This window comes from Ischnura elegans (genome assembly GCF_921293095.1).
Source record: "Ischnura elegans chromosome 13 unlocalized genomic scaffold, ioIscEleg1.1 SUPER_13_unloc_3, whole genome shotgun sequence".
Taxonomy (NCBI): domain Eukaryota; kingdom Metazoa; phylum Arthropoda; class Insecta; order Odonata; family Coenagrionidae; genus Ischnura; species Ischnura elegans.
In genome coordinates, this window is record NW_025791659.1 from 5,175,516 (window position 1) to 5,319,694 (window position 144,179).

Sequence of the window (144,179 nt, forward strand, 5' to 3'; positions counted from 1 at the left end):
AAGGTCACCGTCAAGGTCATAAGGGTGACAAAAAGAATGGCATACCAACAAAGGTGTCGATCCATGGATTTTATAGGGTGCCAAGTCACTGGTATTGTCCAAATACCCGTATTATTCACCTATTGACCTCCGAGAGTCACAATGGGGGTCAAAGGTCATAGATGTATTCCACGGTGTTCGGCGAGATGTTGTGGAACATAATGATACAATGATAAATGAAGAGCAAACTTAGTGCATGTCCACAGTAATTTTATTTGGTACGACGCGTTTCAGCGACCTTACTTCGCTATCATCAGGTAAAAAATACAGGTACAAACAGGATTGTGTACCTGATGATAGCGAAGTAAGGTCGCTGAAACGCGTCGTACCAAATAAAATTACTGTGGACATGCACTAAGTTTGCTCTTCATTTATCAAAGGTCATAGAGCTAAACGTCGGGCTATCATGGCAACCAAGGTGTCAGACCATAGGTTTTGAAGGGTGCCAAAGTCGGTTAGGCAGTTCATGATATTCCAATATTATTATATTTCATGATATTCCAATGAACACGAATTTTCCTATTAGCACGCAGTGAAAATGCATGCATCTTATTTTTATTCGATGGTTAAATTTATATTTTATGATTTGTGGTGAAAGTTAGTAAAATTTTATTTTCCTTTCGCTGCATCGGCTAGAGGGTGTGTTTTACCCACACATATGATTTAATCATGACAAGTAAAATGATTTAATTTATGTACCCAAATAGTTTATTTCAACTTCTCAATGACGTCGCCATGTCAGTCGCTTGTCCATGTAGACCCATTTTAATTCGTAAACAAGTAACGAAAGATTCGATTCCGAGGTCAGTAAGGAGTGACGTGTTGCCATGCCGATAATCTAGTTTCGTTGATGAAAAAACGTAACGCGTTTTGCGAAAATAAATTCAATGGATATTTTGCAATGTCTTTATTATAAAACATTAATAACTCCAATGAAATCGTGGTAGCAGTGGGGTTGGATTCGTTTTTGAAACGAAAGTGGTTCCCTCACTGAGCCTTGCGGTACTCCGTTCCATAATTCCCCCTCCTTCGCCTGCGCAACCCTCGCTTCCTTGGGCTTCTTCCCTCTGCTTGCACAAGGGGGGCGCCGTACCCCTGATCGAAGGGTTTTAGGGCGTTGCCGGCCCAACCCCAAACCCCTGCATTTTACCACCCCCTTACTCCTCTGGGAATCGGGGGAGTGAAGCTGTTTCGTTCATGAACGATTCGTTCTGAATGACCGATTCGTGGTCAAGAACCATTCATTAATTCATGTCTCTGTAATCTTAATGCATAAATTCTTCTCGGGCTGTCATCCGGGTGGATGGTTCACGGTCGAACGTTTCCACAGACTCGGGGGCGTAGAGCTGTGTCGTTCATGAATGATTCGTTCTGAATGACCGATTATTGGTCATTCATTCATTAATTGCCCTGCAATGTTGATGTAGAAATTCTTCTCGGGTTGTCAGCCGGCTTAAATATTTCAATGTCCAACGTTGCGAAAGAAACAGAGGAGTAAAGATATGTGGTTCATGAATTAGTGTGAATGACCGAGTCATGGTCGATAACCATTCATTTCATTCACAGCACTTCAATCATTTTGCATAATTTTTTCTCGAGTTATCAGCCGGGTAGTTGGCTTACTAGCCAATCATCTCCCAGATTCCGGGGAGAAGAGGTATGCCTATAAAGTATAATTCGTTCTAATTGACCGATTCATGGCAATCAAGAATTTATTCATTCATATTACTGAAGTCTTAAGATACAATTTCTTATTGGGTTGTCAGCCGGGTGGATGGCATACTGTCAACCTTGTCGCAGAAACGGGGGAGCTGAGGTTTGTCGTTCAAGGATGATTCATTCTTAATGACCGATTTATGCTCTTAAACCTAACCCTTTTTCATTGTATTGAAGTCATAAGACAGAAATTCTTCACGGGTTGTCACCCAGGTCGATGTCTCATTGTCCAACGTTGCGGCAGATGAGAGGGAGTAGAGCTATGCCGTTTATGAGTCATTAGTTCTAAATGACCGATTCATGGTCATGAACCGTGAAACCAGTCATAGAGTTGCAATCGTATTCTTAATTTATATTAAATTATCATATGCTTCATCTTAAGTAACATGCATTATTATATGCATAACGAGTTCAGCGTAATACATATAGTAGTGATTTTTTGCTCTACGGGCTTTATCCACCCGGCTGACCACCCTAGAAGAATTTCCGCGTCAAGATTTCTTGGATATGAATGAATGGTTCATGACCAAAATCGGTCATTAGGAACAAAACATCGAAGAACGGCACAGTTATCCTCCCCCGAAACTGCCATAACATTGGAAATTCACCCATCCACCCGACTGACCGCCCGAGAAGAATTTGAATATAAATTGCCGGTAATGAATGAATGGTTCATGACCATGAATCGTTCATTAGAAATTAATCATCCATGAACGACACAGTTCTAGTCCTCAGAATTTTCTGAAATGTTAGACAGATAGTCATCCATCCGACTGACAATCCAGGAATAATTTCTGCATTAAGATTTCAAGGATATGAATGATTCCTGACTATGAATCGGTCATTAGAAACGAGACATCAATGAATGGCACAAATCTCCCCCCCCCCTCGAATCTGCCGTAACATTGGAAATTGAGCCATCCACCCGACTGACAGCCCGAGAAGAATTTGAATTTAGATTGCTGGGAATGAATGAATGGTACATGACAATGAACCGTTCATTAGAGATTAAATATCCATGTACGACATAGTTATACTCCTCCGAATCTGCCTCAATTTTAGAAAGTCAGCCATCAACCCGATTGACAACCCGAAAAGAATCTCTGAAATAAGATTGCAAGGGTGTGAATGAATGAATGGTTCAAGATCATGAGTCGGTCATTAGGAATGAATCATTCATGAACGACTTAGCTCTACTCCGTCGATTCCCGTGTGGTATAATGTAAGGTTTGGGGGTTGGCCCTGATTGGTTGCTAGGAAGACGCAAAGAGTGCGTTTCTTCGCCCACGATACGTTCCCTTAGCGACAGTGGAGGGTGGAGTCGCCGGGGAACAGACAGCCCCTGCCAGTCTCCGACTTCGCCAATATTTCCGCCACAGATACCCTTTTCCAGAGGAGGGCATGGGGACAGGGAATCATTGGGGCGTATCCCCACCCATACTCCTGCCTTTTATCAGGAGGTCCTTCTGCTACTACGCATTAAGGTGGTTTCCGATTACTTTTCCATTGCCTAAATCGAAAGATTATTGCTCCTGGAGTACGTATTTAACCACACTTTTACATTGTTAAAAGACGACATCTATTTTTCGCTACTAAATGAACAGCGTAAATTTTCAAGCGCGCAAAAACGCGACGGCTAAGTATGAATGCTGGGAAAAGCCCGCGTGACGTCTGGCTACTGCTGTGAGAGGTCACCTGGGTGCGAAGCTATGAACGCCGCTACGATGAAGGCTGCTTGCTGTCGAGCATGGCGGTAGCGTAGAGTACCCTACTAGCAGGTAGCGCTTGGCTTAAATAAGGATTATTAATATCCTATCAAACGAAGGAAACTTTCCGACCATAGGCAATTTTAATACTTGATTAATAAGAGATGTTTCCCTGAGCTCTGTGCCTCATGCATGCATTGGTAATCTCAGATGATGTAAAACTCCTTCCTATCTATTCGTATAGAATCTAGGTCCCTGTGACGTCACGTGGAGTGGCATCGCATGGGCGCAAATCTGGCCTTTTTCAAATGAGGTTAAAATTGACCATTTACATTCGTCTAAACTGGGATTTCTAAAACCAAACGATTTGCATATTATGAATACACTAATGGTGGGTAACGATCCGCAATCAATGCCTTTCGTTTTCTCAAATGAAGGAAACTACCCCATTTCTTCGAATTCTTAGACATCCGTGTAGTTTAGTGTAGGTGTTTGTGTGTAAAAAAAAACCTCTTTGAGAAAAAAAGGCCTATAAATTGCTCAAATGATTTACTGCTTAAACTTCTATAAAAATATATTACTCCTATAAATAAAATTGCTTAAATTTTCCAATTGGGAATTCCAAATCAGCAAATCCTAAAGGGATGAGTGATGCGTCATATCTTCAGTGCTTGAGATTTTAAGGATGGAGGGAGACAGTAGGTACTGGGGGGTAGGAGGAGTAGTTAGTCCTATATTGGGGTCGAGGGGGTCTTGGGCTATTTCGTTCCTCTCACTGTGTTAGGCTGGGGGAGGGACAAATAGATGCCAGTGGAACACGGGGCCTCGGGGGTTGTGTTTTAGCGGGAGGGGACTTGGTTTTATGCTCACCCTGAAGCTACTTGCGATTCGAAATTGGGGGAGCGGCCAACGGATGACGCAATAATCATATGATCCACGTCGTGACGTGACTTTAATTGTTCCTAATGTCACCTATAGAAACTCCGTTTTTCCAAAAGGGTGGTTTCCTATTATTTTTTTACTGCCTAAATCGAAAGATTATTACTCCTGGAGTACGTATTTCACGCATTTAGATTTTTAAATGACGATATCTATTTTTCGCGTTTCAATGAAAAGTGGAAAATTTCAAGCGCGCGAAAACGCGACTGCTAAGTATGAATGCTGGGAAAACTCCCGTGGGACGTCGTTCTGGTTCCCGCTGCCGCAAGAGAGGTGATCTTGGGGCGAGGCTTTGAGCGCTGATACGACGCAGGATGCTAGCAGGTAGCAGAGTACCCTGCTAGCTGGTATCGCTTGGCTTAAATAAGGATTATTAACACCTTATCAAACGAAGGAAACTTTCCGACCTTCAGCAGTTTTAATAGGTTATTATAAAGACATGTTTCCCTTAGCTCTGTGCCTCATGCATGCATAGGTAATCTCACACAATGTAAAACTCCCATCTACTCGTATAGAAACTAGGTCCATGTGACGTCACGTGGAGTGGCATCGCATGGGCGCCAAATCTGGCCTTTTTCAAATGAGGTTAAAATTGACCATTACCATTCGTCTAAACTGGGATTTCTAAAACCAAATAATTCGTATATTATGAATACACAAATGGTGGGTAACGAATCGCAATCAATGCCTTTCGTTTTCTTTGATGAAGGAATCTACCCTATTGTAGGGATGGTCGGATCGGATACCTCGGATCCAAAGTCGCGGAAGACACCCCACCAACCCGATACCGTCCAGGGTTCTCCCCAGATATTCCTGCCATTTCTTAGATTTATCTTCCTTTTTTCATCGTCAATTATCTATTTTTGCCCCTCTAGGAATTATAATTTCACGTCCACGTAGTAGTTCCTCACCAACGCTTAGGCGGTTTCTTTTTTTCCATGAACAAGATTGCTATCTCGTAGTTAATTGTGATATGGATTAGGGATTGTCGGATCGTATACCTCGTATCCAAATATCCGCGGGTATTGCCCTTCATCGGATACATCGGATCCAAAGACGCGGTAGACATCGGATTTGGATCCGAATTTTGAAATAATAGCTTCAGTGAATGCAATAAGTGTGGAAAGAGTTCCGATTCTCTCTTCGAATGCGCCGTCGCATGCGATTCTTGTCCTACTCACGAACCGTTTTGTTTGAAAGCTCTCGGAGAGGTTACGTAGGAGAATTTCAGCCGTGGAAAAATAAAAGAAGGCAAAATACGACTGGCACATAGTGTGACTCTTCCCAATAGGTTGAACAATCATCAGGGGAATCTCAGCGACAGGAATTTGAAAATGCATTTGTTTCCGAAAATATCCGACCCGAAAGATCCGGCTCCGAAAAAATTAAGGATCCGATCCGATTCCGGATCCGAAAAAAATCCTGGATCCGTCCATTCCTACTAAATTGGATTAATGTTGCTTATAAACTAGTTTAAATATTAATAAAATACCCATGAGAAGGACGCAAAACTCACCATTTTGAACCATCATCATCATTAGTCAACAATCCTAAGATTGGTTTGACTCAGCTCTCCATTTCTCTCTCCTATCCGCTAATCTCTTCATAGCTACATATTTATTCTCTTTTACATCCTTTATAACCTGTCCTATATAACTCATTCGGGGCCGTCCCTTGCCCTTTTTCCCTTCCACTTGTCCTTCAACGATTGTCTTCATCAGACCATCGTGCTTCAAAATGTGGCCAACTAAGTTGTCCCTTCTTCTGCTCAATGTTTTTAGGAGGCTTCTCTTTTCTCCTACTCTCCTTAGCACTTCCTGGTTACTCACACGGTCAATCCATTTTATCTTCATCATTCTTCGGTAGCACCACATTTCGAATGCTTCCGCTCTTGATTTCTCTGCTGCTGTCAACGTCCAAGCCTCGCTTCCATAGAGAAACATACTCCATATGTAGCATCTGATGAATTGTTTCCTTACTTCTATGCTGGTATTTTCAGCTGTAAGAAGATTCTTCTTTTTGTAGAAAGCCCTCTTCGCCTGCGCTATTCTTCTGTGTATTTCTTTCTTGCTCCGCCCATCGCTGGTAATTCGGCTTCCCAGGTAAGAGAACTCGTTCACCTCTTCAAGCTTATGCTTTCCTAGGTTGATGTTTGTTTTAGCCTCCTCTCTTTTACTGCAATCTAATATCTTAGTCTTCTTTTTGTTGATTTTCAGCTGATATCTGGCCATTGTCCTTTCCATGTTTGTCAACGTCTTCTTCAAATCCTTCTCTGTCTCGGCTATGACTGCTATTGAACCATTTATATGAAAATTTTATAGGGGGGGAACTTGCGTTTCTCGCTTACCTTAGCGGGTATTCCACAACCTCAGGCACCCAGTGTATTGCCCCTGAAACCCCCCCCCCTAGCCTTAATTCCTAATTGCGCCCCTTATTCCAATCTTCTTCATACTGCTGAAAACTATTAGCCGGTGTGCATTCGATTGATGGACACGAATTCGTTGGACCGAAATCATCATAGCTCTCCTATCAATTCAACTAGCAGCTCATCTCTTCACAGCTACGAATTTCTTCTCTATAACATCCCTCTTTACCTGTTCCATATATTCCATTCGAGGTCTTCCTTTTTCGTTCTTGCCATCCACTTGTCCCTTGAAGATTGTCTTCATCAGGCCATCATGTATCAAGATTTATTGCTGATTGAGTTGTTACATCTTCTTATTAAGGTTATCACGAAACTTTTCTTCTCTCCTCCTCTTCTTAAGACTTCCTCATTATAAACTCTGTCGATCCATTTGATCATCATCATCTTCTGTCATCATTGCAGGTTGATACTCATTATGTAGCTCTTTACTCCGTACTCCTATCAGCTAATCTTTTCACACCTCCGTATTTCTTCTCTTTCACATCCTTCTTCACCTGTTCCATATATTTTGTTCGAGAACTTCCTTTTTAATTCTTATTCGTAGTACATAAATATATGTTATTATATTGTGAAGTATCTGCACCAAGTATTTGTTTTTAACCGCACTGTCCCGACCGTACTTCCTTAAAATATCTTCGCGCTTTCAAGCTAGTATATACGTAGTATGCATGTTGTATATATGTAGTATATATGTGATCGTGTGAGTATTCTGGGAACCACACCCAACTCCCCATCCTCCTCCAACCCGAAAAACTTAATGTGTCTGTCCCCCATTTACCCTGTACCCCTCGTCCCCCCCTCCCTCCCCCCTGGGCTCCGTCTGGTTGCCATGGCAACACCCCAATGCAGGGGCAGACTGGAACAGGGTAAAACCGGGGGGAGGGGTTGGCTTGGCTCGACTACTCTGGAATAAGGGTTGCAATGGGGAAACTTCTATCCACCCCTTATATGCGTAGGGGTAGACGGGGGTCGGATCCTCCCCTCCTGCACCCTGCCTCTGTCAGAACCCCAACGCTCAAGCCTCGTGGCCAGGGTTCGGGGCTGTGGGGAAGATTTCAGGGTTTGGCTGCGCGCGCATGGATCACCTCAGCCTCAAGTTCAAGTTCAGACATGCACCGTTCACATTACGATTGTCGTAGCGATCGTCGTAACGATAGTTCGCACAAATAGTTGTGTGAATGGATGCCCTGACAATAGTTCACGTAGTTCCTAACATGGCCACTTTACGCGGTTATGCCTCGTTCATGCTCCGTTCACACTACGACCGTATCGACGTTGATCCGTACGCGCGTAACCTCAAAACGTCGTGTAAACGCGCAGAGTTACCATCGTAGGCCTTAGTACCTAACACTGCCCAACTTACGATGGTTAGCGCTAGTGCGCCAAGAAAAAAGAGTTAGGAAATGAAGATCGATGCATATAAAATTCTTTCGCGCCGTTGCAATCTTAATACGATAATTGATGTTTCATAAATAACTCTAATATATCAAAGATATTTGACCACGGTTGAAGACATTATTGAGCACGTAATGGAAGGACGTAAGGGGAAAGTTTTTCTGATGCTCTATTTAGTAGGCGCTAGGAGACCGGTAAAGGAAGCGACAAGAGGATGACGAAAAGTTTGTAAAGGCCCCTTTGTTATATTTTTTCATGGATTTTTCCAAGCAAGGAAGAATATGGGCGGAAGAAAAATTATTCGTTAAATACACGTCGAACACAGTAATATCTTGTCCCTGCATACCTCAAAATCTTTGCTAAACGTCAATTTCTCGTTTACTTTAGATGTCAGCACTAGAGGGCAGCATTATACAAATACAAGAAAATTTCACACTGTACCTGGTAAGGAATAAAAATAAAACGAAGTTGTATCTTCATAGAAGTCGTTTTTCCCACGCGTTGCAATCTAGGATAGGCAGCAAGGGCCTAAAATATAGTACCATAAGCCTCGTGAAGTACAATTATCATCGGAAGATTAGGGACTTACAGATATTATAGCATAGTGGTATATGCAGTACGAAGAGCAAGATTTTATTTTCCAGTTGAAACGTAGCTCAAGACTTTCAACACTGGATTAATTGTAAATACTAGAAAATAGCCATGAAACTGCATTCATGATAATGTGACGATTAAGATTTTAAAAATTACGTTAAAAATATTTGCCGACATAAAAGTTATTCTGATTCTATTTCACCTCAACTACGGTACTAAATAGAAGTTGTGCATTTGAAAAGTAACGGTCACGAGGGACTTTTGCCGTTAAGGATACCGATGCATAACATACTCCGTTACCACGCTACCTTGAAGCCTGTTAATTAAGCGACACTGATGCATCAGTTACTCCATCGCTACCCATCGTAGAAGTTATAATTGTCTGAAAATTGATCGATACCGACAAATGAGATACTACTTTACGACGAATCATAGAATCAATACTTAGTGGTAAATTATTCGATACCGTTACATCAGTTAATTCGTTACTACGCTACTTTACAGCAGTAATTGCGTGTAAATTGAGCGATACTGATACATCGGTGATTCCATTACAGGAAAACAAGAAGAAGCAATAATTGTCTGTAAATCAATCGATACCGATACGTCAGTCTCTTTGTTACCCCGTAACTTTGAAGCAGTTATTGCATGTGAATTGAGCGATACTGATACATCAGTTACTCCATTACTAGCCATCTCAGAAACGGTAATTTCCTGCAAATAATAATTATAATAATTTATTACTCCTACATTTGTTTTTTACATATTAATACAATGAAAAAAGAGATGGAGCTTTAGGTGTTCTCCAAGGTCATAGGACCAGAATTGAGCCACCATCAAGTAACAAAATGTATGCCAATAAACATGCTAATGCAGTAAATGATACATTAGTGTTTTATGTAAATAACATCAAAATAAATTTTCAACTATTTCTTGCGAGAAGAGCCAGTCTTTAGCAAGTCTCAACATGACATTTGTGGTTTTTTATTTTTTTTAATTCTAGCGGGCAGTAGATGAAATAATTTTGGCTCCATTTAAATAAAACAGCGTTTATATACAGTTAACTTGGGTCTATTTGCAACTATACACGACTCATTCCTTAAATTAAATTAATATTTGTCACTTACACTCGGCATATTTCCACTTCTCGCAAAAAAAAACAATTTAAGCACTTTGAATAAATACAAATGCCTTAGTGGCAACAATTTTAGGGCCACAAACGGTAATTTTTTACATTCTAACTACACTCTTCTAAATAAAGAGGTACTGATACGTATCAGTTAATCCATTACAAAGCTACTTTTAAGTATTGATTGCCTGTATATTTTGAGTTTTGATTGCCTGTAAACACGACTTAAGCTTTCACTCAGTAGGTTTTCGCAGGTTTTTCACGCCGCCATTTTCGTGTGGGCGTTTTCCTGCAGTGGGTTTATTCGCTGAAGGATACTACACCCTTCTTATCCTCATGTTTTTTCCCACAAACAGAAATCTTTTTTTCCACAAAATTTTCACGTACAGTTGTTCATATTTTTGTCATTTCACAAATATTGCATAACCTTTGTACTGTAAACGTTTGTCTGTTATTTTTTAATATGTTTGCATTGACGCTATGGAGGGGTTAGGTGGAAGAGGGGACTTCCTAGTCTCAACCTCGCCCGAATAAAGACATTTTATTATTATTATTATATATTGAGCTATAAATATAAATCAGTTTCTACATCTTAGAAGCGATACTTGCCTGTAAATAAAGCGATACATCAAATACTCCGTTAGTACATACGTTAGAATCAATGGATAAGAATTAAAATAACAGGATGCCTGTGAATTAATCGTTACCGATACCTATCAGCTACTCAGCCGCTGCCATCTCAGAATAGATAAGTGCACGTAAAATAAGCGATATCAATGCGTCTGTTACTCCGTTACTACCCATCTCAGTAGCAATGCGCCAGTACTATAACCGATACCGATACATCAGTTACTCCCGTTACTCCTTATGCACTCTGTACACGAGGATGAGGAAAAATCGACCAGGGTTAACATGAGCTCAGACTGCACCGACCCTGGAACACAAAAACCATGGCAGGGGCAGCAGCTTCGAACCCTGGGAAAAAGGGTGCTTTAAGGGTTTTTCGGAGAGGGGAGAAATCCTGGTTGCAGCGAAGGAAAAACCCTTATCTCCACCTCTTCGTCATTAAAAAAAAACGCCGATGCATGCCGGGAAGGAGCTCGATATGAAACTGGGAAAATCTTGTTCTTATTCTAGAAACAATATAATCTATTCAAGATACACTCGATCAGCATGCGATAGGAAAAATAAGCCTACTTACAAGCATCTATTTCATCTGTAAAAATGTGAGACTAATATCAAATAATAACCCGTGCGAAAGTTTGTTACATAGTAAATAGTACGATAGACAGAAAAAGATACATAGTCAAGTACATGAAGAAGATAATATGGTGGTTTCCTATTATTTTTTTATTGCCTGAATCGAAAGATTATTACTCCTGGAGTACGTATTTCACGCTCAAAAATTTTTAAATGACGATATCCATTTTTCGCGATTAAATGAAAAGTGAAAATTTTCAAGCGCGCCAAAACGCGACGGCTAACTATGAATGCCGGGAAAACTCCGTGTGACGTCGTTCTGGTTCCCGCTGCCGCAAGTGAGGTGACCTTGGGGTGAGGCTTTGAGCTCTGATACGACGCAGGATGCTAGCAGGTAGCTGAGTACCCTGCTAGCAGGTAGCGCTTGGCTTAAATAAGGATTATTATTCCCCTATCAAAGGAAGAAAACTTTCCGAACTTAGGTATTTTTAATGTGTGATTATTAAGAAATGTTTCCCTGAGCTCTGTGCCTCATGCATGCATTGGTAATCTCAGACGATGTAAAACTCCTATCCTCTCGTGTAGAAACTACGTCCCTATGACGTCACGTGGAGTGGCATCGCATGGTCGCCAATCTGGCCTTTTTCAAATGAGGTTAAAATTCACCATTAACATTCGTCTGAACTGGGAATTCTAAAACCAAATAATTTGTATATTTTGAATACAGTAATGGTGGGTAAGGAATCGCAATCAATGGCTTTCGTTTTCTTTGATGAAGGAAACTTCCCTATTCAGTTTCAGCTGATATTTACGATTTAAGAGGCTTATCTTCTTCCAAGCAACGTTATTATAAGTATCGCGTATGAGGGAATAACTCCGATGCAAACAGCATTTCACATATTCGCACGAAAACCTTACCTGACTGTCGAGTTTATTCCTTGAGTACTCAATTTTTACTGGAACGGGTCTTGAAGACTGTGGTAATCGGATTAGCTAAAGAGGTGAATCTCCAGAAGTGCATCTTAATGCACGGAGGGGAACATATTCGGGTTAGAGTCGACAACCCTTTCGCCCCGAAATTGCATTGTTGTCTCGAAGTATCTGTGAACCGAAGAGATGTTCGGTATCGCCGCAGTACTGAGAACCAACAGTACTTACTAGTATGTTTATAGCCCGGTCAAATTAGCCCGAAAAATAGGGGGTACCCTTGCATAAATTGCCAACAAGCTGAAAATTTGTATGAACCTCAAGGATACCACTCTAATGAAATCTCTATCCCGATTGTTGGCGGATGGACAGGTGAGAGCTGGTAACCAATATGCGAGTTAGTTGCGTGTCCAATAATGTTCGGAGAGCGCAACAATATAGTCATGCATATTACGGAGAATACAGCTCCATCCTACATTCGAATGGCTTTTTCTCAGAAACGGTAAATCTAAGAGAAAAAAGTGAAATCGCAATTTTGTAGATAATTTTCTGATCTATAATTTTGGTCTGAGCAATTTTAATCATAAAACTAACCGTTTGGCCGAAAAATGCAAAAAAATCAGTTTTGTGACCTTTGACCTTGAATAAAATTTTTTGCACACACGGGATCGATGGGGACTTTTCAGTATTTCATTAGAGTGGCATCCTTGAGGTTCATGCAAATTTTCAGCTTGTTGGCAATTTATGCAAGGGTCAATGTCTATTTTGACCGGGCTATTAGTGTACTCCAAATCATTGATATTGTAGCTGTGTAGGACTTAAAGTACATATCAATTTTGTCTTTGGTGATCTGTAGGTCATTGTATATATATATATGTAGGTTAATATTTAATTACATTTGGTTGTGATGTCTGGTTTGGCTACCCAAAATTAAGCCGTCCAAATACATGCTCCCTAATTTCTAACAAGTTTGGACACAGCTTACATTGCGACCATGGATATAATAATTGCTACTTGACATCAGTGGGTGACATCCGTGACTCTCATTTGTTTTTTAAAAATTTGTTTTGATTTTTTCTGTCACCATGGAAGTTTCGTATGCTGGCGTGAGTTCATTCGTTCAAGATATATATCTGAATTGCCTCCCTTCCGTGTTTATCTGTGTTTTTATTGATTTTTTAAACTCTACTCTCTCCTGACACGCTCTCTTATCGAAACGGGAAGGACAACGTGATTCAATTCACATGTAAATCGATCTATAATATTTGACCAGGCACGTGTAGTTAGTTCGTACGATCCAAGCGCTCGAAAACCGATGCGGCCGTCTGCGAACTACAAATCAAAACAAACAGCGTAACGATGGACATTACTGCCAACGTTTCAATGGCCTTCTCTGTCATCGTCTTCAGGGCGAATGAAGGACGCATCGCATCGCATTTGTGGTAACTGTGTGAGCAGTTAATATCACGATATTCAGCTAAAGCTGGTAATCGGTGTTCGGCATGTTTTTTGTGTTCGGCGGTTATGTATTTAGATGGTCATTTAGTGTTTTATTGTGTGGGTTGTGTAAGGGCTCTTCTAGATCGGTGGTACTTAAAGTGTGGGTTGTCTTGGTATGTCCAGATTGGTGTGAGAAATTCGTTTTGTGTTCTGTGTAGGGAGTCTTCGAAGGCTGTGGCAATGTCGTGTAGGAATTCAGGTATAGTTTTGATTTGTAAGTTGTTGTGAATGTAAGTGTTGCGGACGAACCATGGTGCGCCTGTGATTGTTCTCAGAGCCCGGTTCTGAAGGACTTCGAGCCTGTTTAGGTGGGTCTTGGCGATGGAGCCCCAGGCGGGGTATCCGTAGGTAATGATCGGTCTGATCATGGCTGTGTAGAGGATTTTCTTTGTTTCCAGAGCTATGTGGGGACTTCTGAGTAGAGGATATATGGCCGCAACCGCGCCTTTAGCCTTTGCAGTGGAAGCCGTGGTATTTGCTTGCCACGTCAGTTTTTCGTCCAGGGTTACCCCGAGGAATTTTACTGTGGAATTACGGTAGATTCGTGTTCTCCCGTAGTAAATTGGGGAAGAAGATCCTGGTTAATGCTGGGATTATATACACCGTTGGGGTGGTAAAGTCGTCTGTGATTGGTCAGTTTTACGTTTCTTTCCTCCTCTTAAGGCATGTTTACACGGTACATTAACACGTACGAGTTGATGTCTAAATGTATGAACACGAGAATGAACGCCAAAATGCACCGTGATTAAAAGTAAAATCGGGATTACACGATCAAAAACAAATACTTGATGCAGTTACTTCACAATATAATACATCTACGTCTACATAATACCCTGCGAGCCACCTCTAGGGTGTTCGGCAGGGGGTGATAAATCACCAGCATGCAATTGGAATCCCACATGCACACCACACCGTCCAAAAAACATCACGTATTCTAACAAATTATACTACTATATTCTGTTAGAAATAATAATAAAATTAAGAAACATGCATTAAGTTTTACATAGGTTAGTTGGCTACACTACAAGTCATGCAATCTATTTATGAGTTCTATGGCTGCCGCTATAATCTCATATTGATCGTGGAAAAAATGACATTCGGAATCTGTCTATTCTATTGTGACGACAGTTTCTCCGGTATTCCAACCGGCGTCTTCAGGTCGATGTCGGGATTCAATTTTTGGTGACTTATATAGTTCATTTTTGGCGCCAATTTTTTTCATGCTGGATGCTGATTGGTCCGCCTTCTTTTCTCTCGTATGACCCTCTTCCACGAGCTGTGGAGAGGGTAGCCGTCTTCTCTGTTCATGTTTTCCGGTGTCTTGAATATTTCGATAGCCTCCTTTATTAGCCTGGGATAATATCTATTTTCTTTCGTCAAAGAGTATCTGGTGTCCGGGTTCGCTCCATGCATGCTCCGCAATGGCGGAGAGCTGAAATTGCTTATTTCTTGTGGCTCTTCTGTTGTTCCTGGATGCGCACTTTCATTGATCTACACGTCACTCCTATGTAGTCTTTGCCGCATGAACATGGCACCTTATAGACCCCTTCTTGAATGTCGTGCGGCAAAACATCTTTAGCTTACAGGCCTTTAGCTTACTCATTCTTTTGATCACGGGATTCCATGTTTCGCTGAGGTTGAAACCCACGTCTCTATTCATTTTATTATTCGCGATTCGTATCTCGATGTCATCTAACGTAAGACGGTCCCAATATCCCTTTGCCTTGCAGAGGATTTTTGTTTCAATGAACTTGATGTTGTGATTGTATTTAACACTCTGCGTGCCATGGACGTAATATTACGTCCTGCTAATCCTTCTGAGGATTGCCATGGACGTAATATTACGTCTTTCCATTTAATTGGCTTTGTATGCGTGAAGCCGTAATATTTCGCCCGTGGTACTTTTCCAGTTTGCTGCTTAAGGGTTCTGCTTTTTCAAAAATCAACTGCTCGATGGAAAAATAGTTCAATTTATGTCTTGAGGGCGAAAAGTCCTCTGTAGCTACCGGCATCCTCATCTTTGGCCACTTAGTGTGAAAATTCTGTGGGCCAATGGGCCGTTCGTTGAGGGTGCATTGACCATTTTTGTCATCCAGGATTTATAATGCTTTGCTTGGAACAATGCTTTTTTTTATGATTTCCATGCTTTAAATAGTTCAAATTGAGCGTATTAAAAAAATATTATGCATGTTATGGCGGTACATCATATATTGCAACTTTTTTATTTTTCAAAAACAGTAGTTTTTCATTGTTAAATTATATATTTAAAAATTAGCAATAAATGTTATTCAACTCATTCATAAAGTAGAGCAAAGTCCATTTTTATTGGAATACACATCGATATAAATATATTTTTGATGCTAATGTTTAAAAATAATTTGCGAATTTAGTAAAAATGGCTGGATTTTTCAGTAGGGCTTCAAATTTAGCAGCCGGCACTCAAAGTGTTAATGCAGTGGTCGGCTACGGCAGATTTCTCTGGGCATCCAAGCCTAATGCACCGCTCGTGTTGGCAGCAATGTCCATCGTCACCCGACTGATTTCCCGTGAAGCCTTCATCAACAGCATTCGCCGGAAAACACCAAATTCTTCTTCAAACAGCGTAACCTTTAGCTATGTCAGCGATTTCTTTTAATGCCATCCAGGCTTGTAAAAATACCGGCGTTTTAGGCTATCTTTATCATAAAATTTGGCTATTAAATAGTGACGTATGTAATGTACGTGAATGACGTATGTACGTATGTTATAAATGGAATAGGAAACCCTCAATAAGTTTAAATAAACAAGTTGTCATGGAAAAAAACATAATCGTTGTTGATTTTGACGAAAGATAGATAACATGGAAGTTTTCATTATTTTTGTACGCAAAAAGATCAAGAGGAAGAATGAAGAAAGTGAATAAACTGTAAGTAGTGATAAGGAAATTAATCCTAACAAAATTCACTAATTCTTCATGTACTTCGTGGTATTCCATTATAAGTTTTTCCTGGATATCAGACAATTACTTACACCACTTATTTTTTATACAGAACGCGACCCGAGTTTCAGTGAACTATCATCATCTTCAGGCGCAAATTATGATTTGTTTATCTCATTATTGTTACCTATTTACTTGATGAATTTTAAAACGGACGCCAGAATAGGGGAAAAGGATGGGTAAAGATATTCATTAATAGGAGTACTGTCTTGACTTTCAATAATTTTTGAAATTTCTAACTGTTCCCCAGAATCAGGTTCACGGCGGTCGTTGCAAAATTTTAAAATATTCATTTCAAAAAAGCTCCTATTGCAGTTGCATATTAAGTGTTTAGCAAAATTACTTTTTTCATCTTTGTTATGTTTGTAAGCACTTAAATGTTCTTTCTTCCTGGCTTCAAAACTTCTTCCTGTCTGTCCCACGTAGACACCATTGCAATCGCCGTGAATTAGACTGTAGGGAGCAGTTAGAAATTTTAAAAATTATTGAAAGACGGAAGTGTACTCTTATAAATGAATATCTCCATCCATTTCCCCTATTCTGGCGTCCGTTTTAAAATTCATCGAGTAACTAGGTAACAATAATGAGATAAACAAATCATAATTTGCGCCTGAAGATGATGATAATAGGGTAGTTTCCTTCATCAAAGAAAACGAAAGGCATTGATTGCGATTCGTTACCCACCATTAGTGTATTCATAATACACAAATTATTTGGTTTTTGAAATCCCAGTTTAGATGAATGACAAGGGTCAAATTTAATCCTCATTTGAAAAAGGCCAGATTGGCGCCCGTGCGATTCCACTCCACGTGACGTCACAGGGACCTAGTTTCTACACGAGAGGATAGGAGTTAAACATCGTCTGAGGTTACCAATGTATGCATGAGGCACAGAGCTCAGGGAAACATGTCTTAATAATCACCTATTAAAACTGGCTAAGGTCGGAAAGTTTTCTTCGTTTGATAAGGTATTAATAATCCTTATTTAAGCTAAGCGCTACCAGCCAGCAGGGTACTCAGCTACCCGATAGCAGCCTGCGTCGTATCAGCGCTAAGCTCGCCTCAAGGTCACCTCACAGAGCGGCAGCGGGAACCAGAAATGCGTCGCACGTACTTTTTCCCATCATTCCTACTTACGCGTCGTGTTTTCGCGCGCTTGAAATTTTTCACTTTTCATTTAATCGCGAAAAATAGATATCGTCATTTAAAAATCTAAAAGCGTGAAATACGTACCCCAGGAGTAATAATCTTTCGATTTAGGCAATAAAAAAATAATAGGAAACCACCCTATTCATTGAAACCCGGGTCGCGCTCTGATATAAAAAATAATGGTATAAGTAATTGTGTGTATCCAGGAAAAACTTGAAATTAATTCTATCGCCGCTTTACGATAATAATCACACGTTGTCTGGCAAATATGAATCTGGATTATCGCTACAGCATTGTTTTCACCCAAAAATTCACGAATCCTGTTTTCAATTAATTTTTTCTTCTTTGGTTGGCCGCAAAAACTGTGAAATGACCATATAATACTATCGTAAAGCTTAGCGAAGATGTCATTAACCCGTTAACGCCTAGCGGTACCAAATGGTACCAGCTGGTAGTGCAGTGCTTAACGTAACTTTTTTGTCCTTCAACGTAATTTATTAGGTTTTTTTTTGAGGGTTTTAAATTAATTGAAATATTTTCAATAAAATTTTTCCGAAAAGTTTGCAATTTTAAAGCTGGAATTAACGCATTTAGAGCCGTAAGAAAATTGAGAATAGGGTGGTTTCCTATTATTTTTTTACTGCCTAAATCGAAAGGTCATTACTCCTGGAGTACGTATTTCACGCTTTTAGATTTTTAAATGACGATATCTATTTTTCGCGATTAAATGAAAAGTGAAAATTTTCAAGCGCGCGAAAACGCGACGCGCAAGTATGAATGCCGGGAAATCTCTCCGTGTGACTTATTTCTGGTTCCCGCTGCAGCCCTGTGAGGTGCCCTTGAGACGAGTTGAGCGCTGATACGACGCAGGATGCTAGCAGGTAGCATAGTACCCTGTTAGCTGGTGGCGCTTGGCTTAAATGAGGATTATTAATACCTTATCACATGAAGAAAACTTTTCGACCTTAGCCAGTTATTATAAGTGATTATTAAGACATGTTTCCCTGAGCTCTGCGCCTCATGCATCCATTGGTAACCTCAGACGACGCATCGTCGCTGAAGTCGTATCGATCACCGTTCACCATTCACTCGAATGAGTCAATAGCGATTCCATTAGATAGAAATCCATTGTTGTTATTATTCCTGGTAACCTATGACAACCGTATCAAGCTCCTTCCACTTTAATAGGGTGGTTTCCTATAATTTTTTTATTGCCTAAATAAAAAGATTATTACTTCTGGAGTACGTATTACACGTATTTAAATTTTTAAATTACGATATATATTTTTCGCGATTAAATAAAAAGTGAGAATTTTCAAGCGCGCGAAAACGCGACGGCTAAGTACGAATGCCGGGAAAACTCCGTGTGACGTCGTTCTGGTTCCCGCTGGCGCAAATGACCTTGGGGCGAGGCTTCGAGCGCTGATACGACGCAGGATGCTGGCAGGTAGCAGAATACCCTGCTATCAGGTAGCGTTTGGCTTAAATAAGGATTATTAATACCTTATCAAACGAAGGAAACTTTCCGACCTTAGGCAGTTTTAATAGGTGATTATTTAGAGATGTTTCCCTGATATCTGTGCTGCATGCATGCATTGGTAATCTCAGACGATGTAAAACTCCTATCATCTCGTATAGAAACTTGGTCCCTGTGACGTCACGTGGAGTGGCATCGCATGGGCGCCAATCTGGCCCTTTTCAAATGAGGATATAAATGGACCATTGCCATTCGTCTAAACCGGTATTTCTAAAACCAAATAATTTGTATATTATGAATACAGTAATGGTGGGTAACGAATCGCAATCAATGCCTTTCGTTTTCTTTGATGAAGGAAACTACCCTATTATCAACTAGCCCAAAAAAACGGAACTTTTAGAGCAAGCATTTCGATTTTCCTTTCTTACGCCTCATGTACTGTTAATACAAAAGTATTATGGTGTAATTATGATTGTTATAACATCTATATTTCATATAAAGTATGTTTATTTGATGTGAGCCTAAAATTTGGGATGCTGTGATGCAAAACATTTTGGTGGTACCATATGGTACCGCTAGGCGGTACTTTAAGTGTTGAAAGAATAAATTTTTCATGTAATGACTCAGAATTTCATTGATGTTTAGATGTATGATTACCACAAAAATTGCAGAACTTTTTAATTCAGGCATTACCGGGTTAATGTAATAATAATAATAATAATAATAAATTTATTCTTCCATGCATACATATTTTTTACAGACTATTACATCCATTCAAGGAAGTAAGGTAGCCTATAAGGCAATAAGCCTGTGTTTAGGCTAACTTCAAATTTCATAAATTGCGGAAATGATAACGCATACAACCAAAATACACAATACCTTGAGAAAAAAAAACATGTGCGTAATAATATAATAACAGAGCTGACCTTAAGATGAGATACAACTTATAATGTACAACAAATATAATGCATAGGGTATTTTCTGCAATATAACGACCCTTTATCTTAGCTTTTCGATGTCTTCAAAAGTCATTATCCATTTCTGTATCAACCTTTTGTATTTACCAAAACAATTTGTCTCTTTAATTGTATTTGGTAGCATATTATACAATTTTGGTCCCATGTACAAAAAACTCCTTTTATACATCGTTAAATTAGGCTTGTGCATAGGGATCGGGAAACCTCTGCGAGAATTAAACAGCACATTGCTCCCAAAAATTTTTGGGCTGTATCCACTACGCACAAAAAACATTTTTAGCACTTTATAACAATACATATATCTTAGCGGGAGTATGTTAAGTTCAATGAATAAAGGACGGGAATGTTCGTAACGCTTTTTAAGTAATAATAGTCTAACAATTTATTTCTGCATAAAATTTATTTCTAATAAAAACACAATAAAAAGCGTGTGTTTTCCATTTTTCAGTTGCTTCACGAGTGCCGTATCATCGTGCGAGTGTTGAAAAAAAACTAGTTTTTTCACTTCCGTGGTTATCTGTGGTATTGATTTATTTTAAACGGTTTCGTGACACGCTCTCTTATCGAAAAGGGAAGGAAAACGTGATTCAGTTCATAAATATGTATATATATATACACACACCTATCGATCTAAATTATGTTTGACCCTGCACGATCGATTCGTTCTTTTCAGTGTCGAGGTCAACCATGTTCCTCAACCCTGAAGTGGCCTTATATTTTTACACGACTTGGCGCGTGGCGTACTTTATATACGACGACCTTCTATGTTATTTCTACTGTATAGATACCTTTTTCTCAACTTACACGCAACCAAACTCTACAAATGAGGTACCAAAATGCACAGAATGTATCAGAGAACATGCGACGGCATATCTTACTTCCTAAATATTGCTATTGTTTCCTAAAATCGGTTTTTAAATTTAAAAAAACACCAAAAAACGGTCAATATTCCTAACGTTAACGGCGCACAAACTGATACATTTTTTCATTTGAAACAATATCCCAGTCTTTAAATGACTTTTATCAAAATGCGGCTGATTCCACATTCAAGTCTCCTGTTGATACGTAAGTATGAGTCATCATGTGCGTTTGACAGAGGATAGTGTAATTACTTCCAATGTTGTGTTTAAAGAGGTCCTCTGACCTCAATTTGTACATGAACATTCCAATTAAATTTGTACATAAGACCCTGCCTTTTTTTCTACATTTTAAGATTAGAAACGCGCCTATCCCTATGTGGACCTGCATTGCAAAGAGCGGGGGGAAGCCCGCTGGGAGCGGGCGCATCACGCTTGTTGCATTTATATCAGGGATGGACGGATCCAGGATTTTTATCGGATCCGGATTCGGATCGGATCCTTTTTTTTCGGAGCCGGATCTTTTGGATCGGATATTTTCGGATCCAAATGCATTTTCAAATTCCTGCTGTGAAACGAAGTAGTTACTCAAGTTTATTCTGGGTACGTACAATCGAAGGAATGCTTTTTAGATTTTTATACACATTTAAATATTTTTATAAATAAAAAATCATTTTTATAGGCTTTCTAGTTGTTTTTTTTTCTAACATCTTTACATGCTCAGGACCTAAACTGTTACGCTTGGGTTTGGAAATGAAAATAGGAAAAATCTTCGGATAAACCACTGACAAGTGGCGTAGGACAAGAATCGCATGCGACGACACATTCGAAGAGAGAATCGGAACTCTTTCCACCCTTATGGGGTATGGTTGCATTCACTGAAGCTATTATTTAAAATTTCGGATCCAGATCCGATGTCTTCCGCGACTTTGGATACGATGCATCCGATGAAGGGCAATATCCGCGGATATTTGGATCAAAGGTACACTATCCGACCATCCCTAATTTATATGATAACACTCGACTTTTGTTAACCATTAACTACTAGCGCAGGTTAATGGTAGATCCCCAGGCAGGTAAATTTGTTGTTTACTCCCAGAATGATTTGGCAACATCGCTTAGCTGCTTAGTAGCTTCAATTCTACTCCCCTACCCTCCCACCAAACTGATTTTCGTTAGTCTATCTCTCCCTTGTGAAGTGTAAATAAATATTGTGCAAATTTATCTGGGGACTCAGTATGTCCCCGCGACACTAATTGCGTTATAGCTACCTCGTTTTTTATGCATTGAGTAATTACCATTGTGAAGTGAAGTGTTGTGTATTACTTTATTTTGCAATTTGTTATAATAATTGAATTATGAGATCTCAGGACCTGAATGAAGAGAAAATTATACATGATTTTACGGTTTCACAAAAAAATGCAACGTTTAATATTTTTTTGTGTTTTTAGAAAAAAAACTTGCATTTTTTTTCTGAAAACGTATAATCATGTATAATTTTCTCTTCATTCAGGTCCAGGGAACTCATAATTCAAATATTATAACAATTGATACCTCGTTTTTTTGCATTGAATTAATTACCATTGTGAAGTGAAGAGGTGTATGTTAGTTTATTTTGTATTTTGTTAAAATAATTAAATTATGAGTTCTCAGGAACTGAATGAAGAGGAAATTAAACACGATTTTACGTTTTCACAAAAAAAAACGCCAGGTTTTTTCCTAAAAATTTGAAAAAAATATTAAATATTGAAAATATCAAAATCTAATAATCTAAAACTGTTGTAAACAATTTAAACTTTCGAATGTGGATGTTGGTTTTGACAAAATATCAGTAGTTATTAAGAAATTAAATAAATAATTCGGGGATCTGGTTATGTCCCCACGCCAGTACTAACGACGGAAAAAACCGCGTATTATACAGGGTGTCCCATTTATCTTGACCACCCGAAATAACTTTTTGTCCAGATGCAAATTCAATAATGTGTCAAGCAAATGTTCATTAGCCATCAGGGGGATATTAATCAGCATGATTGCCTTCCTTGTAGCAAAATGCGGCGGATTCCACATTCAAGTCTCCTGTTGATACGTAAGTATGAGTCATCATGTGCGTTTAACAAAGGATAGTGTAATTACTTCCAATGTTGTGTTTAAAGAGGTCCTCTGACATCAATTTGTACATGGACATTCCAATTAAATTTGTACATAAGACCATGCCTTTTTTTTCTACGTTTTAAAATTAGAAATGCGCCTATCCCTCTGTGGACCTGCATTGAAAAGAGCGGGGGAAGCCCGCGCTGGGAGCGGGCGCATCACGCTCGTATTTTTTATCCGGCAATTCATTTCCTCTCCTAAAGACTCATTCAAAAATGTAGCACAGTGGACCATTAACATAAACACAATGTTATGAAAACATAAGAACTCGTTCAGTTACTGGAGTTAGCAGTAAACAAATGACAAGCAAGTCAAAACATAACACAAAAGTCACTTTGTGCCCGGGACCACAACCGCGTCCACGTCTAGGGTGCCATTTAAAAAAGACATACCGCTGTTCATATCTTTGTAAATAACATAGTTACAAGGAAGGCAATCATGCTGATTAATGTCCCCCTGACGGCTAATGAACATTTGCTTGACAAATATTTTTGAATTTGCATCTGGACAAAAAGTTATTTCGGGTGGTCAAGATAAATGGAACACCCTGTATATAACATTATCACATGTAAATGATATATAACACTATACCTATCCCATAACTCCTCCTGTTCATATCTTTGTAATTAACAATGCTACAAGGAAGGCAACCATTCTGATTAATGTCCCCCTGACGGCTTATTAACATTTGCTTGACACAGTTTTGAATTTGCATCTGGACAAAAAGTTATTTCGGGTGGTCAAGAGAAATGGGACACCCTGTATAAGGGTTAAAATTTGTCTTTATTTGCTGAAATTAGTTCAAACATTTACATTTATGGGTGATACAGGTATAAAGGTACACAGGTGATATACGGCCGGTTGCGCGGCGTAATTTATACGCCACGGGTGTCGGGTTCCTCTTACCGATCTAAAAAATAAATTGTTACAATACTTTGTGCTTTAAAAACTCACGATATAGACAATCAAAATGACATTTTAAGAATACACGAGGCCATTCAATAAAAGCAAAGCACGAGGTTGTACTGGTCGCGCGGCGTAATTTATACGCCACGGGTGTCGTTACAAGTTCCCCAAGCAGTCTGTTCTGATTTCTAGGGGAGCCTCCGCATGTTTTGGTCATGGATCTATGTAAAAATAGAACCCGAACCCTCATAGACTTCCATTTGACTTTGACGGGTCCGAGGGTGGATTAGGGTAGTTTCCTTCATCATAGAAAACGAAAGGCATTAAATGCGATTAGTTACCCACCATTAGTGTATTCATAATATACAAATTATTTGGTTTTACAAATACCGGTTTAGACGAATGGCAATGGTGAATTTTATCCTCATTTGAAAAAGGCCAGATTGGCGCCCATGCGATGCCACTCCACGTGACGTCAAAAGGACCTAGTTTCTATACGAGTAGATAGGAGTTTTACATCGTCTGAGATTACCAATGCATGCATGATGCATAGAGCTCAGGGAAACATGTCTTAATAATCACTTATTAAAACTGGCTAAGGTCGGAAAGTTTTCTTCGTTTGATAAGGTATTAATAAACCTTTTTTAAACCAAGCGCTACCAGCCAGCAGGGTACTCAGCTACCAGCTAGCAGCCCGCATCGTAGCGGCGCTCATAGCTTCGCACCCAGGTGGCCTCACACGGCGGCAACTGGAATCAGAATGGCGTCAGACGGGCTTTTCCCAGCATTCACACTTAGCCGTCGCGTTTTCGCGCGCTTGAAAATTTTCAATTTTCATTTAATCTCGAAAAAAAGATAACGTCATTTAATAATCGGAAAGCGGGAAACACAATCTCAAGGAATAATAACCTTTCTATTTAGGCAATGAAAAAATTATAGGAAATCACCCTATTGGAACGAATAAACAGACTACGGCCCTTAAAATTACGAAAAACATATTTTAGGCCAGAAAATTGGTGTTTAACTGGCAAAGTTTAAGTGAAATGAATTGTGATTGTTGGAGAAAAAATTCAAGAAGAATTCGTGCATGATTCAAGGGACTAGAATCCCACCCATAAATCCCATTTTTTCAGGTTACTGGATATTATTTTAAAGAAAAATCAATTATTTATCACAATTGTAGCGATTAAATGATGAAATAATATCGATTATGGAGTCAATTCCATTCGATATAACTGCAGTAGTAGATAATGTTTTGCAATTTATGTATTATATTCTCGTTTATTAATTTAAAGTTAAGTCACTTAAATTTCAGGTGAAGGTTTTCACTGAAAATGTGTATTTTTGTCTGATTTTCAATTTCCAACCGCGAACTAGTTGCCTTTTTTAATAGATAATTAGTATTTTTTCTTTTCTTTTCTTCCTTGTGTTTACTTCTATTTTAATAAAAATAGAGGTAAACACAAGGAAGATAAGAAAATAACAGTTAATAATGCTCTGTAAACATGTAAACATTGATTTAGCGAGGTGTACTAAATTCCAGGTTATCATAAAACATGTAAAAATGCTGATTACTATTATTATATGAAATAGATTATTTTTTTAATGACAAAAATGTATCGCCGGGGAAGAATTTATTAAAAAATAAAGTTTATTTTTTCAGCAACCGTCTGAAGTAGTAATGGGTTCTCGTTATGATATACATTCTTTCTTTAATTGTTGGAATATATTTCTATTGTTACGGTTGTCAACATTCTCCAAAACGTCTGTCTGTCTTACATTTCTTTAATATAATTGTATTAATGCAATAATTAATTTGAATAAATGAAGTTACTATGGTAAATTTATGTATTTATTATGTGTGCATTTACTGGACTTATAAAACTATCGATTTTGCATTATGACGAATGCTGCTTGAGTAATATCGGTAATCGAAACGGAGAAGTATATCGATATGAGCGAAGTGATAGGTAATTTATGCAGTAAATGCATATTAAACGTCGGCGCTCTTAGTAAATCTTACACGAGCGGAATCCATATAAAAGTTTAAACATATAATTCACGTTCACTCATTGAGTTTTCAACGATTACCTAGTTTATCAAAATAACCTCCTACAATTTCGATCTACTTTTAGAGTAAAATCGATAATTCATCACGCTAATATCGATTACTATCTGAATTAATATCGATTATCGAGGTAATGATAAGTCGAAATCATCCCTTTATCGAAACTTCCTAAATAAAGCTCAATGAACTTGGTGAGTCATCGCATTCGTTTCAAGAATTGAAATGGGAAAACTTGCATTGAGGAAGTGTTTACATAAATACGAAATATTAGAGAACATCCCTATGATGAACTCGAGGATCTATGCATAAATAGACTCGGATCTCCCCTAGCCGTGCCCTTGACTTTGGAGTATGCCACAGGAAGGACTAGAGAGAGAAAAAAGGCTTTAAAACACTTATATGGCCTATTTCTGCCTATTTCCGTCGGCTAGGAAAGCGTCCGCCTGTGTCTATGAATAGAAATAGACTTTCACTCTCCTCTCCGCTTGTCTGGGTCACGTGGTCTGCCCAGCCGTCCTCTGATTGGTGGCATAGACGCGACTCCGCGCAGCATGTCTCTTTTTTTTTTAATTTTTTGAGGTTAATAACTTCTATCCTTCAGTGCCAAGTAGTTCGTGTCGTTACCGCATAGAGGCGCCACCTGTTTGAGGCGAGGGTGTAAGTGCATCGCGCCACCGTTCAAATGCATCAAGATTCGTGAATGCATTTTCTCCGCAAGCTAAAAATATGCCCATTTTGATATTAATCGACAGAAATTAGCGTTAGATTATGCGTAATCACAACTTAGCGTGGAATTACTTTCTTTTAAGTTCGGTCGGGATGTTTACAGAAGGTATTGTTGCAACATTTTGGTTAATTTACGGAAAAGTTATCGTAACTTTCGATCGATTTGAAATAAATACGAAACAGGCTGTTGCCTTGTCTACACTACAGACTTAACTTAAGTGACTTCACTTAAATATAATCTTAAATGTGGTGCGGTAGCTACACTTGAGCTTTAAGTCGACTTCAGCACCGTGATTGTCTATATCGGGAAACAGTTATGTTGACAGATGAAGGTCTAGGAGAGCAACTAGTGATTCTTTGATCCAAAGCGACTGTTATTTGAAATAAACTTCCAAACTCGGTGAATTAACCATTTTGGATTTAGAAGGTTAAAAGGAAAGATCGATTTCAGTTCCTAAGGGAACGCTAAATGGCGAGAGGTGATGGAGCCAGAGGAATTTAGAATTACTAAGCATGACTGGCGTGACTTCGTGGAATGACATATTCATAACGTAAACAAAAAACTTATTACTAGTCAAATTCCACTGCTTTATTAAAACCATTGATTTAAATTTCAACCATTAATTCCTCCCACGTTCAATGAAATCGCCATATTTTATCTCCCTCGGCATCCCTGGGACTAAAATTAAAGCCCTATGCAATAGTTTCAATAACAGTGTGTGGGATGTTACTGAGTGCATTCGATTACGTTATTTTCGATTATGACACCATGGAAAATAAACTGTTTTACCGGATCCTCTGCCGTCGTCTCATTGTCAGTCTTAAAATTCCTAAACGTTTCTAAGTTTTATAAATCGAGTTTCACCGTGAGCAACAGGCATAGCAAATAGTTTTCACGGAAATAAAACCAACAATAAGATGAGAAACACCACAAAATAAATTCGTCGAATTAATAACCCCAACACTAGAAATTAACTAACGAAACAGAACGCTCAATAACCACATCATAGAATACAGCACAACTTAGAACATAATCAACGGGATGATTCAGAAGTGAGATGGGTATTATGTGCCATTTACAACACTTGAAGAGCTTCAACCGTGCGGAAACAGTTGCCAACGCAATTTAAGTTGGGTTCTAAGATGACTTAAGTGGAGGTGTACTTAAGTGAAGCTGGTGACACCTACACTACCCACTTAAGTACAGAGCCAACTTAAGTAGTCACTTAAGTTACTAGTGTAGACCCGGCATGTGTCGCAGTAACTTTTTCAGAGATCTTCTTCCACTTTTTTGTTTTTGAAATGTGAGTCGTGAAAAAAATGTCGTTCATGAATGAAGATATTAGTGCGAAATATTGGTAATTTAACGGAAAACTCCCATAACTTTCACTCGGTTTTTGAATGAATATGAAATTACCGTAGTACGCTATGTCGCAGTCATTTTTTCAGCGATTTTATTCCGTGTTTAGATATCTAAAGCCGTGAATCGTGAGAAAATCTCAGGATTTTAAATGCCATCTTTTACGTAAGTCAATACACCCTTGATGGCGGTTTATGGAAAAAATTAAATTAATATTTTACATAATTACAGCTTTGTGTGAAATTACTTTGTTCTGATATCAGTCGGGATGTTTATAGAAGGTATTATTGTGAAATATTGGTAAATTAACGTAAAATTACCGTATTTTCACTCGATTTTGAAATAATATGAAATTACCATAGTTCGCAGTGTCCCAGTCAATTGTTTCAACGATTTTATTCCGCGTTTTCTTAACTGAAAACGTGAAGCTTTGAAAATTACACTCAGGATTTCAACTGCCGTATTTCACTTCAGCCAATACGCCATTGATGTCGATTAAGAAAAAAAATTACGTTAATTAATTATAACTTGTCATAATTATAACTTGTCGTGAGATAACTTTGAGGATTTTTCATAGAAGGTATGAAATCTTGTTGAATTCACGGTAAGTTATCTTAACTCCTTGGTGAATTTAATTTAATATGAAATTACTGCATTGCAGAGGGTCGTATTTTTTTTGTTTAAGAGATTTTCATTCGTGTTTTGTTAACTGATACCATGAATGCATGTAAGACTAAGTCACAGGATAAAAATAGCATGGATACTTACAGACAGTAATGAAGCTGTTAGTCAATCCACACTGATATTTTATTTTATTAAGTATTAACAATTATCTTCTTTGTCTTATATATACTATTCAGTGAGCTGTTCACGCTATGTCGTAGTACCAAAAATATGCTTTTTCGCTACGAAAGGCATCGTAAGTAAAGTATTATTTAGATCAAAATATAAGAACTATCTTTGCTTGTCTTAAATATGAACTTTGGGGACAGCGAACTGTTCATATTTTTTTCGTAAATGAATACATTATTTTTTTCGCATCGACAGACGTAGATGGTAAAATATTTTTTTATCAAAATGTAAGCAATATATTCATTTATTTGTCTTAAATACCATTATTTGAACTGTTTATATTTTTGAATAGTATCACAGATTTTTGGATATACATTTATAGAATATACATTTATAAAAAAGCAATAGTAGCGAAATATATTGCTATCGTTCACTCGACGGATTTTACAACTATTTAGATGCATAATCAATACAAGCCTCCTGAAATATCGATATTCAATTAGATTAAAGTCGACAATTTTTCATAGTTAAATAAATTACCAACATAACTGATATCGAAACAACGGATATCGAAAATAAAACTTTTATATACCAATATATAAAAGTAATATTTTGTTTTTCATAATGTATGACATATTGAATCAGTCATAAATGCCATTCAATGGCTATTTCATATTTTTCCGAAGTACTATAAATTTGTCATTTATGAAACATGTGGAAAAAGTAGAAATTTTTATAAGAAGTACTTATAAGTGTTTCGCGGTAACAGCGGAACCACTGCAATACCTTCACATATTCGGGGTCCCTGTGGAATTCTCAACATCTCCGAACGGTGCAGCGTGGGGTAGACATTATCGACCCGATTGCACGGAGTAGATTTATCGATTCTTCAAGTCACGTGTTTTCTTTTATCCCCTCATCCTTCTCCTGATATTATCAGTCCCCACGTATCGTATTGATCACATCACATCGTCAATACAAGTTTGGGGATACCAATACAGGTAATTGCGACGAGTTTCAGCTTTATTTACGATATTTCGACAAAGCGATAATTTGGACCGGGAACCTACCCGGTAATCGATATAATCGATTTAATTTATATAATCGATATTACTTATCTTGGTTATTTATTTAACTATATAAAATTATCGACATTAATCTAATTGAATATCGCTATTGCAGGAAACTTGTTTTGATTATGCATCTTAACAGTAGTAAAATTCGTCGAGTGAACTATAATAATATATATTTCGTTGTTATTGCTTTTTTATCAATGTATATTCTCACTTTCAACTGTCGATATTACTGAAGCTACATTCGTCATCGTGTCAAATCGATAGAATATATCATTATATAAATTTTCAGTCCCCACGTATAGCATTGATACTTACCTCTATGCAATACTTCTTCATTACAAGTTTTGGGATATCGATGCTACGGTTAACTGTGATGACCCTAAGCTTTATTTACGAAATTTCGACAAAGCGACAGTTTGGACCTGGCACCTACACAAATATCGATATTACTTATCTTCGTAATTTATTTAACAATGTAAATTATCGACTTTAATCTAATTTAATATCGATATTTCAGGAAGGTTGTATTGATTATGCATCTAAACAGTTGTAACATCCGTCGAGTCAACGATAATAATATATTTCGCTTTTATTGCTTTTTTATCAATGTATATTCTCACTTTCGACTGTTGATATTTACTAAATATGCCCTAATACTAAGATTTTGTATGTTGCTAGCAGTGGTTTTTTAAGCTCTTCTTTTTGGATATTATTAACCAATATTTCCTGCTTTCGCTGGCAGGTTGATTGTCAAGGGTTTTTTTTAGGTACATGTCGAGGAATAGATTAGTTTCCTTCATCAAAGAAAACGAAAGGCATTGATTGCGATTCGTTACCCACCATTATTGTATTCATAATATACTAAGTATTTGGTTTTGGAAATCCCAGTTTAGACGAATGGCAATGGTCAATTTTAACCGCATTTTGCGGCCATGCGATGCCACTGTACGTGGCGTCACAGGGACTTAGTTTCTATACGAGTACATAGGAGTTTTACATCGTCTGAGATTACCAATGCATGCATGAGGCACATAGCTCAGGGAAACATCACTTAATAATAGCCTATTAAAATTGCCCATGGTCGGAAAATTTCCCTTGCTTGATAGTGTATTAATAATCCTTATTTAAGCCTAGCGCCAACTGCTGGAAGGGTACTCTGCTACCTGCTAGTAGCCTGCATGGCAGCGGCGCACATATCCTCGCTCCAATGTCACCTCACCCGGCCACAGCGGGAACCAGAATGACGTCACATGGGTTTTTCCCAGCATTAATACTTAGCCGTCGCGTTTTCGCGCGCTTTAAAATATTCACATTTCTTTTAATCGCGAAAAATGGATATCGCCATTTAAAAGTCTAAAAGAGTGAAATGCGTACTCCAGGAGTAATAATCTTTCGATTTGGGCAATAAAAAAATAATAGGAAACCACCCTATTCGCAGTTTGCCGACCTGGCTGGTAATATCCGATTCCACGCCGTACTACGGCGATTCCCCCACTCCCATATAGAACTGCAAAGGCGGTCAATGCCACGGCTACACCCCCGGTGCATTGTGGGTAGCAGACGACGGATAGGGGGAGATAGGGTGGGTGTGGGGAAATCTGTCTCGTCGCTCTCATTGGCCGGTGGGGAGGACGGTGGGAGGGGTGTGGCGTTGCGATGGTAACGGCGGAAACAAGTGCAGGAAGAGGTTGCGCATGAAGAAGATACCAGCGAATTGCATTGCTCAATGGATTATTCTTCTTCTTATCTAGTAATCGTATGGATTATCCCTCTTCTTAACTAGTAATCGTCCTTAAATGCGAGGATACTCCTCTGTAGTAATAGTTAAAAATATTACAGTGCAATAAATATTATTTTTTTGCAGTCGTAGGTTATATTTAAGAAAATTACAATCTTATAAATTATTGTTATTTTTTTTCCTTTTCTTGACCTTGTTTAATATACGATATAATATTTCCTGGAGTTTAGGTAAATTTTAAAACAAGTTTCAGCCAACGTTTCGATTTATTTTTAAATCATCATCAGGGCTATGTAAGAAAAAAGTATGAACAATATAAAATACAAAGATTAAAACGATACACAATATTTATGCATTAAAAAAAGACATTATGCATTGTATAAAAAACTGGGGCGGTGAACTGTTTCGTATTTAAAAAAAATGTATGATTTGTATTGTAGAATAAATATTTTGTTTGAAACAACTCACAAATGAACTGGAAAAATGTTATTTCAATCAGATATATCGCGTTTTTTCGTTATTCATTTGTCTCCGACATGTGTAATTTAATAGTAAGGAAGTGCATAGAATTGTATGTTTTTTTAAATACATGTTTTTTGTTGTTGTTAATAATTGAATTTTGAAGCAACTCGGGTACAAACGGATGCGAAAAATTATAGAACAATTATTTAAACTGCGTTTCGTTATTCAACTGTCTCCAACATATATTTTTGGGATGGTTAGCAATGAAGTGTAGAAAACTGTATGTTTTTTTTTTAACTAGATGACTTTTATTGTTAAATAAAAATTTCATTTGAAACCACGCAAAAATAAATTGGAAAAATGATATTACAAATACTTATACCGAGTTTCTTTTCGTAACTCAGTCGTTTCCATCTTTTAAAAATGCGATTAATTTGTTAAACATAAATATAATATGAAACAACGCAGACATAAGCGGGGGAAGTGTTATTGGAATTACTTTTTCCGCCTTTCTTTTCGTAATTCAGTTGTTTCCATTTTTTAAAAATGCGATTCCTTTAGTGAAACATAAAAGTAATACGGAGCAACGCATAAATAAGCAGAGAAAGTGACGTGACAATTAGTTATGCCGAATTCCTCATAGTTATAAATTTGCCTTATTTTAAAAATGCAATCTCTACTGTGAAACATTAATGTTAGTATGAGAAAACGCACACATAAGCAGGGAAAGTGTTGTAGGAATTACTTATACCGCGTTTCATGTAATAATTAATTTGCCTCCTTCTTTTTAAAAGACCATTTGATTTGTGAAACGTAAATACAGTTTGAAACAAGGTAAAAATAAGCGGAGAAAATGATGTAACAATTCATTAAAATGCGTTGCTTTTCGTTATTCATCTGTCTCCAAACTCGACAGCACATAAATTCCTGCTCCGACATTAGTTGGGCGGGAGAGGCGCTGCCGTCGCCTCCCAGGGTATTCTAGGGTATGGGATCAGGGTTGCGTAACATTGCCCCGGAGTAAGGGTCAGGGGGAGAAAATATATATAGGTATACCCTGTCTCTTTCCCCTCGCTCACCCCATACCCCCGTTTCCGCGTTTGGTTTCCAAGCCAGGGTTGGGTAGGGGGGAAAAGTACCCTGTCTGGGTATTATCGACCCACATACCCTGGCATCAACCCCTGCCGTACCCTTTATTTCGTCCTGCACTGCAGTAGACCTACCACCGCCCCCTCTCTGCAAACTTCTACGTCTGGACCCATACGGAAATTCACATTCCCATTCCCAGACCAGAGAGAGAGGGAGGATGATGATATGATGCTCTAAGGCGGTTCCACTGGGTGGGGCGCGTGGTGACATCTGTCGGTGGGGTAGGGAAACCTGGCGTAACTCACCGTAACCGTTAATGCCCCGTTCACATTACCATCATTCTCAACCAGTGTAATGACGTCAGAACCAACGTGTGTTCACACTTAGCCATGGTTAGACACTGGCGACATCTGATGAGTGGTGAAGTAATTCCAAGTGAAAAATGAATTGACAATAGCGAGTAACCTGTTGTGAGGAAATAGAGCACAGATTGTGAAATAGAGAATGTACAGGGAAAAGTTCTTCTGTTTATTGCAATGCTTTTCAGCGTATGTGCATATTATGAGCTGATTATGAATTAAATATTGCATTCCAGCGTCGTCTAGCATTGTTCCTTGCTACGTAGAAGTTAATTCAGATGTGTCCGTCCAACTAATCATTTCATCGATAGAGTGGTTTGCATTTTTCCACTGCTCTATTGAACACGAATTAAAGCGACTATTAGTGATAATTTGGTTGGTATCAACAACACATTCTACTACTTGCCCTTTGATTCGGTTGTGTTGACATATCATTAATGTTGGAGCAGAAAAGAGGGCCTAATCAGCCTAATCTTGAGCCTTACTACTGGTGATTTGGGATTGAGAAACACTTGTCGCTGCATTACAGTCTTAGCAATTATTGTTTGCTGATTTTGACAACGGACATGATCCAATCTGATGCTATACCGTAAATTAAAATTATTTTACTTCAATGAAATGGTGGACGAATAACTTTCAGAAATGTGACTTGATTGTTGAAATAGGGTAGTTTCCTTCATCAAAGAAAACGAAAGGCATTGATTGCGATTCGTTACCCACCATTAGTGTATTCATAATACACAAATTATTTGGTTTTTGAAATACCGGTTTAGACGAATGGCAAGGGTCAAATTTTATCCTCATTTGAAAAAGGCCAGATTGGCGCCCATGCGATTCCACTCCGCATGACGTCACAGGGACCTAGTTTCTACACGAGAGGATAGGAGTTATACATCGTCTGAGGTTACCAATGCATGCATGAGGCACAGAGCTCAGGGAAACATGTCTTAATAATCACCTATTAAAACTGGCTAAGGTCGGAAAGTTTTCTTCGTTTGATAAGGTATTAATAAACCTTTTTTAAGCCAAGCGCTACCATTCAGCAAGGTACTCAGCTATCCGCTAGCATCCTGCGACGTATCAGCGCAAAGCCTCGCCTCAAGGTCACCTCACCGGGCGGGAGGGGGAACCAGAAATACGACGTACGGAGACATTTCCCGGCATTCATACTTAAGCGTCGCGTTTTCGCGCGCTTGAAAATTTTCACTTTTCATTTAATCGCGAAAAATAGATGTTGTCATTTAAAAATCTAAAAGCACGAAATTCGTACTCCAGGAGTAATAATCTTTCGATTGAGGCAATAAAAAAATAATAGGAAACCACCCTATTAAACTTATGAAATAAGAGAGAGAACGTGGTATTTTTTGTAAAATGTAGTACCACCCAACGTTTCTAACTTTATTTTCTATAGTTATATCTAACAAACGGTCAACCTGATATTTTATACTGACATGGGAGGAACTTTTGTTCGAGGACGAACATAAGTGATCTGTTACAAACTGGGACAAAGAACTCTTACCAAAACATTAAAATCATTGTGACCATCGGATGTTTATTAATGTAGTTTCGCAAATTTTACATAATTCTAGCAAAATATTTATAGAGATTATTCAATACGTCCGTAACAATACAATGCGAGCTAAATAATTCACTACGAACTGTAGTAGATCGTATAACTTGAATAACAGATTTAAAAATCTCATAAAATACAACAAATTACGGAATGATTCTATAACACTTTCCTTAAAATTAATTCTGTTCTGACGAATATAGTTCAACAATGGCGGCCGTCTCCTCTTCGAATGCTTTACTTTCTGTTTTCTTTCCTCCTACCCCACCTTGTTTCTGCTTCGCCTTCTTCTTTTTCTAACCAGCTTTTAACCAACTTGCGTTCACACACGCATGAACTACCGCCAACCATGGTCGGAAAACGGTAGTCACAATCCCAACCACGGTTAACGGGAACTTGCGTTCACACCTCGTTTTGTAACCATGGTCGGGCCTAACCGGCGTAGAAAGAACGTAGTATGAACGGGGCATAACTCCTTGCACTACACATTACTTAATGCACATCGTTCTCGTACACGCACACTGTTTATTTTTCTGTGGTTCTTTTTAAGCGGAATGGTAGGTTATTTTTTTTTTTTAATAGTGATATTTTCAAATAATAGTTTAACATAAGCGTAAAAATAGTCATTTGTCACGTAACAGTCACATAAAATCAGGATACAATGATAATTGTTTAAATAAATAATACATATGATAGTCATATATTCAAATGATAGTTTAACGTTAGCGTAAAATAGAAATTGTCATTTGTAACGTATAATCAAATAGATAGTCACCAAATTTAAACTTTTACAATATATGTACAAAAACATTTCTGAGATATATCATATTTTCATTTTATAAAATTGTACAGTTAAGTATCTCTTCAAATGAAAAATGTGTAGTAAATAATTTATACAATAATAATAAATGGTTATAGATTGCCTTATGAAATGATATTTTATACTTTCAAATCATCTTAAAACAGTGAAGTTATTCTTATTCATATTTTGCATGAAAATGCTATCGCTACTCGAATAAATTCATTTTTTTACTTCCAATGTATCATATTTCATTAAATACGAGTTCTAAATGTTTAGGACGCCTTACCTATTTTAAAATTTATATTGTTACCATGTATGTTGTTAAAGTTGTAAAAAGCTGATGACGAACTACACTCTTCATTGAGGGATTTGGTATCGTAAGTTCATGACGACTTAGACACGTCATTCCGGCGCAAGGTGTTATTCGGTTGGTCGCGTGACGTCTACCGGACGCAAAACCATTTTCTCTTTTTGTCCGGGAAGGGAAACCTTGCGTAACTCACCGTAACCATTGGTTACCTTGGTTTGACAAGGTTTTCACTGACATTTTTGCAAAATTTGGTGTTTTCACTAAAGATAACTAAGTTTATGTTTCTCTGTGTGTTGCACCGGTTTTTATTCCTCTATGTAAAATAATAACAGATTTAGACCAGTGACAAAGTTCCAACTGCAAGGAGAAAAAACTAATATTTGGTGTGACAAGGTTCTAACTGCATCTTACTTATTTTATTACTCATATAAACATGTAAAAAAATAAAATAAATAACATATTTTCTTAAAGTAATAATTACTAGTGTATCTAGTGGATCACTAGTGTATGTGCCAAAAACCAAAAATAAATTCCAATTAATAATAGAAATAGAGCAGTTTAAAACTTCGACGAGGTTTTTCTCAAAACCAGCTGATGGTCAGTTAGAACCTTGTCAAACCAAGGTAGCGATTTTTCAGTTAGCTTGTATCGGTAACTATTATTTGTATCGTTTACATCGTTAGTAACGCCGTAACTCTGAATCCTTGTGTCTGTGCCTACAATAATGAATTTTTGTACGTTTTCTACAATTTTTCCATTGCCCTTTTCGCTGAAACAGCAAGGCTACGTGTTTCACCCTGATATTCACAAAAGGGAGTAGGCTAGTACAAACATTAACTCTTAAAAGCAAAAGCTTGAAGAGTTGAAAGAGTTCCCTTACCTTTACGCTACCATGACTCGTTAATTAGGGTAGGTAATGTATGAATCGTTATTATCTCCGGTAGTATCGCCGTTACTCGGTATCCTTGCATTTTCCTGCTTCCTCAAACTTAACTTTAGTTTTTACTTTAATTTTCATCAGTAACAAGGCCAGGTATCCCCTGTAACGTTATTTTATCCACTAGTATCGCCGTTACCTCATTCATACGAGCAAAAATTCGGCAAAGAAATTATTCATGCATAACCAAGGTAGCGAACTCCTTCCACTAAAAATTATTTTATGAATATCGTTCTCATGTTTATTTTTCTGTGGTTATTTGTGATGGAATTGTAGGTAAATGAAATGAAATTTTGTAATTTCTAATCAAATTAGAACAGTAAAATAATAAATTAATATTATTATTTTCTATTGTGCACGAACATCTTTCCTCGATAACACAGATATCGCTACTCGAATAAATTATTTTTTTACTTCGAATGCATCAAATTTCAATAAACACGAGTTCTTAATGTACATTACGGGTGTTTTAACTTTGGTGAACATTATATGGTTCCTATTGTAACGCCGTCATATTTGTGTTTATTGACTTTATGTTTATTGATAAAGTTGTTGCTACGGGTATTTTGGTTTGTTGTGGGTTGTTGACTGAAAAAAAGGAGAGAGATTGTGTCGCGTTACAAATATATATCAAATAAAAGAGCATTTTAAAAGTTTAGTTGTTGGAACCAATTCGTATACGCGTGTGATATTTCCACCGAAATTACTAGAGAGCGATAATGGCAAAGGTGGCGTTACACTATATATATTGCTAAACTGATAGAGGTGGATGAATTCTATTATTTGGGAAGCAAGATAACCAGTGACGGGAGAAGCAAGAAAGAAATTATCAGCAGAATAGCCCAGGCGAAGAGAGCATTCCACCAAAACAGAGACCTGCTTACATCGAGAAACTTAAAAATGCAAATGGCATTGTCCTTTACTTGTGTAGATAGCTGTTATAGCAGAAACAGAGAAGTACTTGAAGAATATTATGGTTAATATGGGTAGGGTAATTGGTGGATATCAACTGAAAATAAGCACGAAGAAAACCAAGATCTTAGTATGCAGCAGAAGAGAAGAAGTCAAGATTAATATTAAAATAGGGAAGCAATAACTTATGGAGATGGATGAATTCTGTTATTTGGGAAGCAAGATAACTAGTGACGGGAGAAGCAAGAAAGAAATTATCAGCAGAATAGCTCAGGCGAAGAGAGCATTCCACCAAAAGAGAGACCTGCTTACAGCGGGAAACTTAAATATGGAAGTAAAGAAACAATTTATAAGAACCTACATCTGGAGTATGCTCCTATACGGAAGTGAGGCATGGACAATGACCGCAGCGGAGAAAGCAAGGATAGAGGCCTTCGAAATGTGGTGCTACAGAAGAATGATGAAAATCAAATGGATCGACCGAGTTAGTAACGAGGAAGTCCTAAGAAGGGTAGGAGAGAAGAGAAGCCTCATGAAAACCTTAATAAGAAGACGGAACATCCTTATGGGCCACATCTTGAGACATGATGGCCTAATGAAGACAATCGTCGAAGGACAAGTGGAAGGCAAGAATGGAAAAGGAAGACCTCGAACAAAATATATGGAACAAGTAAAGAGAGATGTGAAAGAGAGGAAATGCGTATGTTTGAAAAGATTAGCTGATAGGAGAACTGAGTGGAGAGCTGCGTCAAACCAATCCTAGGATTGTTGACCGGTGATGATGTTGATGATTTGTTTTTTATTTATTTTATTTTGAACTCATCTGCGTGATGGTATCATAACAGCGTAAGTCTGAATTTGGGAGGGGAACACATACTTAGCCAGAGAGTGGTAGGGATTCAAAATGCTCGAGTTTGTAGATGGGGTATAGAGTTTAATATTTTAAGTGAAGGGCCCCGCACCGCACAAATTGACCCAGTATTGTTCGTTTTTATGCCTTTTTCAGAAGACTTATAGAACTACTCTAGTATTACAAAAGCTTTCGATTGCGTAGGCCATGGACATTGTTATTGTTATTGAAAATTTGAAAATATAAATTCAGGCTGGTGAATATATATATATATATACCACACCCTCGAATTGGCGTGCATTTGGCACTTTCAAGCCAATAGCTTCCCGGGTCTCAACGTTGCATCCTAACCCCTATTCCTAACTCCCCCTCCCCATACACCTCTCCCCTTACCCCTCTTTTCCCTTTTCCAACCCTCTCCTTTCCTCACCATTCATTCTTCAGCTGACGAAGAAGCCGGAAGTGCTTCGATAGCTTCACAAGTTTATTTATTCAATGTGAGTGTTTCTTTTTTGTGTCTCTGTGTGTATTGACATTAACTTAAACTATTTATATATATATATATATATATATATATATATATATATATATATATATATATATATATATATATATATATATATATATATATATATATATATAGTACAAGTTAATATCGATAAACACAGAGACACAAAAAAGAAACACTCACATTGAATAAATAAACTCGAAGCTATCGAAGCACTTCAGGCTTCTTCGTCAGCTGAAGTATGAATGGTGAGGAAAGGAGAGGGTTGGAAGAGGGAGAAGAGGGGTAAGGGGAGAGGTGTATGCGGAGGGGGAGTTAGGAATAGGGGTTAGGATGCGACGTTCAGACCTGGAGAGCTATTGGCTTGAAAGTGCCAAATGCAAGCCAATTCGAGGGTGTGGAGGTTGAGGGCGGAGTCGGTGGGAGGGAGGGAGGCAATGATGGATACTTTGTAGCATTGATTGAAAATGGAATCATGTGAAAGACAATGTGGACTGTTTATAGAATGTCTCCCCACTAGGCAAACAATTACTAGAAATAACTATGCTAACCTTTTTGACTAACTGCAGCAAAATATACGCGAAAAAGGCCAGGTTTAGCAAGGAAGAAAGTCATCTTTCATCAATACAATGAGCGCCTGCACACATGTGCTGTCGCCATGGCAGAATAACACGAACTATGGTATTAATTGTTGCCACTTCCGCTTTATTCACCTGATGTGACTCCATCGGACTTCCATCTCTTCCCAAAACTGAAATTTTTCATGGTAGACTGGGTGGATAAAATGATTCACTTCAAATGAAGAACTGATAGCCGGAGTTGACAACTATTTTGCAGGCCTAGAGAAATCTCATTTTCTAGACGGGATCAAGGCACTAGAATATCGTTGGAAAAAAAGGTAGTAATCTACAAGGAGACAATATTGAAAAATAAACTAAGTTTCAGTGATGTATGAACATTTTTTATATTCCATTCCGAGAACTTTTCAAACCACCCTCGTACAAATTATTTGGTTTTAGAAAACCCAGTTTATACGAAGGGCAATGGTCAATTTTAACCGCATTTGAAAAAGGCCAGATTGGCGCCCATGCGATGCAACTCCACGTGACGTCACAGGGACCTAGTTTCTGTACGAGTAGATAGGAGTTTTGCATCGTCTGAGATTACCAATGCATGCATGAGGCACAGAGCTCAGGGAAACATCTCTTAATGATCAGCTATTAAAATTGCCTAAGGTCGGAAAGTTTCCTTCGCTTGATAAGGTATTAATAATCCTTATTTAAGCCAAGCGCTACCAGCTAGCAGGGTACTCGGCTACCCGCTAGCAGCGTGCATCGTAGCGGCTTTCATAGTCTCGCACCAAGGTGGCCTCACACGGCGGCAGCCGGAACCAGAATGACACCACACAGGCTTTTCCCAGCATTCATACTTAGCCATCGCGTTTTCGCGCGCTTGAAATTTTTCACTTTTCATTAAATCGCGAAAAATAGATTATATCATTTAAAAATGTAAAAGCGTGACATACGTACTCCAGGAGTAATTATCTTTCTATTTAGGCAAAAAAAAATAATAGGAAACCACCCTATTGCGATCCTCGTCAAACGATTCTTAGAAGTGTTGGCTATTGATGATGATGGTATCCCATTTGAATTCAGTTTATAACTATTACTGTGACGCGTCGATATATATAGTATTATTATTGATATATCAATTTAAATAATGAAGTGCCACTAATTTAAAGGGTATTCTTTTTTTATTTAATAGGAATGAAGTTTACATCACATTTCTGTCGGTTAAAATTACAAATTTTCAAATAAGTAATTTGTAATGCTATCGCCACTGCTCTTTAACGTGTACGCTGAAGAGATGGTAAGGGAAGCGTGGGATGAGTTAGAAGCTGGGATAAAAGTGGGAGGAATGATGTTCAAATCAGTGAGATTCGCGGATGACCAGGCGTTGATCAGCCAGTCAGCGAGGGAGCTTCAGGCTCTAGTGGATGCGTTAAACGAACATTGCGAGGAGTTTGGGATGAGGATTAATCACAAGAAAACTAAGGTTATGCGGTTTTGTAAAGCATCACGAGCGAGGAATGTGAGACTCAAGATAAAGGTGGGTGGTGAAAAAGTTGAGCAGGTTGAACAATTCAACTATTTAGGCAGTACGTTAGAGGAAAACGGATACAGTAGTAACGACATCAGGAAGAGAATTGCATTAGCGAAGGAGGCGTTCATGAACAGGAAGGAGCTTCTGAGAGGATCGTTGTGTAAGAGTTTGATTTGGAGTGTAGCTCTCTACGGTGCGGAAACGTGGACTCTGAGGAAAGAAGACGAGAGAAGATTGGATGTATTCGAGATGTGGGTATGGAGAAGAATGGAGAGGGTGAAATGGACGGAGAGGAAAAGGAACGACGAAGTGCTGGATATGGTTGGCAAGGAGAGGCAGCTTTTAGATGAGATACGGAGGAGACAGAAGGTATGGATGGAGTTAGTGCTTAGCGGTGAGGGGATGTTGAAAATGGTGTTAGAGGGTAGAATGTTAGGGAAACGAGGGAGGGGAAGGAAAAGAATAGGATTTTTGGATAGATTGAAAGAGAGTAGGCCTTACAGTGAATTAAAGAAGGCAGTGCTGGAAGGAAAGTGAGGCTCCCAGATCGCTTCTCGAATACTCCATGGAAACCTACCTTAATCGATAGAATACTATAATAATAGGGTGGTTTCCTATTATTTTTTTATTGCTTTAATCGAAAGATTATTACTCCTGGAGTACGTATTTCACGCTTTTAGATTTTTAAATGACAACATCTATTTTTCGCGATTAAATGAAAAGTGAAAATTTTCAAGCGCGCGAAAACGCGACGCTTAAGTATGAATGCCGGGAAATGTCTCCGTACGTCGTATTTCTGGTTCCACCTCCCGCCCGGTGAGGTGACCTTGAGGCGAGGCTTAGCGCTGATACGTCGCAGGATGCTAGCGGATAGCTGAGTACCTTGCTGCATGGTAGCGCTTGGCTTAAAAAAGGTTTATTAATACCTTATCAAACGAAGAAAACTTTCCGAACTTAGCCAGTTTTAGTAGGTGATTATTAAGACATGTTTCCCTGAGCTCTGCGCCTCATGCATGCATTGGTAACCTCAGACGATGCATAACTCCTATCCTCTCGTGTAGAAACTAGGTCCCTGTGACGTCATGCGGAGTGGAATCGCATGGGCGCCAATCTGGCCTTTTTCAAATGAGGATAAAATTTGACCATTGCCATTCGTCTAAACCGGTATTTCAAAAACCAAATAATTTGTGTATTATGAATACACTAATGGTGGGTAACGAATCGCAATCAATGCCTTTCGTTTTCTTTGACGAAGGAAACTACCCTATTGTTAATATTAAAATAAATATTTTCGCTCTTAATTGGAATGCTTGAATTTTTAGCATCGAATATTCGCATGGTTTTATATTTAGTTGATGAATCAAATCTCGATTTTTACTTTGCTAGAGTTCTTCTTATGTGAGGTTCATACTTTAACAATGAGATGAAGTCACTTTATTGAAGTCACCTTACTTCGAAGTTGATAAATTATTACTATGTTGCCAAAATACCAATATTTACATCAGTAAAACAATAGTAGTAAAACATGAAATTCTGCCAGGTTTAATTGCATTTTCAAATCATTATTTTTAATCATTGATTTGAATTATCACTTATGAACAGTATTTTTCAAATATTTTCCCACGCTCAAGAATGGTTTATGTCCTTTTGAATTATTTTTTCAAACATTATTTTTGTTCAAAGATTTATGATGATATTTGGCAAAAAATACGCCTCTCAAGTTATTGAGTCAGGTGGAATATCGTAGTTATTCTTGTTATAATAGTCTTATCGTGGTATGCTTCCTTATCTGTTATGGCAGATGTAGTACATTGAATTTGATACCAGTTTTTTTAATCACCACGATTACTTATATTTGTCGGTTGCTGTAGTATAATGAACTTAAAGCCAGATTTTTTCATTACGATACATTATTTACTGCGGTTGATATGGTTTAATGAACTCAACAACAGTTTTTTTGTCGCAAAAATATTCATTTGTTATTTTTTATATGGTATAATGAACTTAACACCAGTTTTTTTGTCACCACGATAGATTATTTGCTAATGCTGATATGTTTTAATGAACTTTTTTAGCATATCTTGTTGTTGATATGTTATAGTGAACTAAACTTCCTGGTGGTGTAGGGATATGAAAAATATGGGGGCATTACTTTCAACCAGTTTTTGTCAGCACAATAATTACGCTGTATTTTTTTGCAAATCGACGACAATACATCGCTTTTTATACGGTGGACATTCCAAAATAAAAGCACATGTTGTATACCATGAATTCTTAGCGGAAAAAAGACAAAATACCAGCGTAAATGATTCATCCCAAAAATTGGTCTTCCGCGCTACAATTTTAAACTCACTCCGTCTCCACGGCGATTTGTAAACCCCTCGTACCTGCGTTCCCGAAGAGGTGAGTCTCCCACGTGGTTCTCACGAGGGTCGTCACGCGGCGCTCCGATCAGTCCAGCGGAATCTCTCGCGTACTGGCGCCGCCGTCGGCGCGACACCTGGCGGCGGAATGCGGAACTGTTTGGACCAGCTGCACGACACGAAGCTGGATGCGTTTGCTTTTGAAGGACACAACTTACGAAACACGACTTAATTTTATCTCCTTCATTGATTTATTTTCTCCGCCAGAGGTTGTCTCCGAGCTTTCTCGGAATTCGGGAGATACGGGAAATTCCGACAGATAGACCGCAAATGGTTGAATCAATCTATGACCGTTATCTCACCGAGTCAATAATAAAGGCGTGTGTTTATAATCAGTTCGTCGTACCAGATAACCCTAGTATTTTCCTCATCTCTGTAGGTTACTGAACTCTTAAGGCTTCTTAGAATCGTCTAAAAATATAACCGATGATGTAGGTCATTCCTTTAAAGAATTCTTCTCTCTGGCGGGGGCTGTTAGGACGTCAGCCCTTCGCCTGTTAGCCTATACGATTATTATATTATTCTTGGAATATTGTGTAGTAATATTGTATTAAAATGAGCATCTTTCTGACTTGTATATACAATACTTAATTAAAATCTTTAAGTGTAGGTTTTAGAAATGTAATGCATGTGATTGGAATGTGTATTGTGTAATAATATTGTATTAAAATGAGCATCTTTCTGACTTGTATATACAGTACTTAATTTGAATCTTTAAGTGTAGGTTTTAGAAATTTAATGCATGTGATTGGAATGTGTATTGTGTAATAATATTGTATTACAATGAACATCTTTCTGACATGTATATTTAATAGTTAATAATAATCTTTAAGTGTAAGATCTTAAAATCGAAATGCATGTTTTATCGACGTTTGGGTGTATTTTGTAAAAGAATCTTCAGGACTAAAAGTGGGAATGAGTACACATATAATTTTGATACATAAACATGATAAATCGTGACGAAAATGTTTTTTTTACAATAAACAATCAGAAAAAGAATCATCTCGTTGTGAATTAACAAAAAATGAGGGGAATTGAATTTTAACATACCCTTTTGCAATGTTTATTGATGGTAACTAAGGTAATACAATTCATTGTTCTTTCATTTATGGTACAAGCAATCTGTTCTCAATACGTATATCGCCCAAAGCTTCGTTTATGTTATGATATGACGTTTGGTCATTGGGTCACAATAGGTCATTTGCATGGGAGTGAAGGGTGGGTGGAGAAAAAACCGGCGTCGGCGTTGGCGAGCTCTTCACTCAAGACGCCAAGGGGACCAAATTTTAACGGTCCGTCCGACGGACGGAGATTTGCGCTTGTAATGTCCTCCACACAACATTAAAGTTGGGATCAGGCAATCTCTGAATATTTTCTGCAACCAACGAGATTTCAAACCCTTATACACGTGGAATGAAGCCAATAAAATTCATATCTTTTCGTAACTAATCTTACATAGGTAAGGGATATATCAAAGATCGACATGAGAAGTATTTTGAGGATTGGAATACGTGCTTTGTGTTTAATATACCTAATGGGGAATATTTTTAAGGCGACAACAATAATGTTGATAAATAAATAAATAATATTTTTTATTAAAAAAAGAAATCTCCTTATTTTGTGGACACCTCGTGTCTTAAAGGAAAGTGTTGCCAGCACGACAAGATGATAAAAATATCGGAAACTTCATCTTTCCAATGTTAGGAAACTTGTGACGATTTTCACCCTCTGCACGTTGTATACTTCTCGAAAAATTCGCGACTTAAAATAGGGTAGTTTCCTTCATCAAAGAAAACGAAAGGCATTGATTTCGATTCGTCACCCACCATTAATGTATTCATAATATACTAATTATTTTGTTTTAGAAATCCCACTTTAGACGAATTCTAAAGGTCAATTTTAACCGCATTTGAAAAATGCAAGATTGGCGCCCATGCGATGCCACTCCACGTGACGTAACAGGGACCTAGTTTCTATACGAGTAGGTAGGAGTTTTACATCCTCTGAGATTACCAATGCATGCATGAGGCACAGAGCTCAGGGAAACATCTCTTAATAATCGCCTATTGAAACTGCCTATGGTCGGAAAGTATTCTTCGTTTGATAAGGTATTAATAATCCTTATTTAAGCCAAGCGCTCTCTATAAGCAGAGTACTCTGCTACCTGCTAGCATCCTGCGTCGTATTAGCGCTCAAAGCCCCACCCCATGGTCAACTCACTTGCGGCAGCGGGAACCAGAAATACGTCACGCGGATTTTTATCAGCATTCATACTTAGCCATCGCGTTTTCGCGCGCTTGAAAATTTTCACTTTTCATTCAATCGCGAAAAATATATGTCCTCATTTAAAAATCTAAAAGCGTGAAATACGTACTCCAGGATTAATAATCTTTCGATTTAGGCAATAAAAATATAAAAGGAAACCACCCTATTGTCTACTTTAACCCTCTCACAGATTAGTTGATGACGCCACGAGCTCAAGCTGCACGGTCCCCCGCTTCTCACATACTGCTCAGATTTGTGCAATGGCCTCGCGTGGTTCGTCCCCGGTTGCCCTAATGCGACGTCCCAAGTACGACGCTGAAGTCGTATCGATCGCCGTTCACCATTCACTCGAATGAGTCAATAGCGATTCCATTGATATTATTATTGCGGGGAACCTATGACAACCGTATCAAGCTCCTTCCGCTTTAATAGGGTGGTTTCCTATTATTTATTCATTGCCTAAATCGAAAGATTATTACTCCTGGAGTACGCATTTCACGCTTTTAAATTTTTAAATGACGATATATATTTTTCGCGATCAAATTAAAAGTGAAAATTTTCAAGCGCGCGAAAACGCGACGGCTAAGTATGAATGCCGGGAAAACTCCCGTGTGACGTCGTTCTGGTTCCCGCTGCCGCAAGTGAGGTGACCTTGGGGCGAGGCTTCGAGCGCTGATACGACGCAGGATGCTAGCATGTAGCAGAATACCCTGCTATCAGGTAGCGCTTGGCTTAAATAACGATTATTAATACCTTATCAAACGAAGGAAACTTTCCGACCTTAGGCAGTTTTAATAGGTGATTATTAAGACATGTTTCCCTGAGCTCTGCGCCTCAAGCATGCATTGGTAACCTCAGACGATGTAAAACTCCTACCTACTCGTATAGAAACTAGGTCCCTGTGACGTCACGTGGAGTGGCATCGCATGGGCGCCAATCTGGCTGTTTTTGAAATGACGATAAAATTGACCATTGCCATTCGTCTAAACTGAGATTCCTAAAACCAAATAATTTGTGTATTATGAATACACTAATGGTGGGTAACGAATCGCAATCATTGCATTTCGTTTTCTTTGATGAAGGAAACTACCCTATTGCGCCATGAATTCATTTGAGAAACTCTGCATAGGTATTGGCTTGCTCTTAAAGTACTGCGCCTGAGGGACTATGTTAGTTCCATCAGCTATTAGTAATGAGGGGGGCTCATTACCATTATGTAAGAGAACAGCCTTTGACTTATTATTCCCCATACTGTATTTAGGGCTTTTAACTTCGGTTGTATCGCAATTTTCAGATTTATTTTGGCCTAATTAAGATGAAGTTTTGGAAAAATATTATATTATTATCATATTGTATGATTTTCACAATGCTGCGTATACGCAACGCTGGGAAAACTCCCGTAAATAAATAAAAAAGCAATTCTTTAAAAATTAGGTTACATCTTTCATTTTTTATCTTGATTTGTACACTCGACATCTTCGCCGGGAGTTAATCAGTATTCCTTTGGAGGAAATTCCCCATTCTGCCTTGACGGACATGCTAAGGGGAATGTCGTTTTTCCTTGGGTGTCTCCTATCTGCGAACCGATTTTGATGCCAAACGCCATCAGTCATAAAATAGAATCATATAAATGAAAATTTTGGTGGATGTGACAAAATTAGAACTTGAGATACTTTTTAAAAAAGCCAGTAAATCGAAGAAATAATTATTCTGAGGTAGAAAATTGTTCTGAGAATTAGGATTCAATAATGTTGCGTTAACGCAACGCTGGGCATTAATGGGTTATAATAGCCATGGAGGAATCGATTAACAAAGGCCAATCATTTGTTCGAAGTCAAAGTTAAGATTATTCATGAACAGGAAGAACGTCATTGCAAAAATTAAAGTTGTTTTCTTGAGAAAAAACTAATTTAAGTTCATCATGGCGAGATCAATGCATAGAAATTTTTGCATTTGGATCCGGTGACGTCCGCTCCGACGGACAATGTGCTGTACCTCAAGTGACGTCCTCAAAGCATTCAAGCATAGATTGGACAGTCTCTGAAGGTCTCATCTACATTTGCATACTACCCATTTTAAATACTTTGTAGGTGTTTGGCAGGGGATGATAGGAGACAAGCAGTTTACTCATAAATGAGGAAATGTTGTAACGACGTTAGACCTAACATTCATTCAAGTCCCTAATATGGTGGTTTCCTATTATTTTTTTCATTGCCTAAATCGAAAGATTATTATTCCTGGAGTACGTATTTCACGATTTTAGATTTTTAAATGACGATATCTATTTTTCGCGATTAAATGAAAAGTGAAAAATTTTAAGCGCGCGAAAACGCGACGGCTAAGTAGGAATGCTGGGAAAAGTCCGTGTGACGTATTTCTGGTTCCAGCTGTCGGCGTGTGAGGTGACCTTGGGGCGAGGCTTGAGCGCTGATACGACGCTGGCTGCTAGCAGGTAGCTGAGTACACTGATAGCAGGTAGCGCTTGGCTTAAATGAGGATTATTAATACCCTATCAAACGAAGGAAACTTTCCGACCTTAGCCAGTCTTAATAGGTGATTATTAAGACATGTTTCCCTGAGCTCTGTTCCTCATGCATGCATTGGTAATCTCAGACGATTTAAAACTCCTATCTACTCATATAGAAACTAGGTCCCTGTGACGTCACGTGTATTGGCATCGCATTGGCGCCAATCTGGCCTTTTTCAAATTAGGATAAAATTGACCATTGCCATTCGTCTGAACCGGTATTTCTAAAACCAAACAATTTGTATACTATGAATACACTAATCGTGGGTAATGAATCGCAATCAATGCATTTCGTTTTCTTTGATGAAGGAAACTACCCTATTGTTCCGGGAATTCCCATATCTATCCGTTCGGATAAATATTTCTCAAATCAGTTACGTAATCTATGTTAATTTGCTACGTATATTTCCATCACTTTCTCGATTGCTGATAAACAGCTGATTTCTTTCACACTTCTAGCGTTTCCCAATTTCAACTGACACATTGAGGAGGTCTGAGGATAATCAAGTCTACATCTGCGTCTACATACTACCCCGCAAAACCGCCTTAAAAAGGCGTGTGGCAGGGAGTGTTAGGACACCAGCCGTCTACACATAAAAAGCAAATGCTCATACAAAATTACGATTAGCATTTATTAAAGTCCTTTATGGTTTGGGGGAAAAACGAGTTCCCATATCTATCCGTTCGGCATAACATCTCTCTTAATTTATCGCTTCTGTCGGACCTGGAAATATAGTGTGGCTCTAATATTATGTTCTCTGTGTCGCTCTTAAAGATATCCATTCTCAATTGTTGAAGCAATCTAAGCCTAGCGCGCAGCCTCCGAGTCTCTAGCGGCTCCCAGCCTAATTCGCTTAACATCTGGGTAATAGTGTCTGTAGGCCCGTGGTAACGTATTTTCACAGTTAGGAAACTCCTATTCCTTGCATCTTATTACTGAAAGATTCTGAAACAGTCACCAATATGAACATATGTTTTGTCACACTTTTGGAATAAATTTTGATACTTTGTTGTTTTTGGAGTCTGTTAGACGCAACGCGAAAACTTCAGTTACAATACGTTACGTACTAATTGCTGCGTGATATGCGTCACAAAGTTTTTAATTACGTTTATAATTTAAAGTGACAACTACAAAAAATTTTAGATATGCGTCTTATTCCTATAAATTTTTCGATGTAATCTGAATAAATCTGGAATCTGAATAAAACTATTTGTGTGAAGAATATACTACGTTTTTCACATATTTTGAGTGAACTTTGGCTTATAATACACCGCTTTCCCCTCTGCTACATACATTTATGGTGACTTATTACAGAGATGTATATGCATAGCATTGACCGTAAACATACACATAACATACACAATTTTAAGGTTGCATCGAAGACTAACTATCATATCTGTTGGGAGATATTTTGGTACAAGTTCAACTGAACGCGCTATCAATATAAAATATTTGCGAAATCGATATCTCCTCCTGTAGTCGAAATTATATGTTATGTTATTAGCAAAATCCTTAGTGTGAAACTGTGGAAAATATGTTTGCATTTACCGTCCAAAATAAATATGTTGATACAGTTTCGATGAAAAAAACCTGTAAGAAATATCAAAATAATTGGTGTTCAGTCTTTTATGAGTAAAAGTATCTCAATCATTTTATTGCATATATTTGTTGGTTATCCATGAAATTGAGTATTCAATGAATGATTTATTGTAGTCAAAACAGTTATTTATACTCTAATGCATTTTGTTTACAGTTATTTCTACTTTAATACATTTTGTTTAATCATTCCAAAATGGCGTCTGTGAGACGCCGCACGTAAAATGGCGTTCCAATTTATGATGCGACTGACGAAGGGTTGATTGCAATCGATTCAATCGAGGTTGGTGCGATATATATTTCATGTATCGATAGTGGAACCGTGAGAATAAATCGATAGTGCTGTTATGCCTCGTTCACATTACGATTGTCCGAGCTATCGTCCTAACGATAGTTGTCAGAACTAGCACTGTAAATGCAAGTTCTGACTATAGTTGACGTAGTTCCGAACGTTGCCACTTTACGATGGTTAGGCGCTGGGAGACCGGAAACGGAAGCGACAAGAGAAAGACGAAAACTTTGTGTACTCAGCTCTATTTTTATTCATGGATTTGTCCTGGGAGGGAAGAATATGGGCGGAAGAAAAAATATTCGTCAAATACACATTGAATGCAGTAATATCTTCTCCCTGCAAACCTCAACAGCTTTGCTAACCGTCAGTTTCTCGTTCACTTTAGATGTCAGCACTAGAGGGCAGCACAGGTTTCAACCATCGTCGTGTGAATGCACGATAGTCCCAACGTTTGCTGTAACAATCGTAATCTTAACGAGGCATAATACAATGTCTTCAATAGTAAGTCTACAAGTAATACGATGTAATACAATACCTATAGAGCTTGTAACTTTCATATGATAGCTAGTCAATAGGAGCTAGGAACCAATATTCCTATTTCCTCTATTTCCTATGAATAGGAAATATTGATTTGTTCCCAAATGGTAAACATTTGACTATTAATGGTTAAAATGATAGATCTATAACCATGTTTATGAAGTGGATAGCATTAAAATAAACGCAACAGACGAAGTGAAGTACCTGGGAGTTACGATAACCTCGAACCTCACGTGGGGAACACATATAAAGAATATTTGTGGTATAGCCCTGAAGAAATTAAGATTCGTCAAGTGTATTGTGGGAAGATTTTCGGATGAGAAAGTAAAAGAAAGGTGCTATTTCGCACTCGTCCGACCGCACCTTGAATATGCAGCGAGCGTATGGGATTCGGTGCAGAAAGACTTAATCCGCGAACTGAACAAAATACAAAGGAAGGCTGCGCGGTTCGTCAAAAACCGCTACGGGCGCACAGACAGCGTTACCCAGATGTTAATTGCAATCGATTCAATCGAGGTTGGTGCGATACATCGCACGTATCGATAGTCGAATGGTGAGAATGTATCGATTGTGCTGCTGACTCGCGTTCTCTCCAGATGAACTCTCTGCTCCGTCCGCTAGCGAGAGCACAGCTGGGATTGTGTTCATGTCGCGAGCAACGCGGGCGACCCAAATAGCAAAGCCTTCGGAATTGGTCCCATTTTACTTTTCAATCCCCCTCCACGGCGGCATTTGACAGCCTCCTCTGCGAGGGCAACGACCCGACGTTTCTCCCGTCACCCACTGACCTACTTCGCGGTCGTGGAACCGAAGCAACCGACTCTTTCTTTCATTGACACCCATTGGGGAAAAAAAACCTTCAGGTACGAGGCGCTTGGAGTATTAGCTGTCACGGTAATCGCTCGTGTATGAGAGCCTATACAATAACGTCCTTTCGTCAATAAGGTGGTTTCCTATTATTTTTTTATTGCCTAAATCGAAAGATTATTACTCCTGGAGTACGTATTTCACGCTCTAGATTTTTAAATGACGACATCTATTTTTCGCGATTGAATGAAAAGTGAACATTTTCAAGCGCGCGAAAACGCGACGGCAATAGTATGAATGCTGGGAAAACTCCGTGTGACGTCGTTCTGGTTCCCGCTGCCGCAAGTGAGGTGAGCGAGGCTTTGAGCGCTGATAAGTACTCCAAGTCTATTTAATGGTTCCTAATAAGTAAGCATTCCCAACTTTTTTAATCCAAATTCGTATCCAACAAGTTAAATTCTTTGTGAAATTCTCAAGCTATTTAGAAATTCGTTTTTTTTATGCATGAAATGCTAAAACAGAGTTATATGAACGAATAAATAAGTTCTACAAGTCTGTAATATTGTTTCTTTTAAATAAGTATACCCAATTCGTACAATTCGCAATATCGAAATTCGTATCCAATAAGTTGAATTCGTGTTTCTCCTCTCCAAATTCTTAGTGACACCTTTTTTCTGCATAAATACTACATCCATGTAGCATGAAAGAATATATAAGGGCTATAAGTCTATCAAAAGTTCTTATTAACTTTATATTAAATAAGTGCTATAGGTAAATTAATTGGTTCTTATAGGCTATATATGCTGAATTTAATTTTCAAATTCGTATCCAACATGTTGAATTTGTGGTTATTCTCTCAAACTTCTTAGATAAATATTTTTTTCCTGCATAAAATGGTTGAAAACTATGTAATACGGAAGAACACATAAGTACTCCAAGTCTGTTAAATGCCCCTATTCATTGTATGTGCATGCTAAATTCAATATCTAAATTCGTATCCAACAACTCGAGTTCTTGATACAATAGATTCCGGTTATTTGGGACATATCGGGACTTCTGCACTTTGCCCCAATTAAGCAAACTCTCTTGTATATGGGCATACAAAAACGTTGACATTATAGAAAGAAGACTAATGAATGTTTATAATTCAACATAAGTTTATTAAACTATTAATTTGATTAATTAATAAGCGAGTTTAGTTAATTTATAATAATTTTTAAGAATTATAACATTTTTGTTAAAAATATTTTTCACAGCCTCGGGCGCCACTGAATGATTGTTTTTCCAGCCTTTATATCAACTACCAACCTGTCTGTTTGTCTGTTTGTCTGTTTGTTTGTCTGGTACAAATCTTGTAACTCAAATTCGACTCACTTCCTGTGAAGCAAAAACGCTGAAATTTTGCACACTTCTTCATTTCCGATGACAATACATGAAAATATAACTTTTTCTCTCCAACCCCCCTTTAACCACCCCCCAGTCAACCTATAGCCCCCCAAAACATGTTTTTGATCTAAGAAGTTCCAAATGCTCGATTTTTGCTTTGTGTCATATATAAACGTTGCTCATCCCCTGTAATCTAAATATAAAGGCTGGTTTTTAAAAAAAAAGTTTTTTTATAAGAGCTTATTTACTAAGTCCTAATAACGAGAAGTCCTATCCTCTTGCGGATAGTATAACAACAAGAGCTTTCGAAATAGGGCAAGAATAGGAACATTTGTGAAAAATAAGAGTATATCAAAGGAAGAAAATATAAAAAAATAGTATTCTGAAAACAAAACAATTTAATTTAGTCGCGAGTATAGAGTCTATGTTGCCGTCTCATGGCCCAATAAAGCGGCATGCTGTCCCAATGAAGCGGAGAATACTCTATTGGGATATTCCTCTATTGGGTTCTGTTCTTCAAGATCTGCCCCAATTAAGCGGCTGCCCCAAGTAACCGGTGGACCCATTGAACGGAATCTACTGTAATAGGTACTCTTGTAAGTTTTATCAACTTAAATTACTACAAGCTTTTGATCTACTAACAAGGTTTAATTTTGGGTCGAAACAGTGGCGCCGACTCCATGGGTCCCGAGGGGGCCCGTGCCCCCTCAAAAATTCGTTATGGGCGAGAGGAAAAAATGTGTCAGGCTTGTCGATTTTCCCCGGAGTGTCCAGATATAGAGATTCGAGTTATCAGGGTTGTTCGTATCTAATGCTGATCGTATGACTCTTCTAAAATACTTAAAAAAACTTAAACTCACTACATATCTATAAAATTTCCCGGGGCAAGGTCCCCGGTTTGGGCCCCCCAAATATTTTTTGTAAGTCGGCACCCCTGTATAAGTGATGACATAATTATGCTGCTTCTAGCTATCAGGGTTGTTCGTATCCAATGCTGATCGTATGACTCTTCTAAAATACTTAAAAAACTTAAACTCACTACATATCTATAAAATTTCCCGGGGCAAGGTCCCCGGTTTGGGCCCCCCAAATATTTTTTGCAAGTCGGAATCCCTGGGTCCAAACAATAGTTCACGTAACTCCATAACTTCGTTAAAAAACGCTTCCGTGGACATTTGATAATTTTAAAAGAAAGTAAGTCCGGCGTGCATTCAAAACAGCCGTGTCTACAGTGGTTTCGGGTCAAAGATCTGGGTTGGCGAACGATTTCTCTCGGCGATACAGACAGTGAAAGCATTTGCGGACGAAATGGAGGCTAGGAAAGTGAAATGAATGAAAGTGAAAATTTCGAACGGTAGTTTCTACGGTTCCGGATCGCTTGACCTAGATGCGATGAACGGATCAAATGAACGGCCCATTCACAATACGGTTGTTCCCTTCATCAAAGAAAACGAAAGGCATTGATTGCGATTCGTTACCCACCATTAGTGTATTCATAATGTACTAATAATTTGGTTTTAGAAATCCCAGTTTAGACGAATGGTAATGGTCAATTTTTATCCTCATTTGAAAAAGGCCAGATTGGCGCCCATGCGATGCCACTCCACGTGACGTCACAGGGACCTAGTTTCTATACGAGTAGATCGGAGTTTTACATTGTCTGAGATTACCAATGAATGAATGAGGCACAGAGCTTAAAGAAACATCCCCTAATAATCACTTATTAAAATTTCCTATGGTCGGAAAATTTCCTTCGTTTGATAGGGTATTAATAATCCTTATTTAAGCCAAGCGCTACCTGCTAGCAGAGTACTCAGCTACATACTAGCATCCTGCATCGTATTGGCGTTCATAGCCTCGCACCCAGGTGCCCTCGCACGGCGGCAACTGGAACCAGAACGACGTCACGCTGGCTTTTACCATCATTCATACTTAGCCGTCGCGTTTTCGCGCGCTTGAAAATTTTCACTTTTCATTTGATCGCAAAAAATAGATATCGTCATTTAAAAATCTAAAAGCGTGAATTACATACCTATTAGTAAGCGTTAAATACGGTAATTGTCTACCTATTTAATGTTTTTACTTACAGTTACGTAACTTCTTTTGTTTATGTACTGAATTAAATCCTTATGTTGAGAAATAAATTTGTATTTGTCCATTACAAATTAAAAATACCATATTTAACTGTTTCCATTCACCCCCGATTCGTTTCAATAGAAAAAAACATGAAATTGAAGTACTGTTTCTATTCACCCCCATTTGCGGGGTGAAAAGGAACACCATGTTTTAATTTTTTTCTTTAAAATCAAATTAAATTTTAAAAATAAAATACTATGAACAAATAGGTATAACAGAGACCTGTGTTTGGGAAAAAAATTGCTTCTATGGAACAACTGCAAGTATGCAAAATTTCAAACCAAAGTTGAAATTTTTTCTATTCACCCCGTTTTACCGGTACTCGATTTAAGCAATAAAGGAAAGGAAACCACCCTAATTTGCAAAGGCATAATTAACGATAAATGCATTGCGCGTCATGCCATTCAATTTATAAAATACTTCCATACTTTATTTACATAACAAAAGGTATAAAAGTAATCACAGATACTAAATATGATTTTCATGAGTTTTATGCATCCGTTCCCAAAGCAGAAAACGGATGAGAAGGGTTTACTCGCATGATGTGATGAAAGTCAATTGATTGCTCAAGGTTCGAAAGAGTTGAACGCACGGAAATCAGGCTAAGGACAGAATGAGACGGGTTGAGAGAAGGACTCACCTGAACGAATCTGTGAACGGATAAAATGAACAACTCTTTGAATTGAGTAATGCTTAAAGGAACGTTGACATTAATTGCCCTCTTTAAGTGGTACCTCGAGATACAAGTGCCTTAACATAGGATATAAATGCAGCAGAAATTACAATAAATATAACATACGCGAGATTGCAAATACAAGCGGCGAGTTTGCAAAATTTCGCTTTTAAATACGAGCGGAGTTAGAGATACGACTCATCTGAACGAATCTGGGGACGAGTCTTTGAATTAAGTAACATACTAAGGAACGTCTAACAATAAATTCCCTTTAAAGTGTTACATCGAGGAACTAGTGCCCTAACGTACTAGATATTTGAGATGCAGGTTATCGAGCAAGCAAAGTTTCGCTTTCAAATACGAGGATAATTAGAGATACGACTCATCTGAATGAATCTGTGAACGATTTTTTGAATTAAGTAACATTCAAAGGAACATCTAATACTAAACTCCCTTCACAGTGTTACCTATAGATACAAGTGCCCTAACATACGAGATATTTAAGACACAAGTCGTCGAGCAAACATAATTTCGTTTTCAAATACGAGGATAATAAGAGATACGACCGATTTGAACGTATCTTTGAGCGATTATTTCAATTAAGTAACTTTTAAAGGAACGTCTAACACTAAAATCCGTTCAGAGTGGTAGCTAGCGATACTAATGCCCTCACATACAAGATATTTGAGCTACAAGCCGTCGAGCTAGCAAAACTTCGCTTTCAAGTACGAGTATAATCATAGATACGACCGATTTGAACGTATATGTGAACGATTATTCCAGTTATGTAACATTCTAAGGAACGTCTAATACTTAATTCCCTCTACAGTGGTATCTAGAGATACGAGTGCCCTCCATTACGAGATATTTGAGATGCAAGCCCTCGAGCAAGCATAATTTCGCTTGCAAATACGAGAAAAATTAGAGATACGACTCATCTGAACTGATCTGTGAACGATATTTTTAATTAAGTAACATTCAAAGGAACAAATAACGCTAAATTCCCTTTACAGGGCTACCTCGACGTACGAGTGCCCTAACATACGAGATATTTGAGATACAAGCCGTCAAGCAAACATAATTTCGCTTTCAAATACGAGCATAATAAAAAATACGACCCATTTGAACCAATCTGTGAACGAGTCTTTCAATTAAGTAACACTTGAAGGTGCATCTAACACTTAACGCCCATTGTAGTGGTACCTCGAGGTTCTAGTTCCCTAACATAGATAAAAAAAACAAAAACTGAGATAAATGTAACATATGAGATATAAGCCGTCGAGAAAGCTCTATTTCGCTTTCCAATACGAGCTAAGTTAGAGATACGACTCATCTCAACGAATCTGTGAACGAGTCTTTCAATTAAGTAACACTTGAAGGTGCATCAAACACTTAACGCCCATTACAGTGGTACCTCGAGATACTAGTTCCCTAACATACGAGATAAAAAAAAACAAAAACTGAGATAAATGTAATATATGAGATATAAGCCGTCGAGAAAGCTCTATTTCGCTTTCAAATACGAGAAAAGTTAGAGATACGACTCATCTGAACGGATCTGTGAACGATGTTTTGAGTTGAGTAACATTCAAAGGAACGTCTAACACTGAATTCCCTTCACAGTGTTACCTCGAGATACAAGTACCATAACAAACGAGATATTTGAGGTACAAGGAACGGCCGACTGCGGCGCTGCTCGCGGCGAAAAGTAACTCGCGATAATAACGTTCTCTCCATAAAAAAACAATGCAGTGCACCATTCAAATATTTTTACCGCGATGACATGAATAATATGACCTTTTCGCCGTTCCCATAGTTTTCCGCTATTTATTCTTAACTCTTTCGACCTCAGAAGTTAAACGCTTACGTTATAACCATGTTTAATGATTCATTGCTGTAGTGTTCGAGACACAGAACTCAGGGAAACATCTCTTAATTATCACCCATTATAATTGCCTATGATCGGAAAGTTTCCTTCGTCTGTTAGGGTATTAATAATCCTTATTTAAGCCAAGCGCTACCTGCTAACTGAGTACTCTGCTACCTGCTAGCAGCCTGCATCGTAGCGGTGCTCAAAGCATCACTACACACGGCGGCAGCCGGAACCAGAATGACGTCACGCGGAGTTTTTCCCGGCATTCATACTTAGCCGTCGCGTTTTCGCGCGCTTGAAATTTTTCACTTTTCATTTGATCGCGAAAAATAGATATCGTCATTTAAAAATCTAAGACGTTGAAATCCGTAACCCAGGAGTAATAATCTTTTCATGTAGGCAATAAAAAAATAATAGGAAACCACCCTATTGGCAAGAGAAGTGTTGGAAGATCAAGAAGAAGATGGTGATATGGAGAGGGAATAGGCTTAGTAACCTAATCCTGGGAGGAAGAAGAAGAAGATGCTTTAAAAATAATTGTCTACGTCTGCGTAATCTAATCATAAGAAAGCAGAACATATTTTTCGCCGAAACGTTCGATGAGTCGAAACGTCTCGCAACGGTTCAGTCACGACGGAAAGAGCCTCGATATTATAATCGATCCGCTGCAATCGAAGCGGGTGAAAGTGTTCCACTAGCAGCAAGAGGCCTGAGTTTGAGACGGCGGTTATGACCGAGTGACCCAGTTTCGACAGAGATCAAAGAGTTGAACGCACTCCAAGCAGGCAAAGGACAGTGAGACACCAAGAAAGAACGACTCATTTTCATTGCTTCAAATGATATCCGATCAAATGAACGACTCTGAAATTTAGTGACTCTTATTATTTAAGCATTCCGCATCTCTAAGCTTAGCGATTCTTGATATTCCTTATGTAGCCACGTTAACGTTGACTATTTTAGAACATTAAAGCATTTGCTTAGATTAAAATTACGTAGGAAAGCTGAATGTTTAGTACTGAAAAACTCTTGCAGCTCACTCTTGCATTTCTTTAGAACCCCACAAATGAAATCTTGGAGCAGAAAAAATATTATCAACGCAGAATATCCCGAAAGGAACTTACAAGATAAATGAGTAGTTGGGAAGCCTACGAATACAAGTGATTTTTCTTCCCAACAGTGTTATATAAAGTCAACTGTTATAAGAAATACACAAAACTTAGTTACCAAGGGATACGATAGAGTCTCTGTTCTGTGCTGACATCTAGTGGAAAATCAAATGAACTATTGAACGTCTAATTAATCTCGTTTGCTTTCTATACCTCATACCTTTAGCTAACTGTGTATAGAAGAAAGAAATCACTTGTACCCCTTCGCTTCCTACCCACTCATTTGTCATTATTTTTCTTTGTTATTACCGGTTGCCATAGAAAAATAGCAAACATTCATTCAATATGGTGGTTTCCTTTATCAAAGAAAACAAAAGGCACTGATTGCAATTCGTTACCCACCATTAGTGTATTCATAATGTACAAATTATTTGGTTTTATGAAATCCCAGGTCCAACGGAGATGATAACTTAAGAGAGATATTTTTAGCCGAACGGATGCATATGCGAATTAATATTTCCCCCGAACCATAATGGACCTTAATAAATGCCAGTCGTAATTTCGTTTCCTTTTTATTATTGTTGTTATTATTATAATTATACATTGCTGCAAGTAGGCTATTGCCTAGTGGCAGCATTAGATGTGCATGAATAACAAATCTGTAGGTACGTACCAAGTTTCTATCTATATAATACAATGTTTAGAAACGGAATAGATACCCATGGTAAAAATAATACACTAATTCTAATGTCATACGACCAAGAATTTAACATATTCCCAATAAACCAATTTCAAACAATCCATTAAATACTTAATTCTAATATAATACAATCAAAGAATTAACATTGACCCAACTTCTCACTCTCCTTTTTAAACCACTATGTAATTAATCAATAAGTGATGCACACTTATCCCTAAAAATGTTCGCTTTTGCAGGGAAGATCTTAAAAATAACTTCAGGTAGGTCATTCCTCTCCTTTGTTCCTCTATGTAGGAAGGTTTTTCTCTTCAAAATATCTCTTTTCTGTTTTTTTTCACTTAATTTTAAATTTATGACCTTTCCTTCCTATGTAGCAGGGTGATTCCAGCTTCAGATTTTACGTGCAAATAGCTGGTGTCCTTAAAAAGAAAATTAAAATTTTCGATTATTTTCCTCCAAGTCTACGCACGATTTAATTTGTGGTGGACCCAATATTCGGCGCGACCTAGAATCGTTATCCTCACGCATGGAGGAAAAATAAGACGAACTGTTCAGAGTTGAACGGCAGGCATATGGGCTAAGGACAGACAGACCGCGGCGAGGCATTGGAGTATCCAAGGCAACGGAACGAGGACGAATGTAAACTGTTTACGAGAACACTAGAGCCACCAATCGGTGGAATCGTGCAAACACAACAAAAATTAATCTTCTACATTATTTCTACTGTATAGATACCTTTTTCTCAACTTATACGCAACCAAACTCTACAAATGAGGTACCAAAATGCACAGAATTTATCAGAGAACATGCGACGGCATATCTTACTTCCTAAATATTGCTATTATTTCCTAAAATTGGTTTTTAAATGGTGAAAAAAAAAACGAAAAAAAAACAAAAACCGGTAAATATTCCTGACGTTAACGGCGCACAAACTGATACATTTGTTCATTTGCAACAATATCTCGCATTCTTTAAGTAACTTTTATCAAAATTCGGCTGATTCCACATTCAAGTCTCCTGTTGATACGTAAGTATGAATTATCATGTGCGTTTAACAGAGGATAGTGTTATTACTTCCAATGTTGTGTTTAAAGAGGTCCTCTGACCTCAATTTGTACATGAACATTCCAGTTAAATTTTTACATAAGACCCTGCCTATTTTTTTCTACATTTTAAAATTAGAAACGCGCCTATCCCTCTGTGGACCTGCATTGAAAAGAGCGGGGGAAGCCCGCTGGGAGCGGGCGCATCACGCTGGTCTTCTGCATTATTTCTCCTGTATAGATCCCTTTTTCTCAACTTATACGCGACCAAACTCTACAAATGAGGTACCAAAATGCTCAGAATTTATCAGAGAACATGCGACGGCATATCTCACTTCCTAAATATTGCTCTTCTTTCCTAAAACTGGTTTTAAAAAATGGCCCTTGATATTTCTCTTAGGGGATGAGGCGATCCGCCATCTTGACGTCACGCACTTGCTCCATGGTGCAGAGCAAACCTTCATTTCAGGATATTTAATTGATACCAATTTAGTTTCGGATACATATTATTATATTTTTTGCAATATAACGCGCTTTCAAAATATTATTTCAAGTTAACACAGAAAGGTCTTGGACTCAACGCGTACTCAGTCCAATGCGAACCATTTTCTGTTTCTCTTTCTCTGGCACCCTCTTTTCTGTGTTTTCCTGTCTTGGTTATGGTGGAATGTTCGAGAGGTAAACCGGAAAATATTCCTGACGTTAACGGCGCACAAACTGATACTTCTTTTCATTTGCAACAATATCTCGCATTCTTTAAATAACTTTTATCAAAATGCGGCTGATTCCACATTCAAGTCTCCTGTTGATACGTAAGTATGAGTCATCATGTGCGTTTAACAGAGGATAGTGTAATTACTTCCAATGTTGTGTTTAGAGAGGTCCTCTGACCTCAATTTGTACATGAACATTCCTATTAAATTCCTACATAAGACCCTGTCTTTTTTTCTACATTTTAAAATTAGAAGCGCGCCTATCCCTCTGTGGACCTGCATTGAAAAGAGCGGGGGAAGCCCCCACTGGGAGCGGGCACAGCACGCTCGTATAACTAAAATAGTGGTGTAACTAAGGTGGCGATGAGGGGATGTTCCCCTCCCCCCCAAAAGCGACACAGAGAACATAATATTAGAGCCACACTATATTTCCAGGTCCGATAGAAGCGATAAATTAAGAGAGATGTTTTGCCGAACGGATAGAAATGCGAATTCGTTTTTTCCCCGAACAAAAAAAGACTTTAATAAATTCTAGTCGTAGTTTACTTAGAGACTTTACTTTTTATAACCTTGAAATCAAGTAAATTCAAAAGAAGGCTGCGTGGTTCGTCAAAAACCGCTACGGGCGTCCAGACAGCGTTACCCAGACGTTAAGCGAATTAGGCTGGGAGCCGCTGGAGACTCGGAGGCTGCGCGCTAGGTTTAAGGCCGTTTTACACGGTACACGGAATTGCGTAGCTTATAGCTGCATTAATTTCTAAAATGGCGTGGAATTGCGCGAATACATGAACGAAATTAGAACAGGGGCTATTTTGCCGTCTCGCATCCACGCATTCTCGCATGTGTTCTAGCAATTCACCGCTTTACACGACGCAATTTTGACTGCGCCTTCGCACGTACGTAAGATTGCGTAATTCCGTGTACCGTGTAAAACGGCCTTTAGATTACTTGAACAATTGAGAATGGATATCTTTAAAAGCGACACGGAGAACATAATATTAGAGCCACACTATATTTACAGGTCCGATAGAAGCGATAAATTATAAGAGAGATTTGGCCGAACGGATAATTATGAAAATTCATTTTTCCCCCGAACCATAAAGGACTTCTTAAACGCTACGTCGAACTTCGTTAGTGGATTTCATTTTTATTTATATAAACGGCTCGTGTCCTAACACCCCCTGCCACACGCTTTTTAGGCGGCTTGCGGGGTATTATGTAGATGTAGATGTAGAAAAGCATCAAAGAAATCAAAAAAATTATTTGAAAAACTTGTTTAGATTTGATGTATAAAAACTGCATCTTCTAAAAGTTAACTTTTAAGTGACAAAATGATGTATAATACATTTTCAGGCATGTTATTTTTATCAAAAGTTTTCATGAAATCCCCGCTTCCTAGGGGGGTAGCCCACACTTACCCCTTCATCCCCCTCAAATCATATTCCTAGTTACGACACTGACTAAAATAATAAGATTCATTAATGCTAACGAGAGGGTACAAAGGAAAGCAATTAACTGAAGAAATTAAAACGACAATAGGTTTAAAGAGATGGATTTTTTAAATCTCACACTGTTTTGTATACATTATTAAATAGGCCTGCAAGGTTAACAAAAAAAATTACTCGTGGGAGAAATTTTTTAAATTACGTCTTCTTCTGTGCTGTAAAGTTTAATGGTGAAATTTGTAGCTGCCACAATGTTAAGGGTGGTTTCCTATTATTTTTTTATTGCCTGTATCGGAAGATTATTACTCCTGGAACACGCATTTTACGCTTTTAGATTTTTTCATGACGATATCTTTTTTTCGCGATTGAATGAAAAGTGAAAATTTTCAAGCGCGTATGAAAACGCGACGGATAAGTGTGAATGCAGGGAAAATCCCGTGTGACGTCATTCTGGTTCCGGCTGCCGCCGTGTGAGGCTACCTAGGTGGGAGGCCATGAGCGCCGCTACGATGCAGGCTGCTAGCAGGTAGCAGAGTATCCTGCTAGCAAGTAGCACTTTGCTTAAATAAGGAGTATTAATACCTTATCAAACATAGGAAACTTTCCTTTCAAAGGCAATTTTAATATGTGATTATCGAGAGATATTTCCCTGAGCTCTGTGCCTCATGCATGCATTGGTAATCTCCGACGATGTATAACTCCTATCTAATCGTATAGAAACTAGGTCCCTGTGACGTCACGTGGAGTGGCATCGCATGTGCGCCAATCTGGCCTTTTTCAAATGAGATTAAAATTGACCATTAACATTCGTCTAAACCGGTATTTCTAAAACCAAAGAATTTGTATATTATGAATACACTTATGGTGGGTAACGAATCGAAAATAAATGTCTTTCTTTTACTCTGATGAAGGAAACTACCCTTTACCCAATTTTAATGTCTAAGTTTTCATCTATTTTGTTGATTTAACCGTGATTATCTGATGAGGTATATTGCATAGAGTGCAGGAAGCTTTGCATAGGAGTCGGAGTCGATTCAGTTCGATGTCCTTTGCCCAGTTTCCGTTCGATGAACCGTCTTCACGCAGTCACGAATAAACTGGGTCACTTTCCCTTTTTCTCGAATGTAAGCGTCATGCTAGTATTCGGGCCAGCTGAGTTTTAAAGGAGTCCTGCCGTGGCATAATGCTTCAAAACTCACGCAAACAACTAATATTAATGAAGAAAATTAATTATGAATTGTTAACATGGCCACGTAGTTACGGAGAGAATATTTTTGTGTCAACAGAATTTTTCTGATAGAATATTTCGTTGCGACAGAATTTTTTAAATTGTCGTCATCTCTTAGCACAGGAGACGGAATACATTTTCCGTCTTCCATTAAAGATAAATCGTATCGGGAGAATAGTATAGGTTTCTCAGTTATATCAGCTGTTAAACATTGTGGCAATGCAATACGTGATTGATTTGAAACAAATTTTTCAAATTGTGATGTGGGAAATGTTGCATATTAAACGTTCGTCTAGAAATCCGCCCTCACCACCTTCCCCTCTTCCTGTTTCTTCCACTCCCCTCTTCCCCCTTCCCCTCAACCGAGAAGCTCTTTAAACTGGATTGTTTCAGACTTAACATTCTGAAAAGTCATTGTAAGCAATAAAAAGTGTTGTACTTTTTCTCACAATTTATTTAAGACGACTGGTTTCGTCGCAGTGGCGACATCTTCAGGTACAGAAATCGTTATTTTTATAGTTATTTTTGTTGTTTATTTGGTTGCTATTACGCGTTGGTAGGGGAGGGTTGGGTTTGAGTTGGAGCGGAATAGCCCTGAAGAAATTAGGATTCGTCAAGTTTATTGTGTGAGAATTTTCGGATGAGAAAGTAAAAGAAATTAGATGCTATTTCGCTCTCGTCCGACCGCACCTTGAATATGCAGCGAGCGTATGTGATCCGGTGCAGAAAGACTTAATCCGCGAACTGAACAAAATGCAAAGGGAGGCTGCGCGGTTCGTCAAAAACTGCTACGGGCGTACAGACAGCGTTACTCAGGTATTAAGCGAACTAGGCTGGGAGCCGTTGGAGACTCGGAGGCTGCGCGCTAGGCTTAGATTGCTTGAACAATTGAGAATGGATATCTTTAAGAGCGACACGGAGAACATAATATTAGAGCCACACTATATTTCCAGGTCCGACAGAAGCGATAAATTAAGAGAGATGTTTTGCCAAACGGATACATATTGGAATTCGTTTTTCCCCCGAACAATAAATGACTTTATTAATACAAGTCGTAATTTTGTAAGAGCATTTCTTTTTTATGCGCAAATGACCGGTGTCCTAACACCCCCTGCCACACGCCTTTTAGGCGGCTTTCGGGGTAGTATGTAGATGTATGTTTCTCCTCTATGTATGTACATAGAGATTGTCGGAATGTCTAAATTTTAATCTATTTGCTGAATTAACAGAGCACATCCGATGAGGAATATTACATTGAGTGCAGGAAGCTTTGTATAGGAGTCGGAGTCGATTCAGTTCGATGTCCTTTGCCCAGTTTCCGTTCGATGAACCGTCTTCACGCAGTTACGAATAAACTGGGTCACTTTCGCTTTTTCTTGGATGTATAATCGTCATGCTAGCATTCAGGCCAGCTGAGTTTTAAAGGCGTCCTGCCATGGCATAATGCTACCATTCGATTCATAAACTACATTTCTATTCGGTTGGCAATCAATGTATTCTGTATCCCACAGTCGAAAAACTTGACGTCATATTCGGATCCAGATCCGATTCGATAGAAATTTGAAGTTGATAAAACATAGCCAATAGTTAAAATTGTGAATTTGGTAACGTGTTTGTCTAAAAAGAAAAACTAAATTTGACTCTGTACATGTATTTGCTCTCGCTTGAATTTATTTGTATTTTTTCGCTTAAGGCGTCGTGTGAATAAATGAAGTAGTATATATATGTTTGTATAATTTTGTATTTTGAAAATCTTTTTCTGGAATAAGGGTGAATCAAAAAATGAAAAAAAAATTTCTCCGGCATATGTGTCTAATAAGTCTAATATTTATGCAAGTTGAGTTTTGAAAGCGTCGTGAAGTAGTATAAGGCATCAATGCGATTCATAAACCATATTTGTACCCAGTAGACATTTCACTTAGAGAGATGGCCTGTAGAGCTGATTGCTTCAGAATATGACCAAATTTTCATCAAATTCTTGTCACTTTTAACACTCACAGTGCCGGTCGCTAATTTTAAATCCCTACTAAAAATCCAGCCATTTTTACTAAATTCGAACATTTTTTTAAACATAGCATCGAAAATATATTTATGACGATGTATACATCAACAAAAACGAACTTTTGCTACTCTTATTTATGAACGAGTTGAATAAAATTTATTGCAAACGTTTAAATGTATAATTTAACAATAAATATATACTGTTTGTCAAAAATGAAGAAGTTACAAGGAACGATGTACAGCCGTGGAATGCGTTATAAATTTTTATTACGCTCAATTTGACCTATTTAAACCATGGAAATCATAAAAAAGCATGATTCCAAGTAAAGATTTCCAAACCTCGGATGACAAAAAGGGTCACTGCACTCTCAACGAACGGTTCTTTCCGCAAAAGAATTTTCACACAAAGTGGGCTGAGATAAGGGTTGTCAGTAGTTACAGAGGACTTTTCGTTCCCGAGACGTTAACCCTCGAGTGGACGCGCCTGATGTTTTTACATTCTTACTTTCTTATTTCACATTCATTAATTAACGCGCCGGAGGCGCTGTCCCGCTGTACCGGTGAATTCCTTCACCCTAACCAGCCAGATTACAGGAGATTACAATTTTTTTTGCGCAATTGTCTATGTTGTGTGGGTAGTGTTTTGTTGGTGTGAGCAGAAGCTTATGACTAATATGGAAGTTGACATTTACATATTGAAATTAAATGAATACAATGATACATAATTAAACCTTTTAATAGCAGGTTTTCTTTTCCTTGGTAATTTTTGGTAATTTTATATTTACCTTTAAATTTAGATGATAAGTGTGGAGTTACTTTACTCTCTTTTTATACTGAGTTTATTAATTTTTATTATATTTTTTGTTTTATTTTATTTAATTATTTTTTATTTTTATATATTTTTTTCTTTTGATTTTTTTTTTGTCTTTTATTTTCTCTTTTTTTTGTTATTCATTTCTTTGAATAAATTTATTTATTTTTGTTTTCTTCTATGATTTTTTTCTTTTTGTTTTCCATATTTTATCATCATTTTTTTGTATTTTTGTTTTCCTTTCTTTCTAATTTCATCATCATCTTTTTTATAGACATAACATTATAAATACCTTTTTATACATTGCATTGAATGACTATTCTACAAGAAAGAAAGACATAGGAAAGACTCATAGGCGAGTAATTAATTGAGGCAGTTTGTATGTAGTAGGGATTGTTGGGTCATAATCCCAGGTAATTGTGAGTAGTATATTTTGGGTTGCCCCGAGTCTGGATTATAATTTAATTATAATATAATGAATTTAATTATAATTTAACTATACCCACCTTCCCCTCTTATATTTTATGTTAAGTATATTAATCCTTTACAAAATTTACAGTGTATTCATCCCTAAATAACATTTCCTTTAGCTTTAGCATATAATATGCAATAAAAAGAGAAAAAAATAGCTATTTCAATGTTTTTTTAAAGTTTATTTTTTTCAATTTTCACCCCATAAATCCTTTCAACCCCAGTCAAGTTTGTCTCTCTCTTGACCCTGATAGCCTTAAAACGTCAGTTTTTTTTCAATAAGAAGCAGATAACATTAGTAAAAGTCCCTCGAAAAGCGATGAGTTTAGATACGGGGTTGTTTTCCCTTATTTAGGGGTTGCTCGTAAACATGGGGGGGTGATAGAAAAAAAAACGGAGGTCATTTTACGGATTCAGCGACCCGAAATTAGTCAGAAACACCCTAAATTGTAGCCGGGCATTTTTTGAACTTTTTTTTTGCTGAACAGTGTTTTTTACGAGGTGTTCTGACTACGTTAAATTCATCAAAGGATTTACTTAGTTTAAAAATCACCCGAGTGGGCGGGATTATTGGTGAAATTGGGGAAATATAGAGTTTTCTTCTTGTGGTGTTCTCCCTGTTGGCAGATACCCCGCGCCAATGCTATCTCCATTCTATCCTGCCCCCGGCCATCTCCTTGGAAGTCTCCATATCCTCCAATTTTTACGTCGCCGATAAACTTCAGCCTTCACCTTCCCCTTCTTCTGACCCCTTCCACCGATCCCTCCAAATATATTTCTGCTAATAATAATGCTTTTAACAAGACGAATGTTTATGGAATACCTTGTGAATGCGGTAAAATGTATGTGGGGAAAGACAGGCCGAACCATTGAGAGGAGGCCGAAAGAACACCGAAGATTTTTTCGGATCAGCGCAACCAGAAAAGTCGACCGTGGCGGAACTCAGCAATAATGAAGACCATGCCATACTAGATGGGGAGATACAAAAATCCTTTGCCAAGCTCAACGTTACTGGGACCGCACAATAGGGTGGTTTCCTATTATTTTTTTATTGCCTAAATAGAAAAGATTATTACTCCTGGAGTGCGTATTTCACGCTTTTAGATTTTTAAACGACGACATCTATTTTTCGCGATTGAATGAAAATTGAAATTTTTCAAGCGCGCGAAAACGCGACGGGTAAGTATGAATGCCGGGAAATCTCTCCGTGTGACGTATTTCTGGTTCCCGCTGCCGCCCTGTGAGGTGACCTTGACGCGAGGCTTAGCGCTGATACGACGCAGGCTGCTAGCGGGTAGCTGAGTACCCTGCTGCCTGGTAGCGCTTGGCTTAAATAAGGATTATTAATACCTTATCAAACGAAGAAAACTTTCCGACCTTCGGCAGTTTTAATAAGTGATTATTAAGACATGTTTCCCTGAGCTCTGTGCCTCATGCATGCATTGGTAATCTCAGACGATGTATAACTCCTATCTTCTCGTATAGAAACTAGGTCCCTGTGACGTCACGTGGAGTGGCATCGCATGGGCGCCAATCTGGCCTTTTTCAAAGGAGGATAAAATTGACCATTGCCATTCGTCTAAACCGGTACATATTTCTAAAACCAAATTATTTGTATATAATGAATACATTAATGATGGGTAACGAATCGCAATCAATGCGTTTCGTTTTCTTTGATGAAGGAAACTACCCTATTAAGGAAGCAATACAGTTCCGCCTCAATCCCAAACATTTCAATGGAGACACCGGCTTTCATCTTAGCAATACATGAAGACCTGTAATCAGCTGTATAAAAAAACATAAGAGAAGAAAATGAAGAATTTCAAACGACCTACAGCCAATCCGACGACACCTTAGCCGCATTGTTGTCCTCCGTAAACGGTCAATCCAGTTCAGTGTGAAATTGGACTCCCATAAAGTAACACAACCTCGAAGATGGGAGACAAGTCGTCTCCCGAAACGTCGGCTTGTATAAAAGCATTAGCCTGGCTGAGAACCCGAGAAATATTCGTCACAAGTATTCTCCAGGAAAAATTAAAATCGTTTATTGCTCCAAATATACTTTCTAAAGTCCATTCCCTCTCATCAAATGTCCCAGCCATTTGCCCTTCCTTTGATTTATTTTGTCCATCAACGTTCTTTTATCATCTATCCTGTTCAACAATTGTTCATTCTTTGACTCCATCCGTTCACTGTATTCCTTCCATCTTCCTCCAAAACCACATCTTAAACTCTCCCCAATCCTATCCCTGTCTCTATTCCCCATCGTCCAAGTCTCACATCCAAAGATGAATACACTCCACGCATAGCACTTCACCATCCTCTTCCTCGATTTTAATTCCAGTGCCTTGTTACACAAGGCTCTCTACTTATTCTTGAAATCTTCTTTCGCCATTCCTAACCTTCTTTTTATTTATCCTATACTTTTCAAGTCTTCAGTTAACAAAGTCCCCAAGTAGATGTAGCTTCGCACAATCTGTATTTCACTTTCTTTTGTCTTCACCCTCATACCATCTACATTTCTCACTTTTATCACTTTAGTCTTCTTATCGTTTATTTTCATTCCCTATGCTTCCATTCCTTCCCCCAACCAATATCTGCAATGGCTCTGTGTCAAATATAGAGTATGGGTATGATTTTACCAAGCATCGACGATGACACGTACTATATTGCGTGCAGGAAATCTTGCACTGAGGTGATTCAGTTTGATGTCCTTAGCCGAATTTCCGTTCGATGAACCGTCCTCATGCCGTCACCAATAACCTGGGTCACTTTCGCTTTTTTTCTTCAAGTATACGCGTCAGTCTAACCATCAGGCCAACTGATTGGCTCCTGCCGTAGTATAATGCATAAATGCAGTAGAGTAGTTTTCTTCATCAAAGAAACAAAAGGCATACGTTGCGATTCGTTTCCCACCATAAGTTAACCATAATGTTACGGTTTCTTTAAAAAAATTGTTTGTTTGAAATAATTGTCATAACGAATTATCACCTGAAATTCTTGTAATTAGACTGTTATATCTAAGTGCGATTATTTATTTATTTTTCGTTGAAAATATTATTTCGCTGAATGCTCTTAGCGGTCAGCACTGGTTGCAGTTGTCTGTAATTCTATTTATTTACTTCTTTTCTCCTATTTATCTACCAATACTGGAAATGTAGAAAGCTGTACATTAATTTTCTCATGGGCCCCAGTACCTACGGAAATAAACGAAATCATTATTATTATATAATATAAGTGTATTCATAATATACAAATTATTTGGTTTTAGAAATCCCGGTTTTGAGGATGTTAATTCGGTTCATGTTCGGTTTAATTAAGTTCCATTTGGAAGTTAGAAAAGAGCAAGTACAGATACTTCAATGAAATTTACTGCACACTTCTCTACTACACTTACACCAATTTTTTTACCTAGATTCCGTGATATTCAAACTATATTTTCATACTGTGGCACCCACAAGTTTTTGTATATCGTCATCGTAAAGTGTTTCCGCCACTAAAGTCATGCATGAGGTAAAGTTTGTCGACTCTACAAAATACAAGGATGGTTTACCGAATAGAAAGGTGGATTATGAATTTTACGGTAGCATTATGATACGGCAGGAGGCCTTTAAAAGTCAGGTGACCTGAATGTTAGGCTGACGCATATACCGGAGGAAAAACTTTCCATTTTTTGATTCATCATATTTCCAAAAAAAATATTTTCCATTTCAACGCACATAGTCAAATATTGTTTTCCTTTTTACACAAACACTTTACCGCAATGACAGTGGTAACTATTGGCTATTTCTTTTTGTTAACTTAAAATTTAAATCGATTCGGATCTGGATTCAAGTATGACGTCGCGTTTTTCGACTTTACAAAATTCATGGATTGCCTACCGAATAGAAATGTGGTTTATAGAAGCATTATGCCTTGTAGGGACGCCTTTAAAACTCAGGTGGCCTGAATGTTAGGCTTACGCATATGCCGGAAAAAAACTTTCCATTTTTTCATTCATAATTTTTACACAAAAAGATTTTCAATTTCAATGCCCATAGTCAAATTTTGTTTTCCCTTTTACACGAAAACTTAACCACACTAACAGTCATGTATTGCCTACTTTTTTACTAACTTCAAATGTCAGTCGCTTCGGATCTGGAGCGGAGTATGACGTCACGTTTTCGACTTTATAAAATAATAGGATAGTTTCCTTCATCAAAGAAAACGAAAGCGATTTATTGCGATTCGTTACCCACCATTAGTGTATTCACAATATACAAATTATTTGGTTTTAGAAATCCCAGTTTAGACGAATGGCAAGGGTCCATTTTTAACCTCATTTGAAAAAGGCCAAATTGGCGCCCATGCAATTCCACTCCACGTGACGTCACAGGGACCTAGTTTCTATACGAGTAGATAGGAGTTTTACATCGTCTGAGGTTACCAATGTATGCATGAGGCACAGGGCCTAGGAAAACATGTCTTCATAATCGCCTATTAAAACTGGCTCAGGTCGGAAAGTTTTCTTCGTTTAATTGGGTGTTAATAATCCTTATTCAATCCAAACGCTACCTAGTAACATCCTACATCGTAACCAGAATGACGTCACTCGGGATTTTCCCAGAATTCATGCTTAGCCGTCAAGTTTACGCGCGCTTGAAAATGTTCACTTTTCATTTAATCGCGAAAAATAGATGCCGTCATTTAAAAATCTTAAAGCGTGAAATACGTACTCCAGGAGATAAAATCTTTCGATTTATGCAATAAAAAAGTAATAACCACCCTGTTGGATTGCCTACTAAATGGAAATGTGGTCTATTTAAGCATTATGCCACGGCAGGACTCCTTTAAAACTCAGCTGGCCTGAATGCTAGAATGACGGTTATACACGAGAGAAAGCGAAAGTGACCCAGTTTATTCGTGACTGCGTGAAGACGGTTCATCGAACGGAAACTGGGCAAAGGACATCGAACTGAATCGACTCCGACTCCTACACAAAGCTTCCTGCACTCGATGTAGTATTCCTCATCGTCAATGCTTGGTAAAATCACACTCAAACTCTAAATTTCCCATAATTTCACCAATAATGTCGCTACTCGAATTATTTTAAAATACGAGTTTTGTTCGAAAAGTAAGTTCCGTTTTGAAAATTGAAATAAACAAGTACAGGTATTTCAAAGAAACTTACAAAACACATCTGTAGTGCTGTTACACTAAGTTTGCCATTTTGCCATACCGGTATATTCTGACCTTAAACAACAGTTAAATCTAAAATCTATTAGGATGCAGAACTCCTGTGTAAGGTATATTTTTGACATCACATGTCAGGAACGTGCGACCACATATTTTGAAATACTAAGATGCTTAAAAGTACAAGATAGCCACCTTCTTTATAAAGCAACAAATATGGACAAGTTAATAACGGCAGAACTTTCCGCATAATTGCAACAAAATATGCAATATAATTCTAGACCAAATAAAAGTCCAACACGTCACATGGAAGATCTTTGCATACCACACTATCGAACCTATATTTACGCTTGGTCTTTTCATGTCACTTCTTGCGAAGTACGGAATCAATTGTCATACGATTTAGAAAAACCTAAAAATGTAAGTCAATTTAAAAAGAAATACTATGAAATATTGCTACATGTCAATTCAATATTGTAAGTTAACTGAATGTTGTGCTAAAATCAGTCAAATCACAAATGTATTTGTGGGTATTCGTACTTTTGTCTTGATGATAACGTATAAAAGTACATACATATGTACACATAATAATAAATTCACAGGTAAAGAAAGAAAGGGATAGGAACATGTAACAGAAAAAGGACGAGGACAACGGTGATGTGGTAGATGGAAAAAGTATGAAGTAGTGTATCGGCCATATTGGCTTATTTCACTTGGGCTCAGCGTTCCCCGAAACGCATGTTCCTGTCTCCTTCCTGCTATCGTGTGAGTGTGTACCTTTCCTTTCATCCTTGTGTCCTCGTCCATTCCTTCTGTTGGTGATTGGTGAGCTGCCCCAGTGCCATCTATTGGTTACTCTTGTGGGCCAAAGCAAAGGGAGTTTACTGTGTATAAACCCCCGCCGAAATCATCGCATTTAAGCGTCCTGGTAGCGCAACTGGTAGAGCACCTGGCCGGTAACCAGGAGGTTCTGGTTTCGAGTCCCGGTCAGGCCGCATTTTTACCCTCTGATTTCTGGCTTTTCCCATCTACCACAGCACCGTTGTCCTCGCCTTTTTTTCTATTACATGTTCCTATCCCTTTCTTTCCTTACCTGTGAATTTATTTGTATGTTTGCGCTTAAGGCGTCGTGTGAATGAATGAAGTAGTATACACATAATAATATGTATTTTATGGTGTCTTTTGTCATACATTAAGTCTCAATCAGTGACATCGATGTTTAATGTAAATCTACGTATTGTTTGTAGTATTTCTGACTCTATAATACCTGTAATCGTGTATGTGCCTGAGGGACACACTTGTCCCGGAATAAAAAAATTCATTTTCAATACCGATATTTCAAAGAAATTTATTGCACACATCTCTATCGCTATAACGCTATTTTCCGACGAATATCGCGAGATTATGCAGGTATTTGTCATAACGTGGCATGCACAAATTTTTGTATAACATCTTTGTTGAATGTTGCCGTCAGGATAGTCATCAATGATACATGCTTTTTCAGCTCTTCTTCGCTTTTTCTCAATGCTTTTGACCATCCTCCGTACTGCCCCGGTATTCCTCCAGGCGAAATTATACAAATAATAAAAATAAGAAATCTACATCGGATCTCCTGGGAACTATCTACGACGCAGACAAGAAATACACACCGTTAAACCTATCCGACGAAAGCACCCAAATTAGTGAAACCACTGGGCCTGCTCTCCGGCTGTGGCGCTGTGCGCTTGATTTGGACTGCTTGTGGCATCATATGCTCTGCAGTCCAGCAACATCTTGTCCGGTAGTGTCCGAAAATATCCACAGGGAAGAATGACGCCTCGGTAGCTCAACTGGCTAAAGCACTTCACCGGAAATCGGGGGATGCGGGTTTGAATCCCGGTCAAGGCGGATGATTTTTTCTCTGTGGATCTTTCGCAGGATTGTGCATCGCGGGTGACTCGCGTAAAAGTTATCACCGCGGCTAGTCCCGGTATACTTTAAACTAGTCTAGAGCGAACACCTCTTTGTGTTCTATGTCCGGGCCTGCTCTCCGGCTGTGGCGCCGTGCGCACGATTTGGACTGCTTGTGGCATCATATGCTCAGCAGTCCAGCAACACCTTGTCCGGTAGTGTCTGAAAAATATCCACAGGGAAGAATGACGCCTCGGTAGCTTAACTGGCTAAAGCACTCGACTGGAAATCGGGGGATTCGGGTTCGAATCCCGGTCAAGGCGGATGATTTTTACTCTGTGGATCTTTCAAACCACTGTTACTATAGAGACAGTAAAACGTCAACATGGAAAGCTAAATCCCTTCGCGGAAGACACCCTCATGCCCAGGATGCCCCCGAAATCGATAAAGATGCATCGCACGCATGGCTCAGGCATGGTCAACTCTTCCCAGAAACAGAAGGATTTATGATCGCAATACAAGACCAGGTGGTGAAAACAAAAAATTATGAAAAATATGTAATTGAAAACCAAAATTTATTGGATGACAGATGCAGAAAATGTGATAATGCCTCTGAGACGATACAGCACATCACAAGTGGATGCACTAACCTATCCCAAAAAGACTATCTGCGCCGTCACAATCAAATATGCAACATCATCCGCCAGAAATTAGCTCTAAAGCATAAACTCATAGAAAATGGAGTTCCTCATTATAAGTACTTACCTAAACCATCCTTGAAAACGATCACTGTAAGATTTATGATGACCGTTCAATTATTACCGATTAAACAGTCCATAGTAATAGACCTGATCTAGTAGTGCAAGATGAAACTCACAATGAAACGTACTTGATAGACATTGCCGTACCTAATTCGCATAATATCACTACAGCCTACACCAACAAAATGGAAAAGCATGGAGAACATAAAAATGAAATTAAGAGATTGTGGAATTCAGATAAAGTACACATAATACCAATCATTATCTCTGCCACAGGAGTAGTGCCTCATTCAATCCATCAAGGTCTTCAAACTATTGGACTGCCGAAAAACTTGTTTATTACAATACGAAAAGCATCAATTTTAAATACTTGCCGGATTGTCAGAAAATTTTTCAACACAGAGTAAAAAGACGAGAGTACTTGGTGATACCCGTACCTCGCCTAAAACCAGCAAAAATGCTGTGAAAATATATTGTATAATAATAATGTCGTACTTATTGGGCCCATGACAAAATAAATGTACAGCTTTGTACATTTCCTGCATTGGTAGATAAATAGAAGAAAAGAAGAAAATAAATATAATTACAGACAACTGCAGCCAGTGTAGACCGCCTAGAGCATGAAAAAAATCAGCGAAACAATATTTTCAACAAAAAAAATAAATAATCGCACATAGATATAACAGACTAATTACAAGAATTTCACGTGATAATTCGTTATGAAAATTATGTCAAACAAACTATTTTTTTAAAGAAGCTATAACATTACGGTTAACTTATGTTGGGAAACGAATCGCAACCATTGCCTTTCGTTTTATTTGATGAAGGAAACATCTATATAATACCCCGCAAGCCGCCTAAAAGGCGTGTGGCAGGGGGTGTTAGGACACCAGCCGTTTAAGCTTATAAAGAAAACGAAGTACTCTAACGAGGTTGGGACTAGCGTTTATTAAAGTCCTTTATGGTTCGGGGGAAAAACGAATTCCCATGTCTATCCGTTCGACAAAACATCTCTCTTAATTTATCGCTTCTATCGGACCTGGAAATATAGTGTGGCTCTAATATTATGTTCTCCGTGTCGCTCTTAAAAATTTCCATTCTCAATTGTTCAAGCAATCTAAGCCTATCGCGCAGCCTCCCGAGTTTCCAGTGGCCCCCAGCCTAATTCGATTAACATCTGGGTAACACTGTCTGTACGCCCCTAGCAGTTTTTGACGAAACGCGCAGCCTTCCTCTGTATTTTATTCGGTTCGCGGATAAAGTCTTTCCGCACCGGATCCCATACGCTCGCTGCATATTCAAGGTGCGGTCGGACGAGAGCGAAATAGCACCTTTCTTTTACTTTCTCATCCGAAAAGTTTCCCACAATACGCTTGACAAATCCTAATTTCTTCAGGGCTATGCCGCAAATATTCTTTGTATGTGTTCCCCATGTGAGGTTCGAGGTTATCGTAACTCCCAGGTACTTCACTTCGTCTGTTGCTTTTATGTTAATGCCATCCACTGCATAAAGATGGTTAGAGTTGGACGAATTCCGCAAGAAATGTACCGCCATGCATTTGCTCAAATTAAGTTCGAGTCCCCACTCTTGGCTCCGCTGATGAACGTTGTTTAAACTATCCTATTGCATTTGTATATTATACTACGGCAGGATGCCATTAAAACTCAGCTCGCCTGATAGTTAGACTGACGCGTATAACTGAAGGAAAAAAGCGAAAGTGACCCAGATTATTGATGACGGCGGGAGGACGGTTCATCGAACGCAAACTCGGCAAAGGACATCAAACTGAATCACCTCAATGCAAGATTTCCTGCACGCAATATAGTACGTATCATCGTCAATGCTCGGGCAATTCACACTCATACGCTATATTTGACACAGAGTCATTGCAGATATTGGTAACAGCGTTGGAGGAAGTATAAATAATTTACTGACGATACGTATTCTGAGATTCAATGCGTTTACTGTGGGAATTTCCTCATTGTTGTATGGGTTAGCAATGATTATTGCTGCTATTACTAATAATGATCCAGGTTTCGATTGGAAAAATTTTCTGGTTGGATCTATAGTTACCTGCACATTTAGTGCAATTTTTATCATCAGGTCATACTATCACCAATGCATATCCTCAGGTCATACCATCCCTGTATCCTGCATTTGAAACTGACGATTTTTCACAGCGACGAAACTACTTGTTGTCACTAAAATCATGTTTAAAACTTTACGGATGTTATTTAACAGATTCTTTTTGTATTTTCCCTTTCTAAAATAAAAACTACATTTGCAAAATACTTTTTGAAGTAGCTCTTTTAACACTTAGTGTGCCATGGAAATCATCTCAGTCAATCTCAAGATTTCCTGCACGCAATGTAGTACGTATCATCGCCAATGCTTGGTAAAATCATACCCATACTCCATATTTGACACAGAGTCATTGCAGATATTGGTATCAGCGTTAGAGGAAGGAATGGAAACATATGGAATGAAAATAAACGTTAAGAAGACTAAAGTGATAATACAGAGAAATGTACATGGTATGAGGGTGAAGACAAAAGAAGGTGAAATACAGAATGTAAGAAGCTACAGCTACTTGGGGACTTTTATAACTGAAGACTGGAAAAGTATAGGAGAAATAAAAAGAATAGGAATGGCGAAAGAAGTTTTCAAGAATAACTTTTTTTCGAGATGCAAATTCAAAAATATTTGTCAGGCAAATGATTGTTAGCCGTCAGGGGGACATAAATCAGCATGATTGCCTTCCTTGTAGCTTTGTTATTTACAAAGATATGAACAGGAGGAGTTATAGGAGAGGAAATGAATTGCCGAATAAAAAATATAAAGTGCCATTTAAAAAGACATACCGCTGTTCATATCTTTGCAAATAACAAAGCTACAAGGAAGGCAATCATGCTGATTAATGTCCCCCTGACGGATAATGAACATTTGCTTGACACATTTTTGAATTTGCATCTGGATAAAAAGTTATTTCGGGTGGTCAACATTAATGGTATACCCGTATAAGGGAGAAATGGACGACATCATCCGGCAGAAAACCCGATAACCTTTTCTGCACCTGATACGCCGGGAAAACTTAAGATCAGACGTTCGTGGTGAAACAAAACGCAGTACTAATCCACAAACTTTGATGTTTTTAAATAAAAATATTAAAAAATGTTTTTTGAATAGTACAGGGTTTTGTTTCACCATGAACAATGCATCGTTCCGCCAAGTAACGCCCAAATCAGTTGATTTTATTCTAAGATCAGATATTAATTTAGTTTCATTCCCGGGAGTAAAGTTTCGTCCCGGGTCGAAACTATAAACTTCTTGGTGATTTTAATTTGTGCACCTAGTTTTATTTGAAATCGTATGAAAATTGAAATCATACTTCGCAAGAGGTGAAATGGAAAGACCCAGCGTAAATAGATGTTCGACGAGCGTGCGGCGCCCGCTCCAAGCGCGGGCTTCCCCCGCTCTTTTCAATGCAGGTCCACGGAGGGATAGGCGCGTTTCTAATTTTAAAATGTAGAAAAAAAGGCAGGGTCTTATGTACAAATTTAATTGGAATGTTCATGTACGAATTGAGGTCAGAGGACCTCTTTAAACACAACACTGGAAGTAATTACACTATCATCTGTTAAACGCACATGATGGCTCATACTTGCGTATCAACAGGAGACTTGAATGTGGAATCAGCCGCATTTTGGTAAAAGATATTTAAAGAATGCGAGATATTGTTGCAAATGAACAAATGTTTCCGTTTGTGCGCCGTTAACGTCAGGAATATTTACCGGTTTTTGTTTTTATTTGTTTTTTTTATTTTTTAAAACCAATTATAGGAAACAATAGCAATAGTTAGGAAGTAAGATACGCCGTCGCATGTTCTCTGATAAATTCTGTGCATTTTGGTACCTCATTTGTAGAGTTTGGTTGCGTATAAGTTGAGAAAAAGGTATCTATACAGTAGAAATAAGTATACAAGGAGACGAGGGTGCTGCGCCCGCTCCCAGCGGGCTTCCCGAAAGACAGAACGTAACGTAGAATAAACAATAAAGATCTCCGACCCGAGTGGCGAGGCCGAAGTCTCGAAGAGTGGGTATAGGCACCAAAGAGTAGAAACTCAAGCGTTGGCTTTAAAGATGTTTATTTAGCCCTGGCCGGAGCGTAGCAGAGCCTCCGGCTGCACCTTGGAGATTGTTCCCCGAGTACGACGACGACGACGATCCTCAATTTTAGCGGGCTTTTATACCCTTGATTCGTCCAACCTCCGGTGCGTATATATACCACCTCTCCGGCTGTGGTGAATTTACGCAAGTGCGTAAAAAAGGGAATTTTGACTCAACAAGTGTATAGGGACCAGTGTAACCTTTCCAGTGTAAGTGAAGGAGAATTAGAAAGACAGGCTTCTAGTGAGCGCGTGCAAAAGCACTCTAAAAATTAAAAAGACTACAAACTAACGGCATCGGAAGCCGGGAACGGCCCTTAGTGGCCCCAAAATGACATTACAATTTTTACAATAATTATTTTTGAGCTTTTATTATTTTTATCATTTTTTTTGTCGTATACAATGCGTGTTTGCTCATTTTATATTTTTTTTTGGTTCATTTTATCAGTTTTAATATTTTTTTTTGTCTGATTTTTAACATTTTTATATTTTTTTTTGTTTAAGTTTTTCCATTTTCTTTTCAAACCACAATATAATTATTACCAATATAATTGTTCCCCGAGTACCAAAATTCTGGGGTATTTATACGCTTCCCTGGACCAGGAGGCTGCAGTGGGTGGCGTGAGAAGGGTCCTTTGCGAAGGATTCCCACGGAAACAGTTTCCAAGGGAGAGCAACTGCAATATTCGGCCAGTGTGCCGGTGGCCCAATAAGCGAAACCTCTGTTTTAACATTTTAACCCCAACACGGTTTGGGAGGACGTCTTCCAAAATTATGACGCCTGACGAGTGGACAAGACCACCTAGAAATGGGCAGATGGGCCTTAAAATCTCCCCTTCACTCTAAGCGTGACCCCTGACGTGACGCTCCCACGCCAGCCTCCTGGACACATAAAGCACAATGACAGCTTCCACCCTGATACTTACATCAGCAGAAGAGGGGGCGACATACATAACATATTTACCGGTTTTTGTTTTTTTTTTATTATTTAAAAACCAATTTTAGGAAACAATAGCAATATTTAGGAAGTAAGGTATGCCGTCGCATGTTCTCTGATAAATTCTGTGCATTTTGGTACCTCATATGTAGAGTTTGGTTGCGTATAAGTTGAGAATAAGGTATCTCTACTGTAGAAATAATATAGAAGATATTGTGGTATCTTAAGTTCTTCCATGTGGCGTGTCGGACGTTTATTTGTTCTTGCATTATATTGTATATTGGTGTAAATATGTGGGAAGTTCTGCCGTTATTAACTTGTTCATAAATGTTGCTTTATAAAGTAAGCGCCTATCTTGTATTTTTAACCATCTTAGTATTTCAAAATATGGGGTCACACGTTCATAATACGTGATGTCAAAAATATACCTTATACAGGAGTTCTGAATCCTCTGCAGTTTTATATATAATTCTTTTTTAAGGTCAGAATGTACCGGTATGGCAATATGGAAAAAATAGTGTAAGAGCGGTAGATATGTGTTTTATAAACTTCTTTGTAATACCTGTACTTGTTTATTTTAATTTCAAAGCGCAACTTACTTTTCGAACGGTCATCGTATTTTAAAATCATTCGAGTAGCGATAATATTGGTGAAATTATGGGAAATTTAAAGTGTGAGTGTGATTTTACCAAGCATTGACGATGAGGTATATTACATTGAGTGCAGGAAGCTTTGTGTAGGAGTCGGAGTCGATTCAGTTCGATGTCCTTTGCCCAGTTTCCGTTCGATGAACCGTCTTCACGCTGTCACGAATAAACTGGGTCACTTTCGCTTTCTCTCGTGTATAACCGTCATTCTAGCATTCAGGCCAGCTGAGTTTTAAAGGAGCCCTGCCGTGGCATAATGGTTTCATAAACCACATTTCTATTCGGTATGCAATCCATGTATTTTTATCCAACAGTCGAAAAACGTGACGTAACATTCGGATCGGGATGCGATTCGATTGAAATTTTAAGTTAATAAAAATATTCTATAGTAACCATTGTCAGTGCAACGAAGTGTTGGTGTAAGAAAATAATATATTTGATTGTACCCAATGAAATTGTTAATAATTGGGAATAATTTCGAAGTGCATGGTAATAATACGTCACAATGTATTGAAAGCAAATTTATTATGACGAAATTGTCAAATGCATCCGTCATTCAACGCAATACTACATTTTTATTTTGAAATTGATTACTATAAATTAATAGAAATATGAATATTTTGAAATTTCTTTTCATAATAAATAGTCAACAATCTTAAGATTGGTTTCAATCAGCTCTCCTATCTGCTAACCTTTTCATTGCGACGTATTCCTTCTCTTTCACATTCTTTATAACCCATTGTCCTATGGAACTCATTCGTGTACGTCCCTTGCCCTTTTTCCCTTCCACCTATCCTCCTACGATTGTCTTCATCAGGCCATCATGCCTCATTATTTGTCCAACTCTTGATTTTCTTGAGGTTTATTAAGACGACAGGATATTCAAGTTGATCAATTTTAATAATACTAAATTGGAAAGAAAAACTTCCTTCTTAAAGGAAGATATGAATCAACAACTCCAACAATACGTTAAGGAAAAAATAAACACAACGAAATAACAAAAAATAAATAAACAAAATACAAACGATTACATTGCACTTAAAGTAAGAGAAATTGCTCGGTACAACACCAACTAAGTTGTCCCATCTTCTGCTTAAAGTAATTAGAAGACTTCTCTTTTTTATCACTCTTCTTAGAACTTCCTCTTTACTTACACGGTCAATCCATTTTATCTTCATCATTCTTCAATGTTATCACATTTGGAATGCTTTCGCTCTTGACATCTCTGCACGGTCTGTCATTGTCCAAGCCTCGCTTCCATAGAGAAACATACTCCATATGTATCATCAGATGAATTGTTTCCTTACTTCTATGCTTGTGTTCTCAGCTGTAAGAAGTTTCTTCTTTTTGTGGAAAGCCCACTTCGCCTGCGCTATTCTGCTGTGTATTTCTTTCTTGCTCCGTCCATCGCTGGTAATTCGGTAAGAGAACTCGTTCACCTCTCCCAGCTTATGCTTTCCTAATTCAATGTTGATCTTAGCCTCCTCTCTTTGGCTTCTATTATTGATTGAAATAACAGTAATCCGCAATTTAAATATGACGCTGTTATGTACCATTAGCATTCAGATGAAGTAGAACAATATTTAGAAATGTGATTTGATGCTTTCCCGGCGAATAATGTGTGTAAGCTCTTTTCGGGATTCTCACCGGGTTAATTTTTGGGAAGCCCTGAGGATGAGCCCCGAGTCGGAGCTCGAAACTTTGGCTATTATGGATAAATTAACACGGTGGGAAACCCGGTAAAAGTTTACCTCGATAGAATAATATCGTGTTGCATCCTTGCAGATGTGATTGATGCGTTGGAGAGCGACGCGGTCACCATGGCAACCCGCTTCCCACTTCGAACAGGTGGAAAGCGATCCCTGTCGATGCTGCCACCTGTCGCTCATCGCTGAGAACTACTTAGTGCCGCGTTTTAATTCTCTCCCGAGTGGATGGCGCCACCGTTCAAAATCTGGAGTTTTAAGGTGAAAAATCTTCACTGTAGGTAACGCAGGACGTTCAATTGTATGCACAGTTCTAGCTGCTCCATTAATCAAGGCCGTAGCCAGAAAATATTTTCGGGGGGGGTTTATGGAATAGTAGGAAAGCATAAAATTATTTTTATAAGATAAATAAAATAGCGTATACGGTTAAATATACATATTTACTATAAACCCTTAAAGGAAAATATACAAATATTATTATAAAATTGAATTTAGCCTTCTAGCTTTCTTTGCAACGAACAAATGCATTAACTCCTCGGTGTCGATGTCAATTCTGCGGTCCCTCAGGAGGCTCATAAGTCACTCACCTATCTACTAATTCACAGCACTATTATTTCACACACTGCACCTACAAATTCGCTTCGATAATTATTGGCTTAAGTCGCGTTGGACTTCAAGATGTCCCTGCGCCGCTATATAGTATCGTCGTGTGAGCACCAAGCGAGCATAAAGTATCTGTTTAATTTTTTTTCATTTCATTACGTATAAATCCCCCTCGATCCCTCCCCTGGCTGCGGCCTTGCTATTAATTACTGAGAATATTAGCGTTGGTCTTAGTATCATTAGCAGTAATTAATATTGAAACATAGGCATACTCCGTGTGAGGTACTCTTCTCATCTTTATAATGAAAAAGATCAGAATTTCAACACTAAATACAGTTCATATACCAAAATCTTAAGAGGCGAAAGCAGCATTTCATGTTGAATCTAAGCGTCTTGATAGGGCGACTGCTACAGCATCTGACTGTTATTTTTCTACGCAATAATTAGACTATATAATCTCAAAATGAGAGAGATTGTTCATTCGTATCATTTATACTCGTACAAACCTGTCGTTTAATAAAGATCAAAGATTGATTGTTTCAGACAATAGTGTGGTTTCCTTTTATTTTTTTATTGCCTACATCGAAAGATTATTACTCCTGGAGTACGTATTTCACGCTTTTAGATTTTTAAATGACGATATCTATTTTTCGCGATTAAATGAAAAGAAAAACTTTTCAAGAGCGCCAAAACGCGACGGCTAAGTATGAATTCTGGGTAAAGCCCGGGTGACGTCATTCTGGTTCCGTCTGCCGCCGTGTGAGGCCACCTTGGTGCCAGGTTATTAGCGCCACTACGATGCTAGCAGGTAGCATAGTACCCTGCTAGCAGGTAGTCCTTGGCTTAAATAAGGATTATTAATACCCCATCAAACGAAGGAAAATTTCCGACTTTAGACAATTTTAATGTGTTATTATTAAGAGATGTTTCCCTGAGCTCTGTGCCTCATGCATGCATTGGCAATCTCAGACAATGTGAAACTCCTGACTACTCGTATAGAAACTGGTCCTTGGGACGTCACATGGAGTGGCATCGCATGGACGCCAATCTGGCCTTTTACAAATGGGGATAAAACTGACCATTAACATTCGTCTTAAACTGTGATTTCTAAAACCAAATAATGTGCATGTTATGAATACACTAATGGTGGGTTAGGAATCGCAATCAATGCCATTCGTTTTCTTTGATGAAGGAAACTACCCTATTTGTTATATCTAATCATCATGAGTATAAGTTTCGGTTAATATAATTATTTATACCTAATTTTTCTCTGTAAAAACTCGGATCACTTTTCCGTCAGCGACGAGACTGGCCATATTCGTCAATCCATTTAAATGCACGGTGACTTACTATACAATTAGAGACTGACTTGAGGAACCTCTTTTGTAATATTCGTGGGCAACCTTTTCAAGAACAAAGATAATTGTTAATTTTTTCATGTTTTATACTTGCCGGAAAAGTATTTAAAATCTCTAACCCCATTTATGTGACATAACCAGTGTTTTTGGGAATGTGTACGTGATTATACTAAATGGTTTTTCTTTTTTTTTGTATTCACAGGTGAGTCCATCTTGATCATCGAAGCACGTGTTTCGAGACTTTCGTTGACTGCGCCTGTCAGCCATGTTTGTTCGTTAAATGGCGCTGATATTTTTTGCCGTTACGGATGAAACGATTGGTAATTACTTTCTACGAGTGGTGAGTGTTTCAAGTCAATTCTATTCCCAACTCGTAAACTATTTCGTTGTTTAAGAAGTGGCGAAGTCTTTATCTTCTATATTATTTCTACTGTTAGATACCTTTTTCTCAACTTGTACGCAACCAAACTCTACAAATGAGGTACCAAAATGCACAGAATTTATCAGAGAACATGTGACGGCATATCTTACTTCCTAAATATTGCTATTGTTTCTTAAAATTGGTTTTTAAATAATTTTTAAAAAACTCTAAATATTCTTGACGTTAACGGCGCACAAACTGAAATTTTTGCTCATTTGCAACAATATCTCGCATTCTTTAAATAACTTTTATCAAAATGCGGCTGATTCCACATTCAAGTCTCCTGTTGATACGTAAATATGAGTCATCATGTGCGTTTAACAGGGGATAGTGTAATTACTTCCAATATTGTGTTTAAAGAGGTCCTCTGACCTCAATTTGTACATGAACATTCCAATTAAATTTGTATACAAGACCCTGCCTTTTTTTCTACATTTTAAAATTAGAAACGTGCCTATTCCTCCGTGGACCTGCATTGAAAAGAGCGGGGGAAGACCGCTGGGAGCGGGCGCAGCACGCTCTTCATTACATATATTTCAACTATTTGCTCCTAACACCCCCTGCCACTTACCTATTGAGGCAGGCGGCTTGCTCGTAATTAAGTAGATGAATTATTAAGGAAGTTCATTTGAGGAAAACGGTTGCAGCTGATAGGAAATAAGGAGAAAACTGCGTTAGCAAATGAGGGTTTCATTAACATGAAGGAGCTTCCGAGAGGATCGTTATGTAAGAGTTTAAAGAAAAGGTTATTGAAGAATTTGATTTGGAGTGTAGCTATCTACGGTGCGGAAACGTGGACACTTAGGAAGGAGGATGATAAAAGACTGAGGGCATTCGAGATTAGGGTTTGGAGAATAATGGAGAACGTCATGTAAGTGTCCACGTTTCCGCACCGTATAACGCCACACTCCAGATATGACTCTTCAGTAACTTTTTCTTTACTCTCTTACATAACGATCATCTAGTAAGTTCCGCCCTGTTCATGGACGCCTACTTTGCTAAAGCTATTCCCTTTCGCATGTCCTTTCTGTTTTATGCCTTTTCCTCTTATTGTGATGTCCGAGTACAAGTATTGGCGCGGAAACGTGGACACTCAGGAAGAAGGACGAGAGAAGGCTGGAGGCGTTCGAGATGTGGGTGTGGAGAAGAATGGAGGAGGCGATGTGGGCGGAGAGGAGGATATACGACGAAGTGCAGGACATGGTGGGTGAGGAGAGGCACTTTTTTGGTGAGATACGGAGGAGACAGAAGGTATGGGTGGAAGGTGTACTAGTGGAGTAGACAGAGATGTACAAATAAGCGCTGGACATGGTGGGTGAGAAGAGGCAGCTTATAGATGAGATAGTGAGGAGACATAAGGTATGGATGGAGCGAGTACTCGTGGAGTAGACGGAGATGCACAAATAAGTGCTGGACATGATGGGTGAGGAGAGGTAGCTCCTATAGATGAGATACGGAGGAGACAAGGTATGGATGGTACAGGTAGAGTAGACAGAGATGTACAAATAAGTGCTGGACTTGGTGGGTGAGGTGAGGCAGCTTCTAATATAAGTAACGGAGGAGACAGAAGGTATGTACGTAGCGAGTACTCGTGGAGTAGACAGAGATGTACAAATAAGCGCTGGACATGGTGGGGGAGGAGAGGCAGCTTCTAGTTGAGATAGGGAGGATACAGAAGGCATGGATGGAGCTAGTACTTGTGGAGTAGACAGAGATGTACAAATAAGTGCTAAGAATGATGGGTGAGGAGAGGTAGCTCCAATAGATGAGATATAGAAAAAAATAAGGTATGGATGGAGCGAGTACTTAGCTGGGAGGGGATGTTGAAAACAGTCTTATAGAGGGTAGTTAGGAGGAACGAAGAAGTGCTGGACATGGTTGTTGAAGTGAGGCAAGACAGAAGGTATGGATGGAGCGAGTATTTAGCGGGGAGGAAATGTTGAAAACAGTGTTATAGAAGCTGGAATGTTGGGAGGAACGTTGAAGTGCTGGACATGGTGGGTGAGGAGAGGCAGCTTCTAGATGAGATACGGAGGAGAAAGAAAGTATGGATGAAGCGAGTACTTTTGGAGTAGACAGAGATGTACAAATAAGTTCTGGACATGGTGGGTTAGGAGAGGCAGCTTCTAGAGGAGATGAAACCCTACCAACTATCTATTCCCTGAAAACATGGAGTACAACCAAATGAGCCTCTTAAACCTCATCGTCCGGTTTCGTACACGGCAGCGATGTCGGCAAGGTCCTCGGGGTCGTCAACATGCGAAATCCTTGCAGAGACTTATCATCATCACCAGCAGCAATGAAGAAAGAAGAAAAGAAGACCAAGAAGATGGAGAAGAAGAAGTCGGCGATGAATGTAAGGACGTGGATTGCGAGGACAATGATGAGGGCTGGGAAGTTAGAAAAATCAAAAGGGAAATGGATACTTAGCAAGGTGAGGATGTTGAAAATGGTGTTAGAGGGTAGAATTTTGGGGAAACAAGGGAGGGGAAGGAAGAGAATATGATTTTTCAGATAAAATGAAAGGGAGTAGGCCTTATAGTCAATTGAAGAAGGCAGTGCTGGAAGGAAAGTGAGGCTCCCAGATCACTTCTTTAGTACTCCATGGAAACCTACCTTAATCGGTAGAATACTACCATAATAGTAATAATATCATATAAAGTAGTGATAGCAAAGGCATTTTTTATTTAAACGAACGAAAATATTCATTTGTTTTGGATCTGCTGGTTGCTAACGCACTTCTTTCGCATAGCTTTTGAGTTTGTTTAATATTTTTTTTCGAGTCGAATCGTGTCTCTAGGTGAAACTTTCACACGACATCCCCCCCAACTCCAACCAGGTTATCTCGCGTTCAACAACCCCCGTTTACTTTCACCGTAGTCAAGACAACGCCGACCGCGGAGAGTTCGCAAGTCTGTTTTCTTCTCGTTCCTTGCAGTGTACTGTTTGTTTTCTTGCTGTGTACACAGCTCCCTACGAACTCTCGCTGAAGACATTCGTTAGTGCTGCCATTTATGAAGATACTACTCTATTTAAAGCAGTGAAATCATATATTACGTGTGAAATATACGTGAGTGTTTCAACTGCGAAAATTCCTTCACTCGTTGACTTGCGCGAGTGTATTGTTTTCATCGGCATGAAGGAACGCCTTCGTCGTCATGGCTACGACTTGTTGATCGAGTGATTTGTTGTCGCTTTGAACAAACAGTGATTATTGACGGTTACCGTGGTGATTTTTGGTTACCGTGAGTGCTTCATTGAGTGAATATCACTTATATTGACCAAGATTGGAGATATCGTTTTTATATTGCCCGCACGTGAATATATATCCAAAAATTTTACCCCATTTATACCTGGGACGGCAGTTTTTGTTCGCAAAAGGTTATTATTTTTTTATTTGAAGTTTCTTTGTATTGAGCCTTGAGTTCTGAGGTTCTACATGAATTTTTCCATAATTCTTGTTTATATCATGAACTTGCATCTAACTTTATGTGGTTTATTCATCGTTAGACCAGGAGCAAAGCTTACTGTTACTTAAATATCTAGCTTCAATGGTAGTTTTTAGAGCTTCTTAGTGATAAATTCAACACAAATAATTTTAACTATAAAGAATTAACTCAGTGATCTAACCTGGTCTTTGGTTTGGATAGGTGAGAGCAGAGCTCACTCCGAACTAAGCCAGTGGTCACCTCACACTTCGAGGATTTTGTTTGAGAGTGTCCAAAGACTTCACGAGGGTTTTAACTCGAGACTCAGCGGTCAGCAGCCAAGGACCTACCAGCCCTCCACGTTTGCTTATAATAATGGAAGTAAATATGTTATTGTCTACCATTTGAAATTTGACCCAGTGTATATATGCTTCATCACTACGTACAATTTGAGAAGACCATATTTTTGGCCCTTCAAACTCATATAATCTTGAGAAGTGCAACTAACAGTATAGTAATTGATACATCCCCTCGATAATCGCGCTATAAAGCGCATTTCAACTTTTCCGCTCGACTCCAGTGTTTCATAATCAATGAAGTTGATTATTCAACTTTAAAAAACCTCCCAATCCATCTAACTATAGTGAGCGTGTGAGTTTTAAGGCATCAAGAAACACTTATCAGTGTGGAACCAGTAGAAAAGTGTACCCCTCGGTCCAAAAGAAAGACATCAACACCATAAATTGCGCACATCCTGTCGTCATTTGTCAATGGGATACTTCGCAGCCTCGCCATCATGACTGTGAACGACTTGAAAGAGGACGAATGTGGCGCTGTCGTCGCCCCTGTTACGGTGGCGCCACCCTGCAGTGACACTGAAAACCTTCTTGGCATGTTAATAGCAGGTAAATTGAATCCAGTCATAACATTTTAATGAAGATTATTCAGATGCACGTAGATACTGACAAACTAAAGTATCGAGCACGAAGAACTAAAGTATCGAGGACAAATACCAAAGTATCGATTACAAAGTACTAAAGTATCGAGTTCAAAGTACTTAGTTATGGATGACAAATACTAAAGCATCGAGTCCTTTGTAATCATTACTTTAGTAGTAGTACTTATTTAAATTTCGGGTGCATCGACGGCTAGGTCATTTCGCACCACTACATCATTATTTTAATTAAAGCATTTAGGTACCTCCTAAATGCGATTATATATAATTCTTTTATAGCGGTTACCAATACTTGGACAAGTTATTATTTCTTATTATCTAAGTATCGAATACAAAGTACTAAAGTATCGAGTGCAAAGTACTTAATTATGGAGTACAAAAACTAAAGCATCGAGAGCTTTGTAATGGATACTTTCTTTTAAGCATTTAGGTACATCATAAAATGCTATAATATATTATACTTTTATAGCGGTTACCGATACTTATACGCATTATTATATACCATTATCCCCTCAGCTTATAAGTGCTCAAAACTAATTCATTCCTTGAATAGAGAAACCTTGTGAACGACTGAATTGTAATTAAATTACTTTTAAGTCATTCGGTATCGACATTTTAACAAATTTTCTGAATTATTAATTGAAATTGCGATTCATGAAATTACTTTCAAAGACAGAAAATGCAGATAAGTAGAGACGAAAAAAGATTCTTCCTCATTCAGGCATAAGTGTGACATAACTAAACGCGATAGTTGCCGCCTACTTTTCAGGAGTTTTTGACGTCATTTTGAGCGTTATTTCTTTAACTATACAGAAAAGAACCTTCACTACGGGAAGGGATTGCTAGGATGAGTATGATGATCAACGGAACCACGCGAAGCCCATGCTTAAGACCGTGGAGAGGTAAGGGCCCTATGAGTGGCTAACTATGAGTTCGTGACGTAACCAACTTATCTGCGAAAGGGTTTTAGCAAATTATTTCGATTTTTCGTGGCGATTGGTTATCAAAATCAGCGTCATCATAAGTCAACAGTCTTAAGATTGGTTTGACGCAGCTCTCCACTCAATTCTCCTATCGGCTAATCTTTTAAAAACTTCGGATTTCTTCTTTTTTACATTCTTTACTACTCATCGTCCTATGTAACTCATTCGGGGCCGACATTAGCCCTTCTTCCCATCCACCTGTCCTTCTACGATTGCCTTCATCAGGCCATCATGCCTCATGAATAGGGTAGTTTCCTTCATCAAAGAAAACGAAAGTCATTGATTGCGATACCTTACCCGCCATTAGTGTATTCATAATACACAAATTATTTGGTTTTAGAAATCCCGGATTAGACGAATGGCAAGGGTCAATTTTATCCTCATTTGAAAAGGACCAGATGGGCGCCCATGCGATGCCACTCCACGTGACGTCACAGGGACCTAGTTTCTATTAGAGTAGATAGGAGTTTTACATCGTCTGAGATTACCAATGCATGCATGAGGCACAGAGCTTAGGGAAAAATCTCTTAATAATCACCTATTAAAACTGCCTAAAGTCGGAAATTTTCCTTCGTTTGATAGGGGAATAATAATCCTTATTTAAGCCAAGCGCTACCTGTTCGCAGGGTACTATACAACCTGCATCGTAGCGGCGCTCATAGCCTTGCACCAAGGTGGCCTCACACGGCGACAGCCGGAACCAGAATTACGTCACACGGGCATTTCCCAGCATTCATACTTAGCCGTCGCGTTTTCGCGCGCTCGAAATTTTTCACTTTTCATTTAATCGCGAAAAATGGATATCGTCATATAAAAATCTAAAAGCGTGAAATACGTACTCCAGGAGAGGAGGAGAGAAGACTTGTCTTTCTCCCACACCTACTTGTCGACCTTTGATTACATTGCCTTACATTGCCTTTCGAATATTACTTTTAACCAAAATAATTGTAGTTTATACATACTGAATGAAAAAAGTGCAGCAGATGATAAATGAAGATGATGTTTTCAGGTCCCAGAAACAATTCAATACATCATATCTTGTTGTACGATGTTAGCCAATATAGAATATCTAAATGGACATAATCAATTTGCAAATATTATTCACCATAAACTGGCCTACCAGCACAAATTAGTAGTTACCAAGTCCCCATATTATCAATATCACCCCGAAACTGTGGTTGAAAACAGTTTATATAAACTCTATCACGCTTTGTCCATCCAAACAGATAAAATCATTTTCTACGATAGATCATATTTTATGCTAGTTAGAAGAAAAATATGGCTTTGTTTGTAGTTTGATATTGCAGCACAATTCTCGCATAACATCGAAAATAACATGACCGGAAAAACGAAAAAAAGTACTGAGAATTGCCAATAGAAATAAAAAGAACATGAAAAATGAAACAAATACACAATTGTTTCAAAATACTCAATGCATATGCATGCAGCAAACTGGGAAAGGTCGTAATATATTTCAATTCACCAAGTCTTAAGGATATCTCTCAACTCAACATAAGAGCAGAGGCTTACTTTGGTGTGATCCCTTTCTCATTACACAAGAAGTTGTGTAAACTGAAGAAAGTGTAATGAAGAATATAATTATTATGTATGACTTTATTTCATATAGTTGCTCAATCCCTGTGGTACAAACAAGGCCGTAGCCAGAAAATATTTTCGGGGGGAGGGGGTTTATGGAATAGTTGACAAACATCAAATAATTTTTATAAGAAAAATAAAATAGCGTTTACTGTTAAATATACATATTTATTATAAACCCTTAAATGAAGATATTAAAATATTATTATAAAATTGAATTTAGCTTTCTAGCTTTCTTTGCAGCGAACAAATGAATTAACTCCTCGGTGTCGATGTCAATTCTGCGGTCCCTCAGGAGAGGCTCATAAGTCACTCACCTCTCTTCTAATTCACAGCACTATTATTTCACTCAATGCACTACAACTACGCACACTGCACCTACAAATTCGCTTAGTTAATTATTGACTTAAGTCGCATTTGACTACTAGATGTTCATGCACCACTATATGTGGTGCATGAACATCTAGTAGTCAAATGTGGGACTCAATAATGATCTATCGTGGAATAAACATATTCGAGAAATAACCGGTCAAGCTAATCGTAAAATGGGTTTTGTTAAAAGAATATTAGGAAAGTGCGACGACAAAGTGAGAGAAATTAGCTACTTTTCCCTCGTTAGGCCACATCTGGAATACGCTGCCAGTGTTTGGGACCCTCATGAAAAAGGCTTAATAACAGAGTTAGAACGCGTGCAAAGAAGAGCTGCCAGGTACGTGAAAGGTCGTTACGATAGTCTTGTTAGTGTAACTGACCCCTTAGAAAAACTCGGATGGGAATCTCTGTCGGACCGTAGATTGAAAAATAGACTAAACCTTTTAGATAAATTCAAGAGCAGTGTCTTTTCTGACGAATTTAACCATATATTGCGGACGCCAACGTATTACGGAAGATCAGATCATATAAATAAAATAAGAGAGATAGATTGCAGAACAGACAGTTTCCGAATGTCATTTTTTCCACGACCAATAAGAAATGATAACGGCAGCAATAGAACTCGTAAATAGGTTGCATGACTTGTAGTGTAGCCTACTAACCTATGTAAGACTTAATGCATGTTTCTGAATTTCTATTCTATATTCTATTTCTAACAGCATATAGTAGTATAGTTTGTTAGCATACGGGACGTTTTTTGGACGGTGTGGTGTGCATGTGGGAGTCCAAATGCATGCTGTATGCTGGTGATTGATCACCCCCTGCCAAACACCCTAGAGGTGGCTCGCAGGGTATTATGTAGATGTAGATGCGTAATATCTTCGTGTGAGCACCATGAGAGCATAAAATATCTATTTATTTTTTTCATTTCGGGGGGGGATCAAGGGGGATTGATCCTCCCCCTGACTGCGGCCTTGGGTACAAAATGCATCAGCTATAATGTAACGACATTGTGAAACCGCAGAGCGTAAGTTTGGGATTCCAATCCTATACATATAGCAGCACGGACTAACAAAAATATCTTATTATTAGCATCAAGGCAAGTTTCTGCTCATAAAAGTGTTCATTATTTCAAAAATATCATGATACAATAACAACAAAATAGATATCATTAAGGCAGCCAATTTTTTGATACTCAAATTGCTTATCAAATTTTAAAATAATAATTTTGGAAGCTGCATTTTCCATCATGCATATACACATTTTCACAGATGTATATTTGTGGATTAATAGTACTAAAATGCAATTTTTTATTCAAATATTTATTATTCCGTCTTTCAAATATACTCTTTAATCATTTCTTATGGTTAAGTGTTCATGATTAAAAAAATACCAAAATCAGGCACTTTAACAGCAAAAAAGAAATCATCTTAGAGGAAAATATATATTTTGGATACTTCAATTGCTTATTTTGTTCACATATACATTTAAATTTATGTAAAATACATTAGTTTACGTAGAGCTTTTTCATTTTATCGTGTATCCTGAGAAATTATGAGTCTATTTGAAGTGACATTAGTCGTGGTTATTATCGCTACTGCAAGTTGTTTGCAATGTGGAACGCTTCGATGCTCGGCTGTTTGTTTGCCGAGGCCGGGGTGGTTGCCCGGGTGACCCAGATTCCCGCGTTTTCCTGTGTGGAGAGTGTGGGAGGGGAGGAGGTCATTGAACCCTTGTGTAGGGGGAATTACGTGCCGTATGCAGAAGCAGATTACGACTTCGCTTTCGTGAAACGCCTCGTAACTCCAGCGGGAAAGTGTTTCATGGGGACGTCAACGATATGCGAAAGGAATTTAGAAAATTGGGAAGTTCGGTCTGTCATTATGAATGAAATTTATTAATTATCTTGGTGCTATACCATTTTACGATCAATAGAGAAACATGCTCCATATGTAGCACCTAATGAGTTGTTTCCTTACTTCTACGCTTGTATTAACAGCTATAAGAAGATTCTATTTTTGTAGAAAGCCCTCTCAGCTTGCCCTATTTCTTTCTTGCTTCGTCCATCATTGGTTAATGTTTCTACGATTTTTTTCATCAGGCCATCTTTCCTCATAATGTGGCCAACTTAATTCTTATCGTTAAGGATTTTAGAAGACTTCTCTTCTCTCCCACTCTTATCAGACCTTCCCCTTTACTTATATTCATTTTATCTTTTTTTTCATATTCAGAGTGAACATATCCCCTAACAATGAGTAGAGATCAGTTCTAAGAATGGTTAGATCTTTCAGTTCCCCACACTATTCTCCTTTCAGCTAATCTTTTCACACCTGCGTATTTCTTCTCATTCACATCCTTCTTTACTTGTTCCATATATTTCATTCAAGGTCTTCCTTTACCCTTCTTGCCTTCCACTTGTCTCTTGACGATTGTCTTCGTCAGGCCATCACGTCTCAAAATGTGGCCTATAAGGTTGTTCCGTCTTCTTGATTTCTGTGCTACCGGTTGTTCCGTCTTCTTCGCAAGGTTTTCATGAGGCTTATCTTCTCTCCTACTCCTCTTCGGACTTCCTCGTTACTAACTCGGTCAATCCATTTCATCCTCACCATTCTTTTGTAACACCACATTTCATAAGCCTCTATCATTGCTTTCTCCGCTATTGTCATTGTCCATGCCTCACTAATCAGCTAATCTTTTCACACTTTTCATCTTTTTCTTTTATTTCTTATCTTTCACATCTGTGTTTACCTGTTCCGTATACATATTATGTTCGATGTCTTCCTTATCCGTTCTTGCCTTCCACTTGTCCTTCGACGTTTGTCTTCATCAGGCCATCATGTCTCAAGATATATGGTCTATAAGGTTGTTCCGTCCTCTTATTAAGGTTTTCATGAGGCTTCTCTTCACTTCTTAGGACTTCCTCGTTACTAACTCGGTCGATCCATTTGATTTTCATCATTCTTCTGTAGTACCACATTTCGGAGCCCTCTATCCTTGCTTTCTCTGTTGCTGTCATTGTCCATGACTCACTTCCGTATAGGAGCACACTCCAAATGTATGTTGTCCAACCCAATTTTGCGATGTGCTCCTGAGTTCTTTTTTGGCCTTCGTAAGAACTTCATTCGTAGTCGCAATCGCTACAAGTATTTCTTAAATACTCCATGCAAATCTTCCTCGATCATTCAACCATTCCACAAATTAACTCGCAAACCATCGATCACAAACATATCAACTACCACTAGATAGCCAAATAACCGTCTTAATACAGGTTTTTCACGAGTCTTCTCTTCTCTCCTACTCTTCTTGGGACTTCTTCATTTCTAACTCGGTCACTAACATTTTATCTTCATCATTCTTCGGTAGCACCACATTTCGAATGCTTCCACTCTCTACTTCTCTGCTGCTGTCAACGTCCATGCCTCGTTCCCAGTAGGAATATAATTTCTTTATAAGTTATACAGTTTTTTTACAGTATGTACTAGAACAGAATTCATCCCAACTCCACCAGTCTTCGCTTCCCTGTTTAAACATTAGCTTTGACTTCACCTCGTATATCATAACATTTAGCATTCATTTTTTAATAACATTTAACAATCACACGTACACAAACGTATATGCCCTGGATAAGGGTAACTTGCCCCATCTTATCAATGTTTTAACGGAGCTTCTCTTCTCTCCTACTCTTTTAAGGACTTCCTAATTATACTAACTCGGTCTATCCATTTGATCTTCATCATTCTTCTGTTGCACAACATTTCGAAGGCCTCTTATCCTTGCTTTCTCTGCTGCTGTAAACGCTCAAGCATCACTCCCAGTAGGAATCTAATTTATTTATAAATTATACAGTTTTTTTACAGTATATACTTGTCAAATCTGGAGGTTATAACTTTAATAGTCAATTTAAAGGCCGAATCAGCTCATAATCATTAACATCACTCGCCCTTAGCAATCCTAAGATTGGGTTGACGCAGCTCTCCACTCAATTGTTTCGTCTTATCTTTTCACGCCTACGTATTTCTTCTCTTTCACATCCTTCTTTATCTGTTCCATATATTATATTCGAGATCATCCTTTTCCATTATTGCCTTCCACCTGTCCTTCGACGATTGTCTTCATCAGGCCATCATGTCTCAAGATATATTGCCTGTAAGATTATGCCGTATTCTTATTGAGGTTTTCATGAAGCTTATTTTCTCTCCTACTCTTCTTAGGACTTCCTCGTTACTAACTCGGTCGATCCATTTGATCTTCATCATTCTTCTATCATCATCGCAGGTCGATAATCATAAGACTGGTTTTAATGCGGCTCTTTACTCAGTACTCCTATCAGCTAATCTTTTCAATCCTACGTATTTCTTCTCTTTCACATCCTTCTTTATCTGCTCCATATATTTCAGTCGAGGTCTTCCTTTTCCGTTCTTGCCATCCACTTGTCCCTCGACGATTGTCTTCATCAGGATGTCTCAAGATAAATTACCTATATAATGTTGTTTCGTCTTCTTGTTAAGGTTTTCATGAGGCTTCTCTTCTCTCCCACTCTTATTAGGACCTCCTCATTAGTAACTCTATCGATGAATTTTATCCCCATCATTCTTCGGTTCCACCACATTTCGAATGCTTCCACTCTTGACTTCTGTGCTGCTTTAAATGCTCAAGCATCGCTCGCAGTAGGAACCTTATGTCTTTATTGGTTATAAAGTTTTTTATAGTTTATACTTGTCAAATCTGAAGGCAATAACTTTAATAGTCAACTTAAAGGCCAAATCAGCTCATCATCATTATCATCACTCGCGCATAGCAACCCTAAGATTGGTTTGACGCAGCTCTCCACTTATTTCTCATAACAGCTAATCTTTTTACACCTACGTAATTCTTCTCTTTCACATCCTCCTTTACTTGTTACATGTATTTTCTTCGATGTCTTCCTTTTCCGTTCTTCCTATCCACTTGTCCCTAGACGATTGTCATCATTAGGGCATCGTGTCTCGAGGTAACACCTATAAGATTATTCCGTGTTCTTATTAAAGTTTTCATGAGGTTTCTCTTCTCTCCTACTCTTCTTAGTACTTCCTCATTACTAAATCGGTCGATACATTTGATCTTTATCATTTCTCCGTAACACCACAAAAAGCCAATCTTTCTCCGCTGCTGTCATTGTCCATGCCTCACTTCCATATAGGAGCATACTCCAGATGTAGGTTCTTATGAATTGTTTCTTTACTTCCATATTTAAGTATCCCGCTGTAAGAAGGTCTCTCTTTTGGTGGAATGCTCTCTTCGCCTGGGCTATTCCACCGATAATATCTTTCTTACTTCTCCCGTCACTAGTTATCTTGCTTCCCAAATCACAGAATCCATTCATTTCTACCAGTTCTTGCTTCTCTGTTTTAATGTTTGTCTTGACTTCTTCTCCTCTGCTGCGTAGAAATACCTTAGTTTTAACACTGAGTGCTGGCCGCTAATTTCTCAGCCCTACTGAAATACCCACCCATTTTTACTATATTCGTGCATTTTTTTTAAACATTAGCATCAAAAGTATATTTATATCGATGTGTATTTCAATAACAATGGACTTTGCTCTCCTTCATGAATGAGTTGAATAACATTTATTGCTAATTTTTAAATATATATTTTAATAATGAAAACCTACTTATTTTTAAAAAATATAAAAGTTGCAACAAATGATGCACCGCCGTAAAATGCATAATATTATTTTATTAGCCTGAATTTGAGCTATTTAAACCGTGGAAATAATACAAAAGCATTGTTCCAAGCAAAGCATTATAAATCCTGGATGACAAAAAGGGTCACTGCACCATGAACGAACGGTTATTTCCTCCAAAGAATTTTCACACAAAGTAGGCTGAGAAAAGGGTGCCGGTTGCTACAAAAGACTTTTCATCCTCAAGACATTGAAAGAACCCTTTTTCCATCGACCAGTTGATTTTTTAAATAACAGAACCGCTGAGCAGTAACCTGGAAAAGGGCGAAATATTACAGCTTCACGCAAGCAAAGTCAATAAAATAGAAAGACGTAATATTACGTCTATGGCAATCTTGATAAAGATTAACAAGACGTAATATTACGCCCATGGCACGGAAAGTGTTAATTTCGAATATTTCCAACTGATTTCTGCCGTTTATACTACTCATTTTTTTATACTCACCTTCTTACTATTCATATTTACCAGAGACTTCTTCAAATCCTTCCACTGATTTATTATGACGACTTTCTCATCGGCAAATCGTTACATGCTTATACAGTGTGTCCCAAAAAGAATGACCCGATTTTAACTTGTAATAATATTGAAACAAATGCCACTAGGCAAGCGAAACAGCGCCAGATGTGATCGGCATTGTTTAGAGTTTTAGAAAAATCCGCTGAATGTCACTACGAGCGCTGATGTGGAGCGTGAAACCCTTAGACCATTGGTCTAACAATTAGGTCTAACAATAAGGTGCAGCCAGTCTCGCTGAAGATGACGTACAGGACCGCGAGAACAGGCTTTACACTCTTGGCCTCCTAGGTCCCCCGACATAACACCATGCGATTTTTTCCTTTAGGGAAATTTTAAACAGCATGTTTACGTTCCTCCCTTACCTCGTGACATCGATGAACTAAAAACAAGAATATCAGCTGCTGTAGCTTCAGCGACACCTTACGCTCAGTTTGGGATGAATTCAGCAATCGACTAGATGTCGTCCGCGCAACCAATGGAGGACATATTGAACAGAATGATGGGTTTTTATAAACTTTTGTCTTTTGTGAGTAATTTAGTATAAAATATGTTGATGTTAAGCCCTTCTTCCTAATAAATAATCTTATTTAAAATCGGGTCATTCTTTTTGGGACGCACTGTATTTTCTCCATATATATTCACTTCTGACGGCTTGTCTTTGATCTCATTGATGGCTTTCTCGCTGTAATAGATGAACAATACTGGTGCCAAAGCTCAGCCTTGTCTCACACCTTTCATAATTATTTCATCGATTTATAATTCCTTTCTTTCTTCTCCCATCGCTAGCTAATATGCTTACTAAATACAGTAGATTCCGGTTGATTGGGACATATCGGGACTTGTGCACTTTGCCCCAATTAAGCGGCTGCCGCAATTAGGATAACTCTCTTGTATATGGGCATGAAAACCTTTGAAATGGTAGAAATAAGACTAAATAGTGTTTATAATGCAACATAAGTTTATTAATCTATTAATTTGATTAATAAATCAGCGAGTTTAGTTAACTTACTATGATTTTTAAGAATTATAACAATTTAGTTAAAAATATTTTTCACAGCCTCGGGCGACGCTGAATGAATGTCTTTCACTAAGTCCTATTAAAGAAAAGTCCTATCCTCTTGCGAATATTATAACAACAAGTGCTTTCAAAATAGGGAAAGAACAGGAACATTTGTGAATAATAAGAGTAAATCAAAGGAGGAAAATGTAAAAAAATAGTATTCTGGAAACAAAGATTTTAATTTCATCGCGAGTATATAGTCTATGTCGCCGACTCATGGCCCAATAAAGCGGCATGCTTTCCCAATTAAGCGGAGAATACTCTGTGATATTCCTCTATCGGGTTCTGTTCTTCAAGATCTGCCCCAATTAAGCGGCTGCCCCAAGTAACCGGTGGACCCATTAAACGGAATCTACTGTAATAGAATTAACCCACCTCTGCCAGTTTTTTATTACCTATTTTTATATAATTCTTGATTCTACTCTTGTACTGTAACCAAATATCTAAGTTCAAAGACGATAATTTTCATTAATACCTCGTGTCTCTTAACGTAGACGACTGAATTTTTCCATCTTCTCCATAAAGTTTCAGAAGAATTTTTATTTCTTCCACTATTTTTAGTAATTCCTCATTATTTTCTCTGTCGAATCATTTTATCGTCAATTGGGAAGTTTCCTTCATCAAAGAAAACGAAATGCAATGACTACGATTCGTTACCCACCATTAGTGTATTCATAATATACAAATTCTTTGGTTTTAGTAATTCCAGTTTAGACGAATATTAATGGTCACTTTTAAACCTCTTTTGAAAAAGGCCAGATTGGCGCCCATGCGATGCCCCTCCACGTGACGTCACAGGGACCTAGTTTCTATACGAGTAGATGGGAGTTTTGCATCGTCTGAGATTACCAATGCATGCATGAGGAACAGAGCTCAGGGAAAAATGTCTTAATAATTACTTATTAAAACTGGCTAAGGTTGGAAAGTGTCCATCGTTTGATAGGGGAAGAATAATCCTTATTTAAGCCAAGCGCTACCTGCTAGGAGGGTACTCGGCTATCTGCTAGCATCCTGCGTCGTATCAGCGCTCAGAGCCTCGCCCCAAGGTCACCTCACTTGCGGCAGCGAGAACCAGAAATGCGTCATACGGACTTTTTCCCAACATTCCTACTTAGCCGTCGCGTTTTCGCGCGCTTGAAAATTTTCACTTTTCGTTTGATCGCGAAAAATAGATATGGTCATTTAAAAATCTAAAAGTGTGAAATTCGTACTCCAGAAGTAATAATCTTTACATCTAGGCAATAAAAATATAATAGGAAACCACCCTATTATTTTCAGTAGCACCACACTTTGGGAAACGTTTGCTTTTGGTAATTTCGCTCTCCAATCCTTGCCCAATTTAACGTCTTCATAATTAATTGCATTCTGCATTGAGTGGATGGAGAAATTCAACTATTTGGGCATCGCGTTAAAGGAAGACGGATGCAGTAGTAAGCAAGGCCGTAGCCAGGGGGGGATCAAGGGGGATTTATCCACCCCCCCCCCCCCGAAATGAAAAAAATTAAATAGATACTATATGCTCGCTAGGTGCTCACACGACGATACTATATAGCGGCGCAGGGACATATAGTAGTCCAATGCGACCCAAGTCAATAATTATCTAAGCGAATTTGTAGGTTCAGTGTGTGTAGTTGTAGTGCAGTGTGTGAAATAATAGAGCCATGAATTAGTAGAGAGGTTAGTGACTTATGAGCCTCTCCTGAGGGACCGCAGAATTGACATCGTCACCGAGGAGTTAATTCATTTGTTCGCTGCAAAGACAGCTAAAAGGCTAAATTCAATTTAATAATAATATTTTTATACTTTAAGGGTTTATAATAAATATGTATATTTAACCGTATATACAGTTTTATTTATCTTATGAAAATAATTTTATGTTTGTCTACCATTCCATAAACCCCCCCGAAAATATTTTCTGGCTACGGCCTTGGTAGTAAGGACATCAGGAAGAGATAGAAAAATTTCGTTATAGAACAGTAACAGTTCAGCGCAGGTACCTTGGTTAAAACCAATGCTCTTTACAATAAAACAACTCAGTGAAAACTGAAGAAAATACAAGGAAAAAAATAATAATAACCAATAGGTTTAATAAGTATTAAGATGCAAGAACCAATCTGAGACAATAGATCATATTATGGGAAGTTGCACGGCCCTAGCAGCAAATGAATATACCAGTAGACATGACAATGTAGCCAAAGTCATGCACCAAGAACTGGCAAGAAAAAATAGAATCCTGGACACCGATGAACCATACTACAAATACCATCCACCTGATGTTATGGAAAACGATGAGTGCAAATTATACTGGAATGCAGAAATAAAAACTGACCGAGCAATTAAAAACAATAGACCGGACATAGTTATAATAGACAAAATAAAACGGCACACTACCCTCATAGACGTGACAATTCCCTTAAACCATAATGTACAGAAAGCACAATCCACCAAAATTAGCAAATATGCAGAACTTGCAGCTGAGATCAAAGCCTTGTGGAAGATGCAGTCAGTAGATATATGCCCAATAGTGATAACAACAACAGGAATCACGCCGTGCGAAGTTCTACTCCAGCTAAAAAAGCTAAACTTGGAGAAAACTACCAACAATACAAAAATCAGTCATCTGGACACCTGCGATATTGTCCGACGGTTCCTTTCAATAGAATAATAACGGTAGTAATAACAAAACACAGTTGAACTTGACTTGGTCCGATCACTGTGAACAATCCTTGTAAGATAGCTAGAGGGAAAAAGGATAATAATAATAATTTCGTCTTTATTTAACCAGAATGTTGTGGGTGCATTAAAAACATTGCATTACGTGCTCAGTACAATTCAAATACGATCACATGCGTTGCTAAGGCAGTGCGAAGTGATAGAGTCACCGTAGTGAATTGATTCATCAAGATCGAATCATTGAAAAGAACGAATTGTCACGATTCTTCCGTGAGTGTTGCGTTGAGGCGTGCTGCCACCTGTGGAGTATCTCGCGAACTTCGTCTTTTCGTTCAAGGTTCATCTACCTCCGGTGATCTTGGAGGCGAAGGCTTTTATCGCTCTGCAGCTGTGTCATGGAAGCAAAGACGAATTACTATTTATGGCGTATTTCACGGTGCATTCGATTTATGTCATAATTAGCGTAAAAAGCAATTTCTCGATTACAATTAGCGTAATGCAGCGTATATATATATCGATCGAAGATTTACATTTAATATAGCAAAATTATCGTTATCCATATTTTAGTTAAAATTACACATTTTCTCCTTATCACTATAATGGTGCCTTCACAGTTCGGCGTCGCGTTGACGCCACGAGCAAACGTACTGTATATACTCAAAACTGTACTGTACTGTACTGTATATATGTTGTATTATATATGTTGTCTGCGAGACTAACGCACAGCAATTCATTTCTATTAAATAGAAGATATCGATGCATAAAGTACATTACTTACGACGCTACGATAGCTTAATACAGACAAAACAACGAGAGAAATCAGAAAATACTCAATAATGATAAAGATTTGTCAACGTTGTGTCAACGTTGGTTTCCGAAAGTAACAGCGTGTCCATCATCATCACTATTAGTCAACAATCCTAAGATAGGTTTGACGCAGCTCTCCATTTCTCTCTCCTATCCGCTAATCTCTTCATAGCTACATATTTATTCTCTTTTACATCCTTTATAACCTGTCCTATATAACTCATTCGGGGCCGTCCCTTGCCCTTTTTCCCTTCCACTTGTCCTTCAACGATTGTCTTCATCAGGCCATCATGTCTCATAATATGTGGCCAACTAAGTTGTCCCTTCTTCTACTTAATGTTTTTATGAGGCTTCTCTTTTCTCCCACTCTCCTTAGCACTTCCTCGTTACTTACACTATCAATCCATTTAATCTTCATCATTCTTCTATGTACACCACATTTCGAATGCTTCCACTTTTTGACTTCTCTGCTGCTGTCAACGTCCAAGCCTCGCTTTCATAGAGAAACATACTCCATATGTAGCATCTGATGAATTGTTTCCTTACTTCTATGCTGGTATTTTCAGCTGTAAGAAGATTCTTATTTTTGTAGAAAGCCCTCTTCGCTTGCGCTATTCTACTGTGTACTTCTTTCTTGCTCCGTCCATTGCCTTACGTGATTACTGCTAGAGATGAGAATTTTAAAACGCCCAAAGAAATTAAAAATTAATTAATTTTTACGAGTTTAAACTGATCATTTCTCCGCGATTGGTATTTAATTTTATTATAGCTAATAGAAACCTAACAATTATGGTAATAAGGTATATTTTCAAGGATGTCCTCACTAGTAAAGTGGCTTACATACACAGAGTTAATAAATTAATAGAAGTATCGAAGTATTAGTGATTACGAGCGTGATGCGCCCGCTCCCAGCGGGCTTCCCCCGCTCTTTTCAATGCAGGTCCACAGAGGGATAGGCGCGTTTCTAATTTTAAAATGTGGAAAAAAAAGGCAGGGTCTTATGTACAAATTTAATTGGAATGTTCATGTACAAATTGAGGTCGGAGGACCTCTTTAAACACAACATTGGAAGTGATTACACTATCCTCTGTGAAACGCACATGATGACTCATACTTACGTATCAACAGGAGACTTGAATGTGGAATCAGCCGCGTTTTGATGAAAGTTATTTAAAGAATGCGAGATATTGTTGCAAATGTACAAATGTATCAGGTTGTGCGCCGTTAACGTCAGGAATATTTACCGGTTTTCGTTTATTTTTATTATTATTTAAAAACCAATTTTAGGAAACAATAGCAATATTTAGGAAGTAGGATATGCCGTCGCATGTTCGCTGATATTTTCTGTGCATTTTGGTACCTCATTTGTAGAGTTTGGTTGCGTATAAGTTGAGAAAAAGGTATCTATACAGTAGAAATAATATAGAAGATGGTAGCATTTTTCACTTCCAAGCGTGGGGCGAAGTGTGGCCGAAGTGGGGGTGCTTGGGTAGGATTAGCCACGCCCACTTTGACCAAAACAAACTTTCAAACCATGATGGCGGATCTTTGAGCACTCTTAAAAGTCGGAAACGGAGTCTCCAGATATTAAAAACCTCGTTGGGTGCTACGACAACGACCTGTTCTAATTCCCGCTCAATTCGAAAGGTAGAGTTCACCGCTCTGCCGCCTAGATGGCTCTGGCGACCGTGACTCCGACTCTCCGTCTGCTCATCAGGTACACACGCACTAGACTTGGGTGATCTCATTGTCAGTCCAAAACGAAAAAAAACCTCCGCGGGCTACATTTCTCGGGAGGTACTCCGATTTGTGATTCATAGGGCAGTCATCCGTATCGTCAGTCAGTTGTCAAAAAATGGGTGATTATACACCTCGTATGTATTTTCCATCACCGAAAAAAGGATGAACGGTGAACTTTGGTTATATATAATATATGCGCATAAGGTTTCTCCGTCTTCTTATTGAGGTTTTCACGAGTGTGCTGACAGGTTAACCATGAGTTCGTGACGTCATCAACTTTTCTGCGTAAGGTTTTTAACAAGTTATCTCGATTTTTGTCGATTTTCCTATCGAATAATCTTTTCACACCTACGTATTTCTTCTCTTTCACATCTCTCTTTACTTGTTCCATATATTTCAGTCGAGGTCTTCCTTTTCCGTTCTTGCCATCCACTTGTCACTCGACAACTGTCTTCATCAGGCCATCATGTCTCAATATGTGGCCTATAAGGTTGTTCCGTCTTCTTATTAAGGTTTTCATGAGGCTTCTTTTCTCTCCTACTCATATTACGAATTCCTTATTACTAACTCCGTCGATCCATTAGATCGTGGGCACACAAAAACTTAGAATTTGACAGAAAAACGAAAAATAAAATAAAAGTGAGGAACTTACGGGGAAAGGTTGTTTTTACAAATTTTCGATGGGACGCAGCCCATCTTTCTCAAGTGAGGAGAGGAGGGAAAGTGAGGAAAGGGCATAAGGAAGGGTGCAAGGCAGAGGGCAAAGATGGAGGGAGGACAAATGGTGGACGGGGATTGGTGGTGTTTTTTCTAATGGGCGCGGTTGATTCCTGGTCCAGAAAACGCACGGAAAGCCCATATGCATGCCTGTTCCAAGTCCTTCAGCTCTAGGGGGGTGGTAGACGGGGGGAAGGAGGCCAATATTCCCACTTTATAGCATTGGTCAAACAGAGCTTTGTGGGAGGAAGCATGAACGGCGACTGGAAGGGAGGCAGAAACAGAAGAAACGCTATTGCAAGAAGAGTGGATAAGCCGATATAAAAAGCCGGGCATTTCTGGCACAACATTATATATACAATGTTTTTTGTTGTGCAGGAAATGTCCGACACTGAGGGGAGAGGGAAGTCGATCAATTCCTTGACTTTCAATTGAAATTCTAATTGAAATTGTTTCAATTTCTATTAAAATACATGTTCATTTAACATTGAAGTTGCAAATTAATTTCCATCCGGCCTGAAAATCTACCCACTACAACACTCTCCACCCAATTTTCCTATCAGCTAATCTTTTCACACCTACGTATTTCTTCCCTTTCATATCTTTCTTCACCTGTTCCATATATTTGATTCGAGGTCTTCCTTTTCCGTTCTTGCCATCCACTTGTCCCTCATTGACAGTCTACATTTGCCCATCATGTCTCAATATACATTGCCGATAAGATTTTTCTGTGTTCTTATTAAGGTTTTTAAGGAGGCTTCCCTTTTCTCCCTCACTTCTTGGCACTTCCTCGTTACTTACACAGCCGATCCATTTCATCTTCATCATTCTTATGCATAGCACTACATTTTGAATGCTTACACTCTTGACTTCACTGCTGCTCTCCTTCAAGCATCGCACCCAGTAGGAATCTAATTTCTTAATAGGGTAGTTTCCTTCATCAAAGAAAACGAAAGGCATTGATGGCGATTCGTTACCCACCATTAGTGTGTTCATAATACACAAATTATTTGGTTTTTGAAATACCGGTTTTGACGAATGGCAAGGGTCAAATTTTATCCTCGTTTGAAAAAGGTCATATTGGCGCCCATGCGATTCCACTCCACGTGACGTCACAGGGACCTAGTTTCTACACGAGAGGATAGGAGTTTTACATCGTCGGAGGTTACCAATGCATGTATGAGGCACAGAGCTCAGGGAAACATGTCTTAATAATCACCTATTAAAACTGGCTTAGGTCGGAATGTTTTCTTCGTTTGATAAGGTATTAATAAGTAACCTTTCTTAAGCCAAGCGCTACCAGCCAGCAAGGTACTCAGCTACCCGCTAGCAGCCTGCAACGTATCAGCGCTCAGATCCTCGATCAAGGTCACCTCACAAGGCGGGAGGGGGAACCAGAAATGCGTCGCACGGACTTTTTCCCATCATTCCTACTTACGCGTCGCGTTTTCGCGCGCTTGAAAATTTTCACTTTTCATTTAATCGCGAAAAATAGATATCGTCATTTAAAAATCTAAAAGCGTGAAATACGTACTCCAGGAGTAATAATCTTTCGATTTAGGCAATAAAAAAATAATAGGAAACCACCCTATTGATTGTACAGTTTTTTTTACAGTTTATACTTGTCAAATCTGAAGGTCCTCGTTACTAACTCTGTCTATCCTTGCTTTATCCGCTGCTGTCATTGTCAATGTCTCACTTCCCTATAAGAGCATACTCCATTTATAATTTCTGATATATTTTCTTCAATTCTATGATTAAATTTCCCGCTGTACATAGACCTTTCCTGTGCATTACCAAGCTAATATTTTTTTAGTTAAACACATACACAAAGTTTGTGCTAAATATGTATGCATAGGTTAGAAAATAAAATTGACCAAATGTTTTAATGGCGTCCATTTTGTACGCCATTTTGAGCCTTTTCTTTTATTTTCAAATGTGTGTTAAATATATGTAGGTGCATAGATTTTGTTACCCAAATAAATTCAGAGCCTCCATTTTGTCCGCCGTTTTTAGCCTGTTCTTATATTTTTAAATTTGCACTGAATATATTTTTAGGTTGCATACATTTTGTACGCCATTTTGAGCCCCTTCTTATATTTTCAAATTTGTGTTAAATATATGTAGGTGCATAGATTTTGTTACCCAAATAAATTCAGAGCCTCCATTTTGTCCGCCGTTTTTAGCCTGTTCTTATATTTTTAAATTTGCACTGAATATATTTTTAGGTTGCATACATTTTGTACGCCATTTTGAGCCCCTTCTTATATTTTCAAATTTGTGTTAAATATATGTAGGTGCATAGATTTTGTTACCCAAATAAATTCAGAGCCTCCATTTTGTCCGCCATTTTGAGCCCGTTCATATAATTAAAAATTTTTGTTATACATAGTTGGTTTGTATAATTTTGGGCGTTTTTTTAAAGCCTCCATATTGTCGTCAATTTTCAGCCCTTCTATTTATTTTTAAATTTTTGCTGAAAATATATATTTTGCATAATAATAGTTCGCCAGATATTTTTAGATTGTCCATTTCGTCCGCAATTTTGAGTCCGCTCACATAATTTCAAATTTGTGCCTATTATTTATAATTTACATAATATTATTTACCCAAATATTATTAGAGCCTCCATATTGTCCGTCATTTTGAGCCCGTTCATATAATTGGAAATTTTTGTTAAATATACATGGTTTTAATAATTTTGGGCGCCCAATTATTTTTATAGTCTCGTTTTACTCGGCCATTTTCAGCCTTTTTTCAGAAAAATCGAGGATAAGAATAGGCTTCGAATATTTCTTGATAATGCTTAATGCCTATGTTTTTATTAGATTAAATCTTCATCATCAAATGACAGAACTATGCCATACTTAATTCTCCCATATTTTCGCCCATTTTCAGCCTTTATATTTATTTAAAAATATTTGCTGAGTATATATATGTTGCATAATAATAGTTTACCAATTATTTTTGTGGGCGTCAATTTTGTCCGCCATTTCGAGTCCATTCGTATAATTACAAATATGTCCCTAATATTTATAATTTAAATACTATTAGTTGCCCAAGTATAAATAGAGCCTCCATATTGTCCGCCATTTTGTGCCCGTTCATATAATTGATAAATTTTGTTAAATAGACATAATTTTGGGCGCCCAAATATTTTTAAGGCCTCGTTGTTGCAAATGAGAGAACTATGTCATATTTAATTCTCCCATATTGTCGCCCATTTTCAGCCTTTACATTTATTTTTAAAGTATTTTATGAACATATATATAGATAGGTTTCATAATAATAGTCCCCCAATTATTCTAGGGAGTCTAGTTTGTCCGCCATTTTGAGTCCGCTCATATAATTATTAAGTTGTGCCTAATAATTATAATTTAAATAATATTAGTTGCCCAAATATTAATAGAGCCTCCATATTGTCCGCCATTTTGAGCCCGTTCATATAATTGTAAATTTTTGTTAAACACGCGTGGTTTGTATAATTTTGAGTGCCCAATTATTTTAAAGGACTCGATGTTGTCGGCCATTTTCAGAGAAATCGAGGAAAGTAATAGGCTTGGAATATTTCTTGATAATGCTCAATACTTATGTTTTTTATTGGATTAAATCTTCATCATCAAATGACAAAACTATGTCATACTTACTTCTCCCATATTGTCGCCCATTTTCAGCCTTATTATTCATTTTTAAAGTATTTCTGAACATATTTATATGTAGGTTTCATAAAAGTAGTCCCCCAAATATTTTTAGGGCGTCCATGTTGTCCGCCATTACGAGCCTCCGCTCGTATTTAGATTTGTGTATCGACACATTCTCCTTTTTTTCCCTTTCAGGGTCATTCACTTGCTTCCTTTAAGGCTTGAACTCCCCTCTCTTGGGTCAAGGACCTTCCCCTCCCCTCTTAACCCCTCCCATTCCACCCTCCCACCTCCCCTACCTCCGCTGCTAACCATCTTCGCACACGAGAGAGGAAAGACCGCCATTATAAAAAGAAGAAAATCGAAATTTAAAAAAAATGAACGAGTGACTGCGCTTCCCCTTCACTCTTCTTCCGTGCTTGTTGACCAATGAGCTCTGTTCTCCTCTCGCTCTAACCATTAATAGAGTTTTACGTCATTGTCTTAAATCATCGCCTGTGATGTAACTCCACCATATTTATTTTTTGAAGGAGGTTGTAATTGAGAAACGAATGGTACGACAATTACGTAAGCATTCTAAAATATGATCGATTTATGTAAGGTAGAAATAGATCGAATCGAATAGATCGATTTGTATTTGGCAGAAATAAAAAAAGAGGTGCCTAGAATTTATAGATTTATATTTGGTAGAAATGGATTGAATGGAATAGATCGATTTATATTTGGTAGAAATAAAAATTGAGGTGCCTAGAATTTATCGAATTATATTTGGTAGAAAAATACATCGAATCGAATAGATCGATTTATATTTGGTAGAAATAAAAATAGAGGTTTCTAAAATGTATCGATTTATATTTGTTATAAATAGGTCGAATCGAATAGATCGATTTTTATTTGGCAGAAATAAAAACAGAGATGCCCAGATTTTAGAAATTCAATGCTTTACATTTTAATACAGATCCGTGTTTATGTTTTCTGAGAAACACTTAACAGCACACTCACATATTTCGACTATTATTACTAAATATAGGGACGTTAATGAGCGGATTTTATTCGTTGGGCAATTGTTGAGCGTTTGTGAAGTGGAGGCATCGAATTGACTTAGGTTACAGAAATAAATTTGGTAATTTTATTTCTGTAATCTTTATGTACATATAGCGTATATTGTATAATTTTTGTTGAAACTATATTTATAAGCTAGCCTTCATCAGTAATTTCCGCAGGATAAGACAAGTATGTGCGTAAAACATTGTATAAAAATGAATTGAAATCGAATCCAATAAGCCATTGGATAGGATTGGGATAAATTATTAGGGGTGCATAGTGACATCTGTTGTTGGAGAGGGAAAACTTTGTATCACGCACCGCATTCATTCAACAAAATATTTCATATCCATTTTGTATAAATTTCATCGAAATTCCAAAATATTTTCCCGTTATTGTTTCATCGGTTGATGATGTAGTACAAAGTGCATATAGTGACATCTGTTGGTTAAGAGGAGAGGCTAGGCGTATCACAATTGATCCATTGAGTCAATTAGTCAGATGTAACAAATATATGTCATTTCCTTATAAGTTCAAAATATTCTTTTATAATTGTACGTAACGAAGTGACACCCATTAATAAAATTTTGTCCATGTTGTGTAATGTGGCTGTTGGATTTGAAAAATTGTCATTTTTATAAATATTCTTATGAATGCTGAGAGCATATGGATATTGTTGATACAGCCCAGGCTATAATTTAGTTTTGAGAAAAAATATTTCGATGTCTAAGTTCTAACAACACGTGTTCAAAAATTGCAACTTTTCAGGAGAGCAAAAAAATGATTAATTTGCTTTACTTGTACTCTGAAATTGCAAACCAGTTCATAAAACTGAAAAAGAAGCATTTATTTGCAAACGGAGAGTTGTTCTTTGCTTGTATTTTATTTTTTAATGTTATTGCACTTTAAGATAGCTGTCTCAAACTACCCGAATTTGATATGCGTGTTGTTAGAATTTAGCCATCGATATAATGTTCGCTTAACATGAATATTCTTGGTAAAGATATAATTTGTTGTTGTTTACTGAAGTCCATATGATGACTGACAATATTTATTGTTGTAAGTGAAGCCTAATATCTTTAGTTACGTGAGATTAACGCAAATTTGCCCTGTTAAACTTGAAAAAAATTTATACTAACATGTAAGCATTGTTTTTCCCATACTCCGAGAACTTTAATTCTTAATTCACGCATCAATCAATGCCAATATTTTGATGAAATTTTAAAAACACAGTTTTTTCGGAAACGTGATTATTGAGAGTCGCCGAGTCACGAGTGAACGTCCTTCTGTAGTCCTGGCTCTCCGCAGCGCCGCGCGTGCGTGGATCGTGAAACATTAGCGCAGACTCGTTTTTCATCTTTTTTTTTAATCCGGCTTGTCTACTTCCCGCGTGTTCGTCGGAAAGGGTCGTTGCTTCGCTTTCTGTATCACTGGGGTAAGTGACTTGTGGTGACCTCTACGGATCGCAGCGCCAAATGCGGAACGAAGGGGAACTATGAAGTTGGATCGGGAGGAGGGTGGGGAGATGGCGTGCATGAGAGAAAAAAAATAAACAAGTGCCGAACGAAAAGAGGAAGCGATGGAAAGCGTGCCGATACTTTTCCCCTGTAAGCATATCTACGTGATAACCTGTAAATCGCCTGCCTAGGTGTGTGGCAGGGGGTGTTATTAAGTCAGATTTACATAAACACTTATTATTACCCTTCGTTGAGTCGCGATATGTTTAGACACGCTATTTGTCGCGCGGCTTCTCATAGACGATATTTTGGAATAGCTAAACAAAATGCATGAAAGTAGAAAAACTTTTTAAGTGCAATTAATCATTCATTGAATACTTAATAGGGTGGTTTCCTATTTTCTTTATTGCCTAAATCTCCTATCACCTCCTGCCATAAATATCACCTCCTGCGAAGTATGGAATCAATTGTCATGCGATTTTTAAAAAATCTAAAAATGTGAGACAATTCAAAAAGAAATATTATGAAATATTACTGCATGTAAATTGAATATTGTAACTTAACTGATTATCGTTGTAATGCTAAAATCAATAAAATCAAATGTATTTATGAGTTCATACGATTGTCTTGCTGGTAAATATATATACATCTGTATTTTTTGTTCTACTCTGTCATATATTTAGTCGCATTCAATAAAATCAGATGTATTTATGAGTTCATACGTTTGTCTTGCTGATAATTATATATGCATATGTAGTGTTGGTTTTACTCTGTCATATTTTTAGTCTCATTTTGTGATATCGATGTATAATGTGAATCTACTTATTCTTGTAATATGTCTGACTCTATTATATTAATAATCATATGTGTTTCTAAGGGACGCACTTGTCCCGGAATAATCAATTTCATTTTCTATTCTATTCTAAATGAAAAGATTATTACTACTGGAGAACGTATTTCACGGTTTTAGATTTTTAAATGACGATATCAATTTTTCGCTATTGAATGAAAAGTGAAAATTTTCAATCGCGTAGAAACGCAACGGCTAATTATGAATGCTGGGAAAAGCCCGTGTGACGTCATTAATGGTTCCGGCTGCCGCCGTGTGAGGCCACCTTGGTGCGAGGCTATGTGCGCCGCTACGATGCAGGCTGATAGCAGGTGGCAGAGTAACCTGATAGCAGGTAGCGCTTCGCTTACAAAGAGAAGCCGCACGATTCGTTGAAAACTGCTACGGGCGTGCAGACAGCTTTAGCCAGATGTTGAGCGAATTAGGCTGGGAGCCGTTGGAGACTCGGAGGCTGCGCGCTAGGCTTAGATTGCTTGAACAATTGAGAATGGATATCTTTAATAGCGACACAGAGAACATAATATTGGAGCCATACTATATTTCCAGTCCTACAGAAGCGGTAAATTAAGATAGATGTTTTGCCGGATAGATGTGAGAAATCGTTTTTCTCCCGAAACACAAAGGACTTTTATTAGTGCTGATTTAGGCAATTAAAAAATAATAGGAAAACACCATATTGGGCCTCATCTATGCTGTTCATATCTTACGTCGTCGCTTGGAGCCAGTGGATAATCGTGCAACCAACGCACAAGTCTAATTGATTGGCGTGGGACCATTTTTAATCCCCATTTGACCGCAGCATGACGCAAATGCGGCGAGCTATTTCCACGACAGATTCAGGATAATTAACGCATGGCTATATGGTTAAAGAAGGTATTTCTTTATTCATTAAAGTATTCAAAGGAATCAGTTGGTTTTGCATGGAATGTTCACGAAGAATTCTCTTAAGTCTACCGTCCATTCATGGACAAAAACATTCATTTAAGTCCTACTCCGTTTTAAATTCTTCTATTTAATTTGATGTAACTACGACGCAATTTTAAAATTGGGGTATTTCACGTAGGTTGTATTAAAAAATACAAAAAACGTTAACTTTCCACGTTTGAGATCATTATTATATTACACAGCATTTTGCGACATCATAACGGTTATACCCAGATAAATTTGTAAAAAATAATGGCGAAATATAAGGCGAAAATAAAAAAGTGAGAATATCTTTTTAGGCAGCAATATAGAGGAGACTTGGAAAAACTTAAAAATTAAAAAAAAATTATTCAAGAAGCGTGAAAGAGTTCTTTCTGTAACCTAGAAAGGCGAATATGAAATAAGAAAGAAAAACAATTCGCGATGGTGAAGAGGCCATTTTCTACAAAAAATCTACAGCCGGGAAATACAACCATTTTATTTAACTTTTCTACCTATTAAGGTAAGTATCCATCGAGTATTTAAGTATTCTGGTATTTTCTCATCCCTTAAAGTACTTCACTATTCAATTCACAATGTAAGGCCTACTCCGTAATATTCTATCTAAAAATCCTATCGTCTTCCTTCCTCTCCCTCGTTTCCATAACATTCTACCCTCTAACACCATTTTCAACATTCCCTCCTCGTTAAGTACTCTCTCTATCCATGCCTTCTGTCTCCTCCGTATCTCATCTAGAAGCTGCCTCTCCTCACCCACCATGTCCAGCACTTATTTGTGCATCTCTGTCTACTCCACAAGTACTCGCTCCATCCATACCTTCTGTCTCCTCCGTATCTCATATTAGAAGCTGCCTCTCCTCACCCACCATGTCCAGCACTTCGTCGTTCCCTTTCCTCTCCGTCCGCTTCACCTTCTCCATTCTTCTCCACACCCACATCTCGAATCCCTCCAGTTTTCTCTCGTCTTAATTGTCCCTTTGATGCACTAATCAACATATTTTTTATGACGATACAAGTAGATATCTTCATAAAGACTAAAAAAAAAAGAATAATAGATGCATCCAGAAAATTTAGCATACAAAGCCGAAGATTTGTGGACTCTGACTTTTTTAACGAATAAGCAGATTTAACGTGGCCTTTATCCCCTCATTTCATTGACTACCCAATTCAACTCGCAATAAAGCCTACTCCATTTCAAATTCCATCTAAAAATCCTATTCTTTATATCCTTCCTCTCTCTCGTTAACTGAAAATTTTTACCCTAATCCAGCACTGTTTTCAACATCCCCTCCCCGCTAAGTTCTCGCTCCATCCATACATTCTGTCTCCTCCGTATCTCATATGGAAGCTGCCTCTCTACACCCACCATATCCAGCACTTATTTGTACATCTCTGTCTACTCCAAAAGTACTCGCTCCATCCATACCTTCTGTTTCCTCTATAGCTCATCTAAAAGCTGCCTCTCCTCACCCACCATTTCCAGCACTTATTTGTACATCTCTATCTACTCCAAAAGTACTCGCTCCATCCATACCTTCTGTTTCCTCTATAGCTCATCTAAAAGCTGCCTCTCCTCACCAAACATGTCCAGCACTTCGTCGTTCCTCCGGACATTCTATCCTCTATATAACACTGTTTTCAACATCCCCTTCCCGCTAAGTAGTCACTCCATCTATACCTTCTGTCTCCTCCGTATCTCTTCCCCTATGAAAAGTCGGCTTATGTGGATGGAGGGATAGAAAATATTTATTCACTCTGGACCAGTTACCAATACGGTAGTTTCCTTCATAAAAGAAAACGAAAGGCATTAATCGCGACTCGTTACCCACCATTGGAGTATCATTCATAATATTCAAATTATTTGGTTTTTGAAACACCGGTTTAGACGAATGGCAATGGTCAATTTTATCCTTATTTGAAAAACGTCAGATTGGCGTCCATGCGATGCCACTCCAAATGACGTCACAGGGGCCCAGATTCTACACGAGTAGGTATGAGTTTTACATGGTCTGAGATTACCAATGCCTGATTGAGGCACAGAGCTCAGGAAAACATCTCTTAAATATCACACATTAAAATTGTCTATGGTTGTAAGGTTTCCTTTGCTTGAAAGGGCATTAATAATCCTTATTGAAGCCAAGCGCTACCTGCTAGCAGAGTACTCTACGCTACCGCCATGCTCGGCAACAAGCAGTCTGCACCGTATCGGCTTTCATAGTCTCGAACCCAGGTGGCCTCACAAAGAAGCGGCCAGACGTCACACGGGCTTTTCCCAGCATTCATACTTAGCCGTCGCATTTTCACGCGCTGATCGCGTTTTCGCGATCCCAGATAACGCGCTTTTCACGTTCGCGATCGCGAAAAATAGATATCGTCATTTAAAAATTTAAAAGCGTGAAATGCGTACTCCAGGAGTAATAATCTTTAGATTTAGGCAATAAAAAATGAAAGGAAACCACCCTAATGTGAAAAGAATTAATTTGGCCTTCCTCATGCGTTTTTTACGCTAATTAAAGCTCCGCGTTGATTGATGGTCAAATATCGATTTTTACTCCAAGTAGTCAGTAGAATAGCACAGGGTAAGAGGACTTCCTACGAATTTAAGGAGCTTAACTTACGTGAAAACGGATGATGTCCTAACACCCCCTGCCGCGTGCCTTTTAGCCGGCTTGCGGGGTAGTATGTAGGTATAGACGACTATGTATATTGTGATACTTTTTAATAATAAATTTCTCTTCGTCTCTGTATTCTATAAATATCCGAAATTTCCATTCCAAATGCTAATGAATTAGGCTGCGAAGTTTATCGCAGAATTTTTTTCCAAAATCTTATTGCTCACCCCTGTTTTGTAAATATATCGGAAACAATTCCTTTTCCATCTAAAATTCATCTATTCTACAGTCTACTATTATGATATTTGTGTGTCATTTCTATCATAGAAAAAATACTCTCTCAATAATGTATCAGTCTCTATTATATTTTTGGTTCTTTCACTGGATCACGTGATGAATAAAACCAAAATTGCATCGTGAAGAGTGAAGAGGAATAATATATATTATTAAAAAGGTCGTTCTCTATTCATTCCATATATGCTTTGTTAATATTGCATCTACATTGATAAATGAGGTATCATTTTAAACGTTGGATCACCAGCTTGTGACGAAAAAAAAATACAATCTGAAACTCAAATATCAGTATTTGCCTTTTAATTTGACTTTTAAATATTCGATAAGAAATACGTATTAAGTTCGTTATTAATGCCTGCAGGCATTTTCTTTTTCATTTGTATATTTAAGTCAGTGATAATGGTCACATATAATTGCCAGGCATTCCATGTTCATGAAAACTAAATACACGTTCTTATTATTGCGTTTGAATTTTAGTTTTCCAAGTGATTTACGGTGAATTTGAAAAACAAAACATGCGTAAATAAGATGAAGTTTTAGCTTTTTCGGCCTACTGTCACTATGACGACCGACGGTATTGTTTATATTGTCTCTTTGACCTCTCTTTCTAAATTAAGTCAAAAAATAAATCCTGTATCATCACATATATTATTACAGAAATGTATTTTTTTTCTATAATTTCGTATATGCTCCGTTAATATTGCACCCACAGTTATAAATTAGGGATTATTTTAAACGTCTTCTGTGGAAAAATATTATCTCAATCTTAAATTTCAGCATTTACCAATGAAATTGACTTAAAAACATTCGATAAGAATACATATTAAGTTCGTTGGTAATTCATTTGTTGTTAATTCATTCAGTTGGTGACATTTTTTCTTTTGCATGTTTCAATTAGTGGTAATGGTCACATATAATTGCCAGACATACCATTTTAGATAAAAATAAATACACGTTCTTATCCTTGCATTCGAACTTTCCTTTGCCAAGTGATTTACGGTGAATTTTGAAAGACAAAACGTTCATAAAAATGGTGAAGTTTTAGCTTTTTCGGCTTACTGTCCTCTTGACGACCGTCAGTATTGTTTATGTTTTCTCCTTCAGTGGCGCTGCGAGGGGGGATTTAGGGGGTTAAAACCCCCACCACAGGTTAGAGAAATATTTAAGTTTAATCCATTTTACTTAATTGGATTGATATTACTAATAGAATAGCGTAAGAATCCCTCAGAAAGCCGCAAAACTCACCATTTTGAACCGTTTATCTTTAAAATTCCGCAATTTATTAATCTCGCACCTACCGCTTATCCTGGTGGGTATACCATAGCCCCACACACCCCGGTATTAGTTGCACCTAAACCCTCCCCCCAGCCTTAATTCCTGGCTGCGACCCTGATCTCCTTGACGTCTCTTTCCAAGTTAAGTCAAAAAATAAATCCTATACTATCACATATATTATTACGGAAATGTATTTTTTCTGTCATTTCGAATATGCTCCGTTAATACTGCACCTACAGTTATAAACGGGGTAACATTTTAAACGTTTAGTCACCAGCTTGAGACGAAAAAAATACTATCTCAAACTCTTATCTCATTATATGCCTTTTAATTTGACTTACAAATATTCGCTAAGAAATACATATTAAGTTCGTTATTAATGCCTGCTAGCATTTTTTTCATTTGTATTTTTAAATTAGTGATAATTTTCACATATAATTGCCAGACTTACCATGTTCATGAAAACTAAATACACGTTCTTACACGTTAAAACAAAACATGCATGAATAAGATGAATTTTTTGCTTTTTCGGCCTGCTGTCACCTTGACGACCGTCGGTGTTGTTTATGTTGTCTCTTTGACCTCTCATTCTAAATTAAGTAAAAAAATAAATATTTTAAATACATATATTATTACAGAAATGTATTTTTTCTGTTATTTCGTATATGCTCCGTTAATATTGCACCTACATTTATAAACGAGGTATCATTCTAAACGTTCAATCACCACCTTCTGACGAAAAATTCTTTCTCAATCTCAAATTTTTCCTATTTACCCATTCATTTGACTTCGATTGTTTGATGTCGATTATGCTCTCGAAGTATATCGACTCCACACAATTTTTTATACTTATCTCGAAGAAATGTTTTTAAAACCCGTTGAATTCATAAATAAAACAAAGAAACGCAATACAGAAGATTCCGGTTAAATGGGACGTATCAGGACTTGTGCACTTTGCCCCAATTAAGCGGCTGCCCCAATTAGGAAAACTGTCTTGTATATGGGCATGAAAAACTTTGTAATGGTAGAAATTAGACTAAAGAATGTTTATAATGCAACATAAGTTTATTAAACTATTAATTTGATTAATAAATAAGCGAGTTTAGTTAATTTATTATAATTTTCAAGAATTATCACATTTTTGTTAAAAATATTTTTCACATCCTCGGGCGACGCTGAATGAATGTCTTCTACTAATTCCTATTAAAGAAAAGTCCTATCCTCTTGCGGATACTATAACAACAGGAGCTTTCTAAATAGGGCAAGAATAGGAACATTTGTGAAAAATAAGAGTAAATCAAAGGAGGAAAAAAAAAATAGTATTCTGCAAACAAAAAATTCTAATTTAGTCGCGAGTATGGAGTCTTATGTCGCCGACTCATGGCCCAATAAAGCGGCATGCTGTCCCAATTAAGCGGAGAATACTCTGGGATATTCCTCTATTGGGTTCTGTTCTTCAAGATCTGCCCCAATTAAGCGGCTGCCCCAAGTAACCGGTGGACCCATTAAACGGAATATATATAAGCAAGCAAATATATTAAAAATAAAATCTTAAGAATTTCGAAGAATGTTCAACGTTCTCTAAAAGAGACACAATAGTTTGTAAAGGAACTTAACATATATGACGCGTATCACGTATAAATAATACGGATTACCTTGTCTGCAGGGGTGCCGATTCACAAAAAATATTGGGGGGCCCAAACCGAGGACCTTGCCCCGATAAATTTTATAAGTAGTGAAATTTTAAGTTTTTTAAGCATTTTAGAGGAGTCATATGATCAACATTAGAACCCTGATAACTCGAATCTCAACATCTGGACACTCCGGGTAAAATCGACAAGCCTGACACATTTTTTGCTCACATCTGTAGCGATTTTTTGGAGGGCTCGGGCCCCCTCAGGCCCCATAGAGTCGGGTCCACTGCTTGTCTGTGATCTTGATATATGTTTTGTGTAACCCAAATGAGACATTGTGCGTAATATATCCAAATTTAAACCCCCTCAGACGAACACCTTAGTCTCAACAACAGTGCAAACGTATTTTACTGTCTGAATACGCAGTTCCAAAGGTAATGATTGACTATATATCCTGAGTAATTGCTCTCGTATAATATAAGTTAGAACGAGCGTGATGCGCCCGCTCCCAGCGGGCTTCCCCCGCTCTTTTCAATGCAGGTCCACAGAGGGATAGGCGCGTTTCTAATTTTAAAATGTAGAAAAAGAGGCAGGGTCTTATGTACAAATTTAATTGGAATGTTCATGTACAAATTGAGGTCAGAGGACCTCTTCAAACACAACATAGGGAGTAATTACACTACCCTCTGCTAAACGCACATTATGACTCATACTTACGTATCAACAGGAGACTTGAGTGTGGAATCAGCCGCATTTTGATAAAAGTTATTTAAAGAATGCGAGATATTGTTGCAAATGAACAAATTTATCAGTTTGTGCGCCGTTAACGTCAGGAATATTTACCGGTTTTTGTTTTTTTTTAAACCAATTTTAGGAAATAATAGCAATATTTAGGAAGTAAGATATGCCGTCGCATGTTCTATGATAAATTCTGTGCATTTTGGTACCTCATTTGTAGAGTTTGGTTGCGTATAAGTTCGAGAAAAAGGTATCTATACAGTAGAAACAATATAGGGGATTTCATGTCGAAAGTTTTCAAGAATCATTATCAACTTAAATTGACGACAAAAAATTAGTACTTGCCAGGACCGGTGTTTTCGCACTTTCGTATGTGGCACTGTCCAGATTTCGGGCTTTCTGTGATATTTATTTTTGTTTTAAAGCAACTGATGACCAAAAATTTACAGACAACAACATTGTACCTCTAATGCTGTCTTTAAAGAGGTTTTATCAATTGCGTGCCATCATTCAGTAACAGACGTCATGATTGTTCCTTAAGTGGTACCAAACTCTCTTTTCTTCAAATGTTTCTCTTAAATTTTTGCAAGAGAACTGTTGCATAAACAAAGCACGTTATAATACGCCTTCTCCTCCATTTAAAACCAAATTACTTCGTTTCCTCATCATACTTAATTCTATGATAGCGTAAAACTTCAACAATTCTCGCACGAGTTACGAAGTACATAGTAAAAGAACAAGAAATAATGAAGAAAAAAAACAAGAGAAGTCAGTCACCCGTTCACCTCAAGATGGACGCGCGTCGGGGAGAAGAAGAAGAAGGAAGGCGGTCACGTGACCCGGAAGGGGATTCGAGCAGAGTCACGGCTGCCAACCTTTCCGCTTTGATGCAACGCCACCCCCCAACCCCCAGCTTTATTTCCTACCGCAACAATTTCCTTTCCCTCCGCGAGAGAGAGAGAGAGAGAGAGAGAGAGCCATTGTTGAGACAACAATAAACCCGATAGGGTGACCTCAGACGGCGGCCGGCCCAAGGGAAATGGATGATGCATGCGTGCGAATAGTGGGACAAGCGAAGAGAGATAATATTTGGGCGCAAGGGCCGAGTTTATTGTTTATTTATTTTACGGAATACGATCGACGATGCCTTGGAAATGTGGTGCTACAGAGGAATGATGAGCATCAAATGGATCGACCGAGTTAGTAATGAGAAAGTCCTAAGCAGGAATGGTAAGTGAAACGAAAAGCAATCCAAAACCAGTTAAATTTCAATAGTTTCGTTTCCTGGAGCGAAATGTAGAAACGAAATGTAAAAGAATTAATTAAACCCGGGGAGCTTAACACAGGGTCTAAACGAAATCGGAGTCAAAACTATTTCGGTTCGGGACTAAACTAAAACTCTGAGACGAAACTAAACGCAGATAATGTTTCGCACCGGAGGGACCACGTGCTTCACCTTCGAACGGTTTAGTTTCGAACCACACACCGAGTACTAATAATTATGGTTGAATGAAGTAGAGGTTCGGCCTACCGCCATTAGGTGCATGGAGCACACATATTGTTACCACTATCAGGAGTACGGTGAATACAAACTGGCCATTTGGTTTATAAGCTCAATGCTTTCACCTCTCCACGCATATGTCAAACGTAATGGGGCAAAACTATTCCTTCTTTTCCCCTCCACCCAGCTTTTCGGATCGAAACTTAACTATGAGCAGCGGAGTTTCGATTAATAGGGTTGTTACCTTCATCAAAGAAAACGAAAGGCATTGATTGCGATTCGTTACCCACCATTAGTGTATTCGTATTATACAAATTATTTGGTTTTAGAAATCCCAGTTTAGACGAATGGCAATGGTCAATTTTTTATCCTCATTTGAAAAAGGCCAGATTGGCGCCCATGCGATGCCACTCCACGTGACGTCACAGGGACCCAGTTTCTATACGAGTAGATAGGGGTTTTACATGGTTTGAGATTACCAATGCATGCATGAGGCACAGAGCTCAGGGAAACGTCTCTTAATAATCACCTATTAGAACTGCCTATGGTCGGAAAGTTTTCTTCGTTTGATAGGGTATTAATAATCCTCATTTCAAGCCAAGCGCTACCAGCTATCAGGGTACTCAGCTACCTGCTAGCATCCTGCGTCGTATCAGCGCTCAGAGCCTCGCCCCAAGGTCACCTCACTTGCGGCAGCGGGAACCAGAATGATGTCTCACGGAGTTTTCCCATCATTCCTACTTAGCCATCGCGTTTTCGCGCGCTTGAAATTTTTCACTTTTCAATTGATCGCGAAAAATAGATATTGTCATTTAAAAATGTAAAAGCGTGAAATACGTACTCCAGGAGTAATAATATTTAGATTTTGACAATAGAAAAAATAATAGGAAACCACCCTATTCTTTTGCGGAAAGAACCGTTCGTTGAGGGTGCAATGACCCTTTTTATCTTCAAGGATTTATAATGCTTTGCTTGGAACAATGCTTTTTTATGATTTTCATGGTTTAAATAGTTCAAATTGAGCGTAGTAAAAAATTATTATGCATGTCATGGCGGTACATCATTTGTTGCAACTTTTTTACTTTTCAACAACAGTAGGTTTTCATTGTTAAATTATATATTTAAATGTTAGCAATAAATGTAATTCAAATCATTCATGAAGAAGAGCAGCAGAAGTTCATTTTTGTTGAGTATACATCGTTATAAATATAGTTTTGATATGTTTCTCTATGGAAGCGAGGCTTGGACGTTCACAGCAGCAGAGAAGTCAAGAGTGGAAGCATTCGAAACGTGGTGCTACCGAAGAATGACGAAGATAAAATGGATTGACCGTGTGAGTAACGAGGAAGTGCTAAAGAGAGTGGGAGAAAATAGAGAAGCCTCCTAAAAACATTAAGCAGAAGAAGGGACAACTTAGTTGGCCACATTTTGAGGCACGATGGTCTGATGAAGATATCGTTGAAGGACAAGTGGAAGGCAAAAAGGGCAAGGGACGGCCCCGAATGAGTTATATCGGACAGGTTATAAAGGATGTAAAAGAGAATAAATATGTAGCTATGAAGAGATTATCGGATAGGAGAGAGAAATGGAGAGCTGCGTCAAACCAATCTTAGGATTGTTGACTAATGATGATGATGACGATGCCAAAGTTTTAAACAATGTACGAATTTAGTAAAAAAAATTGATGGATTTTCCAGTAGGGCTTTTAAAATTATCAGCCACGACTCGAAGTGTTAACGCTTCTGTGACATTTTACTTGCATGCTATGAGTGGCGAGTTTCTTCGGATGCTATCCTTCCCGATCAACGCCGGGAGACGCGCTGGTTACTAAACGAAATGAAAAGTTGCGGCGAGATCTTTTCCTCGCGGAAATCCCGGATCGCGACGGTGCGAATTTTGGCAACGCCGCAAATCGTCCGCGGGCCAATTGGATCATTTCGGTGGAGGTCATGCGTTTCGCACGTCGGCCGCCAGGAGGTGCCAGTGACTTGTGGGCCACGCTGGGTCGTTCGTCACGGCCAGCTTGCGCTCATCCCCACTCACTTGTTTTCACTCTTCCCACAATTCCTTTCGTCTCGGCCAACACGGCGATCATCATCGTCGTCGTTATTATTTCGCCTACACGGGTGAAGGAATACGAAACACAAAAAAAAACGTGCGTCTCATCATTTTGATTTTCCCACACCCGATTTAACGAGCTCAGACCGATTAACGAGGCGTGTATCGTTTTCTACGGCACAGAAAAAAATAAAGTTTGCGATGATTTTCCGTCGAAATCTTACTTGCCAAACAGTGTTGTGTCCCAACAAACAGAGCGCAACGCAGAATGACAAACATAGACCCATTGGCGGCTCGTGAGTCGAATGCTGGGAGGGGCACAGTCCACCGGTAAAATGTTTGAATATTTTGTATATTTCAGTGAGTTTTTCAGGCTATCTAACTAGAGATATCTAGCGATTCGATCGATGGATGTTTCTTCCTCATAGGAAAATCCACTAGGATCGCTAGAACATTAATTGCGTATGCTTGGTTTTGCTAATAGTAGGGCCCCCTTCGCTTCTATAGCGTTGGGGTGTTTTTCCCTCGTCCCGTCCCTTCCGTACCTATCCCTTCCCAGAGGCGTCGGCGGGCTCCCATCGCGGCGGCGCCTCTAACCTTTTTCCTTCCTCTCCAGCCCCTCCCCGGGCGTCTGGGAGTATGAGCCACTGGCTTGGTTCCCGGCCCCGGTGCGTTGTATCCTTCGAAGGGTTCGCCCAGAAGCCTCATACTCTCCATCTAACGTGAGGCCACTAATACACAAAACAATCACTAACACTAAAACAATTATAAACACCAACTCGTTTCACCAACTACTACTAGACCTATTTACTAGGGATGGTCGGATCGGATACCTCGGATCCAAATATCCGCGGATATTGCCCTTCATCGGATACATCGGATCCAAGGTCGCGGAAGACATCGGATCTAGATCCGAATTTTTAAATAATAGCTTCAGTGAATGCGACGCCCCATAAAGACGGAAAGAGTTCCGATTCTCTCTTCGGATGCATCGTCGCATCTTGTCCTACTCATGAATCGTTTCGTCTGAAAGCTCCTACAGAGGTTACGTAGGAGAATTACAGCCGTGGAAAATAAAAATAGCAAAATACGACTGGCAGATAGTGTGACTCTTCTCAAGAGATTGAACAATCATCGGGGGAATCTCAGCGTCGTAGGATAATAACCACGTCAAAAGTAACGAAGTCGCAGATTTCAGAGAACCAACAGGAATAATAGGAATAATATTTTAATAGCAGCAGTTTAATAGCAGGAATTTGAAAATGCATTTGGATCCGAAAATATCCGATCCGAAACATCCGGTTCCGAAAATCAACAGTTTAGGTCCTGAGAACGTAAAGATGTTAAAAAAACAATATGAAAGCCTTTAAAAATATTAAAATGTGTCTGCAATACTAAAAAGTATTCCTTCGATGATACGTACCCAGAGTAAACTTGAATAATTACTTCGTTTAATAGCAGGAATTTGAATATGCATTTGGATCCGAAAATATCCGATCCGAAACATCCGGTTCCGAAAATCAAGGATCCGATCCGAATCCGGATCCGAAAAAAATCCTGGATCCGTCCATCCATACTATTTACATTAAAACAATTTACACATAATAAGTGAACTGGTCACCAAAACGAGGTATTCTGCAACACTGCAACAACAAGATTATACGGCCGGTGCGGCGATGTCAACTCACTAGATATATCGTTCTGCGCATCCTGGGGTGGCTTCCGAAGACTTCCATAAGGCACAAGCTTAGACGCGTCATAGCACCAGCAGCCCCCACCACTACCACTCTCCATATAACTGCATGGTGATGGATTGGGACTCTCTGTCCAGCACCCCGCGGCTACAAATGCGAACTTCTCGCACTATTTTTGCGTGTTTTTCCTACACTTTCGATCTATGCGACTGAAAAAACAAACACTTTTCTTAATTAGATGTATAGTTATAATTGAATGGGTATTTATTTATTTTTTCCTTTTTCAAATCTTTGGGAGGGACGGCGCCCGAGAGTCCTTACGGGCAAGCCGCCACTGGTCCCGAGTGGCCAGGCCGAGTCTCGGAGATATGGTTCCGGAAAGAAATAGTAGAAACTCAAGCGTTGATTATGGAAGATGTTTATTTAGCCCTTGCAGGAGCGTAGGGGAGCCTCCGTCTGCAACTTAGAGATTGTTCACCGTGTACAGAAATTCTGGGATATTAATTAGGGATGTACGGATCCAGGATTTTTTTTCGGATCCGGATTCGGATCGGATCCTTGATTTTCGGAGCCGGATCTTTCGGATCGGATATTTTCGGATCAAAATGCATTTTCAAATTCCTGCTATTATACGAAGTAATTATTCAAGTTTATTCTGGCTACGTACAATCGAAGGAATTCTTTTTAGATTTTCATACACATTTTAATATTTTTATAAATTAAAAATCATTTTTATAGGCTTTCAAGTTGTTTTTTTTTTTCACATCTTTACATGATCAGGGCCTAAACTGTTACGCTTGGGTTTGGAAATGAAAATAGGAAAAATCTTCGGATAAACCACTTACCAGTGGCGTAGGACAAGAATCGCATGCGACGGCGCATTCGAAGAGAGAATCGGAACTCTTTCCACCCTTATTCATTTTATATTCGTTGCATTCACTGATGCTATTATTCAAAATTTCGGATCCAGATGCGATGTCTTCCACGACTTTGGATCCGATGTATCCGATGAAGGGCAATATCCGCGGAGATTTGGATCCGAGGTATCCGATCCGACCATCCCTAGAAATAATATCTACGCGCCTTTCGGCTTCGTCCACAGTGCGCTACCCAACCCATCCCCCAGGCCCTACGACCCTATAAGCCAATCATTCGCCTGGATTTTACAAAATTTAAAAGGGAAAATTAAGAGAAGAAAGGAAAGAAAGGGATAGGAAAATATAGTGGAAAAAGGACCATGACAACGGTGCTGTGGTAGATGGAAAAAAAGCCAGAAATCAGAGGGTAAATATGCGGCCTGACTGGGACTCGAACCCAGAACCTCCTGGTTGTCGGACAGGTGCTCTACCAGTGGCTCTACAAGGACGCTTAGATTTACCATGATTTCGGCGGGGGTTTATACACAGGAAACTCCCTTTGCTGTGGCCCACGAGAGTAACCAATAGATGGCACTGGGGCAGCTCACCACTCACCAAGGGAAGGAATGGACGAGGACACAAGGATGAAAGGAAAGGTACACACGATAGCAGGAAAGAGACAGGAACATGCGTTTCGGGGCACGCAGAGCCCAAGTGAAATAAGCCAATATGGCCGATACACTACTTCATTCATTCACACGACGCCTTAAGCGTAAACATACAAATAAATTCAGAGGTAAGGAAAGAAAGGGATAGGAACATGGAATATAAAAAGGACGAGGACAACGGTGCAGTGGTAGATGGAAAAAAGCCAGAAATCAGAGGATAAAAATGCGGCCTGACTGGGACACGAACCCAGAACCTCCTGGTTGTCGGACAGGTGCTCTACCAGTGGCTCTACAAGGACGCTTAGATTTACCACGCTTAAGGCTGGGGTTTATGCACAGAAAACTCCCATTTCCTTTTGCCCATAAGAGTCCCATCTCTTTCCCGCTATCGTGTGAGTGTGTACCTTTCCTTTCATCCTTGTGTCCTCGTCCATTCCTTCTGTTGGTGAGTGGTGAGCTGCCCCAGTGCCACCTATTGATTACTCTTGTGGGCCATAGCAAAGGGAGTTGCCTTTGTATAAACCCTCGCCGAAATCATGGTTAATCTAAGCGTCCCGATAGCGCAACTGGTAGAGCGCCTGGTGGGCAACCAGGAGGTTCTGGTTTCGAGTCCCGGTCAGGCCGCATTTTTACCCTCTGATTTCTGGCTTTATCCACCTACCACAGCACCGTTGTCCTCGTCCTTTTTCTATTCCATGTTCCTATCCCTTTCTTTCCTTACCTCTGAATTTATTTGTATGTTTGCGCTTAAGGCGTCGTGTGAATGAATGAAGTAGTATACACATAATAATATGTATTTTATGGTGTCTTTTGTCATACATTAAGTCTCAATCAGTGACATCGATGTTTAATGTAAATCTACGTATTGTTTGTAGTATTTCTGGCTCTATAATACCTGTAATCGCGTATGTGCCATCGCGCCGTGTGAATGAGTGAAGTAGTTTTTATATTATAATATGTACTTTTTTGAGCTAACTTGTAGGTGTTTGTCTTCGGTTGTGATTTTGTTGTGGAGAGGAGAGAGAGTGAATCGGAGTGTAGATGGCGGGAATGATCGTCCGCGGAAACGATTCTCTGTTCTGCTACACCGTTATACGACGTTCCTCTCCAACCCCCCCTCCACACCCCCCGCCAATTCCCTCCGCTCGCCTGCCATTGGCCACTGCCGACGGAGACTCACGCGGAGAGGTTACGCGAGGCTGTTTACCTCTTGGAGGATCATGGGAAGGAAAAGTGCGCCCCAATGGGAAGGGAGGAGGAAGGGGTGGGCGAGGTTTTGAAAAGGGAATTCTCTTCACTGGTGAAAAGATTTCTTCCCAGTCGTGGTGAAAAAAATTATGCGACCACTTGTAGCTGTACGTTTTTATAATATCACAGTGATTTTTTCGATGCGGATCCGTCTCCGCTGAAAATTACAGAAAAATATGATGAATGATGTTTAATCCATTTGCGGCCGAAGTTGCGAATACGCAACATTATTGAGAAATGCAAAAAAAAAAAAACTATTTCAACTGCATTTTATTCCTATAGAATTCGCTTTCGCTCCCACCTCAATTTGTACGAAATAAACATTCCAATTAAATTTGTACATAAGACCCTGCCTTTTTTTTCCACATTTTAAAATTAGAAACGCGCCTATCCCTCTGTGGACCTGCATTGAGAAGAGCGGGGGAAGCCCGCTCGTACCTAATTTCATTCTTAGCTAGTGCTCACTGAGGTAACAATTAAAAGGTTTCTCTTTGAAAACAGACAAGGGAGGAATTGTTTTCATAGATAACGACAGGGAATTCCACAGATTTCACCCCAAGACAAGGAACGATTCAAGATAAATTATTTGTCCGAGGTATTTGGACGGAGGAGTTAGGAAGCGTCAGTTCCAGTGATAGGGTGGTTTCCTATAGTTTTTTTTTGCCTGAATCGAAAGATGATTAATCCTGGAGTAAGTATTTCACGCTTTTAGATTTTTAAATGACCATATCTATTTTTCGCGATTGGATCGCGATCTATTGAAAACGCGGCGGCTAAGTATGAATGCTGGGAAAAGTCCGTGTGACGTAATTGTGGTTCCCGCTGCCGGCGAGTGAGGTGACCTTGGGGCGAGAATATGTTCGCCGCTGAGATGCAGGCTGCTAGCAGGTAGTGGAGTCCCATGCTAGCAGGTAGCGCTTGGCTTAAATAAGGATTATTAATACCTTATCAAACGAGGAAAGCTTTCCGACCTTAGCCAGTTTTAACAGGTGATTCTTAAGACAAGTTTCCCTGAGCTCTGTGCCTCATGCATGCATTGGTAATCTCAGACGATGTAAAACTCCTATCTACTCGTATAGAAACTAGGTCCCTTTGACGTCACGTGGAGTGGCATCGCATGGGCGCCAATCTGTCCTTTTTTAAATGCGGTTAAAATTGACTATTAACATTCGTCTAAACCGGTATTTCTTAAACGAAATAATTTTTATATTATGAATGCACTAATGATGGGTAACGAATCGCAATCAATGCCTTTCGTTTTCTTTGATGAAGGAAACTACCCTATTCTGAAATCGGAGGCTGATTTCAGTTTGAACGTGGAAAAAAATATATTCTGGATATCTTAGCCATTTACAATCCAATGTTACCATTTGGTAACAGGTTTATACAAATACATGAAAATTATAATGCGTATCAGTGATTATTTTTATACCTTCTTTAGTAAAAAAATAAATAGGTATTTTTTTAATTGAATATCATGACTGGTTTTTAAATTGACTGTTATTTTTGCCTTTTCAAAGTTGGTTATTTTCATCACCTCCATTAATGAATATGCGGTTTATTCGAAATTTTTATCTAAACTCTCTCTCCAGTGACAAATGCTCATTTCTTTAAAAGATAAAAATGTATATTACGTTGTTAAACTCAGCTCTTTCGTCAAGTGTACTATTATTTTTCAAGCAGTATCAAAATTTCGTGGCGTTTTCCCAATTGGGAACATTCTTGAAAAAGCATTAAATGTTCTTGTTCGGGTTTTATTTCATAAATATTTGTATTGGTATTTGATGATTAAATGAGATATTTGGATGCAGTAGGTAGGAAGGGTAATTTCCTGAATTAGTTTTTCCCCTATCTCTAAAATTCTATAATACATACTAGTCATATTTTGTTTCAGCATTTGATTTTTTGGGCGTAAACGGCAGACGTTCCAACAACCCCTAACACACAGGGGCGCAGCTAGGAATTAATTCCGGAGGGGGGGTTTAAGGTGTAACTAATACCGGGGTGTGTGGGGGTATGGAATACCCACCAGGATAAGCGGTAGGTGAGATATTAACAACTCGCGGAATTTTAAGATGGATGGTTCAAAATGGTGAGTTTTTACGGCTTTCTGATGGATATTTCGTTAATCCTTACACTATTCTATTAGTAATACCAATCCAATCAAGTATAATTGTTTAAAGTATACCGGGACTAGCCACGGTGATAACTTATACGGAAGTCACCCGCAATCGTGCGAGAGATCCACAGAGAAAAAATCATCCGCCTTGACCGGGATCCCGATCAAGGCGGAAGATTTTTTCGCTATGGATCTTTCGCATGATAAGTATAATGGATTAAACTTAAAATTTCTCTGAGCTCTGTGGGGGGTTTTGACCCCCAAGACCCCCCCCCTCGCTGCGCCACTGCTACCACACGCCTTTAAAGTGGCTCTCCGTTGTAGGATGTAGATGTAGATGAACCATTCCCTTTCCTTCATAGTTTGAGGGCACCTGAAGGTCAGTGAACCGTCCGCCGCGGAGTACGTCGGTTTTTTTGACCCCTGGGCAAGTTCGTTGGGGAAAGAGAGGGTGAGGTTGGTCCTTTTTCGTCGGAAGATCCCTCTTTCTCCGGACGTATTCAAATTGCTCCGGGCGCCACCCCTCTCCGAGCGAGGGAAAAGTGAAACACAAATAGTTGAAGAGTGATTTGGGAAACCTGTTCTCCGAAAGAGCACCTTTCCTTTTCGAGAAGAAAAAAAACGTCAATAAAAGGAACCCAATTCTTTTTTTTTATCTTTCTTTTTTTTCATAGTTGTTCCAACCGTCGTTTCGGGAAAGAATATATTCATCTGTCGTCAAGGACAGCTGTACTTATTGCTCATGATAGGGTGGTTTCCTATTAGTTTTTTGTTGCCTAAATCGAAATATTATTACTCCTGGAGTACGTATTTCACGCTTTTAGATTTTTTAATGACGACATCTATTTTTCGCGATTGAATGAAAAATGAAAATTTTCAAGCGCGCGAAAACGCGACGGCTAAGTATGGATGCTGGGATAAGCCCGTGTGACGTCATTCTGGTTCCTGCTGCCACCGTGTGAGGCAACCTTGGTGCGAGATTGGTAATGACAGACGATGTAAAACTCCTATCTACTCGTATAGAAACTAGGTCCCTGTGACGTCACCTGGAGTGGCATCACATGGGCGCCTTTTTCAAATGAGGTTAAAATTGACCGTTAACATTCGTCTAAATTCGGATTTTTAAAACTACGCTAAACTTTCTACACTGTTGGTGGGTAGCAAATCGCAATAGATGCCTTTCGTTTTCTTTTGCCTACCACATTTTTTGATTCATCTTAAATTTAATGGAACTACAAGGTAAATTTAAAATGGAGTAATACCCATTGATAGTATTGAAATGACAAAAAAATCGTTAACTTACAACATTTGTGAGAATTGTTTTATAATAAAGCGATTTGAGACATTATAGCGGTCATGCCTGAAACAGCGAATGATTTTTAAGAAGACTCCGACAAATTTGTGGAGAATAATGGCCAAATATGAGGTGAAAGTTAAAAAAAAATAGCATTAGAATACCAATTAATTTGATAAATAACACAATTATTAGGAATGGTCTGATCTGATACCTCGGATCCAAATATCCGCGGATATTGCCCTTCATCGGATACATCGGATCCAAAGTCGCGGAAGACATCGGATCTGGAACCGAATTTTTGAAATAATAGTTCCAGTGAATGCAACGCCCCATAATGGTGGAAAGAGTTCCGATTCTATCTTTGAATGCGCCGTCGCATGCGATTCTTGTCCTACTCAGGAACCGTTTTAATTGAAAGCTCTCGCAGAGGTTACGTAGGAGAATTTCAGCCATGGAAAATAAAAAAGATAAAATACGACTGGCACATAGTGCGACTCTTCCCAAGAGATTGAACAATCATCGGGGGAATCTCAGCGTCAGGAATTCGAAAATGCATTTGGATCCGAAAATATCCAATCCGAAAGATCCGGCTCAGAAAATCAAGGATCCGATCCGAATCCGGATCCGAAAAAAATCCTGGATCAGTCCATCCCTAATAATAATGAACGCAAATCACGGTTAATTCCCCTAATTAATTATTAATTCTGGAAAGTATTTACTGGTTTTTAAACTTGTTAAGTATTCATTTATTTATTCGTCATCTAGATTTCAACTATTCATAATTAATGTTTTATAACATTAACCTCAGGTCTGCTTGAAATCGAATGCCATATTTGTTGGAGTAAATGATTCATCATTATTCATGTTCTACTTATTTAGTTATTTAGTTATTTTTTTTCATGTTCTACCCTAAATGTTGTGATGGGTATATGTGCATACTTAGGTTTTCTTGATATGATTGTTTGAGTTAACTTCAAGATTTCATTTCTAAGACCTGATGTGTAAGTTGTGCTGAATTCCATTAGGAAATATTTTATACATTTTGTAAAAGCTTATTTTGTGATCTCTTTTGTATGTAATATTCATCTTATGTTCTTAATGGACATTTTTCCAGGAACAATAACTATTATTATTATTCTTTATTTTTCCACACGATTTACTTGGAGGTCTGCCAGCGTCGGGCCTTCCCAAGACGCTGCCTCAAGTTACAATTCATTTAAAAACAGTCTAACTGTTCTACATGTATCCAGTAGTACAAATTTTTGAATGTTATATATTGTGTTTCTTTTAATTTTTAATTGTTCAATTCCAAAATTAAGTGATGAATGTATTATTCCTGTTGATGAGATTACTATGGGGATGATGGTGACCACGTCCTGTTTCCAGATAGTTTTTATTTGCCTTGCGAGGTCTTGATATTTTTGTTTCTTTTCCTCGTATTTCTTCTTAAGGTTGTGGTCAGCCGGAACTGCTATTTCAATTATAAAGGTCTGCTTTTCTTTTTTTTAATCCAGATTATGTCCGGTCTGTTATGCTGAACAGGTTTGTCTGTGTAAATTGTGTTGTCCCAGTATAATTTGTAATTTTCATTTTCCATTATTATAATTATATTATCATTATTATTATTAATGTGTGTAAAAACTTAATAAATGTTTTGTAAGAGTAAAGATAATAATGGAACCTTCTGATAAGGTTAATGCTTAGCAGGACCATTAAAATGCAAAAATAATGTAGTCTTCATTCAAATGTAAATATTTAGAGAACTTACATGTTTTATTGGAAGATATACTTAACTGAATTGAATTATATAATGAAAATATCATATTTTCAGATAATATTTTATATTTTGTAACATTTTCAAAAATTTTGTAAAATGCTATGCAATGTGACTACTTATTTGAATGGATGTTAACGAATGGTTATTATTTTATAGGTATGGAACTATTGTTTGAAAAACTTTTTAACTATCAAATGTATTATTTAAACAATTTTTATCATTGTAATAAATAAATTATTATTAAAAAAAAACATTATACCTTATTTCCACGTGTATCTCGGATCAATTTGTCCGTCAGCGACGCGAGTGGCGACTTTTGTAAACACTTTTAAATGCACGGCGGGTGACAACACATTTAGAGTCCTTTTTTAGGATCCTCTTTTGTAATATTCGTGTACTTCACTAAGTAGTGAACTGAATAACTCTTCTCGGCTCCAGTTACAAATAAAGTTGATCCGATTGTAGACGTCGACGAACTGCAGAGTGCAAGGCCGTAGCCAGAAAACATTTTCGGGGGGGGTTATGGAATAGTAGACAAACATAAAATTATTTTTATAAGAAAAATAAAATAGCGTGTACCTTTAAATATACATATTTATTATAAACCCTTAAAGGAAAACATAAAAATATTATTATAAAATTGAATTTAGCCGTCTAGCTTTCATTGCAGCGAACAAATTAATTGACTCCTCGGTGTCGATGTCAATTCTGCGGTCCCTCAGGAGGCTCATAAGTCACTCACCTCTCTACTAATTCACAGCACTATTACTACACACACTGCACTACAACTACACACACTGCAGCTACAAATTCGCTTGGATAACTATTGACTTGAGTCGCATTGGACTGCTAGATGTCCCTGCGCCGCTATATAATATCGTCGTGTGAGCACCAAGCGAGCATAAAGTATCTATTTAATTTTTTCATTTCGGGGGGGATCATTCCCCCTTGATACCCCCCACCCTGGCTACGGCCTTGGCAGAGTTTTTATAGCGCCACGATTGTCGTATGGCATTACAACTTATTTTTACTGCCGACGTAATTGCAGCCTCGTGTTGGTCTTGGGACGATAACGCGCTCCCTCGAAGAAACAATCGATATCCATATTTCTAGGGAAACGGGTGGAAGCCTCGGTTGTAAATCTAGATAAGAAGGTCACTGACCCGTTGTAAAAACACGAAAAGGAGCTGATTATCAAGGGCGTAGCCTGGATCGAAAAAAACTTTCGGCGTCAAAATGATTTGCCGCTATACTTTGCAAATTTATATCTGGACTTTAGTGCATGCCATAATAATAAACAATGCGTCATTTTAACCGAAACTGTATTCTCGACGAGCGTGATGCGCCCGCTCCCAACGCGGGCTTCCCCCGCTCTTTTCAATGCAGGTCCACAGAGGGATAGGCGCGTTTCTAATTTTAAAATGTAGAAAAAAAGGCAGGGTCTTATGTACAAATTTAATTGGAATGTTCATGTACAAATTGAGGTGAGAGGACCTCTTTAAACACAACATTGGAAGTAATTACACTATCCTCTGTTGAACGCACATGATGACTCATACTTACGTATCAACAGGAGACTTGAATGTGGAATCAGCCGCATTTTGATAAAAGTTATTTAAAGAATGCGAGATATTGTGGCAAATGAACAAATGTATCAGTTTGTGCGCCGTTAACGTCAGGAATATTTACCGGTTTTCTTAATTTTTTTTTAATTATTAAAAACCAATTTTAGGAAACAACAGCAATACAGTAGATTCCGTTCAATGGGTCCACCGGTTACTTGGGGCAGCCGCTTTATTGGGGCAGATCTTGAAGAACAGATCCCAATAGAGGAGTATTCCAGAGTATTCTCCGCGTAATTGGGACAGCATGCCGCTTTATTGGGCCATGAGTCGGCGGCATAGACTCTATACTCGCGACCAAATTAAAATTTTTTGTTTTCAGAATACTTTTTTTTTATTTTTCCCCTTCGATTTACTCTTATTTTCCACAAATGTTCCTATTCTTGCCCTATTTTGAAAGCTCTTGTTGTTATACTATCCGCAATAGACTTTTTATTACTAGGACTTAGTAATAGACATTCATTCAGCGTGGCCCGAGGCATTGAAAAATAATTTTAACAAAATTTTCATAATTCTTAAAAATTATAATAAATTAACTAAAATCGCTGATTTATTAATCAAATTAATATATTAATAAACGTATGTTGCATTATAGACATTCTTTAGTCTTCTTTCTATCATTTCAACGTTTTTAATGCCGATATACAGGATAGTTCGCCTAATTGGGGCAGCCGCTTAATTGTTGCAAAGTGCACAAGTCCCGATATGTCCCAATTAACCGGAATCTACTGTATTTAGGAAGTAAGATATGCCGTCGCATATTCTCAGATAAATTCTGTGCCTTTCGGTACCTCATTTGTAGAGTTTGGTTGCGTAAAAGTTGAGAAGAAAGTATCTTTACCGTAGAAATAATATAGAAGATTCTCGTTTAATTTTTGTTTTGTGAAAAATTAAAAAATGTAGACACGCGGGTGAAATAAGTGACTCCGCGCACCATAAAATTAGCCGTTTTGTCAACTTCATGAACTTTGTAACTAAACCAAGGGAAAACTACTACGTCTACAACATTCACCTTCCACAGTAACAGTAAAGTGTGAAATATGTGGCGTGTGATATTCCAAAACATCACACGCCTCATATGAACAAATCATTTATAGTAACCGCCTCACGAATATGGAACTCTCTCCCAGCCCAAATAAGAAGCAGTACAAATATCAATAGGTTTAAACATAACGCACATGGGTTTCTGAAGAATGCCTCCTTAACCCCAAGTTAAACTTCTTTTGTTTATATTCACTTTCTTATGTTCATATTTCTTGTTTATATTCACTTTCTTATGTTCATATTTCTTGTTTATATTCACTATCTTATGTCCATATTTCTTGTTCATACATCTTTTGTTTGGCACCTTAAATTTTGTAATTAGTGTGTCATATCTAAGTGCGATTATTTATTTACTTTTTGTCTCTTATTTATCTGTCTCAATGTGAATTGTAGAAAGCTGTACTTACATTTTCTCATGGGCCGCAGTGCCTACGAAAATAAACGATATTATTATTATTATAAAGTGGCTTTTGCGTATTTTAGAACGCACATTTATTGGTAAAATAACGAAATTGTTTGAACACTATCTACTCCCTCTGTTTACCCCGAAAGAAAAAATATATCTGATTGAAACACTTATCAATTTATTTACAATTTTTCTATCATCCGAAAATACGTTATTTTTATGTGGTATAATTGTAGCATTTAACCATGGAAAAGTTGGATGAAAACAGCATTTTAAGAAAACTATTGCAGCGCTTTATTAGTTGTAAAAATTAATTTCTCGAAAAAATATGTTAGTTACACGTCTTATATTAATATAATTTTTCGTGGTTTTAACCATCGAGCATCCTATGGGCGACAAAGTTCCGGTGGTTACCAATTTTATGAATATTTATTATGGAAACCCTTTAATCATCGATTTTTCCGTTGGTCGCTTGGCTCCTAACAGACGTTAGGCCATTTTATTTCCATTGACCACATCGTATTCTCACAGTTAGGAAACTTATACTCCTAGTCCCTTGTTATTTTATGATTCTGAAATAATCACCAATATGATTATACGTTTTTTCATGCTTATGGAATAAATCCTTTCCCTTGGGCTACAACCTTGTCGCGGTGGAAAGGCTTGCGCGGTCCTATGGCTCCTAGAGCTGCACTGACGGGATTAATTCTAAATTATTCCCGGTAGATGCCAGATACGTCGAAGGCTAGAAGCTAGATGAAAGGTAGTCCACGTGATGGTGTCACGTGAAAAACTCTGTTGGAATGGAAGTGGGAAACCCTACCAACTATCTCATCCCTGTAAACATGGAGTACAACCAAATGAGCCTCTTAAACCTCATCGCCCGGGACCCGTCCGTAAAGGGCGGGTGTCGGGCACGGCAGCGAGGTCGGCAAGGTCCTCGGGGTCGTCAACATCTGAAATCCTTGCAGAGACTCATCATCAAATAAAGAAGGCAGTGCTGGAAGTAAAGGGAGGCTCCCAGATTATTTCTTGCGTACTCCATGGAAACCTACCTTAATCGGTAGAATACTATAATAATATGGAATAAATTTTGATGCATATTTTTTTATCTCTCTGAGCCTTTTGGGGGGATCCCCCTCATCGTTACGTCACAGGAGAAAACTATGCGAAGGACGCACCGGACACAATGAAAAGTAGCACTACGGCCTCTGGGAGCATGAGATGCACCTATGCACCAAATTTGAATGTAATTCATTGAGCTGTTTGGGAATTCATATCGGACAGACAAACAGATATCCTGTAAAATTTTAGGTTTTCCCGGCGTATAGATTGATGGAAAATTTCTCGGGATTCCCACCGGGTGTGGTATTGGGTTAATTCTCCCTAACGTTTCAATGACTGAGTCTGCCATCGTCTTCAGGGGTTCACTTGTAATGGTACTTCTTACGGTACTTATTTATTTATTTATTTATTCATATCACTGGTTTCCGTTATTGTAAAAAAGTACCATTAAGAGCAAACCCCTGAAGACGATGGCAGACTCAGCCATTGAAACGTTAGGGAGAATTAACCCAGTACCACACCCGTTGGGAATCCCGAGAAGTTTTTCATTTAACAGATATCTTCTTTTATATTTGCGTGTAGATTAAATAAATAGGGTAGCTTCCTTGATCAAATAAAACGAAAAGCATTGATTGCGATTCGTTACCCACAATTTCTGTATTCATTATTTAAAATTATTTGGTTTTAGAAATCCCAGTTTAGACAAATATTAATGGTCAATTTTTGCCTCATTTGAAAAAGGCCAGATTGGTGCCCATGCGATGCCAATCCACGTGGCATCAGAGGGACCTAGTTAATCTACGAGTAGATAGGAGTTTTACATCGTCTGAGATTACCAATGCATGCATGAGGCACAGAGCTCATGGAAACATATCTTAAAGGCCGTTTTACACGGTACACGGATTGTGAATTGCGCAGGTTAGAGCTGCATTAATTTCTAAAATGGCGTGGAATTGCGCGAATGCATGAACGAAATTAAAACAGGGGCTATTTTGCCGTCTCGCATCCACGCATTCTCGCATGTGTTCTAGCAATTCACCGCTTTAAGCGACGCAATTTTGATTGCGCCTTCACACATACATCAGATTGCGCAATTCCGTGTACCGTGTAAAACGGCCTTAATAATCACCTATTAAAAATGCCTAAGGTGGGAAAATGTTCTGATTGCAAAATATACTGATTGAACTGTCTTAATTTCGTGTATTTTTATGTTTTTTATGCGTAAGATTAAGTTTTTTTCCATGATTTGTATCGAAAAGGTGTTCATTGAAAGGCTCCAAGCGGAGAAAATGAGACTATTACTATGAGCGTTCATGGCAAAATGTACAGATTGAATGCTTTACTTTCATGTATCGTTTTGCATGCATGCATGGAGAAAATCATAAACTCTTATGAGAGGTTTTCGAGGTGTTGCTCTAACGAATCATTGGTTTGTGTGAGATAATGGTGGATATAAAAAAACTTCGGGGAAGGGAAAAATGTTAATAAAATAAGCGATAAAAAGAGATATTAATTTCATCTGTTATAGTTTTTCGTAAAAAAAAGACTAAGTACATGTGTGCAACGCAAATAAATTCAGAGGTAAGGATGTATAGCACATATTTGTAGCGTAATTCAGGCTACATTAATTGTAAAACTTTACGTAAATTGCGATGTATTTTTTTATGAAATTTGAGTCGACTGTGCTAAGCAAAGAAAATCACTAACTTCAAGGTTTTTGAGGTGTTGCTTTTACGAATCAATGGTTTGTGTGAGATAATGGTGGATAAAAAAACCTCGGAGAAGGGAAAAATGTTAATAAAATAAGCGATAAAAAGAGATATTAATTTCATGTGTTATAGTTTTTCTTAAAAAAAGACTAAGTACATGTGTGCAACGCAAATAAATTCAGAGGTAAGGATGTATAGCACATATTTATAGCGTAATTCAGGCTACATTAATTGTAAAACTTTACGTAAATTGCGATGTATTTTTTTATGAAATTTGAGTCGACTGTGCTAAGCGAAGAAAATCACTAACTTCGAGGTTTTTGAGGTGTTGCTTTTACGAATCAATGGTTTGTGTGAGATAATGGTGGATAAAAAAACCTCGGAGAAAGGAAAGAAGTGGATAAAATAAGCGAAAAAAATAGAAATTATGGCTTCCCCATCCCACCCCTTATCCCCACACTACTGCCCTCAGTGTATCACTGGGGTAACTGACTCGAGCTGACCTCTGGGCGGGCGGAGGGGGAACCATTCTGGCGAGGTTGTTTCCCTCGCACGAAAATAAAACGAGTTGGAAGTCCTTATAGACTCCTCCCCCTCCCCTTCCACTCGCGTTCCTTCCCCTCGTCCCACGTTCGTATCTCTCCCGACCAATCAGGAGACGGGATGGCTCTTCCAATGGGCTTCGGAGTTGTGATTTGACGAAAAAAAAAAATATATAATTATCATCTCTCCGACTCGCTGAAGGGTGTTCGTCGAAGTTGGACTGCGATATTCGGTGCCCAAAATATGGTGACGAATGATGGTTTTTACCTGGAACCGATTTTCGACTAAACATAATCGGATAAAAATAACTTAGTTAAATGGGTAATATTTACGCGAACATTATCATTATATCTCCGACGCGAGAAGCTTAAGGGTAAGAGAGGCTTCAAAGATGGACCTCCCGAGATATATTTTTTACCGAGAAGATAACGAGTGGTGAGTTTTACTTGGTACCGAAATTCAACTATAGATAACTAGGTAAAGATAACTTGGATACCGGTAATGATTACGTTTTTGGAAATGTGTGCATGTATTTGCCTATAATATGGATGCGAACTTAAATTTGGCTGTGTATATGTTGCCTAGGAGATTTTTTTTCAAAATCAATCATCATTTCTCTGACTTGAAAGGGTATCTATCGAAGATAAATCGAATTTCAACTGGAGATAACCGGATTAATACAACATGATTACGGGTAACGACCACGATTATGTAAATTACTTTGTGCGGGTTATATTTACGAGAACAAAATTTTTTTCGTCTCTATTTTGTTCTGGAGATTTTTTCGAAAATAATTGTCATCTCTCCAAGCCGAATGGCTTAAGGGTATATATGGAATTTGGACTGCGATGTTCGTTGCCGAAAATATGACGAATGATGGTTTTTTTACCTGGAACCGATTTTCGACTAAACATAATCGGGTAAAAATAACTTCTTACAAATAGTTAACACTTTTAGTGCCGGCTGCTAAATTTAAAGCCCCAATGAAAAATCCAGCCATTTTTTACTAATTTCGTACATTTTTTAAAACATTAGTATCAAAAATATATTTATATCGATGTTCATTTAAATAAAAATGGACTTTGCTCTTCTTTATGAATGAGTTGAATAACATTTATTGCTAATTTTTAAATATATAATTCAACAATGAAAACCTACTGTTTTTTTTAATAAAAAAGTTGCAACATATGACGTATCGCCATAGCATGCATAATAATTTTTTAATACGCTCAATTTGAACTATTTAAAGCATGGAAATCATAAAAAAAGCATTGTTCCAAGCAAAGCATTATAAATCCTGGATGACAAAAAGGGTCACTGCACCCTCAACGAACGGTCCAATTGGCCCAAAGAATTTTCATACTAAGTGGCCTAAGATGAGGATGCCGGTAGCTACAGAGGACTTAACGTCCTCAAGGCATTAAAAGAACTCTTTTTCCATCTAGGATTTGAATTTTGAAGTAACATAACCACTAAGCAGTAAACTGGAAAAGTACCACGGGCGAAATATTACGCCTTCACGCATACAAAGTCAATTAAATGGAAAGACGTAATATTACGTCCATGGCAATCTTCAGAAAGATTAACAATTGTTAGTGTGAAAATTCTTTGGGCCAATGGACCGTTCGTTGAGGGTGCAGTGACCCTTTTTGTCCTCCAGGATTTATAATGTTTTGCTTGGAACAATGCTTTTTTTATGAATTCCATGCTTTAAATAGTTCAAATTTAGCGTATTCAAAAATTATTATGCATGCTATGGCGATACGTCATATGTTGCAACTTTTTTATTTTTCAAAAACAGTAGGTTTTCATTGTTAAATTATATATTTAAGAATTAGCAATAAATGTTATTCAACTCATTCATAAAGAAGAGCAAAGTCCATTTTTATTGAAATGCACATCGATATAAATATATTTCTGATGCTAATGTTTTAAAAAATGTACGAATATAGTAAAAAAAATGGCTGGATTGTTCAGTAGGGCCTTAAATTTAGCAGCCGGCACTCAATGTGTTAAGACACCGCCTGCCACACGCCAGGCTTCCCGAGGTGAAATGTAGATGTGTGTGGTTGGGCCCGTCCCATGTATTTCTTAGCTTCCTTTCCCCACTACGGCCGTCTTCTCTTACTTCCCCTCCCACAGTCACAGAACCCGGGACTTAAAAAGTGCGGGGTGTGAGTAGGTGGAGCTGTCGTCGTGTTATTGACCTTGTGCCGTATTCCCGCCTCCGTTTATTGACCCGGTCACAGGAGGCAGCACTGCAGCACTCCAAAGCCGTACCCCACTCCAGTCTCGGCGCGGGAAAAATCTTTCCTCTCCGTCCTTCTTTTTATATTTCCTTTAATCCACCATCCTCCCATTCCATTCGACTTGAGGGCGCACTGACCCTTACGGGAAGAGTAGCCAGGGTTGTAAACCCTTTGGGTACCCTCCGTGAACCGATATCAGCGTTCTGTGAGTGCTGCGAGGCGTTCGCGAGTATTCTCGTATGTTTGTGCCCTCGAAAGTCGACAAATATTACGAATTAATCTTTTGTCGTGCAAGGAGTCATTAAAAAGTTCTTTTGCGCGTGTTCATAGTTAACTATGAAGTACTCAGTGCACTCCTACTTGAAACTGTACTTGCCACACGAGTTAATGTGTGTTTGTGGCCTAAAAAACTCGACAAATATAACGAATAAACCTTTCGTCGTACGAGGAGTTATTATAAAGTGCCTTTGCGCGTGTTCACAGTTAATTATCAGATACCCAATGCACTCCTACTTAAAATTGTACTTGCCACATAAATATTCCTATGTTTGTACCCTCAAAAAAGTCGACAAATATCACAAATAATTAATTTTTTATGCGAGGACTTACTACAAAGTACCTTTGCGCGTTTTCACCGTTAATTATGAAGTACTCAATGCTCGCTTACTTGAAACTGTACTTGCCACACAAGTTAATGTATGTTTGTGCCCTCAAAAATTCAACAAATATTACGAATAAATCTTTCGTTATCCGAGGAGTTATTAAAAAGTTCCTTTGCGCGTGTTCACAGTTAACTTTGAAATACTCAATGCAATCCTACTTGAAACTACACATGCCACATAAGTATCCAAATGTTTGCGCCCTCAAAAAGTTGACAAATATTACAAATAATTATTTTTTCATGCGAGGAGTTATTAAAAAGCGGCATTCGTGTTCTGAGTTGACTATGAAGTATCCAATGCACTCCTACTTGAAACTGTACTTGTCAAAAAAGTTTCTGTATGTTTGTGGTCTATAAAACTCGACAAATATTGCGAATAAATCTTTCGTCATACAAGGAGGTATTAAAAAGTTCCTTTGTGCGTGTTCACAGTTAACTATAAAGTACTCAATACACTCCTACTTGAAACTGTACTTGCCACTCAAGTTTATGTATGGTTGTGCCCTCAAAAACTCAACAAATCTTACAAATAACTCTGTTTTCAATCCAGGAGTATTAAGCAACATTATCTTTGCGCGTGTTGAAAGCTAACTCTAACGTACGCACAGCTAGCTTTCTTGAAAATGTACTTGCAAAAAAATGGCGTCTTGAAAATAGTCTACTGCAGCAGTTAAAGAAAAAGCAGATATTTTTGCCTTCATCAAAATTGTTATAACTTTTCCCCACCGTATTATAAGAGGTAATATTTTTATGCTTGAAATAGAGCTAAATTTTATCTACGACCTTCTAGTCGTTACTCTGACGTACTCATTTCAATTGTTTGCAGAACCTAAAAATGGCGCCCTGAAATTAGTCTAATGAGACAGTCGAAGATGGATAGGATCCAAAAATGGCGCCCCCTAAAATGAATCAAATTGGACAGTCGAAAGCGCCAAAAATGGCGCCCGGTAGAAAAAAAATTCCCATACTTGGGGCGAAAATTTTTCGTTCGCATAGGTACCCTCCTGGGAAGCTGTGGTGGGGTGGGGTGGGGAAGGAAGCGCGCGCGCTAGGCATTGTGGGAAGAGTAACTTCCCGCCCTCTCTCTCTTTTATAAGCGGTGGGCGTGTCGCGATGTAGGGGGGGAGGGAGGGAGGGGGCCGGTGTGTTGACCTCGTGGTACAGATGGCAATGACCTATAGCTCTCTCTGCGCTCGCCTCCA